General features: G+C 37.8%; 18 protein-coding genes and 2 pseudogenes across 21 annotated transcripts; all 20 read right to left on the bottom strand.

Annotated features, from left to right (window-relative positions):
* Window positions 1-2,368: 2,368 nt before the first annotated feature.
* LOC134315077 (protocadherin gamma-C3-like) lies at window positions 2,369-8,281 on the bottom strand (annotated as a pseudogene).
* A 2,790-nt stretch (window positions 8,282-11,071) lies between these two features.
* On the bottom strand, window positions 11,072-14,492 carry LOC134315009 (protocadherin alpha-8-like). The gene is made up of 2 exons (XM_062995936.1): window positions 12,135-14,492; window positions 11,072-11,086 (listed from the first exon to the last, which is right to left on the bottom strand). Exons 1-2 carry the CDS (start codon window positions 14,490-14,492, stop codon window positions 11,072-11,074), a joined length of 2,373 nt encoding a protein of 790 aa, XP_062852006.1.
* Window positions 14,493-15,939: 1,447 nt separating this feature from the next.
* On the bottom strand, window positions 15,940-19,621 carry LOC134314941 (protocadherin alpha-3-like). The gene is made up of 2 exons (XM_062995814.1): window positions 17,270-19,621; window positions 15,940-15,969 (listed from the first exon to the last, which is right to left on the bottom strand). Exons 1-2 carry the CDS (start codon window positions 19,619-19,621, stop codon window positions 15,940-15,942), a joined length of 2,382 nt encoding a protein of 793 aa, XP_062851884.1.
* A 2,593-nt stretch (window positions 19,622-22,214) lies between these two features.
* On the bottom strand, window positions 22,215-24,608 carry LOC134314860 (protocadherin alpha-3-like). Its single transcript, XM_062995689.1, has one exon. It carries the CDS (start codon window positions 24,606-24,608, stop codon window positions 22,215-22,217), a length of 2,394 nt encoding a protein of 797 aa, XP_062851759.1.
* Window positions 24,609-27,670: 3,062 nt separating this feature from the next.
* On the bottom strand, window positions 27,671-30,196 carry LOC134314792 (protocadherin alpha-2-like). The gene is made up of 3 exons (XM_062995563.1): window positions 29,918-30,196; window positions 27,842-28,360; window positions 27,671-27,685 (listed from the first exon to the last, which is right to left on the bottom strand). Exons 1-3 carry the CDS (start codon window positions 30,194-30,196, stop codon window positions 27,671-27,673), a joined length of 813 nt encoding a protein of 270 aa, XP_062851633.1.
* Window positions 30,197-32,058: 1,862 nt separating this feature from the next.
* On the bottom strand, window positions 32,059-34,418 carry LOC134314716 (protocadherin alpha-3-like). Its single transcript, XM_062995439.1, has one exon. The coding sequence runs from the start codon at window positions 34,402-34,404 to the stop codon at window positions 32,059-32,061; it is 2,346 nt and encodes a 781-aa protein (XP_062851509.1). The 5' UTR covers window positions 34,405-34,418.
* A 4,409-nt stretch (window positions 34,419-38,827) lies between these two features.
* Window positions 38,828-41,238, bottom strand: LOC134309126 (protocadherin alpha-3-like). The gene has a single exon (XM_062990756.1). The coding sequence runs from the start codon at window positions 41,236-41,238 to the stop codon at window positions 38,878-38,880; it is 2,361 nt and encodes a 786-aa protein (XP_062846826.1). The 3' UTR covers window positions 38,828-38,877.
* A 981-nt stretch (window positions 41,239-42,219) lies between these two features.
* Window positions 42,220-44,610, bottom strand: LOC134314635 (protocadherin alpha-3-like). The gene has a single exon (XM_062995340.1). The coding sequence runs from the start codon at window positions 44,608-44,610 to the stop codon at window positions 42,220-42,222; it is 2,391 nt and encodes a 796-aa protein (XP_062851410.1).
* A 19,276-nt stretch (window positions 44,611-63,886) lies between these two features.
* Window positions 63,887-66,247, bottom strand: LOC134314552 (protocadherin alpha-3-like). The gene has a single exon (XM_062995223.1). It carries the CDS (start codon window positions 66,245-66,247, stop codon window positions 63,887-63,889), a length of 2,361 nt encoding a protein of 786 aa, XP_062851293.1.
* A 1,090-nt stretch (window positions 66,248-67,337) lies between these two features.
* LOC134314468 (protocadherin alpha-8-like) lies at window positions 67,338-69,692 on the bottom strand. Its single transcript, XM_062995102.1, has one exon. It carries the CDS (start codon window positions 69,690-69,692, stop codon window positions 67,338-67,340), a length of 2,355 nt encoding a protein of 784 aa, XP_062851172.1.
* Window positions 69,693-73,177: 3,485 nt separating this feature from the next.
* LOC134314377 (protocadherin gamma-A11-like) lies at window positions 73,178-75,559 on the bottom strand. Its single transcript, XM_062994995.1, has one exon. The coding sequence runs from the start codon at window positions 75,557-75,559 to the stop codon at window positions 73,178-73,180; it is 2,382 nt and encodes a 793-aa protein (XP_062851065.1).
* Window positions 75,560-79,152: 3,593 nt separating this feature from the next.
* On the bottom strand, window positions 79,153-81,694 carry LOC134314283 (protocadherin alpha-7-like). The gene is made up of 2 exons (XM_062994889.1): window positions 81,634-81,694; window positions 79,153-79,922 (listed from the first exon to the last, which is right to left on the bottom strand). Exons 1-2 carry the CDS (start codon window positions 81,641-81,643, stop codon window positions 79,153-79,155), a joined length of 780 nt encoding a protein of 259 aa, XP_062850959.1. The 5' UTR covers window positions 81,644-81,694.
* Window positions 81,695-83,491: 1,797 nt separating this feature from the next.
* Window positions 83,492-85,960, bottom strand: LOC134314197 (protocadherin alpha-7). The gene has a single exon (XM_062994777.1). The coding sequence runs from the start codon at window positions 85,958-85,960 to the stop codon at window positions 83,492-83,494; it is 2,469 nt and encodes an 822-aa protein (XP_062850847.1).
* Window positions 85,961-86,229: 269 nt separating this feature from the next.
* On the bottom strand, window positions 86,230-89,229 carry LOC134314044 (protocadherin alpha-8-like). Its single transcript, XM_062994727.1, has 2 exons — window positions 86,865-89,229; window positions 86,230-86,312 (listed from the first exon to the last, which is right to left on the bottom strand). The coding sequence occupies exons 1-2, from the start codon at window positions 89,227-89,229 to the stop codon at window positions 86,230-86,232; spliced, it is 2,448 nt and encodes an 815-aa protein (XP_062850797.1).
* Window positions 89,230-94,267: 5,038 nt separating this feature from the next.
* LOC134308991 (protocadherin alpha-C2-like) lies at window positions 94,268-114,142 on the bottom strand. 3 transcript variants are annotated; one of them, XM_062990732.1, is made up of 3 exons: window positions 111,680-114,142; window positions 97,745-97,780; window positions 94,268-96,337 (listed from the first exon to the last, which is right to left on the bottom strand). In XM_062990732.1, the coding sequence occupies exons 1-2, from the start codon at window positions 114,095-114,097 to the stop codon at window positions 97,769-97,771; spliced, it is 2,430 nt and encodes an 809-aa protein (XP_062846802.1). In that variant the 5' UTR covers window positions 114,098-114,142; the 3' UTR covers window positions 94,268-96,337; window positions 97,745-97,768. The 3 variants fall into 3 exon arrangements, 1 of the variants encoding a protein (XP_062846802.1); XR_010011005.1 differs by having other exon boundaries at window positions 96,300-96,337; window positions 97,716-97,780; XR_010011006.1 differs by lacking the exon at window positions 111,680-114,142 and adding an exon at window positions 103,330-105,733 and having other exon boundaries at window positions 96,300-96,337; window positions 97,716-97,780.
* LOC134318149 (protocadherin alpha-C2-like) lies at window positions 100,525-102,945 on the bottom strand. The gene has a single exon (XM_062998936.1). It carries the CDS (start codon window positions 102,943-102,945, stop codon window positions 100,525-100,527), a length of 2,421 nt encoding a protein of 806 aa, XP_062855006.1.
* LOC134318141 (protocadherin alpha-C2-like) lies at window positions 106,347-108,746 on the bottom strand. The gene has a single exon (XM_062998923.1). It carries the CDS (start codon window positions 108,744-108,746, stop codon window positions 106,347-106,349), a length of 2,400 nt encoding a protein of 799 aa, XP_062854993.1.
* LOC134318133 (protocadherin alpha-C2-like) lies at window positions 109,251-111,532 on the bottom strand (annotated as a pseudogene).
* A 903-nt stretch (window positions 114,143-115,045) lies between the features above and the next one.
* Window positions 115,046-123,856, bottom strand: LOC134313887 (cadherin-related tumor suppressor). The gene is made up of 2 exons (XM_062994714.1): window positions 121,463-123,856; window positions 115,046-117,511 (listed from the first exon to the last, which is right to left on the bottom strand). The coding sequence occupies exons 1-2, from the start codon at window positions 123,854-123,856 to the stop codon at window positions 115,067-115,069; spliced, it is 4,839 nt and encodes a 1,612-aa protein (XP_062850784.1). The 3' UTR covers window positions 115,046-115,066.
* A 9,458-nt stretch (window positions 123,857-133,314) lies between these two features.
* Window positions 133,315-139,895, bottom strand: si:ch73-233f7.1 (uncharacterized protein LOC100537710 homolog). 2 transcript variants are annotated; one of them, XM_062990720.1, is made up of 5 exons: window positions 137,566-139,895; window positions 137,382-137,487; window positions 135,453-135,511; window positions 133,990-134,108; window positions 133,315-133,740 (listed from the first exon to the last, which is right to left on the bottom strand). In XM_062990720.1, the coding sequence occupies exons 1-5, from the start codon at window positions 139,893-139,895 to the stop codon at window positions 133,424-133,426; spliced, it is 2,931 nt and encodes a 976-aa protein (XP_062846790.1). In that variant the 3' UTR covers window positions 133,315-133,423. The 2 variants fall into 2 exon arrangements, with proteins under 2 accessions (XP_062846790.1, XP_062846782.1); XM_062990712.1 differs by having other exon boundaries at window positions 137,382-139,895.
* Window positions 139,896-144,108: the final 4,213 nt, after the last annotated feature.

The following is a 144,108-nucleotide window of genomic DNA, read 5'->3' as shown; positions in this document are numbered from 1 at the left end:
AAAATAAAATGCTTAGAACAACTTTTTTACTTATAATGTTCAGCATGTTTTCCTTTTTAAACACAAGTTAAAACTCCATTATGAATGCAGCAAATAATTCTTGATTCACAATTAGCAGTTAAATACAGTACACATTCGAGCGTTTAAGAACCATTGTAGTATGTGGGCACGCCCCTAATTATACGCTTCCAACGTTGTGGCAACAGTTTGGGGAAGTCTTTTTCAGCATACCTGTGCCTGTGTGCACAATGTTCCAAATTTTCCAAGGTTTAGTGTGGAGGAACGAGAGTGGCCTACCCAGAGCCCTGGCCTTAATGCCATAAAACGCTATTAATAATACTGATTGCAAGCTACGTCTTCTTATCATCATTGCCTGACCTAACAAATGTTCTCTTTATTATATAAGCACAATAGAACAGTGCTAACAATTCTCAACAGGAGCACCAACAACTCATTTTAAGGTATTCCATAACATAGAATTTCAAACATCTTTAGCCTCAATCAAACTACATGAATTAAAATCTAAGCAAAAATGATGTCAATGGCCCTACTAACTAAATTAAACAGTGCTCTTTAAACAAAGCATCTGCATGATCCCCAAATCTTTTGGAATAATATTGCAACAGATCAATCAAAATTGAAACTGCCTTAAAATAAGAGCCTAATTATTTCTGGGTAAAATTCATACAGAGCATTTCTTAAAAGAAATGTCATAAAAATACCTAGATGACTTTCCCTTTTAAGGAAACAATGCATATACCTCTGTATAAAACATCTTTAGAAAAAATAGGATTATGCCTTCAACTAAGGCATATGTACGAGTTGTTGTTTACATTTAAATTATTTACATTTGAAATGCTAAAAAATAAAGAGCAATAAAGCATTGAATTGACTTGTTAAAAGTCATTATTTAAAATATACAGAACCACATTAAAATCCTAAAATGCTGCGCAATAGAAAGATGAAGATAATTGCAAAACATAACACAAACAGATGATCTTAAAACCTCTTTCTATGCTTCTTAAAATAACAAGCCTTTTTCAAGATACAATTTCAAACTGTTTTACATGGTTCACCAGCTGATGTATTAAAATGAATAAGCCATAAAAACAAGTTATTTTTCTATAAATTATAAAGCACAATCAGAAGAGGAACAAGCTGAATTTATTGACATATTAACCTCACCTAATGAATATTTATAAACTCTCCACTTCCAAGTAAAAATATAATAATACACAGCCAAGTGGGAAAACTAAAATAATGATATATTTACATGATTTATACTATGATGTATAGTTGAATGATTTAAGAGTATAATTAAGTATAAAACATAAATTGTTTGCTTAGCAACAGCATACCACTCCAGAAATGCTTTATGTATGCATTCTAATTATCAACTTTAACGTACACAACTCCACAACTCTGACAATTATGGATTCCAATACTTAAAGCATAAACAATTTACATAGAGAAACATCTGGGAAAATTATCTATAAACAGAAGAAACCAAACTAGAACTTTATGGCAATACATATCATTGCTAACTACAAAAAATGAAATTAAGCCTTTGACTCCCAGATTAGACCATTTAATAATGTAAGAAAACTTGGTGTAGTTCTGGATAACCAGCTGACCTTCTCTTCCCATGTAGACAACATGACAAGATCGTGCCAGTTCTTCCTCTACAACAACAGAAAAATTCGGCCATTTCTCTCCATGGAAGCCACTCAGATTCTTGTCCAGTCACTTGTACTCTTGGTGGACTACTGCAACTCCCTCCTGGCAGGTGCTCCTATGTCTACTATTAAACCCTTGCAACTCATTCAAAATGCAGCTGCCTGTCTAGTTTTTAACCAACCTAAACACTGCCACATCACCCCACTGCTGTGTTCTCTTTACTGGCTTCCTGTAGCTGCACGCATTCAGTTTAAGACACTGATACTCAAGCTACCTTCAAGGTCTAATAAACCCTGCTCTGTACCACGCAACCTCCCAGCCACTAGTCTTGCTCGACTTGATCCTCCACCCAGAACTCGATGAAGACAATCATCAGTGCTCTTCTTTGTCTGTCCCTTGTCTGTCCGAACATCTGAGTCTCTTTCTGTCTTCAAAAGACGATTAAAACCCCATCTCTTTACTAAGCACTTATACTGACATGTACTTACTTATTAATGCTTCTATTAGTTTCTTGCAACAACAACAAAAAAAGGTTCTAACAGGGTTTCAGAAGATTTATATTCTTGGACTGTTGTCTACTTAAACTTGAGTAAGTAATGTCTAATTTGGAAGCACTTCTGTAAGTGGCTCTGGATAAGAGCATCTGCTAAATGCCAAAAATGTAAATGTAATGTAAAGGAAAGTGCCCAACCTACGCTGAAACGATGTGTAGGATCCACAATGAAGATTCTTTGCTACCTCTAGGACTGGAGGCCTAAAAGGTTTAACAGGAACAATTAAATTGAAGGAATACCATATCCTGCGCTTATTTTTTATTTGATTTTTTTTATTTTTTTTTATTTTACAATATATTAGATGGTATTGAATTGTAAGACTGGTATGCCTTAAATTGCTTTAACAGAACTAGAAATGGTTTTACTTAGACTGCACTGGGCATAGCTTTTTAAAACTCAATTAAAGTAAAATCCAGTGGCACACAAAAAATGAAATACATTCTATAATTTACATTACCTTAAAACGTGCCACCAATCTTAATACACCCTTCATGTAGCAACCAAAATTTTTTTACATCTTGCAATGAATCTTTAAATGGCAAGCTTTATTCAGAATATATGGAGTATATTATTTAAATAACTCTCACAAATTGGTAAAAAGAACAAGCTACCATCACTAAAAGGATGATTGTATTTGTAAAAAATTCCCAGACTCTCCACTTTCAAATAATCACATTCTCCATTTTCAGTCAAAAACAGTCACACATAACCGTACACTCATTAGTAGCCTTAAACTCAGTAGAATTAGGAAAGCATAAAGACTACTGATTTGACAATCTGATTCTATGATAACGGACTTAATTGTGAGCCATATGAACATAAGTGAATCACTGTATACTCAATCATAAAATGGTTTAGAGCATTCAAGTTTTAGGATTAAGACCTTAACGGAGCAAAAGCTTACCTCTCCAGAGGCTTGTCTCCTGTGATCTTGGACCACTAGTGTATTTCCATTACTGCCTGAAACTACTGTAGAACCAATGCTCATTCTGGGTCCAACTAACATATACTGTTTATCTCCTGATCTGTACTGGATGCTGTGGCACAATGTCCCATCATAGGCTGTATCCTCTACATACTTGGATGTATAGTCTGTGGATTTTGAGCACTGCATTACTATCAACACGATAATACTGATGAGAAAAAGCACTGAAACAAAACCCAGGGTAATGGTCAAATAGAACGTAATGTTGTTTTCCTCCTCGTCTCTTGTTGTACTTCTGACAGTTGAAGGCCAATTAAGGGCCTCTTTGGGCTCCACAACTTTTACAATCACTGTTGCACAAAGCGAAACGTTGCCATTGTCTTTAACAAGTATAACAAGTTTATATTCAAGATGGTCTGTTTCTGTAAATGAACGAAGGGTCCTTATTTGTCCTGTATATCGGTCCAATACAAAAAGGCTGTGGTCACTTACTTACTGCATTGAAAATAATAACCAGCCATTGTATCCAATATCTGCGTCATATGCTCTTATTTTAGTCACCAAATGCCCTGCATTCACATCTCGGGGAATCTCCTCCACACCTTCTGCAGAGCCGTTAGCACTGACTGGATATAAGATCACTGGAACATTATCATTCTGATCCAGAATGAACGCTTTTACTGTGACATTGCTGTTCAACGATGGAGTTCCAGAATCTGTAGCAACAACACGGAACTGAAATGCTTTCACTGTCTCAAAGTCAAAGCTTGTCAGTGCAGATATGTCTCCACTTTCAGAGTTTATGTTTAGTAATAATGAATATTTGTTTACCTCGCCAGAGTCTTTCAGAATTTGGTATGTGATCATGGCATTTTCACCCAAATCATGGTCACAAGCAGATACAGAAAACATAGGCATGCCTGGAACGTTATTTTCAGTAACATAAAAGCTGTACAGACTGAGAGAAAATTCTGGGCTGTTATCATTGACATCAGATACTAAGACAGTTATTGTTTTCAGTGACGACAATGACAGCTTCCCGGCATCTTTGGCAACCAATGTAATATCATGTTGTGATATTCTCTCTCTATCAAGTAATGCGGCAGTTGTTATAGAGTAAATATTTTCCTGCGATGACTGCATTAATCTAAAAGACGAATCTTCGGGTAACACGCAGGACACTTTTCCATTGGGACCGGAGTCTAAATCACTTACACTAATCAGTGCTATTGTAGTTCCCAAATTGGAATCCTCTGGTATTGTACTGGTCAATGACGTGACTTTAATTTCTGGCGCATTATCATTTAAATTAATAACTTGTATTAAAATGCTCTTATCTGCTATTAGGGGCGCTGTTGCTTTATCCGATGCCTGAATGATGTAGTGTTCTTATAATAAAAGTGACCTATCGCGAGATCACTTACGAGACTAGAGGGATAGAGAGGCAGCCATGATTAACATGCATGGGTTCTGAGTTGTATGTGTTGTATTAAAGCCACCAAAACCGGACACTGCTCTCGTGCGTGTGATTCCTAAAACACCACAACTGGCGACGAGGATCGGATCGACAGCATAGCAGGACGGAATTAAAAGCCCTCCCAGCTGTTGACGGACCCGGAGCAGAAATAAAAGGAGCTACAAACGTCGGTGCTACGATTCCGGATTTTTACTGGAAATTCGACAACACTCTTTCGGGGAAGTGAAATAAGTTTTCTGTGTAATGCCAAAACGTTTAATGATAGGCATTGAGCGTGCATATGCCAGAATTGCTGCTCACGGGACCCGTTAGAAGCCTCGTTTGAAATCGAAAGTAAAAATGGCTCATGCTGTCCCGCTCGGTGGACTCACGCCCCCGAAACCATTAGACACTGTTGGTGAGCCTGAAACTTTACATCAACGATGGGAAATGGGAGAAGGAGGAACAGCGTGCGTTCGACCAGCTCAAAGACGCTTTGATCGACGCCCCCGTTATGGCATACTACTCAGTTGGACGACCAACCAGAATCACCTGTGATGCTTCCCCCATCGGTGTAGGCGCCATCTTAGAGCAACAACAGACAGACGGAGTCTGGAAGCCAGTGTATTACGCCAGCAGGAAGCTCACACCCACTGAGACACGCTACTCTCAGTTTGAAAGAGAAGCTCTCGGAGTATTCTGGGCCTGTCAAAAATTCAGTTTGTATCTCATCGGATGTGAATTCAAGATCCTTACAGATCACAAGGCGCTTGTGAAAGTGTTGTCACCTAACTCACTCCCTCCATCAGCCAGAGTGGAACGGTGGTTGCTGTACCTGCAACAGTTCACATACCAAGTAGTCCACATCCCCGGCAAAACCAACAAGGCCGACCCCCTGAGTCGTCAACCCGTTGGTCATCGTGACACAGCTGAGGGGAGAGAAACAGATGAGTACATCTACAGCATCATCAAAGATTCCACACCTCATGCTCTAAACCCCCGTGAGATCGAGCAGGCTTCAAAGAATGATCCGACTATCTCCAAGCTACGCCAAGCCATACAGAAAGATGACTGGACCTACTTTAAAGGCACAGCATTCCAGGCGGTCAAAGATGAACTTTGGACGGCTGGACATATGGTCATGCGAGGAAACAGGATCGTGATTCCCGAAGCCCTGCAGGAGCATGTGGTACAGTTAGGACATGAAGGACATCAGGGGATTGTACGAACAAAAAACCGACTGCGAACTAAAGTCTGGTGGCCTGAAATTGACAAAATGGTGGGAGAGCAAATAAAGAGATGCTACCCATGTCAAGTGATCGGCAAGAACGCTCCACCAGAAGAGTTGGAGCGTACGCCATTGCCGGACCAGCCCTGGACTTACCTGGCAGTTGACCTGCTAAGCATCTTTGAAGGTAACTACCTGCTGGCTGTAGTTGACTACTACTCCAGGTGGCCCGAAGTTGCCTACATGAAGATCACCAATGCCACCAATGTGATTAATGCTCTCGAAATGATGTTCCAGGTTCATGGCTATCCCAGGTATCTGAGAAGTGACAACGGACAACCGTTTGCGTCCAGAGAGTTCCATGATTACCTCACCGCGCATGGCATCATGCAGCTGAAAGGAGTACCATACTGGCCTCAGTCGAACGGGGAAGTGGAAAGATTTAACAGAACAATTCTGAAATCAGTGAAGATAGCCAAAATTTAAAAGAAAGACTGGAAAGTTGCACTGAAAAGTTTTCTGTTCCACTACCGGACCACTCCTCATGCAGTCACAGGAGTGTCCCCGGCAAAGCTGTTGATGAACAGAGAGCTCCGCGACAAACTGCCAAGCTTCACCGGTATGCCGGCTGACAGTGATGAACCCCATGCAGCTGTTTCAGAGGAGATTCATGACAAGGACGCTTTGCACAAGTTGAAACGAAACATCGCTGCTAATCAGAGAAGAGGAGCCAAGGATCAGGAAATAAAACCAGGAGACACCGTTCTTTGCAAGAACCTACACAAGTCCAACAAGTTAGACCCCGACTTCGAGTCGCAGCCATATGAAGTCATCAGTAAACAAGGAAATGCAGTCATCATTCAACAACCCAACAGCCTACCGAAAATGAGAAATGCTGCTCATGTGAAGAAGTTCAACAGTGATGTCAATCTCAGCGCCCCCTCCATTCCAAATCCAGTCACCACACCAGCTGAGTCTGTCCCAGTCACCATTCCCGCGCCCACCCATTCCCCCCCCTCCATTGATCCTGAGCCCATGGCAGCAGTACCAACACCTGATGTTCCTGTAAGGTCGACTCGTGTCCGGTCTCCGCCTGTATGGCAGAAGGACTTTGTGATGTCTACCTGACCTCTGACTTTGGAAAACATAAGGACGGAAAGAAAAAAGTAAAGAGGAAGAGAACGGTTTTGTTGTTTAGAACAAGGGAAGGGTAAATTACTTTTAAGTTAAGTTCAACTAGTATAGCTGCATTGCAGTAGATATGATTTATTTTCTTTAATTCTACCTCCAGGAATTTCGTTGTTAAAAAGAGGGAAGATGTAGTGTTCTTATAATAAAAGTGACCTATCGCGAGATCACTTACGAGACTAGAGGGATAGAGAGGCAGCCATGATTAACATGCATGGGTTCTGAGTTGTATGTGTTGTATTAAAGCCACCAAAACCGGACACTGCTCTCGTGCGTGTGATTCCTAAAACACCACAAATATCAATCTCATATTGGTCCTTTTGCTCATAATCTATTTGACCTTTTACAACTAATTCCCCCGTTATAGTATCTAGATAAAAAAGCTCTCGCACTTCATCGTCCACAGCATGACCAAAACTGTAAAAGACTTCACCGTTTAAACCATCGTCTGAGTCAGTTGCGTTTACCTGTATTATAGTTGTATCTATCGGCGCATTCTCATTTATCTTTGCCGAATAAGAGTCTTTTGTAAAGACTGGACTGTTGTCATTTATATCAAGAACATCTACAAATATTTCCATAGTCCCGGTTTTTGGTGGTTTTCCACCGTCCAGCGCTGTGAGAATAAGCTTATGAACAGGACTTATTTCTCGGTCCAATGATTTCTGTAAAATTAACAAAGGCATCTTACGATCCGATCCTCTGTCTTTAACCTCAATTCGAAAATGTTCATTATGACTGAGTTTATATGTTTGCACTGAATTTGTACCACTGTCTGGATCGCGTGCAGCTTGTAGCTGAATGCGTAAACCAGATACGGCATTTTCTGATATTTCCAGACGCTTTTCTTTATCGTGGAATACTGGTGCATGATCGTTTATGTCCACTATTTCAATCGCAACGTGATGAATTTCTAGAGGATTGTCAAGAGCGATCTGTAGATTAATTAAGCACGACATGACTTTTTCGCATACCTCCTCACGCTCTATTTTTTCATTAATATATAAGACACCATCATTCTGATTTAGCTTAAACGGAGATTTTCCCGTTGTTGATACGACACGAAATCCTCTCTCCTTTAACACTCTGTGATCAAAACCCAAATCCTTTGCTATATTTCCAACAACAGTGCCATCTTTCTGCTCTTCAAGAACGGAATATCTCATCTGTGACTGGCTCTGTTTCCAAAATAGTAGAGACAAAGCCACAATTGCAAGATTCAATCGCCATGATGTGTGTATCCTTTGTCCCATTTTGGGAGAAAATAGTCCAGATCTTGTTCACGTTAACAGAAGCAATCCAACAAGTGCGTTTCTATATTACTGTTCATTTTGGCTAAACTAATGTAAGAAATCAAATCCGTATAGAAATATCGCTCCTAGGGTACAAGGTGGAGTGTTTAACCAATCTTTGAGGCCGTTCCTAAAGTCAACGAGAAATGAGCATGCGTAAGAAACGTTAGTTTAGATTATTAACAATTAACAGTAAAATGTTTTAAAGTAACGCAAAAACATTTGCATGAAATGTTAAAGATAAAATGCTTAGAACAACTTTTTCGCTTATTCTGTTCAGCATGTTTTTCTTTTTAAATAAAGTTAAAAAGCCATGATGAATGCAGCAAATAATTCTTACTTCTTAATTAGCAGTTAAATACAGTACATATTCGAGCGTTTAAGCAATATTGTAGTGATCTACTCATGCTATTTAAACACTATTGCAGTATGTGAACACGGCTCTAATTATTTGGTTTAGGTGATTTAGCCACACAGGTTGCAAACGGGTGTATAGAATCAGCTACGTATAAAACATTATACGCTCCCAACATTGTGGCAATAGTTTGGGGAGGTCTTTTCCTTTTTGATTACACCTGTGCCTGTTTGCACAATGTTGCAAATCTCCAAGGTTTAGTGTGGAGGAAGGCCTACACAGTAAAAAATATTTTTTTGTAGGGTTGTAGAAATAACTCATACAGATGGTTTAAAATGTTTTTATGTATATCAGTCAGTAAAATAAATAACACTGGGTTAATCTTACACATACTACCCATTTGCTAAAAGTAACAACAGCAATAATAACAAACTATTGGTTCTGCATTGTGCACACACACACATGACCTGGGACGTTTCGCCAGAGTATGGTGTTGACAAGCAAGCAAGGTTAGTGACCTTTAAATTTATTTAAAAAAAAAACTCACACTTAAACCAAAGGGCAAACTACTGACTGTTTTTGAAGACCTAAAAATGCATTTGGATCACTATTCTTTAGAAATCATGGACTTAAGAGAGTAGGAGTAAATACACGTTTTGGTTTTGTCTTTTATACACTGCCTTGCCAAAAAAAAGGTCACCACCTGGATTTAACTAAGTAAATAGGTAAGAGCCTCCCATTGGATAATTACTGCATGGGTGATTATGTTTTAGCTGGCAACAAGTTATTTAATCCTAACTGATGCAGTGAGTAGCTTCTCATTTGTTAAACAACCATGTCGAAAGACACATCCAGTGGTCGTGGAAAAGATGTTAATCTGTTTCAGAAGGGTCAAATTATTGGCATGCATCAAGCAGAGAAAACATCTAAGGAGATTGCTGAAACTACTAAAATCGGGTTAAGGACTGTCCAACGCATTATTAAAATGTGGAAGGACAGTGGGGAAACATCATCTTCGAGGAAGGAATGTGGTCGGAAAAAAATCTTGAATGATCGTGATCGGCGTTCACTTAAACGTTTGGTGAAATCAAATCATAGAAAAACTACAGTAGAACTCAGGGATATGTTTAATAGTGAAAGTAAGAGCATTCTCTCAACTCAAGGGATTGGGACTAAACAGCTGTGTAGCCTTAAGAAAACCACTTGTCAGTGAGGCTAACCGGCAAAAACGGCTTCAATTTGCTAGGGAGCATAAAGATTGGACTCTGGAGCAATGGAAGATGGTCATGTGGTCTGATGAGTCCAGATTTACCCTGTTCCAGAGTGATGGGCGCATCAGGGTAAGAACAGAGGCAGCATTTTCACACATGGATTGACCACCACAGAGTCCAGACCTGAACCCCATTGAGAATCTTTGGGATGTGCTGGAGAAGACTTTGCGCAGTGGTCCAAATCTCCCATCATCAATACAAGATCTTGGGGAAAAATTAATGCAACTTTGGACAGAAATAAATGTTGTGACATTGCAGAAGCTTGTGGAAATGATGCCACAGCGAATGCGTGCCGTAATCAAAGCTAAAGGCGAAATATTAGTGTGTGACCTTTTTTTTTGGCCAGGCAGTGTATGTTTTTTATAGATAAGGCTTGAGTTAAGTTTCTGTGCCTAATTAGGTATAATTAGCATAAGAACCATGTATCTTCAAATACATCTCAAATACATATTTTGTACTTTGTATTTTTATTTACCATTTTTTATGTAAATAGTTTGAATAGAACAAACTCAGATTTAAGTTTAAATGTGGCACTAGGCCATCATGCTTGTGTTTGAGAAACATTTGAATTGTTCAATAAACTCTGCAAAGTGCAGACATGATTAATTCTATAATAGATAATACTGAACCTGTGTAGGACAATGATTTTAGATAAGGCTAAACCTTCCTAAATAAGTAATGGTTAATAAGTCATATAGATTAATTAATATATATAATTATTAAATAGATTAATATTATCTACTGGCAATTGAAGAATAAATATTATACACTTTTTTTCTAAGTAAGTATTTGTGTAATAAAATGAGATATACTTAAGTATACAGCATACATATTTTGCCTAGCAACAGCATACCACTTCAGAAATGCTTTACATTTGAGTTGGTACAACTAAAGTATTTCAATTACTGCCTGGAACTACCACAGAGCCAATACTCATGCTGGGTCCAAGCCTGTAGCCTTTATGTTTGAATCTGTGATGGATGCTGGGACACAGTGTATTGTCATGAACTATATCTTACTTTGAAAAATAGTCTGTGGATTGTGAGCCCTGCACTATAAGCAACTGGATTAGGGAACCTAGAGTAATTATCAAATTTGATGTAAACAACTCCACAACTCTGACAATTACGGATTCCAATACTTAAGACATAAAAAAATACATAGAGAAACATCTGGGAATATTATCTATAAACAGAAGAAACCAAGCTAGAGCGTTATGGCAATGCATATCAGTGCTATCTTAAAGAAAATAAAATTGAGCCTTTAAAGGAAAGTGCTCCTAATCTACACTGAAACGAGGTGGAGGATCTACAATGGGGATTATTTTGCTACCTCTAGGACTGGAGGCTTTGAATGTTTAACAGGAACAATTAAATTGAAGGATTACCAGATCCAGCACTTATTTTTAAAATTAGAACTTTCAAAGATTTTAGATATTTTACCTTCTGTAGTGCATTTTTAAAAAGGGCATTCTTGAACCCAATGTGCCCTTGGACAAGGACTTAGCCATTGCGTGTAGACTCTCTATGGTTGAGAATGGCCTCACTGTAGTTCATTTACTTAACCCCACTCATAGAGATGTTGAGCTACCCAAAAAAACTCATGTAGGTCAGTTCTACTCTGTGTGTAATATGCCATCTGATTTCTTTGTGCCAATTGAATGCTCTGTTTCTCAGGTTAGTCTGTCTTCTCCCACATGCATCTTATCAGGGATTAACATTGATAGAGACACTCATACTCCTGATCAGTTGAAACAAGTACAATCTCTCCTAAGTGCCAACCAAGACATTTTCAGCACTCATCCCACTGCTGCCACCAATAATGTAAGGCGTGGTAGGTGTGGGTAGTCGTGGTCTTCGTATAGATGAAACAAACTCAAAGAAACTCAGTTTGAAAAAATTGACTGGACTATAAACTTTTATTCAGACAACACCACTCATGAGCAAAAATGGGCAAGCGCGCTAAAACAATACCTGCCCCACCAGCCACAACCTGCCATCTCTAAAGTCAAAATAAAAGTCCTCCAACACCGATTAGAACCAATGTTTACGTCTCACATAAGCATAAAACTTCTGGGGAAAACAATGGCCTCTTTATTAATCTGAAGTACTGAATGTTCAAAAACATGTATATGATTTAGGCTAAAGTACAATAATTCATGTAAGACCTCAACGGAGCGACAGCTTACCTCTCCAGAAGCTCGCGGTCTGTGATCTTGTACCACTAGTGTATTTCCATTACTGCCTGAAACTACTGTAGAACCAATACTCATTCTGGGTCCAACTAACATATAGCGTTTATCTCCAGATCTGTACTGGATGCTGTGGCACAATGTCCCATCATAGGCTGTCTCGTCTACATACTTGGATGAATAGTCTGAGGATTTTGAGCACTGCATTACTAACAACACGGTAATGCTTATGAGAAAAAGCACAGAAACAAAACCCAAGGTAATAATTAAATAAAACGTAATGTTGTTTTCCTCCTCGTCTTTTGTTGCACTTCTGACAGTTGAAGGCCAGTTAATGGCTTCTTTGGGCTCCACAACTTTTACAGTCACAGTTGCTGTTGCAGAATGTGAGACGTTCCCGTTGTCTTTAACAAGTATAACGAGTTTATATTCCGCGGGGTCTGTTTCTGTTAGTAAGCGAAGGGTCCTTATTTGTCCAGTATATCGGTCTAATCCAAAAAGACTGTGGTCACTTACTTCCTGCATTGAAAATAATAACCAGCCATTGTATCCTATATCTGCGTCATATGCTCTTATTTTAGTCACCAAATGCCCTGAGTTCACATCACGGGGAATCTCCTCCACACCTTCAGCAGAGCCGTTGGCACTGACTGGATATAAGATCACTGGAGCATTGTCGTTTTGATCCAGAATAAACACTTTTACTGTGACATTGCTGCTCAATGATGGAGTTCCAGAATCGGTAGCAACAACATAAAACGTAAAGGCTTTCACGGTCTCAAAGTCAAAACGTGTCAGTGCAAATATGTCTCCACTTTCAGAGTTTATGTTTAGTAATGATGAATATTTGTTTACCTCGCCAGAGTCTCTCAGAATTTGATATGTGATCATGGCATTTTCGCCCAAATCATGGTCACAAGCAGATACAGAAAACACAGGCATACCTGGAACGTTATTTTCAGTAACATAAAAGCTGTACGGGCTGAGGGAAAATTCTGGGCTATTATCATTGACATCAGATACTAAGATGGTCATTGTTTTCATTGACGACAATGACGGCTTCCCGGCGTCTTTGGCAACCAATGTGATATCAAATTGTGATATTTTCTCTCTATTAAGTAATGCAGCAGTTGTTAATGAATAAATATTGTCCTTAGACGACTGTATTAATCTAAAAGACAGATCTTCGGGTAACACGCAGGACACTTTTCCATTGAGACCGGAGTCTAAATCACTTACACTAACCAGTGCTATTGTAGTTCCCAACTTGGAATCCTCTGGTACTGTGCTGGTAAATGACGTGACTTTAATTTCTGGCGCATTATCGTTTAAGTCAATAATCTGTATTAAAATGCTCTTATCTGCTGTCAGGGGTACAGCTGCTTTATCCGATGCTTGAATATCAATCTCATATTGGTCCTTTTGCTCAAAATCTATTTTTCCTTTTACAACTAATTCTCCACTTATAGGATCTAGATTAAAAAGCTCACGTATTTCATCGTCCACAGCATGACCAAAACTGTAAAACACTTCACCGTTTAAACCATCGTCTGAGTCAGTTGCGTTCACCTGTATTATCGTTGTATCCATCGGCGTATTCTCATTTATCTTTGCCGAATAGGAGTCTTTTGTAAAGACTGGACTGTTGTCGTTTATATCAAGAACATCTACAAATATTTCCATAGTCCCTGTTTTTTGTGGTTTTCCACCGTCCAGGGCTGTGAGAATAAGCTTATGAAAAGAACTCATTTCCCTGTCTAATGATTTCTGTAAAATTAGAAATAGAATCTTACGATCCGATCCTCTGTCTTTAACCTCGACTTGAAAATGCTCGCTATTACTGATTTTATATGTTTGCACTGAATTTGTACCACTGTCTGGATCGCGTGCAGCTTGTAGCTGAAACCGTGAACCAGGTACTGCGCTTTCCCATATTTCCAGACGCTTTTCTTTCTCGTTGAATACTGGCGCATGATCGTTTATGTCCACTATTTCAATCGCAACGTGATGAATTTCTAGAGGATTGTCAAGAGCGATCTGTAAATTAAGTAAGCACGACATGACTTTTTCACATACCTCCTCCCGGTCTATTTTTTCGTTAATATATAAGACACCATCATTCTGATTTAGCTTAAACGGAGATTTTCCCGTTGTTGATACGACACGAAATCCTCTCTCCTTCAACACTTTGTGATCAAAACCCAAATCCTTTGCGATGTTTCCAACAACAGTGCCATCTTTCTGCTCCTCAAGAACGGAGTATTTCATCTCTGCCTGGCTCCTTTTCCAGAACAGTAGAAACAGTGCCAAAATTGCAAGCTTTAATCGCCATGATGTGTGTCTCCTTTGTCCCATTTTGAGAGAAAATAGTCCAGAATTAGTCCACCTTAACAGAAGCAATTTAATCACTGCATTTTCATATTACTGTTTGTGTAGTAATTATGGCTAAACTAATGTTTAATCTATGTAGAAATATCGCTGCTGTGGTGAAAGGAGGAGTGTATTAGACAATATAATCAATCTATGAGGCCGTTACATCAGTCAACGAGATACGAAACGTTAGTTTAGATTATACTGACATCGTGCGATACTTCAGTTCATTGCAGACAAAGGATGTGATCTAACAGTTACATTAAAATGTGTGTACAGGCTTAGAATAGCTTTTACCTATACAGCCCTAACAAATCTGGGCTATCATCCCTGACAGATACTAATACAGTGACAAAAATTATGACTTTTTTGTATCTTTGGCATCGAAGTTTAACAGTAATTGATGCTATTATGCTTTTACAGTTCCCAACTTGAAATCCTCTAGTATTATGCTAATAAATGACTTTAATCTCTGCTGCATCATCATTACCACCAATAATGCATATTAAAATGCTTTAATCTGATGTTAAACATACAGGTTTTAACTGAAAACTGAATGATTATCTCATGATGATTCTTTTGCTCTAAATGTATTTGTTCTTTTACTAATAAATTCAAAAATAAATACATAATACTAATAACAGTGTAATAATACATACTAATAACAAATACGTAAACTATTTAAACAGTTGCGTTTAGCTGCATTACTTTTGTACAATGCCCTTTTCATGTCTAGAACATACATCTACAGTTATTTCTATAGTCCTTGTTTTCTACTGTCCAAAACTCCAATGAAATGGCTTTTTTGGTTATTTTCTTTTCTTTTTAGGCATATATGAACACACGCAGTAAAATGATTTTTTTTCCCCGCATGGCCCAGATTGTTTGAAATCTGGGGTCAAAGCTCAGGGTCAGCCACTGTACAGCATTCCTGGAGCCAAAATGATTGAGAAGGACTTGAACCAGCAACCTTCCAATCAATAGTCCAGTACCTTAACCACTAAGCTACCACTGCCCAAAGTACGCTCAAGTATATATAAGAATATAAGACAAAACAAAAAATACATCAATGATTTGTGAAAAATTGATTGTTGACCTGCACAAAAAAGTTCATGGCCACAAGAAAAGAGTGAAAAAACTGCCAATTTGACCATATACAGTCATGAAAACCTTTGTCTTTTTGAACATATTTAAACATATGAACATTTGAGCTTTATTTGAACAGTGAGAAAAAAGTTAGGACACCCTCATATTTATTACTACTTAAAATGTCTAAAATTAGAATCTAGTGCACCACATCAGCTGCAATGATTAGACCATGGTTACAGGACATTGGAGTTTTATTTAAACCTCAGACATTAGTTTGGTTTGCTCTTGATTATTGAAGTGAGTGGTATCACCATGTTGAGATCTAAAGAGCTCTTTGTGGCCTTCAGAAAGAAGGTTGTAGATGCATTTGAGTCTGGAAAGAGATTTAAAATAATCTCAAAACAATTAGAAATCAGCCATTCAAGTGGAGAACATATAAAACAACTGCCAACATATTCAGCCCAAGAGCAGACCACAAGATGCGTAAAGAAGTTTCCAATAATCTTACAATGTCATCATGGGACCTACAGGTAGCTCTTGCCACAGTTGATAGCAAGGTACATGCATCTACCATCAGAAAGAGACTGCACATGTTTGATTTTCATGGGAGATGTGCAAGGAGGAAACTCTTGCTGTAAAAAAAACATCAGGGCAAGACAACGACCCAAAACATTCCAGTAAATCCACCAAGGAATGGCTCAAAAGAAAGAAATAGAGAGTTCTGAAATGGCCAAGTCAAAGCTTATGGCCAAGTTAATCTTATTAAGTTGCAGTGGGGTGATTTGAAACGGGCTGTGCATGCAAGAAACCCCTCAAACCTCACACAGCTGAAGAAATTCTGCATGGAAGAGTGGGAAAAACTTTCTCCCAGTTGATGTCAGAGACTGGTAAATGGTTATAGGAAACGTCTAATTAAGGTTATTTCAGCCAAAGGGGGAAATACCAGCTATTAGGGCATAGGGTGTCCTAACTTTTTCCTCACAGTAAATTTCCATTTTTGTTCATTACATTTTACAACTTTAAAAGTTGTTTAAAAGTATTTTTTTCAGTTTTATTTGTTTAGATATATAAGCTCCATCTCTCAATACTGTTTAATTGAAGCTCAAGTGTCCATATGTTTAAATATGTTCAAAAACATAGGTTCTTACTTTTAAATATGTTACTCTAAATATGTTCAAAAAGACATAGGTTACCTAACTTTTTGACGTGACTGTATAGTGAGGAGATTAGAGTGATTAGTGACCACATCTCCAAAAATGTAATTTATTGGGGTCAGCACATCACCCTCACTAACAGCAGACATCACCAACATGACAAAAAGCTGTTTAAAAAAGTTGTCAGAAGAACGTCTTTGCTGTTAGGAACCAAAAAACTTGATATTACAAACCAGATGTTACTACAGCTTCAGTGGGGCCTTTTGATGAAATCAAAACACAGATTTTGGTATCAAACTCTAGAAGTGGGTTTTGCACAGACATAAAGGAAAGATAACCAAGAAAAAAACATTAATGCACAAATCTTAAACCCTTCAGAATAATATTCTATAAAATGAATCAGCATTTAAACTATCTTGACAACAAGGCAGAAATAATGCTGTTTTAAAAGTTAAATATAATTTATACAAGACTACAATTATGTGTACAGTATAAGACTTCTACTGAGCAACAGCTTACCTCTTCAGAATTCCTCCATCTGCGATCTTGTACTACTAGAGTATTTTCATTACTGCCAGAAACTACAGCAGAACCGAAACTCATTCTAGGTCCAACTAGCATGTATCGTTTATCTCCGGATCTGTACTGGATGCTGTGACACAATGTCCCATCATAATCTGTCTTGTGTAAATAATTGGAGGAACAGTCCGTCGTTTTTGTGCACTGCATTATTATCAACGCAACTATGCTTATGAGAAAAAGCACTGAAACAGAACCTAAGGTAATTATCAAATAAAATGTAATGCTATTTTCCTCTGCATCTTTTGTTGTGCTTTTAACATTTGAAGTGGCAAAGATCTCTTTTGGCTCGACAACCATGACAATAACAGTAGCTGTTGCTGAAAGTGAAACATTGCCATTGTCTTTGACCAGTATGACCAGTTTATGTTTGGCTTCATCTGTTCCAGTAAATGAGCGAAGGGTCCTGATCTGTCCTGTGTACCGGTCCAAACCAAACAGACTGTGGTCACTCACTTCCTGCAGTGAGAATAATAACCAACCATTGTATCCTATATCTGTGTCGTAGGCTCTCACTTTAGTCACCAAATGTCCTGCATTCACAACATGAGGAACCTCTTCTACACCTTCAGCAGAGCCGTTTGCACTGACTGGATATAAGATCACTGGAGCATTGTCGTTCTGATCCAGAATGAACACCTTTACAGTGACGTTGCTGCTTAAAGATGGAGTTCCAGAATCGGTAGCAACAACATGGAACTGAAATGTTTTCACTGTTTCAAAGTCAAAGCTTGTCAGTGCAAATATGTCTCCACTTTCAGAGTTTATGTTCAGAAATGATGAATCCTTGTTTGCTTTGCCAGAGTCTCTCAAAATGTGGTATGTGATCATGGCGTTATCACCCAAATCATAATCACAAGCAGACACAGAGAAAATCGACGTCCCTATTAGGTTATTTTCGGTAACATAAAATATGTATGGGCTGTGGGAAAATTTAGGACTATTATCATTTACATCAGATACTAAGACAGTGATTGTTTGAGAGGACGATAGTGCAGGCTTCCCCGCATCTTTGGCAACTATTGTAACAACATATTGTGTTTTCATTTCTCTATCGAGCAATGACGCAGTTGTCAGTGAATAAATATTGTTCTGTGACGACTGTATTAACCTAAAATATGTATCTTCAAGTAATGAGCAGGACACTTTTCCATTGACATCTGAGTCTAAATCACTTACACTAATCAGTGCTATTGTAGTTCCCAGCTTGGAATCTTCTGGTACTGTACTTTTAAATGACGTTACTTCGATTTTTGGCGCATTATCATTTATGTCAATGATGTTTATTAAGATGCTCTTATCTGTTGTTAGAGGTACTGCTGCTTTATCCGACGCCTGAATATCAATCTCATATAGTTTCTTTTGCTCAAAATCTATTTGTCCTTTCACAACTAGTTCTCCTGTGATAGGATTTAAATTAAAAAGATTTCGCACGTCATTGTCCACTTCATGTCCAAACGAGTAAAACACTTTACCATTTAAACCATCATCTAAGTCAGTTGCGTTTACCTGTATTACAGCTGTACCTATCGGCGCGTTTTCAGTTAGCTTAGTAGAGTACATGTCTTTTATAAAAACTGGATTGTTGTCGTTGACATCTAGGACGTCTACAGTTATTTCAATAGTCCCAGTTTTTGGTGGTTTCCCACCATCCTGCGCTGTAAGTAAAAGTTTTTGGCTGGATCTAGTTTCCCTATCTAATGCTTTTTGTAAAATTAGGAACGGGATTTTTCGATCCAGTTCTCTGTCTTTAACCTCGATTCGAAAATGTTCATTATTATTCAGTTTGTACATTTGAACGGAATTTGTCAAACTGTCTGGATCGCGTGCAGCTGGTAGCTGAAACCGTGAACCAGGTACTGCGCTTTCCCATATCTCCAGACGCTTTACTTTCTCGGGGAATACTGGAGCATGATCGTTTATGTCCAGAATCTCAACTGCAACGTAATGAATTTCTAGTGGATTTTCAAGAGAGACCTTCAGATTGATCAAGCAGGAAATGCCTTTTTCACATACCTCCTCTCTGTCTATCCTCCTAGTAATGTACAAGACACCATCATTCTGATTTAACTTGAAAAAAGATTCTTCCAATGGTACAACACGAAATCCTCTTTCTTGTAGAATTTTGCTGTCAACACCCAAATCCTTTGCGATATTTCCAACTACTGTGCCGTCTTTCTGCTCCTCAAGAACGGAATATTTTATTTGTGCATGGGTCTTTTTCCAAAATAGTAGCGACAGTACAACAATCGCAAGCTTTAATCGCCATGATGCATGCCTCCTTTGTTCCATTGTGGGTGGAAATTAGTCCAGATTTCGGCCACATCAATATATATATATATATATCGTTAAAAGAGTATAAGTGTGTATTCATTAATTAAGGCTGAATGAAAATTAGTAATCCAATCTGGTTTTTCCCCCCTAGATCACAAACTGCAGTGTTTAAACGAATACAATCAACCGAAGATGCTGTCCGATGGCTGAGAAGCAAACGCGTCGCGAAAGTTAGTTTAGATTATACTGACACCTTGTGATATCATAATATACTGCAGGAAAGTGATGTAGCCTGTTCACTTACACAATTATGAATGCTCTGTGAAATCGGCATGGAGGTCGTTCTGTAGACATTAAGACATTTATTTGCATCACAATTGGTGGTGCACACAAATTGGCACTTTCTTATTGCCACTGTCACAGCCTATTTATATTTGTATTTTGCATTAATGAACAAAACATAATATTACATAAGGGAAGGTAAACATGGAACGTGTGAAACAGATAGTTGTGAAATTTACATTTTCAGCATTTAGCATTAGCTTTTATCCAAAGCGACTTACATTATACAGTCTAAGCAATTGAGGGTTAAGGGCCTTGCTCAAGGGCTCAACAGTGGCACCCTGGCAGTGGTGGGTTTGAACCAGCAACCTTCTGCTTACTAACCCAGTACTAACGGCTAGGCTTCAACTGCCCTGAAATGGTTATAGTTCAAAAATTATGCTTGCGTGGCGCAACTCTTTTTGTTTTGTGTTCACCCTAATACAGCGTTTTGTATATCACACCAAAACATGCCTTGTTGAGTTATTCCATTCTGTAAAACACTTCTTACACCTAAGGATTTTCAGTATTATTATAATTTTTTTTTTTTTTGATAGTGCAACCCTGATAATTGCTGTATTAATCAGTCTGTATATTCCGCTACCTACATTTCTAAAACATCTGGGGTTTGGCGAGTGAAATTGGCGAGTATGCGCAAACTATAAATAAGTGGGGAGATTTATTTATCTTTCTATGTATTGCTGGTGGCTAATTAATTTTGCATAAAGTGTTTAAGCATTTAGTTGTTCGTTTTTGCTGTAATCTATTCGTTTTTAGTAGTCAGGTGGCATGTTCAATGGCAAGATAAATGCCCAGGTGTTTGACTTCCGCTTTTGACGCGTGAAGGACAGTTGAATTGTTTGGCGCGGGTTGCAGTCACCGCTGGAAGAACAAGGTGATTGGTTTGTTTAACAAACAGGGTATTAGTTTCGTCGGAAATGGCGACAGGTCTCCAGCCTATATGTTAGTAAGTAGCGTCTTTATTCAACTTGTCCTGTTGTAACAAACACTATTCAATAGTCACTATTGTAAAACGCTGTTGCTTGATGCTGAGATTAGTAGCGGAAAGCTGCGGTCTGCCGATTGGGGAGAATGTCAGTAGAATTTGTGGTTTCTTTTTCCTGATGGTGAATATGGGGGTTGCGTACCTGTAGACTGCAGCCGGTATGAGAGTGCAACTGCAACGTTGGCGGGTTTCTTGTACAAATGTTCCTAATAACAGTGCATGCTCACTGGGTAGGTGCCCTACTTCTTGTATGATCTGCTATTTATTTGAGAATGTGATTCAGGGTGTAACTTTTTAGTAGTACTATGTGTACATTTTATGGACACTTTTTTTTTATTCGTGTTGGATTAATGTGCATTTGCGTGATTTATTGTAATGTGTGCATTTTAAACTATGCTGTCATTGTCATTGAGGCCACAAGTTTCCCCCTGTTTTATGTTTTAGTGGTTTCATCATATGATGTGTTCTTTATGTTTTATGGAGTTGCTATGTTACTGTGATTGGTATTGGTTGGACCTTTTTAAGTGCTTTGGGTTGCTTTACCTTTTGTACATGTGCAAGGCTAATGGTTATGGAATTGGTATATTTTCATATATTGTAAGACTGGTTTTACTCATTTGAGTGCCTGAGCGTTGGATCCCCTACTCTTAAATTGGGTGGCGTTGTCGGTATTGGCAGTGAGTGTGGCGTCTCTTGAGGACCCCCCACCCCCCAGGTTGGAAGCCCAAGCTTTTAATAAAAAATATATATAAATTCATGAGCTGAATATTCTTGTTCCCACATCTACCAAACATTTGTATTATTATGTTGTCTTACTACGTTTTGCATATTTGTATTTGTTGAGAAAGCACTATATTAACAATATAATAGCCAAGTGGTTTACAGTGCGTACAATTTCTTGCATCCACAACCCAGACTTTGCGCTATTTAGATGTTAAAATCAGTACTATTATCCAAAATCTTTTGTAACGCTTAACTGTAAATCAGGTGCACTATTAGCATTCTGCAAAAAAACTATATGTAACATCAGTGTTTGAAAGCTGTATTACAACAGAACGACAAAACGCAGGCATAACATAAAATAACGATACTGAGTAATATTTTAGGCGCGCCTAAATAAATTGTAATTACCACATTTTTATATTGTCCTCTTAACCTAAAGTTAAACACAATTTGTTAACGTGTTAGAACAAAGTGGCTATTTTACTATACATAGAAATTCTATATTGCTAAATCTGCAATATTGCTTGTATTTAACCTTTGCATAATGTATACTGGACTTTATTAATAAAGTAATAGATATGTAACGGAGAGACTGCTTACCTCTTTAGAATCTCCTTGTTTGCGATCTGGTACCACTAGAGTATTCCCGTTACTGCCAGAAACTAAAGTGGAGCCAATACTCATTCTGGGTCCAACTAGCATGTACTTTTTATTTCCAGATCTGTAATGAATGCTGTGACACAATGTCCCATCATAAGCTGTATCTTGTATATACTTGGAGGAATAGTCTGTAGATTTTGAGCACTGCATTATTATAAGCACAATAATGCTTATTAAAAAAAGCATTGAAACCGATCCCAAAGTAATTATTAAATGAAACAAAATGTTTTTTTCTTCTGCGTCTTTTGTTGTTTTATTAACATCGGAGGAAGTAACGGCTTCTTTGGGCTCCACAGCCTTGACGATAAGAGTTGCTGTTGCAGAAAGTGAAACGTTGCCATTGTCTTTAACCAGGATAACAAGTTTATGGTTGGCCTCGTCTGTTTCTGTGAATGAGCGAAGGGTCCTGATCTGTCCTGTATAGCGGTCCAAACCGAAGAGACTGTGGTCACTTACTTCTAGCAAAGAATACAATAACCAGCCATTGTATCCTATATCTTTGTCATAGGCTCTCAATTTAGTCACCAAATGCCCTGCATTCACATTACGTGGAATTTCTTCCACACCTTCAGCAGAACCGTTAGCACTGACTGTACATAAGATCACTGGAGCATTGTCGTTCTGATCCAGAATGAAAACTTTTACTGAGACGTTGCTTCTTAACGATGGAGTTCCAGAATCTGTAGCAACAACATGGAACTGAAATGTTTTTACTTTCTCAAAGTCAAAACTTTTTAGTGCTGATACCTCTCCATTTTCAGAGTTTATGTTTATTAGTGGTGAATACTTGTTTTTCTCACCATTGTCTCTCAGAATGTCGTAGGTTATCATGGCGTTTATTTCTAAATCGCGGTCAGAAGCAAATACAGAAAACAAGGGTTTGCCTGGTACATTATTTTCAGTAACATAAAAAGTATATGGGTTCAGGGAAAATTCTGGACTATTATCATTGACATCAGATACAAGGACAGTTATGGTTTTAAATGACGTCAGTGAGGGTTTTCCTGTGTCTTTGGCAACTAAGATTATTTCAAATTGTGATATTTTCTCTCGATCGAGCAGTGCCGCAGTTGTCAGTGAATAAATATTATCCTGCGATGACTGTATTAATCTAAAAGCTTTGTTTTCGGGTAACAAGCAGGACACTTTTCCATTGGCACCAGAATCCAAATCACTCACACTTATTAATGCTACAGTAGTTCCCAACTTGGAATCCTCTGGAACCGTGTTTGAAAATGACATCACTTCAATTTCGGGCGCATTATCATTTACGTCAATAATGTGTAGTAAGATACTCTTATCCGATGTTAGGGGTACAGCTGCTTTATCCGATGCCTGAATATCAATCTCATATTGATCCTTTTGCTCAAAATCTATTAGTCCTTTAATAACCAACTCTCCCGTTATGGGATCTAGATAAAAAAGCCCACGCACGTCATCGTCCACTTCATGACCAAACACGTAAAACACTTCACCATTTAAACCATCATCTAGGTCAGTTGCGTTTACCTGTATTACCGTTGTACCTATTGGCGCGTTTTCAACAATTTTAGCAGAATACGAGTCTTTAATAAATACTGGACTGTTGTCGTTTATATCTAGGACATCTACAGTTATTTGTATAGTCCCAGTTTTGGGTGGGTTTCCACCGTCGAGTGTAGTAAGGAGGATCCTATGGCTAGGATTGCTTTCCCTGTCTAACTGTTTTTGTAAAATTAGGAAAGGCATTTTTCGTTCCGCTCCTCTGTCTCTAATTTCAATTCGAAAATGTTCATTATGGCTGATTTTATATGTTTGCACAGAATTTGTACCACTGTCTGGATCGCGTGCTGCTGGTAGCTGAAACCGTGAGCCAGATACGGCGTTTTCTGATATTTCCAGACGCTTTTCCTTTTCCGGGAATATCGGAGCATGATCGTTTATGTCCACAATCTCAACTGCTACGTAATAAATCTCTAGGGGATTTTGAAGAGAGACCTTCAGATTAATTAAGCACGAGATGACTTTCTCACATACCTCCTCTCTGTCTATTGTCCCATTAATATACAGTACACCATCGTTATGATTTTGTTTAAATGGAGATTCTCCTGCTGTAGATACGACACGAAATCCTCTCTCCTTTAGAGTTCTGTGATCAATACCTAAATCTTTTGCAATATTTCCAACCACAGTGCCGTTTTTTTGCTCCTCAAGAATGGAATATCTTATATTTGCCTGGGTATGTCTCCACAAGAGCAGAATAATTGCCACAATTGCAAGCTTTAATCTCCATAATGCATGTCGCCTTTGTTCCATTTTGGGGAAAATAGTCCAGACTTTGCTCACGTTAACAGATCAAATTGTATCAATGTATACCAGTATACATGTTAATTCAGTATGTATAGCTAAACAAAAGTAATCTACTCCGATCAGAAATATTCCTTGTGTGTTGCAAGTTGCACGGTTAAAGCGAATATAACCGGCTGAAGAGGTAATCCATCCAACTAGCCAACAAGAGAAGCAAACGCTTAATGAACGTTTGTTTAGTTTATACTGACACCATGTGATACCACAGTTTATTGCAAGACAAACATTTAACCTGTTCATTTAATCTAGAGGAAAGTAGTTCCGTTTGTCTTAAATAATTAAATTATTTTCAAGGCAAAGAGTACTTATGTTTATATAAAAACAAGAATTTATGTAATTTTTCAGTATTGTTTTAAGGCAATCTTAACAACTTCAATAATGATCAATATGGCTGCTGTTGCTATTATCTTTAACAAGTTTGCCGTGATTTCCTTAGCTTTATTTGGATTCTCCAAAAGTATTTTTTGTTGTTTTCTTTGAGGCAGACAATTAGAAAGTTTAGGGATCTGGTGAGGGAGGACATGCATGTGATTGGTGTGACAGAGGAGAATGTTCAAGGCAGGGCAAGATGGAGACAAAGAAGAAGCACCAATTACAGTAAGCAGAAATCCAGTCTAATAAATGCATGTGTTTCAGCCACAATTGATAACATGCTAACAGGTGTAATAAATCAGTTATATAAAGGAAATGGTATGCTTCTGACTTCATCAACAGTTTAGGGAAGACAATTTTCCTATTCATTTCCATTCAGCATTAGCGTGCCCCTGTCCACAAAGCAAAATCTATAAAGACATTAAGAAAAGCTTGGTTTTAAGAAACTTAGGTGGCCTGCACAAAGAATTGTCCTTAGCACAATTTAACAGCTTCTGAATGAACTGGAACATCAATTTAGGCTACCTTGAATTTGGTTTGAAAGAAGCCCAAACAAAGCCTTTTTTGTATGCTCTTTCTCTTTTGTAATGCTTATAAACAGTATATACTCAAAGAACAGTTGTATCAAGTACATCCACTATATGGCTGCACAGTTCGTGCATTTAATTACTAACTATTTGTTGGTAAACAATAATTTGGTGCTATACACAGCATTTGCTTCACCTCAATGTCGAAAAAGTCTGGTAACTAAACCAACATTTTAATTTAACCAACATTCTTTGAAGCATTCTTTGATAGATCACTGCCACTGCAAAACTGAGCATAAGCAAAAAAATAAAAATAAATATCAAGTGTTACTGGTAATTTACTATTATTCTACTTCCTGCCAACAGTTTACTGCCACACACAGAAATCACATACTGCCACAAGCAAAAGCAACAAATTTCCTCCATTGCAACCATAACAAATAGGGTGTTGGCAGTCAAACCTGGTGGTGGTGATGTGATGGGGTGGGGTGATTGCTTACTTATAATCTGGATTAGAAAGATGTAAGGTAATGTTTAAACTAAAACTCAGGCATAATTGAGTTATGCAGCAAGACAAAGCAAAATTCCAAGCACATCAATCAAACTTGTTGATTTCCAACACATGCAGACCACCTTCATTCGGGTACTGATTATACGATTACCTAAACCAAATCAAGAAAGTATAAAAAAACACCGTTTTTGTCATCCATACTCTTGTAGTATCAGCTGGGTGGAAAAAAACAGTGCTAGTAGTACCTTAAAAGCAAATGGAACAAAAATTAATTACTATTGACCATGCCCAAAAAAGATGAAACACAAGAAGTGAGTGAGAAAAAGAAGGGGTCTGACTTAAAATTCTGACTTTACTAGCAGGGGTATTATATATAGTGAGCATCATGTTGCTTCCATAAACATTTTTTAAAGACAGTGGATCATATAAAGGTAAAGCAGCAGACATTGGGAACAGCAAAGCTAGACCATGGGTAAAAACAACTCTCCATTCATTGGGGTGACTGTCAACTTATTCAAAAATTACTCAAGGACTATAGGATGAAATCAAGTGACCTAAAATGGCAAATGGCAGCTGGGAATAAAGTGCACAAAGATTATAGTTTATATCCACAAAGTTGAATCAGTTCATCTGGACACAAGTTTCGTTACTCAATCCGAATGACTTCTTCAGTCCAGACTGAAGAAGTCATTCGGATTGAGTAACGAAATGTATCTCTACAACAAACTTGTGTCCAGATGAACTGATTCAACTTTGTGGATTTGTGTACCTGGATTATTGAGCATGCAGCAACAGATTATAGTTTATAGTCTCCTGAGGGCAGGGCTGAAGTCACGCAATGCTAGAAAGAAGCTCTTCATCAAAAAGAGACTTCTTTATCAAGAAGAGCCAGGCTGAAAGACCAAAGAGATTGGAATGCATTGGAATGAAGACTATTAGAGAGGTAATTTTGTCCTTTTTTGGCTTGGTCCAACAGCTGGCCGTTAGATGATTAGGTAGAGACCTGGACAGAGCTACAAACTACATTGTCTTGCATCAACTAAATTTGCTGAAGGATGCATGATCAGGAGGTGCTGCAGCATATCTGGCAAGGGTCAGATTTGTCTTTGTGAAGGACATATGAATCAAACCAACCACTAGGTTATATTAAAAGAAGACTTCCAGAATAAAAAAAACAGATTTTCTGATTTTCTTCCAGCAGAGGAATGGACCATGCTATGCAGCCATGTTAATCAAGGTGTGGATTGAGAACCCCCAGATCAAGACCCTGTGATGGCTAGCTCAATCTACAGACGTGAACCCTACTGAGAACCACTGTAATATGATCAAGATCAATCAGAGTCAAGCTGATTGAATATTTGTACCAGGATTGACATAACATAACTCAACATTGATGTAAAAGACATGCCAATGCACATGAAATATAAATGAAACATTACTGTGCACAAAGCAAGATCTATAAAGAAATGAAGAAAAACCTTGTTTAAGGAAACCCACAATGGCCTGCACAGAGCCCTGCACAGCCCCAGTAAACAGCTTTGGAATGAATTGAAACACCAGCCTTTCTTGACCAAATATATATAATTTTAAGTAATATTCAATTACTCTACTAATGGCTAAAATCATTTAGAAAAGGATTTTAATGTGACAGAATTAAGTGGATATGGTATAACATAAATGTTATGAAATAATGCTTGCTTTGATACCATAAAGTGGAAGAGATGACTATAATAATACATATGGTACAAGACATTGACTGAGCGACGGCTTACCTCTTCAGAACCTCTCCGTCTGCGATCTGGTACTACCAAAGTATTTCCATTACTGCCTGGGACTACTGTAGAACCAATACTCATTCTGGGTCCAACTAGCATGTACCGTTTATCTCCGGATCTGTACTGGATACTGTGACACAATGTCCCATCAAAAGTTGTATCTTGTACGTATTTGGAGGAATAGTCCGTGAATTTTGAGCACTGCATTATTATCAACACGCATATACTTAAAACAAAAAGTACTGAAACCGAACCCAAAGTTATGATTAAGTAAAATGTAATGTTATTTTCCTCCTCCTCCTTTGTTGTGCCTTTAACATCTAAAACAGCAAATGCCTCTTTGGGATCAACAATTTTAATAATAACAGAGGCTGTTACTGAAAGTGAAACCTTGCCGTTGTCTTTAACCAGGATGACAAGTTTATGGTTGGCGTCGTCTGTTTCTGTGAATGAGCGAAGGGTCCTGATCTGTCCTGTATAGCGCTCCAAACCAAAGAGACTGTGGTCACTTACTTCCTGCAGTGAAAACAATAACCAGCCATTGTATCCAATATCCGCATCATATGCTCTCACTTTAGTCACCAAATATCCTGCATTTACGTCGCGGGGAATCTCCTCCACACCTTCAGCAGAACCGTTAGCACTGACGGGATTTAAGATTACTGGAGCGTTGTCGTTCTGGTCTAAAATGAAAACGTTTACTGTAACGTTGCTGCTCAATGATGGAGTTCCAGAATCGGTAGCAACAACACGGAAATGAAATGTTTTCACTGTTTCAAAATCAAAACTTTGCAAAGCAATTATCTCTCCATTTTCAGAGTTTATGTTTACTAATGATGAGTACTTGTTTTCCTCTCCAGTGTCTCTCAAAATCTGATAGCTGATTATGGCATTTTTATCTAAATCATGGTCACAAGCAGATACAGAGAACATTGATCTGCCTGGTATGTTATTTTCAGTAACATAAAACATGTACGGGTGTAGTGGAAATTCAGGGCTATTATCATTGACATCTGATATCAGGACAGTTATTGTTTTAAAGGAGGACAATGACGGCTTCCCTGCGTCTTTGACAATTAGGTCAATATCAAATTGTGATATTTTCTCTCTGTCGAGTAATGACGCAGATATCAGTGAATAAATATTATTTTGTGATGACTCTATTAATCTAAAATATATATTTTTGGCTAACAAGCAGACCACATTTCCATTTACACCGGAGTCTAAGTCACTAACACTGATTAATGCTATTGTAGTTCCTAACTTGGAATCCTCTGGTATTGTGTTTGAAAACGAGGTTACTTCAATTTCAGGCGCATTATCATTTACATCAACTATATGTATTAAAATGCTCTTATCTGCTGTTAATGGTATAGTTGCTTTATCTGATGCCTGAATGTCAATCTCGTATTGGTCTTTTTGTTCAAAATCTATTTGTCCCTTCACAATCAATTCTCCTGTAATAGGATCTAAATAAAAAATATTAAGCACGTCATTGTCCACATTATTTCCAAACACGTAAAACACTTCACCATTTAAACCATCGTCCAAGTCAGTTGCATTTATCTGTATTACAGTTGTACCTATTGGGGCGTTCTCAACAATTTTAGCCGTGTAAGAGTCTGTCGTAAAAACTGGACTGTTGTCATTTACATCTAAGACATCTACGGTTATTTTCATGGTCCCGGTTTTAGGGGGTTTTCCACCGTCCAGCGCTGTAAGTAGGAGCTCATGTGTTGGACTGGTTTCCCTGTCTAACTGTTTTTGTAAAATTAGGAAAGGAATTTTTATATCCGATCCTCGGTTTTTGACTTCGATTCGAAAATATTCACTGTGGCTAATTTTATATGTTTGCACTGAATTAGTACCGCTGTCTTGATCGCGTGCTGCTTGTAGCTGAAATCGTGACCCAGATGAGGCGCTTTCCCATATTTCCATTCGATTTTCCTTCTCGAAAAATACTGGAGCGTGATCGTTTATGTCCACAATCTCAACTGCTACATAATGTATCTCTAAGGGATTTTCCAAAGCGACTTTCAGATTAACCAAGCACGAGATCCCTTTCTCACATACCTTTTCCCGATCAATTTTCCCGTTGGTATACAACACACCATCAGTCTGATTTAGCTCGAACGGTGGTTCCACCGTTGCTGAAACAACACGAAATTTTCTTTCCTTTACGGTTCTGTGATCAACACCCAAATCCTTTGCTATATTTCCAACCACCGTGCCATCTTCCTGCTCTTCCAGAACGGAATATCTTATTTGTGCAAATATGCTTTTCCAACATAGTAGTGATAATGCCGTAAGTAAAAGCTTCATTTGCCACGATGCATGCCGCCTTTGTTCCATTTTGAAGAAGACAAGTTCAGATTTCGGTCACGTTACGAGAGATAATCACCATAGCATGTATCCATGTTGCTGTCGGTTTTCTATGGCAGATTAAAAATGCGGGCTGAATAAAACATGCTTCGTAGTTTACAACAGCGTACGAGCGAATGTAACTGATGGCTATATGCGCTTGAACTAAATGTTTAAGAAGCCGTAGTTTAGTTTATACTGACACTCTGTGTATTTATATCTTACTGCAGGCAAACAATGTCACCAATATATTTATTGTTTAATGCTTTTTGATTTTTATGGGCCTTCAACAACTAGTAGACTAATTGTTGGCATTGCAACCCTTGTTTTTATGAAGAAAAAAAAACACGGACACTAAGAAAATAGTAATATATATATATATATATACATATATATTCTTAATCATTTGCTAAAGCTTTAACATCAGTCTTACTTAGTTTTACAGCTTTGAAAATCACAGTTGCAGTTGATGAAAGTAAACCAGAATCAATATCTTTGTCTGGTTTAATCAGGACACATGTTGTTTTTCAAAGGTTTAACATATTATATGTAATGACTTGGGATTTCATTTCATTTTCAAAAAATCAAGGGAAGCAAGGAAGAAATACCCTGGACAGGGCACCAATCCATTGCAGGGATTCGACCATCCCATGTCCCCCTTAGACGTAACTTAAGGGGGTTGTTCAGACTTTGACAGGTTTAGGTTAAAAGAGTTCGATTTTTCAGGTAATATTGTTATTGTTGTATAATACTGTTAAAATATTGTTAAATATTATTAAAACAATATTAAAAAGCATGTAGACTCCTGCCCATAATCTTGTTAGACATTCTATTCCAAAACCAGGAATCATTAATGATAATGAAAGTTGTGAGGTCTGGTACTGATGTTAAATGAGACTGTCTGACTCTTAATAGACATTCTAATTTCTTTTAAATGTGTTAAACAGAGTTGAAATCATATATTGTCATAGAACATTCTTTATCTTTGTTTCATCATATATGCATTGATATGGGAAAAGGGGGTTAGGAGACAATAGCACAAAAAAAGTGTCTACTCATTAGTAGATTCATTTATATTTAAAACATATGGAAGCTGAGGAGAGTAAGTCCCTTTCCAATGTGGTTGCTTAACATTGAGGTTAGATTTTAATAAGGACAGTACATATGCCAGTTTTAAGTACATGATGTAAATTGTTTCTATACATAATTTATCAGTAACTAGCCCAGCATCTTTGGCCCAGCAAATGACTTTTTTCTGCTAATAAACAACTGATATGTTTGTTTATGTTCCATTTATACCCAACCATGATCACATCACCTCTTAAATGTTTAACTGCTTACTTGTGAAAAAGTTTGACAGTACCAAAACAGCTGCTTTTTTATCATTCCATAAAATTCCAAGTATTATATTTTGTCAGAGCAATTTTGTTTTGGAATGCGTTGCCAAAACATTCCATACCACTCCATTGTGTTGCAAAACATCCCACTCGATAAGTTTCTTAGTATGATTGTCAAATTAATAAGGGTTGAAGATAATGAACAAAAAACACATTCTTGCTCTTAATGAATTTAAAAAAATGTCACAGCTTTTCCATACATGGGACTTGTACAGTGCACCACAATACAAAAGTAGGCTAACTTAGGCTCATTTACAATGAGGCTTGAATACAATTTAAATTACAAACAATACATTCAAGTAAAGCCAACATGAAGTCAAAATGGTCCTTCAAAAATCGGTAAATTAATGTGCCAGATTTAACTTTTGTAAAAAAAAAATGTTCCATCTTAATAAATGATGCACCATGTTCTTAAAAATTTAATTAGCCATATACCCAAAGTATCTATATAAAAACTTAACAACAGCTTACCTCTACTGAAACTATCCGTCTGCGATCCGGTGCCACTAGAGTATTCATGTTACTGCCCGGAACTATAGTGGAACCAGTGCTCATTCTGGGTCCAACCAACATATATTGTTTATCCGCAGATTTGTACTGAATGCTGTGACACAATGTTCCGTCATAAGCTGCATCTTGTAAATACTTTGAGGAATAATTTGTGGGTTTTGAGCACTGCATTATTATCAATACGAGTATGCTTATGACAAAAAGCACCGAAACTGAACCCAAAGTAATAATTAAATAAAATGTAATGTTATTTTCCTCGTTGTCTCTTGTCGTGCTTTTAACGTCTGATGCAGCAAAGGCCTCTTTGGGCTCCACAACTTTAATAATCACAGTAGCTGTTGCTGAAAGTGAAACATTGCCATTGTCTATAACCAGTATGACCAGTTTATGGTTGGCATCGTCGGTTTCCATGAATGAGCGAAGGGTCCTGATCTGTCCCGTATAGCGATCCAAACCGAAGAGACTGTGGTCACTTACTTCCTGCAGTGAAAACAATAACCAGCCATTGTATCCTATGTCCGCATCATATGCTCTCACTTTAGTCACAAGATATCCTGCATTTACATCGCGGTAAACCTCTTCCACACCTTGAGCAGAACCGTTAGCGCTGACTGGATATAAGATCACTGGAGGATTGTCGTTCTGATCTAAAATGAAAACGTTCACTGTGACGTTGGTGCTCAGTGATGGAGTTCCAGAATCCGTAGCAACAACGTGGAACTGAAATGTTTTCATTGTCTCGAAGTCAAAACTTGTTAACGCAAACATCTCTCCACTTTCAGAGTTAATGTTTAGTAAAGAGGAAAATCTGGTGTCTCGAAAAATTTGGTAGGTGATCATGGCGTTTTTGTCTAAATCATGGTCACGAGCAGATACCGAAAACATGGGCAAGCCTGGTACATTGTTTTCTCCTACATAAAATATGTATGGACTAAGATAAAATTCTGGGCTATTATCATTTACATCAGATATCAGAACTGCAATTGTTTTAATAGACGACAATGAAGGCTTCCCTGCGTCTTTGGCGACTAATGCGATATTGTATTGTGATATTTTCTCTCTATCAAGCAAAGACGCAGTTGTTAATGAGTACGTATTTTCCTGTGAGGACTGTATTAACTTGAAAGGCATATCTTCAGTTAACAAGCATAACACTTTTCCATTTACACCGGAGTCTAAATCACTTACACTAATTAGTGCTATCGTAGTTCCCAACTTGGAATCCTCTGCTACTGTACTCGAAAATGACGTTACTTCAATCTCTGGTGCATTATCATTTACATCAATAACGTGTATTAAAATGCTCTTATCTGTTGTTAGAGGAGCAGTTGATTTATCCGATGCTTGAATATAGACCTCATATTGGTCCCTTTGTTCAAAATCTATTTGTCCCTTCACAAACAATTCCCCTGTAACAGGATCTAAATTAAAAATATTACGCACGTCATGGTCCACATTATGACCAAACACGTAAAACACCTCGCCGTTTAAACCATCGTCCAAGTCAGTTGCGTTCACCTGTATTACATTTGTACCTACTGGGGTGTTTTCAACAATTCTAGCAGAGTAAGAGTCTTTCGTAAAAACTGGACTATTATCGTTTACATCTATGACATCTACGGTTATTTTCATAGTCCCGGTTTTAGGGGGTTTTCCACCGTCCAGCGCTGTAAGGAGGAGCTCATGTGTAGGATTGCTTTCCCTGTCTAATTGTTTTTGTAAAATTAGGGATGGCATTTTTCGATTATATCCTCCGTCTTTAACCACAATTCGAAAATGCTCATTATGGCTGATTTTATATGTTTGCACCGAATTTGTACCACTGTCTGGATCGTCTGCTGCTTGTAGCTGAAACTGTGACCCAGACAAGGCAATTTCCGTTATTTCCAGACGCTTTTGCTTTTCTGGGAATGTCGGCGCATTGTCGTTTATGTCCACAATCTCAACTGCTACGTAATGTATCTCCAATGGGTTTTCAAGAGCTACTTTCAGATTAACCAAGCACGAGATCCCTTTCTCACATACCTTTTCCCGATCAATTTTCCCGTTGACATACAAGACACCATCGTTCGGATTTAGCTCGAACAAAGGCTCCATCGTTGATATGACGCGAAATCCTCTTTCCTTCATGGTTTTGTGATCAATTCCCAAATCCTTTGCTATATTTCCAACTACTGTTCCATCTTTCTGCTCCTCCAGAAGGGAATATTTTATCTGTGCCAGGGTGCTTTTCCAAAATAACAGCGATAGTGCAAGCTTCAGTATCCATGGCGCATGCCACCTTTGTTCCATTTTCAATAAAAAGTTCGTTTAGATTTGACCGCGATAAAACGGATTAAAAACAAAGCATGTCCTCATATTAATATTAATTATCGTGGTTGATTAGAAATAGCTGGTCCACTTTGAATAGAAATGCTCTTTTTAGATAACAAGGTGCGTTGTTTGAGCAAGTATGCTGTAACCAAACGATGAGGTGGTCGAAAACGATGGGGCGAGAAGCGAACGCATAAAAACGTTAGTTTAGTTTATACTGCCACCCTGTGAATTCATAGTTTACTGCACAAAAATACATTTCACCGATTTTACTACTTGTGCCATGCTGTTTAATTTTAGTTACATTTAGCCAAAAATAATGTGATGTAATTATTAAATAAAATGTAACTCTTTGTTATTTATTTGCCTAACTTTCTCCAAAAATCGCAAAAAGCCTCTATCTATCTATCTATCTATCTATCTATCTATCTATCTATCTATCTATCTATCTATCTATCTATCTATCTATCTATCTATCTATCTATCTATCTTAGTTAGCAGTGGTTTTCGACTTGCAACTCTTTTATGAATATAATTTTAGCCCATTTTCTTTCTAAAATATAATTATTACAGCTGACCTTCTTTAAGCAAATCAAAGTCTGCAGTAATTTAAATGTTTGCCTGTGTTCTTTTGTGCTTTTCTGGAACATTTGTTAATTCACTCCTGAATAAATTATGGCTGAATTAACTAATTTTTTCCTTTTTTAGAAATTACAGCTATGACTTTGTAACCTTTCCTAACTAATATATTTTAATATCTTTCAGCTTAATCTTGTTTTCCCATGAATCACTTTTGATTACAACACAGTGTGATGCTTTACACTGCTATAAAGGTTTTTTTTTTGGAAGTTACATTCAGCAGAACTTAATTCTGGGTATGTGTAGTCAAACTAAATTAAAATACATATTTGGTCAGTTGGTTATATGGGTAACTAAGGGAGTATCACAGGGCTCGTTCTTGCTTAGTAACCTTAAGAACCTCTTCCTTATTTAAAACTGCATGTTGTCGTAGTTTAGTTTGTTTTTGTGTTATATAAGATCTTTCTTTTCTATTCAAACTGTTAAATTTTTTTTCAGTTCAGGGCTGCTTAGTAGTGCATTAGTAACACTGTTAAAATACACGATATAGATGTGGAGTACACACATATGTGACCTATAAATTTTTATTTTAACGAGTTGCATTCCATTGCAATCATGACACTTAAGGGTTAAATGTAATTCAGGAAATAAACAATTAGGATACGCAGTTAATCAGCATTGCACTGGAGTGCACCATCGGTTTCGGCAGGGTTAGCTTAGCAGTTTTAAAATAATTTTAACTGCAGGCACCTGTTGGAGAGAGAAGTCGAGGAGTTCTGGAAGTTAACAATAGTTATCTCTGATAGAGATTTGAGTGAAAAAACTCACTCGGAGGACAGCTGTGTGAGAGATTGTGAACGTGTTAAACTTGATGTGGACTAAGAACCTCGAGGCTTTGTCAGTGTCGTGAATTAAGTCGGGGTTAGTTCACCTTGCGTAAAATCAAAGTCTAGGAGTTGGATTCGTCATAGATTTAATTCGTGATAGTATTAAGCTGCATTTACGCCAAAATTTAAGCCGAAGTCCGACTTGTTTTCCGTAATTCGGACTGAGTTTGTGACTAGCCAGCAGCCTATTCAGGGGTTGCGTGTATCCGAACAGACGGTGAATGAGACTGTTGCGGAGTAAGGTCGGGCTTGTTCAGCGCGTTTCGACGGAGAAATCTGCATAGACTGTTTCTTTTAGAAAGAGGGCTTGCTATAGCAAAGCAACTGGAAAATCTGAGTGACGTTAAATGTCTTCACTACGTCCAACCAACTACAAATGTGATTATGCCATTTCTCGAGATTTCCCTGCATATCAGACGACATCCTCTCGGCGCTTATTTACGTCCAGTTGTAGGGAAGTAAATATTTTTTTCTTTCATTTTTATTACTTAAATATATGAGAAAGAAATAATTCCAATGACATTAGACTGCTGTATAGTTTTCAATCAGAAATGTCAGACCTTCTAGAACAAAGTGTTTGAGCTGTAGGAGAAAATACGCTGTAAATGTATCTGTATATATCTGCATATTTAGTATTATTTCTTTTGTTGTTATTATCATACTTAGCAAAGCAGCTATCTTAAAGAATTTGTACAAAACAGAAATAAATTTTGTTTTTTTTGTGTAGACTTACTCTGCAGTAGTGGCTTCTCACCTATTCTGTTAGATTTGATGAGGTCGGGGAAGGTTGTCAAGCTTACATAAGTATAAAATTACCCTTTTATGCTTCGGGCCGGCACCGTGTTAACGTTTTTCTGAAGCCCGTCTCACTATCTCTAGTAGTGGATTACTTGTTTATCTATACATGCACATTAGTGTTATTTCAGCCACTTCACGCAACAGGTACCAGCATAAGTATTCATATAAGTACTGCGAATTACTGAACTGGGGGTGATGACCAAGATTCTTTCCAGACACCACAACAAATGCCACTCATAACCAAGAACAGGAAAGGTCGACTGGAACACAGCACTTTTTTTATAAAATGTCTTTAAATCACCCAGGTCCTCTTTTGTGCACCACCACAGCTTTTATGGGGTTTAGATCAGGGGACTCGGGTGACCATGGCAGAAACTTGAGATGTGTTCAGTAAACCATTTTTGTAATGATCAGAGTAAATAAAAAAGTGCTAATCTGTATTGTTTTGTTTGTATAGCAGATAGAAAGTTTTATAAATACATTTTATTTGCACTAAAATTATTGTTCTTAAACTGTCAATATGCTCATGTGTTTTTTATTTTTTATTTTGCTTTTGCAACTTTTAGAATGTGCTACAAGCATAAAATTTGAACATTTTACAGATAACCTTTTTTAGAACTGGGTTTTTATTAGTAGTGGTGATCATTCTTTTCTATTTATTAATAGAGTCATAGAACCATTCATAGTTACAACAAACAAGACCAAGATTCACAGAACAAACATAGCAAGACACACATGATCTACGCCAACTGCTACACTTCTAAGCTAAATGCTAACTGCTATGCTAATTGCTAATGTTAATCTAAACACACATGAAACGTGATCCTAAACTCTCCTAAACCCTAAACTAAACTATAGTGAACTAGGCTATAACAAAACAAGACATGATTCTGTAAACACCTTTTCTAACCAAGATACATGAGCTAGAAAGCAAGACAAGACTCTTAAAAATTTAAACAAAATGTCTAAACAATATACATAAACTAGACTTCAACATGGTTCTCTGTGCAAGATTCCTAACCATACAAGAAAACCCAAATCACATACAAGCTAACCAGCAAATAGTATCTGCTAAATGAGCCACAGGACAGTCTTTATATACATAGCAATCCTCATTCCTTGAGGTTCAGCTGTGGATCATTAGCTCAACTGTCCAATAAGCATTTGGGGGCGTCAACCTAAAAACAATAAACAAAACTACTACCATGTGCTCCTGGAAAAAAAGGGTGTGGCACATAAACATAAGACAAATAAGCACAGAGGCTGGATTCATGACAAAAATAAATAAAAACAATGATAAATTGGTCATTGCAACAAAAACAGGACTCAGTGATTTGTTTATTCTCATGAATCTTAATTTAACTGGCAAAGGTACAAAGAAAAGATTTCCAACTTAAGTGTATTTTGTAAATATAATCAAATTTTGAATTTGTTGCCTGTAACATACTCATAAATGGGACAGAGGTGTGTTTACAGTTGTGTATTATTCCTATTAATTACACTATTTACTCATTTGGAAACTGACTGTATGTTGCAGTTTTGCAGTTGGAATCTCTTGGCCATTCTTGCTTCATAAAATATGTTTGTGGTCACGATAAGATTCACATTACTGATTATGGTGCAACATACATTTTCAACAGGAGACAGATTTGGACTGCCAACAGGCCAGCCAAACACACGTGTTTACAAAGCCACGCTGTGGTAGCATAGTAGAATAACGCTTGGCATTGTCTTGCTGATCATGATACCCTCAACAGTTACCAGTTCACATGCTTACTCATAAGGTTTCAAAACAGTGCTTGTCCCTGTGTCAAGTGTGTTGCAAGCAAGTAGTTAAAATGTGTTTATATTTGTAAAATGTATAATGTAAATGGAAATATTTACAAAATACAGTCAGCAAACTTTACAATCATTAAAACTAATCTCTATGTATTCACAGAGAATAGCAGATACGGTTGTACGGTGCACCACATTACAAAATAGACTAGATAATGCAACAAAACAAAAAACACTGCATACTGAAAGAAAAATCAGTGCTTATCTGACATTTGCAACATTAAGCATAAACCCAATACAAAGCAAAATTACAAACAACAAATGCAAGAAAATTGCACATGTCAATTGATGTGCCAGCTTAACAAATGGTGCTCAGTAAACATTTTAAATAGAGATTGAATATACATAATACTTAGCAACTGCTTACCTCTCTGGAGTCTATCCCTCTGCGATCTGGTACTACTAGAGTAGTCATGTTACTGCCTGGAACTATAGCAGAACCAGTGCTCATTCTGGGTCCAACCAACATATATTGTTTATCCGCAGATTTGTACTGAATGCTGTGACACAATGTCCCGTCATAAGCTGCATCTTGTAAATACTTTGAGGAATAATTTGTGGGTTTTGAGCACTGCATTATTATCAACACGAGTATGCTTATGACAAAAAGCACCGAAACCGAACCCAAAGTAATGATTAAATAAAATGTAATGTTATTTTCCTCTTTGTCTCTTGTCGTGCTTTTAACGTCTGATGCAGCAAAGGCCTCTTTGGGCTCCACAACTTTAATAATCACAGTAGCTGTTGCTGAAAGTGAAACATTGCCATTGTCTTTAACCAGTATGACCAGTTTATGGTTGGCATCGTCTGTTTCTGTGAATGCGCGAAGGGTCCTGATCTGTCCTGTATAGCGATCCAAACCGAAGAGACTGTGGTCACTTACTTCCTGGAGTGAAAACAATAACCAGCCATTGTATCCTATGTCCGCATCATATGCTCTCACTTTAGTCACCAAATATCCTGCATTTTCATCGCGGTAAACCTCTTCCACACCTTCAGCAGAACCGTTAGCACTGATTGGATATAAGATCACTGGAGCATTGTCGTTCTGATCTAAAATGAAAACGTTCACTGTGACGTTGGTGCTCAGTGATGGAGTTCCAGAATCTGTGGCAACAACATGGAACTGAAATGTTTTTAATGTCTCAAAGTCAAAACTTGTTAGTGCAATCATCTCGCCACTTTCAGAGTTTATGTTCAGTAATGAAGAAAATTTGTTTTCCTTGCTGGTGTCTCGCAAAATCTGGTAGGTGATCAAGGCGTTTTTGTCGAAATCATGGTCACAAGCAGATACGGAAAACATGGGCATGCCTGGTACATTGTTTTCTCCTACATAAAACACGTATGGGCTAAAGAAAAATTCTGGGCTATTATCATTTACATCAGATATCAGAACTGTAATTGTTTTAATAGACGACAATGAAGGCTTCCCTGCGTCTTTGGCGACTAATTCGATATTATATTGCGATATTTTCTCTCTGTCAAGCAGAGACGCAGTTGTTAATGAGTACGTATTTTCATGTGAGGACTGTATTAACGTAAAAGGTAGATTTTCAGGTAACAAGCATAACACTTTTCCATTTACACCGGAGTCTAAATCACTTACACTTATTAGTGCTATCGTAGTTCCCAACTTCGAATTTTCTGCTACTGTGCTCGAAAATGACGTCACTTCAATCTCTGGTGCATTATCATTTACATCAATAACGTATATTAAAATGCTCTTATCTGTTGTTATAGGAGCAGTTGCTTTATCCGATGCCTGAATGTAAATCTCATATTGGTCTCTTTTTTCAAAATCTATCTTTCCCTTCACAAACAATTCTCCTGTAACAGGATCTAAATTAAAAATATTACGCACGTCATTGTCAACATCATGACCAAACAAGTAAAACACCTCACCGTTTAAACCATCGTCCAAGTCTGTTGCGTTCACCTGTATTACAGTTGTACCTATTGGTGCGTTCTCAACAATCTTAGCAGAGTAAGAGTCTTTCGTAAAAACTGGACTATTATCGTTTACATCTAGGACATCTACAGTTATTTGTATAGTCCCGGTTTTAGGGGGTTTTCCACCGTCCAGTGCTGTAAGGAAGAGCTCATGGGTAGGAATGGTTTCCCTGTCTAACTGTTTCTGTAAAATTAAGAAAGGCGTTTTTCGATCTGATCCTCCGTCTTTAACCTCAATTCGGAAATGCTCATTATGGCTGATTTTATATGTTTGCACCGAATTTGTACCACTGTCTGGATCCCGAGCTGCTTGTAACTGAAACCGTGACCCAGATAAGAGGCTTTCCGTTATTTCCAGACGTTTTTCCTTCTCCGGGAATATCGGAGCATGATCGTTTATGTCCACAATCTCAACTGCTACGTAATGTATCTCCAATGGGTTTTCAAGAGCTACTTTCAGATTAACCAAGCACGAGATCCCTTTCTCACACACCTTTTCCCGATCAATTTCCCCGTTGATATACAAGACACCATCATTTTGATTTATCCTGAACAAAGGATCTACCGTTGTTGAAATGACGCGAAATCCTCTTTCCTTCAGGCTTTTGTGATCAATACCCAGATCCTTTGCTATATTTCCAACCACAGTTCCATCTTTCTGCTCTTCCAGAACAGAATATTTTGTCTGTGCCATGGTGCTTCTCCAAAATAACAACGATATTGCGAGATTCAGTATCCATGACGCCTGCCATCTTTGTTCCATTTTTAAAGAAAATTCGTCCAGATTTTCCCCACGTTAAAACTGATTAAAAGCATAGCATGTACTCATATTACATTTAATCAATTTATTTATCAGAAGTAGGTCATCTAGTCTGAATAGAAATGCCCTTCGTAAATTAGAAGGTGCATTGTTTGAGCAAGAAGGCTTTAACCAACCGATGAGTCAACCAGCACACGAGAGCGGCAAACGCATAAAAACGTTAGTTTAGTTTATACTGCCACCCTGTGATTTCATAGGTTACTGCACAAAAATTATTTTACCAATTTGATTACAAGATGATAGATAGATAGACTGAGATTTGGACTGCCAACAGGCCAATCACACATAAGTCTCTACAAAGCCACGCTGTTGTAGCATAGCAGAATAAGCCTTGTCATTGTCTTGCTGAAATAACCGTAGACTTTCCAATAAAAACGTCATCTTGATGGCAGCTAATGTCTTTATAAAATCCCAATATACACCATCATGTAAATAGTACCTTTACACAAATGCAAATGTATTCATAAAAAGTGGTCTAAACCTAGTAGGCTTAGTAAATAAACAAAGTTTTGGTAATAATTTGAAAACGTTCTTATGTTTGTTGGCGGCTAAATGCATTCCTATACCGACTGAGTCCTGCATTAGATGGCTGTAGTATTAATAACACAGCCTTGAACATTTTAGTGATTTGTAACATTACCTTAAAATCTAAACTAACAAACAAAAAAAAATTCACATAAGCATTTTCTATTAGTCAGCATTGTTTAAGTGTCTGAAAAAACTCTTATTTTTGCTTTTTTTTCAAAATCGTAAAATACTGACTTCAAAAAAGCAATGCCAAAGCATGCAACTCCACACATACATTCATTATCAATTTGGTTATGCTCTACTTATGATCATTCACCATAAAGCTTAAGTACAATACAAAGCAAAACAGAAAAGCATATAATAAACATCTGAAATAGTGATTGCTCAGCTACCTTTTTACTTAAACATAAGTATCCATACAAAAACTTTACACTTGCTTACCTCTCCAGAAACTATCCGTCTGCGATCCGGTGCCACTAGAGTATTCATGTTACTGCTGGGAACTATAGTGGAACCAGTGCTCATTCTGGGTCCAACCAACATATATTGTTTATCCACAGATTTGTACTGAATGCTGTGACACAATGTCCCGTCATAAGCTGCATCTTGTAAATACTTTGAGGAATAATCTGTGGATTTTGAGCACTGCATTATTAGCAACACGAGTATGCTCATGACAAAAAGCACTGATACCAAGCCCAAGGTAATAATGAGATAAAATGTAATGTTATTTTCCTCAATAACTCCTGCCGTGCTTTTAACATCTGAAACAGCAAAGGCCTCTTTGGGCTCCACAACTTTGATAATCATGGTAGCTGTTGCTGAAAGTGAAACATTGCCATTGTCTTTAACCAGTATGACCAGTTTATGGTTGGCATCGTCTGTTTCTGTGAATGCGCGAAGGGTCCTGATCTGTCCTGTATAGCGATCCAAACCGAAGAGACTGTGGTCACTTACTTCCTGAAGTGAGAACAATAACCAGCCATTGTATCCTATGTCCGCATCATATGCTCTCACTTTAGTCACCAAATATCCTGCATTTACATCGCGGTAAACCTCTTCCACACCTTCAGCAGAACCGTTAGCGCTGACTGGATATAAGATCACTGGAGCATTGTCGTTCTGATCTAAAATGAAAACGTTCACTGTGACGTTGGTGTTCAGTGATGGAGTTCCAGAATCCGTAGCAACAACATGAATCTGAAATGTTTTCACTGTCTCAAAGTCAAAACTTATTAGTGCAAACATCTCGCCACTTTCAGAGTTTATGTTCAGTAATGAAGAAAATTTGTTTTCCTTGCTGGTGTCTCGCAAAATCTGGTAGGTGATCATGGCGTTTTTGTCGAAATCATGGTCACGAGCAGATACGGAAAACATTGGCATGCCTGGTACATTGTTTTCTTTCACATAAAACACGTATGGGCTAAAGGAAAATTCTGGGCTATTATCATTTACATCAGATATCAGAACTGTAATTGTTTTAATAGACGACAATGAAGGCTCCCCTGCGTCTTCGGCGACTAATTCGATATTATATTGCGATATGTTCTCTCTATCAAGCAGAGACGCAGTTGTTAATGAGTACGTATTTTCATGTGAGGACTGTATTAACGTAAAAGGTAGATTTTCAGGTAACAAGCATAACACTTTTCCATTTACACCGGAGTCTAAATCACTTACACTTATTAGTGCTATCGTAGTTCCCAACTTCGAATTTTCTGCTACTGTACTCGAAAATGACGTCACTTCAATCTCTGGTGCATTATCATTTACATCAATAACGTGTATTAAAATGCTCTTATCTGTTGTTAGAGGAGCAGTTGCTTTATCCGATGCCTGAATGTAAATCTCATATTGGTCTCTTTTTTCAAAATCTATCTTTCCCTTCACAAACAATTCCCCTGTAACAGGATCTAAATTAAAAATATTATGCACGTCATTGTCAACATCATGACCAAACACGTAAAACACCTCACCGTTTAAACCATCGTCCAAGTCTGTTGCGTTCACCTGTATTACATTTGTACCTATTGGTGCGTTCTCAACAATCTTAGCAGAGTAAGAGTCTTTCGTAAAAACTGGACTATTGTCGTTTACATCTAGGACGTCTACAGTTATTTGTATAGTCCCGGTTTTAGGGGGTTTTCCACCGTCCAGCGCTGTAAGGAGGAGCTCATGGGTAGGATTTCCTTCTCTGTCTAATTGTTTTTGTAAAATTAAGAAAGGCATTTTTCGATCCGATCCTCCGTCTTTAACCTCAATTCGGAAATGTTCGTTGTGACTGATTTTATATGTTTGCACCGAATTTGTACCACTGTCTGGATCCCGAGCTGCTTGTAACTGAAACCGTGACCCAGATAAGACGCTTTCCGTTATTTCCAGACGCTTTTCCTTCTCCGGGAATATCGGAGCATGATCGTTTATGTCCACAATCTCAACTGCTACGTAATGTATCTCCAATGGGTTTTCAAGAGCGACTTTCAGATTAACCAAGCACGAGATCCCTTTCTCACATACCTTTTCCCGATCAATTTTCCCTTTGACATACAAGACACCATCATTCGGATTTAGCTCGAACAAAGACTCCACCGTTGTTGATATGACGCGAAATCCTCTTTCCTTCAGGGTTTTGTGATCAATTCCCAAATCCTTTGCTATATTTCCAACTACTGTTCTATCTTTCTGTTCTTCCAGAAGGGAATATTTTATCTGTGCCAGGGTGCTTTTCCAAAATAACAGCGATAGTGCAAGCTTCAATATCCGTGGCGCGTGCCACCTTTGTTCCATTTTTAATAAAAAAATCGTTTAGATTTGACCGCGATAAAACTGATTAAAAACAAAGCATGTCCTCATATTAATATTAATTATCGTGGTTGATTAGAAATAGCTGGTCTACTTTGAATAGAAATGGTCTTCTTAGATAACAAGGTGCGTTGTTTGAGCAAGTATGCTGCAACCAAACGATGAGGCGGTCGAAATAGTCCACGAGAGAAGCGATAACGCATAAAAACGTTAGTTTAGTTTATACTACCACCCTGTGAATTCATAGTTTACTGCACAAAAATAATTTTCACCGATTTTACTACTTGTGCCATGCTGTTTAATTCTTAGTTACATTTAGCCAAAAAATAATGTGATGTAATTATTAAATAAAATGCAAGTCTTTGTTATTTATTTGCCTACCTTTCTCCAAAAATCGCAAAAACCTTCTCCTAGGCTATCTATCTACCTATCTTAGTTAGCAGTGGTTTTCGTCTTGCAACTCTTTTATTAATATTAATAAGCCCAGTTTCTTTCTAAAATATAATTAATACAGTTGACTCTTTAAGCAAATCAAAGTCTGCAGTAATTTAAATGTTTGCCTGGGTTCTTTTGTGCTTTTCTGGAACATTTGAATTTAGTAGTAGGCCATGTAAAATGACAGAGCGGGGTCAGTGGATGCTGAGGCGCATAGTGCTCAGAGGTCACCAACTTTCTGCAGAGTCAATCTTACAGACCTCCAAACTTCATGTGGCTTTCAGATTAGCTCAAGAACAGTGTGTAGAGAGCTTCATGGAATGGGTTTCCATGGCCAAGCAGCTGCATCCAAGCCTCACATCACCAAGCGCAATGCAAAGCATCAGATGCATGCCATGCCACCACTGGACTCTAGAGCAGTAGATACTGGAGTCTCTGGAGTGATGAATCACGCTTCTCCGTCTGGCAATCTGATGGACGAGTTTGGCGGTGGCCATGAGAACGGTACTTGTTTGAATGCATTGTGTCAAGTGTAAAGTTTGGTGGAGGGGGCATTATGGTGTGGGGTTGTTTTTTAGGAGTTGGGCTTGGTTCCTTAGTTCCAGTGAACAGAACTCTTAATGCTTCAGCATACCAAGAGATTTTGGGCAATTTCATGCTCCCAACTTTGTGGCAACAGTTTGGGGATGGCCCCTTCCTGTTGCAACATGACTGCGCACCAGTGCACAAAGCAAGGTCCATAAAGACATGGATGAGCAAGTTTGGTGTGGAAGAACTTGACTGGCATGCACAGTCCTGACCTCAACTTGATAGAACACCTTTGGGATAAATTAGAGCGAAGACTGCAAGCCAGGCCTTCTCGTCCAACATCAGTGTCTGACCTCACAAATGCGCTTCTGGAATAATGGTCAAAAATTCCCATAAACACACTCCTAAACCTTGTAGAAAGCCTTCCCAGAAGAGTTGAAGCTTTTATAGCTGCAAAAAGTGGGCCGACATCATATTAAACCCTATGGATTAAGAATGGGATGTCACTCAAGTTCATATGCATGTGAAGGCAGACGAGTGAATACTTTTGGCAATATAGTGAGTGTATTTGGTCAGTTGGTTGATTGGGTAACTAAGGGAGTATCACAAGGTTAGTTCTTGCTTAGTAACCTTAATAACCTCTTTTTTTATTTAAAACTGTGTGTTGTGGTAGCTTAGTTTGATTTTTAGTAACACTGTTAAAATACAATATATAGATGTGGAGTACACAAATATGTGAGCTATAAATTGTAGTTTTAACGAGTTGCATTCCGAGGCAGTCATTACACTTAAGGGTTAAATGTTGTTCAGGAAATAACCAATCAGGATACGCAGTTAATCAGCATTGAGCTGGAATGCATCATCGGTTTCTGCAGGATTAGTTTAGCAGTTTTAAAATAAAATGTTTTTCATTCTTCAGGCACCTGTTGGAGAGAGAAGTCGAGGAGTTCTGGAAGTTAACAACAGTTGTCTCTGATGGAGATTTGAGTGAAATAACTCACTCGGAGGACAGCTATGTGTGAGATTGTGAACGTGTTAAACTTGATGTGGACTGAGAACCTCGAGGCTTTGTCAGTGTCGTGAATTAAGTCGGGGTTAGTTCACGTTGGGTAAAATAGGAGTTGGATTCGTCATAGATTTAATTCGTGATAGTACTAGGCTGCACTTACGCCAAAGTTTAAACTGACTTGTTATCCGTAATTCGGACTGAGTTTGTGATTAGCCAGCGACCTCTTCAGGGGTTTCGTGTATTCGGACAGACGGTGAATGATACTGTTGTGGAGTTAGGTCGCGCTTGTTCAACGCGTTTAGACGGAGAAATTTGCATAAACTGTTTCTTTTAGAGAGAGGGAAAATTAAAAATCTGAGTGACTTTAAATGTCTTTACTACGTCCAACCAACTACAAATGTGATGATGCCATTTCTCGAGATTTCCCTGCAGACGACATCCTCTCGGCGCTTATTTACGTCCAGTTGTAGGAAAGTAAATATTTTTTATTTCATTTTTATTACTTAAATATATGAGAGAGAAATAATTTCAATGTCTTTAGACTGCTGTAAAGTTTTCGTTCATAAATGTCAGACCTTCTAGAACAAAGTGTTTGAGCTGTATGAGAAAATACACTGTAAATGTATCTGTATATTTAGTATTATTTCTTTTGTTGTTATTGTCATACTTAGTAGAGCAGGGGGGTATTCCAGAAAGCGGGTTTAACAAACTTCAAACTTAACCCTGAACTCCGAGTTGACTTATCTCACCGTGTCATAGCCGGAGTTTTCTGTTCCACAAAAGCGGTTCAGGGTTAGATTACTCAACTCTGAGTAGATTGAACCCAGCAAAAGCGCGCTCACGGTTAACTCTAAACAGGCATTCTCAATGGAGTGGCGATAAATGGATTCATCATGGATGTGAATGAAAGAAAAAGTAGTCCGTCATATTTTACACCAATAGAAGTGTTTATTTTAATGTTTGCATGTGCAGATCATGAAAATGTTTTAAATGTAAAAGTAATACAGCATCGTCCGTAAAAAAAAGATGTCGCAAATGGCAAAAAAAAAAAAGTTAGTTAAATGTGTGTTAATGCGTGAGTTTAAATTCAATAACAAAAAAACTTGTTGAAACATAATTCAACATTTAGCAGAAGGATAGGGCAAAATGTTTAATATGTCAGTTTGTCACGATTTTACACGTTTTTTCCCTTTCATTTACTCAATCTAGGTGTAATCCAAGTGGAATCAGATGCACATAGCAGCAAATAAAAATAAAATACAAAAACTGTCTATGTTCAAGGCATGTTTATTACATGTAAATCATTAGTTTGTAGTGCATAAACTGTGGAATATTAAGAACTGCATTGGTACAGTCTGAACACTTTTTATTGCCATCTCTCCAGTGATTGGTGGTTTTGAGCCTCCTGCAATTGTTAGTGATCTAAATGTCCCTAGATCCTGATGAGTATAAATAATGTTCTTTAATCCAAAAAAAAAAAACACTGTTGAAAGATGATAGAGAAACCATCTCCTCTGCCTCAAGGTGGGATGATACTGGGAGGCCTATAGAGGTACAGGATATGTTGAACATAGAGCATGGCATTTCATTTGATCTGTCATGGTAATGTGTATGACTGTCCTCTAACAGAATGTGATGGGCAGTTCCGAATCAGATGAGGGACCATCCACATCCAAAGCTCAGCTTAGAACAGTAAAAATGTCTTACCAAATATCTGAAATATTGAGAACACAAAAAGCTATGTTTGATCATAACATGCTATTTTTGCCTCTTTCTTTCAAGTTGGGTGTAAATGATCTATACAAGGTCCATCTGGAGAAACAAATTGCAAAGTGTGATCCTCAGGTGGAGCATATAAAACAGACAAGGCTAGAAATTTAGTTGCTTGAACTTAAGATGGGTGTGAGTGCGAAGGGTGTATAAATATAAATGTTCTTACTAAAGAATAAGGACAAGGAAATTAACTCGTTGCACTGTTTTATTTTCAGTGATCATGCACAGAGCCTGACCATTTGGCTTCAATATTTGTAATGTGGGTAGCATCACATGAGATCTTGATGGAGAACAGTAAGTTGCAGAATGTGTATTAAATGTTACACTGTTTCATTTAAAACATTTGTTTATTTTTTAAGATAATGGTCACTACCTGTACGTGGAGGTTTGCAACTTTTAGAATGTGCTACAAGCATAAAATTTAAACAATTTACAGATAACCTTTAACTGGGTTTTTATTAGTAGTGGTGATCATTCTTTTCTATTTATGAATAGTCATATAACTATTCATAGTTACAATAAACAAGACCAAGATTCACAGGAAAAACATAGCAAGACACACATGAACTACACCAACACTTCTATGCTAAATGCTAACTGCTATGCTAATTGCTAATGTTAATCTAAACACACATGAAACGTAATCCTAAACCTAAACCCTAAGCTAAGCTAAATGTGAACTAGGCTATAACAAAACAAGACATGATTCTCTTAACACCTTTTCTAAGCGCGATACATGAGCTAGAATACAAGACAAGACTCTTCAAAGTTTAAACAAAATTTCTAAGCAATATACCTAAACTAGACTTCACACATGGTTCTCTGTACAAAATTCCTAACCATAACCATACAAGAAAATCCAAAACCACATACAAGCTAACCAGCAAATATTCTTTGCTAAATGAGCCACAGGGCAGTCTTTAAATACATAGCAATCCTCATTCCTTGAGGTTCAGCTGTGGATCATTAGCTCAACTGTCCAATAAGCATTTGGGAGCGTCAACCTAAGACTATAAACAAAACTACTACCATGTGCTCCCGGAGAAAAGGGTGTGGCACATAAACATAACACAAATGAGCGCAGGGGCTGATTTCATGACAAAAATAAATAAAAACAATGTAATTGTTAATTGCAACAAAAACAGGAATCTGTGATTTGTTTATTCTCATGAACCTTAATTTAACTGACAAAGGTACAAAGAAAAGATTTCCAACTTAAGTGTATTTTGAAAATATGAACAAATTTAGAATTTGTTGCCTGTAACATACTCAAGAAATGGGACAGAGCGTGTTTACAGCTGTGTATTATTCTTATTAATTACACTATTTATTCATTTGGAAACTGATTGTATGTTGCAGTTTTGCAGTTGGGATCTCTTGCCCATTCTTGCATATAAAATATGTTTGTGGTCACTATGATAACATTCACATTACTGATTATGATGCAACATACATTTTCAATAGGAGACAGATTTGGACTGCCAACAGGCCAGCCAAACACACGTGTCTACGATATCAAGAATTTAATTTTTGATATCAAGAATTGAATTCTTACTAGTAAAAACTTAATTGTTGATATCAAGAATTTAATTTTTGATATCAGAAATACAATTTTTACTAGTAAGAATAAAATTTTTACTAGTTAAAATTGTATTCAAATAAGTCTGTTTAAATATATCCAATAGTAGCTCATTATCACTGCATGTGGGAGTGTCTCCAAATATTCAGGGTTGCCAAGTCTGCAATAAAATGTGAGTTTGATAAATGACAGTGATAAATAAAATGACAATGGATTATATTAAATTGAATACATTTTCTTAATGTTTCCTTAAAGTGTTTAGCTAATCCCAAAGTAGTTAATATTTTTTAGTTTTGGTTATTGAAGCGCATTTGTTGTTGCCATCTGTGAGATGACTTACATAGGTGTCTGGCAACCATGCTCCCATTACACTGACCATAGACCTGGCATTACACACATCTGACAGTGAGTTATCATAAAATAAATACAGTAAAATGTCATGTTATTGGGGATATAGAATGCCAGTTATATTGTCTGTAATCTGTATTTTGTCAAATTCATGAGATGACGAGACATTTACCATAAAGCACCGTTATATTTACAGTGGTGGCTATATCACATTGACACAATTAAAAATCTGTACACTATTTTTTTCAGGATTTTCGTCTCTTACACTGTATATAAATCACTGTCATGTGAAACACTGAGAATCAGGAGCTTTGTCTTAAACAGGCATTGCAAGTGATTGGAAATCAAATGTAATGATCAATAATTTACTTTAATTAAAAAAAAATTCCCATATGTTTATTTCACAGTATTGACATCTAAGATCAGTTTTTTTCCTCTAAAATAATCATCATTAAAAGAGGAATCAAATGAATGTGTATTTATTTAGTAGACCGTTCAGTCTCTGGTTTCAAAAGGCATTTATTTTCAAATCTGTTTCCAAGCGCCATCTACTGAACCTAGACTTTACAAAAGAAATGTGGTTTAATACTGATATGTAGATTACGTGATAGAGCATAGATTTAAGGGTTAGATGTATTTTCAGTCTGCAGTTTTTAAACATGTTTATTTTTTAATGTAAATGCTCGAGTATGCTGCAAAATCTGTAATGTACAACCTTTACTATTTTGTTTACAATGGCTTGCATTACATGTGGTTCATGATGTTGTCTCTTTAAGAAAAGCTCAACCCAAGTTAGCCCCGCCTTTGAATCCACATGCAAATCAACTAATTATCATTAGAACATGTAAAAATTCAATTCTTGATATCAAAAATTTAATTTTTACTAGTAAGAATTCATTTTTTACTAGTAAGAATTTAATTCTTGATATCAAAAATTTAATTTTTACTAGTAAGAATTAATTTTTTACTAGTAGGAATTTAATTCTTGATATCAAAAATTTAATTCCTGATATCAGGAAAAGGAGGATTAAAAGCTAAAATGGCTTGCCATACAAAACAGTGCTTGTCCCTGTGTCAAGTGTGTTGCAAGCAAGTAGTTCAAAATGTGTTATATTTGTAAAATGTATAATGTAAATGTAAATATTTACAAAATACAGTCAGCAAACTTTACAAACATTAAAACTAATCTCTATGTATTCGCAGAGAATAGCAGATACGGTTGTACGGTGCACCACATTACAAAATAGACTAGATAATGCAACAAAACAAAAAACACTGCATACTGAAAGAAAAATCAGTGCTTATCTGACATTTGCAAAATAAAAATCACAATCCATAAACCATTTGGGATAATATTCTATTGGCAGACCAAATCTAGAGAGTTAAACGCAATATCCTTTAAATGAGGCAGGGCAAATGTATTCATTAAAAGTGCTAGTAGACTTAGTCAATAAAGAAAGTTTTTGTCTTAGTTTAGTGTTTACCTTTAGCTTTGTATCATATAGGACTGAAATGAACAATTTTGTGATGTCATAGTACTTTAAATTCTCCTTTTTATCAAACTGGAAGACAAAGGTGAGATTTACAATAATCAACTGCTGGAAATAAGTCAGTTTCACAAGATCTTGTTTTGACATAAAACCTCTTTGCTATATTTTAAAATGATAGAATACTGATTTGGTTATTGCTTTGATGTGAAGATGGAACAGCAATGCATTGACAAATGACAAATGACATTGCACTGTAAGCCCGGACTTTATATTTAATCAAACATTTTTAGTACAACATACATAAATTATTTAAGTTTTTTTGCTCTACTATAAAATGCAGAGTACATTGTACTAATTTGAGTACACATTTAAATGTGCTAAAAGATTTAAGTTTACTAAACAAAAAAAATTACTTTTCTATCAGATTAACTTAAAAAAGTTAAGTTAAGGTAATAAAACAGAAAAACGCCACCATTTACATGTAAGTCCGCCTTTTTTCAGCTCGCTGTTGGTGAATCAGGCAGCCATTTGTTTTAACTTTCGAAACCTGTTGTTGCAAATTACTTTTTACTTTTCATTGAAGGCTTTTTGCAAAAGTAAACGTGTCTTCCTGAAATGTCTTTTCAAACATTTTCTTCCTCATTATGCTATTTTTGAGTAGCATGTACACCAGTCTGATGGGGCTTTTTCATCTTCCGTCTAATTTTGGTAAGTGTTGTACTTTACTTAACAATTTTGTTTAAAATAAATGATCTTAATGTTGACACTAAATAAATAATCAAACAGCGCTGCTTTATTTGCCGTATTTAGGCTACATGCTAGCATGTTAGCATGCTAGCCTTCATACGAAGCAAAGAGTGTGCTGGCCTGCTTTATTTTAATCCTTAAATTAATGCTATTAATGTTGATTTTAATACTTCTGTTTCTTGTTTCTTTTTGTTGTTTTACAGGTTCATGGTTACTGTGAGGAGCTGTTTGTGTTTCATCAGAACTTTATATAGAGTTTGTACAGTTTTAAAGATGTTTTCTTGACATGTTGTATTTTAAGTAGATACTTCTGAAGTGAAATAAAGAAAAATAATTTTATAATTGTGCACTGTAAACCCGAACAGTAGTGTTAACTTATACATTTTATTGGTTTAGCAATCAAAACCTGTTATTTAGTTAACCCAACATTAAAGTTTTGCACTATATTAACTTGTTGTTATGTTTTAATTTTACCTAAGTACATATTTTTGAGTAAGCGTTGTCACCTATACTATAACTTATGAGTATACAAAGACACCCAGCGTCTGACGTCATCAACGTGCCCAGTGTCCCGGATTTACCTTTTCAAAGTGGTCAAGACGGTGGCACGTTACCGGATGAGAAGATTTTTTGAGCAAAACGGGTAAGTTAAGTACTTGTTTGTTAAAACTTGTGAGGGCACAGATAATGTTTTTTGAAAACAATTTGTGGGTCTTTATTTTTTCAAACTTAGGTTTGTGACTGTATCAGTATCTGGCGCCAGCTTGGAAAAAGTTAGTTTATTTTTAATCGGTTATTACTTAACTGACAATGCATGAGCATTTTTGAATGATAAGTAAAGTACAGCACTAGGGACAAAAACAACATGACTCCACTAGTAGCATATGTTCGCAGCAGTCCGTTTCTCGGTTATATTCAGTAAACGAGCTTTTTTCGGAAGTAAAAAGAGAGACTAGCCTAGAAACACATGTAGAACTTCCATTTCTGGCGCGATTTTTTTAGTCCAGCTTGCCGAAATTGGATAATTTCACATATGTTTGAAGACCGATTTAATTATTCATAACAGATTCTGTCTGTCCTTGTTTGTGTACTTTAACGTGAATATTGTTTATCGCTTTACTTGTTATTTAATTGTTTGTTTCGTGTGTACATCTTGGAGTAGAGAAAGTTGCATGTTGAAATGAGCTTGATTATTTGAGTTTTGTATTTAAAAATAGCATCAATAATCAGTAATTAACTGGAATATTGGAATCATTGTTAATTGTTTGAAAAAATCTTTTTCTGCAGGGTCATACCAACAGTTTCCGTCAACAACATCAGAGGTATGTTTTGAATTGAATTACACACATTTGATGGGACAGTGCAACACTGCTGAAAGTTAAGCCTACTATTGTGAATGAATTAAGTGGGTTGATTTTTTTCAGTGCAGTGCTAATGCTGAACTCAAAAAGTATTATATTTTTCAGGGTGCAGGTCGTTCAATGGAGTGGAAGTGCAAGTTGTGTTCTGTGTCCTTAGATACTAGGACAAAATTATTTATGCACTATCGTCTGCAGCATAGCCATTATTCAAGAATTAGCCCTCTGCCATGTCTTTATGACAATTGTATTTGTACTTTTCAATCATTTAATGCATTGAAAGCTCATTTGTCACGGTCTCATAAGGATATGGGCAGATTAGAAAGAGAAGTAGAAGCACATGCATTTTTTTCATGCTGCATCTGTACCTGTAAGCAGCCCTTTACTGAAGAAGTACTGTTTGGTCATTTGAGAAGTCATTTACGAAAACATGAGATGGTAGCATGCCCATTCAAGAACTGTAATTATCGCACAAATGTGTACTCCTCATTTAATGCACACAAAAGTAGAAAACATGTGGGTAGCATAGACTTTGATGATAGTGTTGTGTCAACAGAGAATGATAGTGGTCAGGTTACATCATCGGCTGACTGTGGCGAAGGACCTGCTCAGTGTGAGAGCTCAGCCTCCTTAGACTGTTCAGAGGCTGAGAGTCAATGTGACACTGATAATTTGAGAGCAGAGTTGCGCCATAACTTAGCATCATTATTTCTAAAGATGCAAACTGTTCTTCACGTGTCCAACATGGCAACTCAGGAAATAGTAGAGCATTTGACTCAAATATTTGCATTGTCCCAGCCCCTCATCAAGAAGACTATTAGAGACGTCTTACAGAGTCATGACATTCCTATTACTGAAGCATCTCTTGAACAGTTAGTCAGTGCTGTTATGGACAGTAATATTGTGGCCAGTGCAACAGCTAAAGGTGAAGACTTCTCTTCGACCAAGAGACGAAAGACTTATATTGAGAAAAAATTCCCTGTAGTAATGCCTGTACAATATGTGCTAGAGCCAGGACACACAGTAGTACATGTTTCCATTCTTGAAATGATCCAGGAAATGTTCAGACATACTGACATGCTTGACAAATTTAAAGAAACAAAGCCGGCACAAAAAGGCCATTATGTGAGCCACCAAGATGGATCATATTTTAAAGATAATGAACTGTTGTCTTTTTCAGAGGAGCTAACACTGCCTCTCCTTTTGTACACTGATGATCTTGAAATAGCAAACCCACTTGGCACATCAAGGAAAATCCACAAGTTAAGTGCAGTGTACTGGGTACTTGCTGATCTCCCTAGTAAATACAGATCAGCCTTGCATGTGATTCAGCTAGCAGCATTGTGTAAGGTTTCTGACATTCAGAAATTTGGCTACGAAAGAGTACTTGGTCCTCTGTTGAAAGACATTTGTACTCTTGAACAAGATGGCGTATTCATTGAGTCCATTGGTAAGGCAGTTCGGGGAACCGTCATGTGTGTAGTGTCTGACAATCTAGCAGCTCATGCGTTAGCAGGCTTTACGAAGTGCTTCAGAGCCAAATATTTTTGCAGATTCTGCACAGCTACTCAAGACCAAATTCAGTCTTATGAAGTTGCAAGTGGGGAATTTAGGGCAATTGAGGACAAAAGCCAGCCATGACTGCGACGTGCATGCTGTGATGAACGGGGAGAGTCAGAATCAGTGTGGTGTTCAAGGAGATTGTGTTCTTAACCAGAGTTTGGAGTATTTTCATACAGTCACTGGTTTCCCACCTGATGTCCTACATGATCTTTTTGAGGGCATTGTGCCCATAGAGCTTGCCATGTGTATTAGGGAGATGATCCGTTGCAAATACTTTACTCTTGAGTATTTAAACAAAAGAATTGTGTCATTTCCATACCAGCACACAGACAAGGTTGACAAACCAAAGCCTGTCCCAAAGACATTTGCTGTAAAGAACACAATCGGCGGCAATGGTCATGAAAATGCTACGTTGCTTAGACTGCTCCCTTTGATTATTGGTGATAAAATTCCAGAGGGAGATGGAGCATGGACAGTACTCATGGATTTGAAAGTGGTAGTTGAGTTGGGGCTGTCCCCAGCATTTACAGAGGAAACGATCCAGTATTTGCAGACAAAGATACAGGACCATAGACAAATGCTACAGGAGGTTTTTCCTCATTTAAATCTCCGCCCTAAACATCACTACCTTGAACATTACCCTGATCTCATACGCTGTTTTGGGCCACTTGTCCACTTGTGGACAATGAGATTTGAGGGTAAACATCGCTTTTTCAAGCATGTTTTTCAGGACACACACAACTTTAAGAATGTGCTAAGTACGTTAGCAAGCAGGCATCAATACATGGTAGCATACCATCTCAGTGCCCCATCATTTTTTAAACCACACCAGCACACATCTAACGTCTCATCTGTGATGGTTTCAATGCTTCCTGACATTGCAAAGGCATACATTGCACAAAGGACAGACAGCAACATGATTTACAACACATCAAGGGTCAACATTGATGGAACAGATTATGATGTAGGAATGTTTGTGTCTGTGGGACAGGTGGGAGAACTGCCTCTCTTCTGCAAAATTGAACAGATTCTTCTTGTTAACAGTGAGGTTGTTTTTCTTAGCCAAGAACACAAATCGCACTATATTGAACACCTGCAATCCTATGAACTTTCCCCAGGGAATTTGACAGTTCACACAGTAACGCAGCTCAATGACCCACTACCTCTTTCTGCTTACAACACAAAAGGAAGACTACTCATTACACCAAAACGATTCATATTACTCCACTAAAAAGTAGATTACACTTTACAATATGTGTTCTTGTATGTATCTTACATGACTTACAGAGGATGATGCCACTTTGAAGTGACACTACTATACAAATGTTATAGCCTGTTTTCTGCATAAATGGTTTAAATCAAAATGCATAAATCTTTTATTGTGTGTTAAAACAGAACACTGTCATTGAGATGGCTGCTCCCCAGAAAATTGTGCTACGTGTACATATTGCTACAGATATTGCCATGAAGCTCACTCTAAATGAGCGCCCAAAGTCAGTGGAAGAGCTGAAGAGCATAATGCAAGAGAGATTCAAGCCAAGACTATGCGGTGACTTCAGCCTTCAGTATGAGGATCCCGACTTTGATGGACAACTTAGTGTACTTGGTGACATTGAGGAATTGCCGGAGAAGGGCACGTTGAAAGTAGTGAGATCAGAAAGTGATGACAATTCGACTGCAAGTTCTGATACAGACATACTACCACATGTACCTTTAACACTGCGTCGGAAGAGTTGGCCTGATTCTTTTCCTGTGCCAACCTTTTCTTTTGAAGTGGAACATGTACTTGAAGAAGGAAACAGTGTTTTTGACAGGACTGGAAAGACACTGAAATTGACAAGATCCCAAAAGCACAATATCCTGGAAAAAATGGCTGAAACAATGCACAGCTTCAAACCTTACCCAAATGACAGGGAAGTGGGAAAGGCAGCTGAGGCTCTAATTACTGCACATCCGTGCCTCAGAGAGCTTGGAAGTGACACTGGTTGGTATGGATGGAAGGTTAGTTTAAAGTTTAAGATGGGGAATTTTCGCTCAAAACTGGCCAGATCTGGGTGTGCAGAGGTGTCTGTCAATGTAGGCAGGAGGAGCAAAAACAACCCTGAGAGTGATCACCCCCATTCCAATATTAAAAGAGCTCGACGATCTGAGGTCAACTTCCTTCCCAACTTTCCCAGAGGAGAGGACCAGGATACTCTGGAGGAGATGAGACTACAAATCATACATGAAGTTGAAAAAGCTGAGGGAAACCAGTTATTGATTGGAAAACTCATGCAGACAACCTTTGCTCTTCGTCGGCAAGATATTGTTAAAGGAGATCTACCGGTGAAGGACATTTTGAGAAGCTGGCCAGCCCTACGAATGGAGTCACAGGTAATGACTGTACCGTTTTTAGTCTGCCCATCCTCAAACATTTGTTACAAAATCTCATCCAAACTCAATTTACACTTTGCCATTTAGCAAGCCAGTAAGATGCTTGAAAACAAGTATTCTGTAGACATATGTATTTGTGTGTCTGCAGGTGTTTGCGGAGTTCCATCGCATAACAAATGTGAACTTGCGCAACCAGTTCTACTCGGAGCTTGACCGACGCACACCACGACTGATTGCCTTATTCAGGCAGAAGGCGTTGCAGACAGGCAAGACAGCAGTGGCACTTCGAGAGATGCTTGGGGCTTATGATCGCCAGGTACGTTTGGAATTCACTTTGCCATCAGCACAATATTGATCAAGCAAATCAAACAAAGGTGCAGAGTTAAATTAAGGTTAACATTAGTTGATGCAGTACATTAAAATGTACCAAGAATGGGCCAGTCACTGAATCTTCTCCACCATAAATGTCAAATTTGCTAATGTTAGCATCTTGTTATTACAAAGAGCTATCTAAATGGAGCTGTCACTTCTTATTTCTATGGCTCTTAGATTGTTTTTTTTTTTTTTCCTTATCAGTACAGGTTGCAGACTGAATGTTTAATTTCTTTGTTAAAGGAATCATATGGAACACACAAGAAGCCTGACTCGGATTTTAATATTTTAAATAGACATATCTCAAATGTTAACTGAATGTTTTATGCACATGTTTGTGTCACTGTTGGGAAGGCCCAGCCTGCAGTGAAGTGCCGGGATAGTGACCGTCTGTCACTGTCTTGTTGAACGGTGTCTCATTTTTTTTTTTTGTCTCTATGGGTCAACCCAACCTAACCTAGCCTATCAGTATCAAAATTATTCAACTTTGTTTCTGGTTAAAGGCTACATACAGTACAATACTCATGTGTCCGATACTTAGTTACAATAAAGTTAAAATAAATTTATGTATTAGTATGGAGCTGAACCACTATACTGCCAAGTTGAATTGGAGGGCTAAATTATTTTGTGTGTAGAAATGATATAGGTAGAACAGACTTGTGCTTGATTAAATTTTTACAATAACTGTTTCTTTTTATTTGTCAATCAAGGAAGAAAATGATGTCGATGTAAGACGCACTTTGTCCCTTCGTGCACTTCCTGTCTACCTGCGCGAGGATGCCTCAGAGTTCTTCAAGACCTTCAATGTAAGCAATGTGATGTGGAAATGTCAATTAGTTTAGTGCATACATATCATAAAGTAAACCAACTTGAATGTCTTCCAGGATTTCACATAATTGTATCAGACTTTAAAAATGCATATTAATTTATAAAAAAACTATGTGAACATTATTTTGATTACCATATAGTTTTGTATTTTTGCAAGTCTGTCTTAACAGTTGTGAAATGCCTTATAGTGATTAGCCCTGTTTACACTTGCCAAACTAAAGTTTGTGGTTATGTCACATTATATACATTTGGTCCGATTATTTTTGGTTTCACATGGCAGATTAGTCAGCGCACTAAAGAATTTTGCTGCATCCTGTCGTCATCACCTACAGGGGCTGCGTCTCCCTATACTTGATGGTTTGTAGAAGGGCGTGCGTCTGAAGTCAGTGGGTGTGTTCGAAAACTTAGTGAGCTGCCTTGCTGTCTTACTATCTACACAGGCAGCTGCCTCAGTAGAGAGGATTCTAATAAGTCAATGATTTATAAGGCAGGTTATTCGAACGCGCTACTTAGACAGCGATTCCATCGAGTTGCGGGTTTCGCGTTTAGCATCTTGCTATTAAAAACAATGAACTGAGGTAAAACAGCACGCTAACGTAAATATAACATTTCCCTTCATGTACCGATAACGGTTACATTTCCTGACAAGCTCGAACTTGCAAATAAAAACACTCGGTACAAGTTTATACAAGTTAAAAATCAGTAATATTTTATTTACATTTGAAAATAACTCGTTTCTCTGCCCCGTCAGCCATGTTTATTTTTCTGTGAGAGAGGAGGACCTGACCCGCAATGAATGCTGGGATTGCCTTGATCACTAAGGACGCTTCCGATGCTCACTCGTTCTTGAGACAAAATAACATTGAAATATTAAGATGCCTCAGAAGTGAGGATTTTAAGGTATCTAGGATTTCGAACAGCCTCCTTCTCGGGAGCGCGCACAGGATGACGTAAAATGCTGCATATGTAGACAGCACACTAGCTTTTCGAACACACCCAGTGTGTTGTCAATTCGGCGAGTAACTATTCCAGATGTTGTGCCGAATTCTACCTTCCTACCAAAATCCGACTCCCTCCCTTTGTTGTCAGACAAGTGACTCTCTCTCTCTCTTCATGACTTGTAGCCTTCATTCTGCAACTCTCCTCATTAGAGTGTTTGTGTTTTGCAGCAGGAAGAGGAGCCAGATATCACTGACACTCCTGTTGCTCTTTTTAATACTGGTGGAGACTCCTTCAGCCCCAACAGCATCTTTGTTGTAGTTGAGGGGGACATTATTGTGAGTGATCTTCCCTGGTTGCCTAATGCATTCATTGTGTTGTTTGGCTTGATCTATGCTTTCAATTTACAATATCCAAAGAAACTCATCCACACATTCACCTTTGTCCAGAAAATACTGATGTGTCTGGATGATGGTAAACCACTGAAACCATGCCTGCTGAGTCTGAAAAATGATTTGTTGAAACACTAAACCAAGCTTGAATGCACATGTGCATAAATGTTCCATACATGTACACTGACCAGCCATTTTACTCCATTCACTGCTGTGTCTGATCCTATTGTACCAGCAGAACACACGCCAACACACCACCACCATGTTAGGGTCACTCTGTGGTGGTGGTAGTGTTAGTGGGTGTCCTGCTGATCCAATTGTACCAGGAGAACACACGCCAACACACCACCACCATGTTAGGGTCACTCTGTGGTGGTGGTAGTGTTAGTGGGTGTCCTGCTGATCCAATTGTACCAGGAGAACACACGCCAACACACCACCACCATGTTAGGGTCACTCTGTGGTGGTGGTAGTGTTAGGGGGTGTCCTGCTGATCCAATTGTACCAGGAGAACACACGCCAACACACCACCACCATGTTAGGGTCACTCTGTGGTGGTGGTAGTGTTAGGGGGTGTCCTGCTGATCCAATTGTACCAGGAGAACACACGCCAACACACCACCACCATGTTAGGGTCACTCTGTGGTGGTGGTAGTGTTAGGGGGTGTCCTGCTGATCCAATTGTACCAGGAGAACACACGCCAACACACCACCACCACAGTTCACAAAGTGACACTGACATGGTGGTGGTGTGTTAGTGTGTGTTCTGCTGGTACAATTGGATAAGACACAGCAGTGCTGCAGAGATGTTCACTCACTGTTCATTCTATTAGACACATTAGATACAAGGAGGTGTCTATAATCGAGTGGCCAGTGAGCGTGTGTGCTTCAGTGAGTAATTTAAAAATGCAGTCGATTGTAAACTGTTACTAATTTAACTTTGTTGTTTTGAGTCAAACGTTATTTGATTGTTTGGTCTGTTCCGTCAGAATATTACTGCTCATTTGATTGCAAATTTCACAGCTTAAAAGCTAGACGAAGAGAATTTTAAGCATATGATGACTGAATGACTGAATTATTCAACTGTCAAAATTATTACAGATTAATATTTTTCCAACCAGCATGTTCAGCCTAATGCTGGAAAGACCGTTCACTGTGATGTTCAATTGTTTATGCAGTTTGTTTTTCACATCTGATTATGATTATTAGGGCACTTGAATTATATATATATATATATATATAAACAAACATATAAACATAACATACACGCCATGACATTGACCTTGTTTCTACACTCACTGTCCATTTTATCAGCTCTACTGACCATATAGAAGCTCATTGTAGTTCTACAATTACTAATTGTTTCTCCATCTGTTTCTCTGCATACTTTGTTAGCTCATTTTACCCTGTTCTTCAATGGCCAGGACCACCACAGAGCAGGTATTATTTAGGTGGTGGATCATTCTCAGCACTGACATGGTGGTGGTGTGTTCATGTGTGTTGCGCTGGTATGAGTGGATCAGACACAGCAGTGCTGCTGGAGTGTTTAAACACCTCAGTGTCACTGCTGGACTGAGGATAGTCCACCAACCAGAAGGTAGGAGTGTCTAATAGAGTGGACAGTGAGTGGACACAGTGTTTAAACACTCCAGTAGCACTGCTGTCTGATCCACTCATACCAGCACAACACACACTAACACACCACCACCATGTCAGTGTCACTGCAGTGCTGAGAATCATCTAGCACCTAAATAATACCTACTATGCGGTGGTCCTGTGGGGTCATTGAAGAACAGGATGAAAGGAAGCTAACAAAGTATGCAGAGAAACAGATGGATACTGTCTGGAATTATAGAACTACAAAGTGATTATATATGGTAAGTGGAGCTAATAGAATGGACAATGTGTGTAGAAACAAGGAGGTGGTGTTAAGGTTATACATTGATTGCTTTCAATACAGCTGTGTAGGTATGAATGATGTTCGGGGGGGGGATAAGTGCTCTTAATGTCATGTAATGTAATGATAATGTCTTTCACATTTTCATTGTCATTATCTGTTGAGTGTTTACTGTGAAATATTTAATTATAGAAGATATTTCGAGCTCTAACAGTTGTTATTGCCTTGGAATGGCAGCCTGTTTTTTGTGTTATTGCCTTTGGAATGGCAGCCTGTTTTCTGTGTTATTGCCTTTGGAATGGCAGCCTGTTTTTAAAGTGTTTTATAACTTTAATAAATAACTTATTCTTACATTGGTGTTATTTCATGTTTTGTGAATTACATGCTTAAAATTTTGTATGTTAAATTTTTAATTCATTGGTTTAAATAATCTTGACTAATATTGATTAGCAGTTTGACACACTTATCTTTTTTTCCTAAAAGCAATAAGTTGTCTACTATCATATATTTTGTTATGGTTAAGTTGGTGGACCTTAATCAAATTATATTACTAACACTAATGTAGTATGTAGAACTTAAAATATTGTAAATTGTAAATGTTATATATAAGTTCAGAAAACTTAAAATGAACACTAAAAAAAGAGTTTACTGAAAATATAATTGTTAAGTACAGTATACTTAAATATTGTAAACTGTAAATATTATATATAAGTTCAGAAAACTTAAAATGAACACTAAAAAAAAGAGTTCACTGAAAATATAATTGTTAAGTACAGTATACTTAAATATTGTAAACTGTAAATATTATATATAAGTTCAGAAAACTTAAAATGAACACTAAAAAAGAGTTCACTGAAAATATAATTGTTAAGTACAGTATACTTAAATATTGTAAACTGTAAATATTATATATAAGTTCAGAAAACTTAAAATGAACACTAAAAAAAAAGAGTTCACTGAAAATATAATTGTTAAGTACAGTATACTTAAAACATATATTACATAAACTTAAATTTTCTTAGATAATCGGTTACAACAAAAGTTTTGAGTTTTCTGAACTTGTTTGGTTTTACAGTGTGTCTGTTTTTCTATAAACATTTGTAATTCATATTTAAAATGTAATTAACATGAAAACTAAGAAGAAATCCATAGTTTTTTCCATTGAGCTCAAGATATTAAGTAGAATTATTGGGAAAAGCAGTTGGTATAACAAAAAAAAGAAAGTTTAATCAACTTGCCTTTTAGGTGTAATAACTTAATGTTTTAAGTTATGCTAACTCAAGTTTTCATTATACATTACTTAACTTTTTTAAGGCAACCGGTTTCCTCAAATTTTTTAAGTAGATTGAACTTATCCGGGCTTACAGTGTGACAAAACATGGTATTGACATGATTATCTCAAAAAAGCAATGCATAAGCAAGCAACTCCCCACCTCCAGCTATTACCCCTTTGGTAATAATCTACTTATGATCATTCAACATTAAGCATGAACCCAATACAAAGCAAAATTACAAACAACAAATGCAAGAAAATTGCACATGTCAATTGATGTGCCAGCTTAACATATGGTGCTCAGTAAACATTTTAAACAGAGATTGTTTAGGTACTTGAATATACATAATATTGTACTTAGCAATTGCTTACCTCTCTGGAGTCTATCCCTCTGCGATCTGGTACTACTAGAGTAGTCATGTTACTGCCTGGAACTATAGCAGAACCAGTGCTCATTCTGGGTCCAACCAACATATATTGTTTATCCGCAGATTTGTACTGAATGCTGTGACACAATGTCCCGTCATAAGCTGCATCTTGTAAATACTTTGAGGAATAATTTGTGGGTTTTGAGCACTGTATTATTATCAACACGAGTATGCTTATGACAAAAAGCACCGAAACCGAACCCAAAGTAATGATTAAATAAAATGTAATGTTATTTTCCTTGTTGTCTCTTGTCGTGCTTTTAACGTCTGATGTGGCAAAGGCCTCTTTGGGCTCCACAACTTTAATAATCAGAGTAGCTGTTGCTGAAAGTGAAACATTGCCATTGTCTTTAACCAGTATGACCAGTTTATGGTTGGCATAGTCTGTTTCTGTGAATGAGCGAAGGGTCCTGATCTGTCCTGTATAGCGATCAATACCGAAGAGACTGTGGTCACTTATTTCCTGAAGTGAAAACAATAACCAGCCATTGTATCCTATGTCCGCATCATATGCTCTTACTTTAGTAACCAAATATCCTGCATTTACATTGCAGTAAACCTCTTCCACACCTTGAGCAGAACCGTTAGCGCTGACTGGATATAAGATCACTGGAGCATTGTCGTTCTGATCTAAAATGAAAACGTTCACTGTGACGTTGGTGTTCAGTGATGGAGTTCCAGAATCTGTGGCAACAACATGGAACTGAAATGTTTTTACTGTCTCAAAGTCAAAACTTGTTAGTGCAATCATCTCTCCACTTCCAGAGTTTATGTTCAGTAATGAAGAAAGTTTGTTTTCCTTGCTGGTGTCTCGCAAAATCTGGTAGGTGATCATGGCGTTTTTGTCTAAATCATGGTCACGAGCAGATACGGAAAACATTGGCATGCCTGGTACATTGTTTTCTCCTACATAAAACACGTATGGGCTAAAGGAAAATTCTGGGCTATTATCATTTACATCAGATATCAGAACTGCAATTGTTTTAATAGACGACAATGAAGGCTCCCCTGCGTCTTTGGCGACTAATTCGATATTGTATTGTGATATTTTCTCTCTATCAAGCAGAGACGCAGTTGTCAATGAGTACGTATTTTCCTGTGAGGACTGTATTAACTTGAAAGGTAGATTTTCAGGTAACAAGCATAACACTTTTCCATTTACACCGGAGTCTAAATCACTTACACTTATTAGTGCTATCGTAGTTCCCAACTTCGAATTTTCTGCTACTGTACTCGAAAATGACGTCACTTCAATATCTGGTCCATTATCATTTACATCAATAACGTGTATTAAAATGCTCTTATCTGTTGTTAGAGGAGCAGTTGCTTTATCCGATGCCTGAATGTAAATCTCATATTGGTCCATTTGTTCAAAATCTATGTGTCCACTCACAAACAATTCCCCTGTAACAGGATCTAAATTAAAAATATCACGCACGTCATTGTCAACATCATGACCAAACACGTAAAACACTTCACCGTTTAAACCATCGTCCAAGTCTGTTGCGTTCACCTGTATTACAGTTGTACCTATTGGTGCGTTCTCAACAATCTTAGCAGAGTAAGAGTCTTTCGTAAAAACTGGACTATTATCGTTTACATCTAGGACATCTACAGTTATTTTCATAGTGCCGGTTTTAGGGGGTTTTCCACCGTCCAGCGCTGTAAGTAGGAGCTCATGGGTAGGATTTCTTTCCCTGTCTAATTGTTTTTGTAAAATTAAGAAAGGCATTTTTCGATCCGATCCTCCGTCTTTAATCTCAATTAGAAAATGCTCATTATGGCTGACTTTATATGTTTGCACCGAATTTGTACCACTGTCCGGATCCCGAGCTGCTTGTAACTGAAACCGTGACCCAGATAAGGCGCTTTCCGTTATTTCCAGACGTTTTTCCTTCTCCGGGAATATCGGAGCATGATCGTTTATGTCCACAATCTCAACTGCTACGTAATGTATCTCCAGTGGGTTTTCAAGAGCGACTTTCAGATTAACCAAGCACGAGATCCCTTTCTCACATACCTTTTCCCGATCAATTTTCCCGTTTATATACAAGACACCATCATTTTGATTTATCCTGAACAAAGGCTCCACCGTTGTTGAAATGACGCGAAAACCTCTTTCCTTTAGGCTTTTGTGATCAATACCCAGATCCTTTGCTATATTTCCAACCACAGTTCCATCTTTCTGCTCTTCCAGAACAGAATATTTTGTCTGTGCCATGGTGCTTCTCCAAAATAACAAAAAGAATGCGAGATTCAGTATCCATGACGCCTGCCACCTTTGTTCCATTTTTAAAGAAAATTCGTCCAGATTTTCCCCACGTTAAGACTGATTAAAAACATAGCATGTACTCATGTTACATTTAATCAAGTTATTGATCAGAAGTAGGTTATTTAGTCTGAATAGAAATGCCCTTCGTAAAGTAGATGGTGCATTGTTTGAGCAAGAAGGCTTTAACCAACCGATGAGTCAACCAGCACACGAGAGCGGCAAACGCATAAAAACGTTAGTTTAGTTTATACTGCCACCCTGTGATTTCATAGTTTACTGCACAAAAATTATTTTACCAATTTGCTTACAAGATAGATAGACTGAGATTTGGACTGCCAACAGGCCAATCACACATAAGTCTCTACAAAGCCACGCTGTTGTAGCATAGTAGAATAAGCCTGGTCATTGTCTTGCTGAAATAACTGTAGACTTTCCAATAAAACGTCATCTTGATGGCAGCTAATGTCTTTATAAAATACCAATATACACCATCATGTAAATAGTACCTTTACACAAATGCAAATGTATTCATAAAAAGTGGTCTAAACCTAGTAGGCTTAGTAAATAAACAAAGTTTTGGTATTAATTTGAAAACGTTCTTATGTTTGTTGGTGGCTAAATGCATTCCTATACTGACTGAGTCCTGCATTAGATGGCTATAGTATTAATTATACAGCCTTGAACCTTTTAGTGATTTGTAACAGTACCTTAAAATCTAAACTAACAAACTGACAAACAAAAAAAAAGATTTACATATGCATTTTGTATCAGTCCACATTGTTTAATAAGTGTCTGAAAAAACTCTTATTTTTGCTTTTTTTCAAAATCGTAGGATACTGACTTTGGTAATTGTGACATGACCATGAAACATTAACACATTAAAAATGTTTCACAACACATCTTACCTCAAAAAGCAATGCCAAAGCAAGCAGCTCCACACATACATTCATTAGCACTTTGGTTATGCTCTACTTATGATCATTCACCATAAAGCTTAAGTACAATACAAAGCAAAACAAAAAAAATGCAAGAAAAGCATATAATAAACCTCTGAAATAGTGATTGCTCAGCTACTTTTTTACTTAAACATAACTATCCATACAAAAACTTAACAACAGCTTACCTCTACTGAAACTATCCGTCTGCGATCCGGTGCCACTAGAGTAGTCATGTTACTGCCTGGAACTATAGCAGAACCAGTGCTCATTCTGGGTCCAACCAACATATATTGTTTATCCGCAGATTTATACTGAATGCTGTGACACAATGTCCCGTCATAAGCTGCATCTTGTAAATACTTTGAGGAAAAATCTGTGGATTTTGAGCATTGCATTATTAGCAACATGAGTATGCTTATGACAAAAAGCACTGATACCAAGCCCAAGGTAATAATGAGATAAAATGTAATGTTATTTTCCTCAATGACTCCTGCCGTGCTTTTAACATCTGAAGCAGCAAAGGCCTCTTTGGGCTCCACAACTTTAATAATCACGGTAGCTGTTGCTGAAAGTGAAACATTGCCATTGTCTTTAACCAGTATGACCAGTTTATGGTTGGCATCGTCGGTTTCCATGTATGAGCGAAGGGTCCTGATCTGTCCTGTATAGCGATCCAAACCAAAGAGAGTGTGGTCACTTACTTCCTGGAGTGAAAACAATAACCAGCCATTGTATCCTATGTCCGCATCATATGCTCTCACTTTAGTCACAAGATATCCTGCATTTACATCGCGGTAAACCTCTTCCACACCTTCAGCAGAACCGTTAGCGCTGACTGGATATAAGATCACTGGAGGATTGTCGTTCTGATCTAAAATGAAAACGTTCACTGTGACGTTGGTGCTCAGTGATGGAGTTCCAGAATCCGTAGCAACAACATGAATCTGAAATGTTTTGATTGTCTCGAAGTCAAAACTTGTTAGTGCAATCATCTCTCCACTTTCAGAGTTTATGTTTAGTAATGAAGAAAATTTGTTTTCCTTGCCTGTGTCTTTGAAAATCTGGTAGGTGATCATGGCGTTTTTGTCTAAATCATGGTCACAAGCAGATACGGAAAACATGGGCATGCCTGGTACATTGTTTTCTCTTACATAAAACACGTATGGGCTAAAGGAAAATTCTGGACTATTATCATTTACATCAGATATCAGAACTGTAATTGTTTTAATAGACGACAATGAAGGCTCCCCTGCGTCTTTGGCGACTAATTCGATATTGTATTGCGATATTTTCTCTCTATCAAGCAGAGACGCAATTGTCAACGAGTACGTATTTTCCTGTAAGGACTGTATTAACTTGAAAGGTAGATTTTCAGGTAACAAGCAAAACACTTTTCCATTTACACCGGAGTCTAAATCACTTACACTAATTAGTGCTACTGTAGTTCCCATTTTCGAATCCTCTGCTACCGTACTCGAAAATGACGTCACTTCAATATCTGGTGCATTATCATTTACATCAATAACGTGTATTAAAATGCTCTTATCTGTTGTTAGAGGAGCAGTTGCTTTATCCGATGCCTGAATGTAAATCTCATATTGGTCCCTTTGTTCAAAATCTATGTGTCCATTCACAAACAATTCCCCTGTAACAGGATCTAAATTAAAAATATCACGCACGTCATTGTCAACATCATGACCAAACACGTAAAACACTTCACCGTTTAAACCATCGTCCGTGTCTGTCGCGTTTACCTGTATTACAGTTGTACCTATTGGTGCGTTCTCAACAATCTTAGCAGAGTAAGAGTCTTTCGTAAAAACTGGACTATTGTCGTTTACATCTAGGACATCTACAATTATTTGTATAGTCCCGGTTTTAGGGGGTTTTCCACCGTCTAACGCTGTAAGTAGGAGCTCATGGGTAGGATTTCTTTCCCTGTCTAATTGTTTTTGTAAAATTAAGAAAGGCATTTTTCGATCCAATCCTCCGTCTTTAACCTCAATTCGGAAATGTTCGTTGTGACTGATTTTATATGTTTGCACCGAATTTGTACCACTGTCTGGATCCCGTGCTGCTTGTAACTGAAACCGTGACCCGGATAAGGCAATTTCCGTTATTTCTAGACGTTTTTCCTTATCCGGGAATATCGGAGCATGATCGTTTATGTCCACAATCTCAACTGCTACGTAATGTATCTCTAAGGGGTTTTCAAGAGCGACTTTCAGATTAACCAAGCACGAGATCCCTTTCTCACATACCTTTTCCCGATCAATTTCCCCGTTGACATACAAGACACCATCATTTTGATTCATCCTGAACAAAGACTCTGCCGATATGACGCGAAATCCTCTTTCCTTTAGGGTTTTGTGATCAATACCCAGATCCTTTGCTATATTTCCAACCATAGTTCCATCTTTCTGCTCTTCCAGAAGGGAATATTTTATCTGTGCCAGAGTGCTTTTCCATAATAACAGCGATATTGCAAGCTTCAGTATCCATGACACATACCACCTTTGTTCCATTCTCAAAAAATTCGTCCCGATTTTGACTACGTTAAAATAATGTAAAAAAAAATTAAACATATTATTTTTACTAAAATTCACTTTAATCAAGTTATTGTGGCTGATCAGAAGTAGGTGATCTAGTCTGAATAGAAATGCCTTTCGTAGATTAGAAGGTGCATTGTTTGAGCAAGAAGGCTTTAACCAACTGATGAGGCAGTAGCACACGAGAGCGGCCAACGCATAGCAACGTTAGTTTAGTTTATACTGCCACCCTGTGATTTCATAGTTTACTGCACAAAAATAAATTTCACCGATTTTACTGCTTATAATGTAATGCTTAATTTTATTTACATTCGGGCAATAGTACTGTTATGTTATTATTAAATAAAATGCAACTTTTGCCCATCTTTCGCAAAAATCGCAAAAAGCCTTGACAACCACACTCGCTGTTGCTAAAAGTAATACACTGTTCGCAGACAACGCTGGTTAAACTTCACAGACTATGAAAGCGCTTACCTGACCCTTTTTAAGATGCTATGGTAAAAAAACAATAACTTAGATTCTACATGATTATTACATTTAATTGCATAATAATTTAACAGGTTATGCCACTTCTGGCTACAGCAATTGCGAACAAACGCTTACAATAAATTGATTAATTTTGTAAATTAATTTTTGCTCACTATTGTTAGTAAAATTGCTAAGAGTATACTTTATATTGCTTATTGCTATAAAAGTTTAAAAAAAAAGTTTAAAGTTAAATTTATATTCAGCAGGACTGATAGTAATTCTGAGTATAAGTATGTCGAACTAAACTGAAATATCAATTTGGTAAGTTGATTGATTAAGCAACTAAGGGGAGTATCACATAGTGTGTTTATTACCCTCAGTAATATCTTTTTTATTTAAAAATTGCATATTGTGGTAGCTACGTTTGTCTTGGAGGCGATATTTCGTTTAAGAGCACCTGTGTTTTGTGAAAAAGCCTCTCATAGCCAGTAATTTTTAACTTTCACATATATATTTTTTTCTTTTCGGGGCTGGTAACTGGTGCATTAATAAAAATGTTTGAATCTATTGATTTAGGAGTCTTTCGTAAAAACTGGACTATTATCGATACATCTAGGACATCTACAACTATTTGTATAGTCCCAGTTTTAGGGAGTTTTTCACCGTCCAGCGTTGTAAGGAGGAGCTCATGGGTAAGGATTGCAGTCCCTCTCTAATTGTTTTTGTAAAATTAAAAAAAGGTAGCCAGTAATTTTCAACTTTTACATATATATTTTTTTACTTTTGTAAAGTAAAAAAAAAACCTTTTGTTTACTAGTGCATTGATAATTTTAAAATCTATAGGTTTTTAGAAATATTGTTACAATACATAGACATAAACAAATCTTTAAGAGACCCTTGTCAGTCTCTCTTAAAATCTGGTAGGTGATCATAGCAATTTAATTTGAATCATTGCCCCACGCCGATACAGAAAACATGTGCATGCCAGAACAGTGATGGATTTAACCGACGATAGTGACGGATTTCCTGCGTCTTTTGCGAAAATTATATTATTATATTGTGAATTTTTCTCTGTATCTAGTTACGACGCAGTTATCAATAAATAAATATTTTCCTGTGAGGATTGTATTAACCTAAAAGGTACATCTTCGGGTAACAAGCAGGACACTTTTTCGTTTACACCGGAGTGTAAGTGCTATTGTAGTTCCTAACTTGGAATTCTCTTCAATTGTACTCGAAATAACGTCACTTCGACCTCTGGCGCGTTATCATTTACGTCAACAATGTGTATGCTCTTATCTGTTGTTAAAGGTGCAGTTGCTTTATTCGAATCATAAAGAATGATATACCTAAATGTCGTTTTTATATTAGGCCTTTTCATATTGGGCTCGAAATCTATTTTGCCTTTTACAACTAATTTTTCCGCAGACAGCTTCAAAGGTTTGCGCACTTTACTGTCCGCATCATGTCCAAAAGAAAAAAAAAACTTCACCATTAACACCATCGTCTAAATCAGTTGCATTTACCTGTATTACCGTGGTACCTATCGGCGCATTCTCAAAAAAAACTTGGAATGGTACGAGTCTTTCGTAAAAACAGGACTGTTGTTATTTACATCTATAACAATTACTTCACTGGTGCCAGACTTCGGGGATTTTTCTCAGTCTGCCCCTGTGAGGATGAGTTTGCAGCTGGGATTAATTTCCCTTTTGTAAATGTAGGAAAGGCATTTTTCCACCCATTTCTTGGTTTTTAGTGTCGATTTGAAAATATTCATTATGACTGAGTTTAAATGTTTGCACCGAATTTGTACCACTGTCTGGATCGAGTGCTGCTTGTAGCTGAAACCGTAAAACAGGTAAGAGGTTTTATGATATTTCCAATTGTTTTTCTTTCTCCGCAAATATCGGAGTATGATCGTATCATTTACAACATAATGAATCTCTAGGAGATTTTCGAGAGCAGCTTTTGGATTAACTGAGCACGAGATGCCTTTCTCACACAGTTCTTTCCTGTCTATTTTTCTGTTTATATAAGACACCATCATTCTGATTTAGCTTGAACAGAGACTCTCCAGTAGTTGATACGACGCGAAATGCTCTTTCCTTTAAGGTTCTGTGATCACCTCCTAAATCCTTTGCGATATCGCCAACCACATAGCCGTCTTTCTGCTCTTCCAGAACCGAATATCTTATCAGTGCTAGAGTCTTAATCCAAAACAATAGTGCCGCAAATCCAAGTTTAGGCCATGATACATACGTCCCTTGTTTCATTTTGATAGAAAATTCGTTCATATCTCGGCCATGTTAGCCGAGACAGCATTCAGAGTGCGTAATTATACTACTAATAATTGTGGTTAAACCAAAGTAACTTGATTTCCGAGTGAAATGTCCCTAGTAGATCACAAGGGGTCATATACTTCATATAATGAAATATATGCAGTTCCACGAGACCATGGAACGTATTAACAGGTTTTTCATATACATTCTTATGGGAAAAATACCCTTTTTAAACTCAACGCCATTCCCAGAACCAATTGACGCTGGGTTGTAAGGTACAACTGTAACTTGTTAAATATGTATGCAGATTTTAAGGTAACCTATGATGCTTATTAAAGGACACAGCTGAAGATTTAAAATCGGACAAAATACTTCTTCAAATTGTATCAACTGTTATCTTCAAACGAGTGAGTGTTATAATTACAGATTATGTAACAGTGGTAAATATTACCCTGTCCCAATTTTTTGAACGTTTTGAAGTCGTCACATTTGGAATACATTTAGGCCCTTGTTTATAAATAAAAAAATATATATATTTTTTAATGTAAAACATAAGATATTGTTTTTGTACGTTTTCTACAGTCATTTCTATTTTTTTTTTTACTTCTGATACTTTATGACTTTAAGATTTTTGCATTATTTAACGTACTATTTTGAATTGGGCTTTGTAAATAAACAAATCTACAACATTTTACATGTATTGAAACGTTTACCTTAACATGACTTAGAAATAGCTCTTACCTCTCCAGAAGCTCTTCTGCGATCTGGTACCACTAGAGTATTTGCATTACTACTAGAACCTAAAGTAGAACCGGCACTCATTCTATGCCCAACTAACATGTATTGTTTATCTCCGGATCTGTACTGGATGCTGTGACATAATGTCCCGTCATACTTTAAATCTTGCAGATATTCGGATGAATAGTCTGTAGAGTTGGAGCACTGCATTATAATTAGCACAATTAAACTGATAACAAAAAGCAATGAAACCAGTCCCAGTGTAACCATCAAATACAGTGTTACGTTATTTTTTTCATCATTTTTAACTGTAGTTTTTACATCGTCAGCTGCAAAAGCTTCTTTGGGATCCAGAACTTTTATCTTCATAGTCGCTGTAGCTGAAAGTGAAACGTTGCCATTGTCTTTGACCAGGACGACTAGTTTATGTTCGGCTTCGTCTGTCTCTGTGAATGAACGAAGTGTTCTTATTTGACCTGTATAGCGGTCCAAACCAAAAAGACTGTGGTCACTCACTTTCTGCAGGGAAAACAATAACCAGCCATTGTATCCTATATCTGCGTCGTAGGCTCTTACTTTAGTCACTGTATATCCTGCGTTTACATTACGAGGAATCTCCTCCACACCTTCAGCAGAACTGTTAGCACTGACTGGATATAGAATCACTGGAACGTTGTCGTTCTGATCTAGAATGAATACAGTCACTGTCACGTTACTACTAAGTGACGGAGTTCCAGAATCAGTAGCTACAACAAGAAACTGGAACGTTTTTATTGTTTCAAAATCAAAACTCTTAAGCGCATATATTTGGCCATTTTCAGAATTTACACTTACAAAAGATTCATAGGTATACTGCTTAAGGTTGTGTCTCCATATCTGATAGCTGATCACAGCGTTTTTACCAGAATCTCGATCGAAAGCAGATACCGAAAGTAAAGACGTGCCAGGGAGGTTGTTTTCCATTACATAAAAAGTGTATGGGGAAAGTAAAAACTCTGGAGTGTTGTCGTTTACATCTGATACCTGTACATTTATAATTTTTATTGAGGACAGCGACGGCTCTCCTGCGTCTTTTGCAAGTATTGTAATATCGTATTCAAATGCAGTTTCTCTATCAAGCGACGATGCTGTTACCAATGAGTAAACACGATCATGTGTTGATAGAATTAACTTAAAAGGCATGTCATTCGGTACTAAACAAGAAACTTTTCCGTTTATTCCCGAGTCCAAATCAGTCACACTAATTAAAGCAACTGTGGTGCCAGATCTGGAATCTTCCGATATAACACTTGAAAGTGATGTCACCTCTATCTCCGGCGCGTTGTCATTTACATCTACAATCTTTATTGTTACAGTTTTATCTGTTGTCATTGGTACAAATCCTTTGTCAGATGCTTGAATATCGATCTCATATTTATCTTTAACCTCAAAATCTAACTGACCCCTCACGATAATTTCGCCAGTGTTTGGGTGTATTTCAAAAAATTCTCGCAGTTTGTTATTTACATTACCTATTGAATAAACGATCTCCCCATTGGAACCCTCATCCAAATCTGTGGCATTTACCTGCATTAATGTCGTGCCTATAGGTATATTTTCATTCACCATAACAGTATAAACATCTTCAGTAAAAACCGGTGCATTGTCATTAATATCTAACACATTTATGATTATGCCAGTTGTTCCTGATCTCGGTGGTTTCCCGCCATCTAGCGCAGTTATTAGTAGGTTAATTTCCTTTGCAACTTCTCTATCTAACTGCTTTTGTAAAATCAAAGTAGGAAATTTACCATCTTCACGATTTTTGACTTCTAGGCGAAAATAATCGTTGTGACTCAGCTTATAACTTTGAATTGAATTACTGGCACTATCCGGGTCGTGAGCTGCCTGGAGCTGGAATCGAGTACCTGGTAAGGCAGACTCCCATATCTCTAAATGTATCTCTTTCTGAATAAAACTCGGAGCGTTGTCGTTTATGTCTAGAATTTCAACAGATACGTAGTGAATCTCTAGTGGATTTTCAAGAGCAATTTTTATATTTATTAAACAGTTGCCGCCTCCGTCGCAAATCTCCTCTCTGTCAATTTTGTCGTTCACATACAACCCTCCATCATCTTGATTTATATTAAACATTGACTCTCCCGACGCTGTTACAATACGACATCCTCGCTGTTTTAAGACAATTGGGTCAATATGTATATCCTTTGCAATATTTCCAACCAAGGCTCCGTGGTTCTGCTCCTCGGTAAAAGACCATCGTATATGCTCCGAAACGGCTTTTTCAAAGGCCAGCAAAACTGCTACAAGGATAAATTGTGTGTGGCGCTCCCGCCATGATGCGCGTCCTCTTCGTTCCATTTGCAGGCACTACAGCAGCGTTCTAACAGAATATTAATAATATTTCGTGTGTTAGTTTTGTAGCTATGCCACAGTTAACAACACCATGGTTTCCCAGCCGCGATATACTACGTAGAGAAAGCAGCACATAAAGAGTGAAAGGCAAGTATGTGTTTGAAGACAAGAGGCATTAGCTGGTTGTGCACTGACACCTTGCGAGCTAAAAGTTAATAGCATCTTAAGAGTCAAGTGCTGTATATTGTACAAATCACGATAAACAATACAAGTGCATACATTATTAGGCTCAACTGCATACCTGCTTATTTATGCAAATATCCAATTATCCTGTAACGTGGTAGCAACGCAAAGCATAAAATAAGAGGCACGGGTCAAGAGCATTCAAGGTGTTCTAGGTGAATTTTACATGTTTTACAATTTGACATGTTGTCATTTGCTGTAACCTGTTTTTTTTCTTATTTGTCTTGCCCTGAGCTTTTAATAGAGCGCTACAGGAAAACTGCAAATTGCGCCTTTTAGGCTTCTTTAGTTTTTTGTGAATTGCTGCTGTAAAACTGTAATTTTACTTCAGGGATCAATAAAGTAATCAATCAACCAATTTCACTGTTTATTCACATTCAAAATGAAAACAATAATCATACATTGTATTCATTTCTGCAGTAAATGCTCTCACTTTACTCCACTTTAGTGTTCCACTTTAATATTGCAGGGAATGTCCCACATACTATACTAGGAATAGTTAGCTGGATATAAGATCATTGGAACGTTTTACCACTGAAGGTCAGGAAGTCAAGCTACAACCAAGAACTATAGACAAAGTTAGTTAGAAAGCAAGAATGGTCTTTTGTCTTCAACGCAAATATTTACGAACCCAAAATGCGCATGCTGAATTAAAATATCAGTCAATCCGTTTTTAAGCTTAGAATCTTATCTAGCCTCCTGATAAAGCAACCATAGTGAAAACAAGAAAATCAAACAGCATTAAAGAGGCAAAAAAGCTTCTTTTTTTAGGGAAGTAGTATCATTTTGTATAGTGTACATGTATCTTACAAAAATCAATACCAATAAAAAAACGATAATCTCTGTAATATCAGCAGATACATTTTTATATTTAAAATTACTGCGAAATCTGGTATCTAATTTAGACTACAATAAAAGTAAATTTGAATAGGCAATGGTGGTTCAGTGGTTAAGGTACGAAACTAGTAATCAGAAAGTTGCTGGTTCAAGCCCACCACCACTTGGATCCCTGAGCAAGGCTTTTCATTTTTATTGCTTTTACTGTAATTAGCTAAAATTGTAAGTCACTTTGGATTAAGGCGCCTACCAATGCCATAAATATAAATGTATTTAAAAAAATTGAAGTGCAATACACTTAAAATAAACTCTTTATTAACATTTGGGAACTGAGTATATTAATTGTTGCAAATTTTAATTGATTTAGATTTTAAGCAGGCCAGTCTAGCACAAATACTGTGTCTATGAATCCATGCTGTTGTAGTGCATGCAGAATGAGGCCTGATGTTGTCTTGCTGAAATCACTATGGACTTCCCAGAAGAAAAAATGTTGGCTGAAATGTGGACTCGTGTGTAATCAAAGATGAGCTTGGGCCCAGAAAACTCTGCATTTTGCATATGCTTTTTGCTTTGATCGAGCCTCCTTTATGTTCTCCTACAGTGTATCACAAAAGTGAGTACACTCCTCACATTTCTGCAGATATTTAAGTATATGACACTGCTTGTCATTTTCCCTCAAAAATGTCATGTGACTCGTTAGTGTTACTAGGTCTCAGGTATGCATAGGGAGCAGGTGTGTTCAATTTAGTAGTACAGCTCTCACACATTTACATTTACATTTACATTTTCAGCATTTAGCAGACGCTTTTATCCAAAGCGACTTGCACAATGAGCGAAACACAATGAGCAATTGAGGGTTAAGGGCCTTGCTCAGGGACCCAACAGTGGCCACTTGGTGGTGGCGGGGCTTGAACCGGCAACCTTCTGTTTACTAGTCCAGTTCCTTAACCACTGAGCTAACACTCTCTCATACTGGTCACTGAAAGTTCCAACATGGCACCTCATGGCAAAGAACTCTCTGAGGATCTTAAAAGACGAATTGTTGCGCTACATGAAGATGGCCAAGGCTACAAGAAGATTGCCAACACCCTGAAACTGAGCTGCAGCACAGTGGCCAAGATCATCCAGCGTTTTAAAAGAGCAGGGTCCACTCAGAACAGACCTCGCGTTGGTCGTCCAAAGAAGCTGAGTGCACGTGCTCAGCGTCACATCCAACTGCTGTCTTTGAAAGATAGGCGCAGGAGTGCTGTCAGCGTTGCTACGGAGATTGAAAAGGTGGGGGGTCAGCCTGTCAGTGCTCAGACCATACACCGCACACTACATCAAATTGGTCTGCATGGCTGTCACCCCAGAAGGAAGCCTCTTCTGAAGTCTCTACACAAGAAAGCCCGCAAACAGTTTGCTGAAGACATGTCAACAAAGGACATGGATTACTGGAACCATGTCCTATGGTCTGATGAGACCAAGATTAATTTGTTTGGTTCAGATGGTCTCAAGCATGTGTGGTGGCAATCAGGTGAGGAGTACAAAGATAAGTGTGTCATGCCTACAGTCAAGCATGGTGGTGGGAATACCATGGTCTGGAGCTGCATGAGTGCAGCAGGTGTTGGGGAGTTACATTTCATTGAGGGACACATGAACTCCAATATGTACTGTGAAATACTGAAGCAGAGCATGATCCCCTCCCTCCGGAAACTGGGTCGCAGGGCAGTGTTCCAGCATGATAATGACCCCAAACACGCCTCTAAGACGACCACTGCTTTATTGAAGAGGCTGAGGGTAAAGGTGATGGACTGGCCAAGCATGTCTCCAGACCTAAACCCATTAGAACATCTTTGGGGCATCCTCAAGCGGAAGGTGGAGGAGCGCAAAGTCTCGAATATCCGCCAGCTCCATGATGTCGTCATGGAGGAGTGGAAAAGCATTCCAGTGGCAACCTGTGAAGCTCTGGTAAACTCCATGCCCAGGAGAGTTAAGGCAGTTCTGGGAAATAATGGTGGCCACACAAAATATTGACACTTCAGGAACTTTCACTAAGTGGTGTACTCACTTTTGTTGCCGGTGGTTTAGACATTAATGGCTGTATATTGAGTTATTTTGAGGGAAGAATACATTTACACTGTTATATAAGCTGCACACAGACTACTTTTCATTGTGTCAAAGTGTCATTTTGTCAGTGTTGTCCCATGAAAAGATATACTTAAATATCTGCAGAAATGTGAGGGGTGTACTCACTTTTGTGATACACTGTATCTTAATACCCTAACCTGTTACCAATTCTGCTCATGGTGAATTGTTTAAAACGATGTACCGTAATTATTCTGTACACTTTTTGCCCCTTGTTTTTGCAGGCGTCTATTGTCAAACCAATGACATCAAGACCCAAATCCTTAGACAGATTTGTAGATAATCAAAAACAAATTCTTCTTCTTATTATTATTATTATTATTATTTTACCATTGTTTTGTTATTGTCCATGTAACTACAGCTGTTTAAATACTGAATTGAAAGTAATATGATCAATTGAAACTTTGAAGGTACTTTCCTACCTTATTTGAAGCAATTCTTCTGTTATCCGACACCACTAGAGTATTCCCATTGCTGCCAGGGGCTATAGAACCAATACTCATTCGTGATCCAACTAACATGTACCTTTTGTCTCCGGATCTGTACTGGATGCTGTGACACAGAGTACCATCATAAGTTGTATCTTGTAAATACTTGGAGGAACAGTCTGTAGATTTCGAGCACTGCATCACTGTCAGCATGACGATGCTGATGACAAAGAGCACTGATACCGAAGCCAATGTAATGATTAAATAGAATGTAATGTCACTTTCTTCGTTTTTCACTGAGCTTTTAAAATCAGCAGCTGCAAAAGCATCATTGGCTTCCACAGTTTTAATAATCACCGTGGCTGTTGCTGAAAGTGAAATATTGCCATTGTCTTTAACCAGTATAACCAGTTTATGTTCAGCCTCGTCTGTTTCTGTGAAAAAGCGAAGCGTTCGTATCTGTCCTGTGTAGCGGTCCAAACCAAAAAGACTGTGTTCACTAACTTTCTGCAGTGAAAATAATAACCAACCATTGTATCCAATATCTGCATCATATGCTCTCACTTTAGTCACCAAATGTCCTGCGTTCACATTTCGAGGAATCTCTTCAATACCCTCTGAAGAACCGTTAGCGCTGGTTGGGTGTAAGATCACTGGAACGTTGTCGTTCTGATCCAGAATAAACACTTTCACTGTGACGTTGCTGTTTAGTGACGGAGTTCCAGAATCCGTAGCTATAACATGAAACTGAAATGTTTTTAGTGACTCAAAGTCAAAACTATTTAGTGCACAAATAACCCCTGTTTCAGGATCTATATTAAGATTTGCAACCATGTCGTTTTGTGTTCTGCCCCCCCTATATATGCTGTACGAAATTGCTGCGTTTTCTTCTATATCTTTATCCGATGCAGTTACAGAAAAAATTTTAGCACCTGGGGTGTTGTTCTCAATTAGATATAGTTCAAGGGGATTTTGAGAAAATTCTGGACTATTATCATTTACATCTGCTACTTGCACACTCAGAGTCTTTTGTGCAGTAAAGGGAGGTTCCCCGTTGTCTGTTGCTGTTAATGTAATGTCAAAACGGGAAATATTTTCTCTGTCCAATTTTTTGTTTGTAACTAAAGAGTACATATTGTCCTTCACAGACGGTTTTAGTTCAAAGGGTACATCCCAAGGCAAAGTACAAACAACTTTGCCGTTTATACCAGAATCTTTATCCGAAATACTGATTAATGAAATAACAGTTCCTAGTTTGGAATCCTCTGGCACTAAATTAGTAAGTGATGTAACTTCTATTTCAGGAGAATTATCATTAACATCTAAAATTTGTACAATAACCCTGCAATCGACAGTCATCGGTGGTGTACCCCTATCAGACGCCAAAACATCTAATCGGTACACTTCAGTGTTTTCGAAGTCAATTTCACCTTTTACCCTAATTTCACCCGAAACTCTATTTAAATCGAATATGTCATAAAATGTAGGGTTTAAGTTACTACCAAACAAGTATATAACTTCCCCATTTGAACCCTCATCTATGTCGGTTGCATTAACTCTTATTACTACGGTGCCTTTTGGAACATTTTCCTCTATTTTTGCCGTGTAAACCTCTTGAATGAAAACTGGACGATTGTCGTTGATATCTAGAACAATGACAGTGACGATTAATGTTCCAGATCGTATTGGATTTCCCCCATCTACTGCTGTTAAGAGCAGTTCGTGTTTAGCTGTACGCTCCCTGTCTAGTGCTTTTTGTAAAACCAGAAAAGGCACCCTTTCGTCGCCCCTGTCTCTAATTTCCAAATCAAAATGCTCGTTTTTATTTACCTTGTATGAACGTATGGCATTTACGCCAATATCTAAATCACGCGCACTTTGTAGCTGAAAACGCGCACCTGGTAAGGTCGTCTCAACAATCTCTACTCTTTGTTCCTTAGCTGGAAAAACAGGAGCGTGATCATTCACATCTGTAATGTCTATCCCAACATAATGAATCTCCAGTGGATTTTCTACTACGATTTTCAGGTCTGCTACGCAGGGGATATTACCGTCACATATTTGTTCTCTGTCGATCTTTCTATGAACATACAGTACACCACTGTCCAGATTTAGCTGAAAAAGAGCATCATTAGCTCCAGAAACAATACGAATGCGTCTGTCCAACAAAGTGTTAACATCAAGACCTAAATCTTTAGCAATATTTCCAACAACTGAGCCCTCTTTTGATTCCTCTGAAACCGTGTACCTTAAATGAGTTGAAACCTGCGCTGCAAAACACAAAATAAAACACAAAACTGTCCAGCAGCACTCCCATTTACGCCTTTGTTTGGTAATCCCCATTACAAATGACACTTGCAAATCTGGAACCAACAAAAGGTATTTCCACTTTTTTCAGATTACGCTAATACTTTACACCAGTATAATCATGGTCAGGATACCCACTATGAAACATGGTCGGTGTCGTAACGTCCAGCGACACGGATTTATTAGTTTTACATTTGAAGCTCACACGGTTCCTTGTTCGTCATCAAAAAAAACAAAAAACGCACCACGCATGTCAGTAATGGGGTGGGACGTACTGCAAAATACTGAGCGGTAAACACTGACACCGAGCGACCACCGAGCGACCACAACGTGTGCCACAGTTTTGTGCAATACGGACATGACAGTGCCATCCTTATCATCACTACCAAAGTCTAGACTGACATTCAAACAGTTCTTGATTTGAGCCATTTGTTATTCCCTTTATTAAAGCACTATTAAAAAGTTTACGTACGTAGTTTGTAAAATTCTCTAAATATATTTTTTAATAATAATGTAAAGATAATGTAAAGATAATGTAAAGATAATATATATTTTATATATATATATATTATATATATATATATATATATATATATATATATATATATATATATATATATATATATATATATATATAATACAATAATATAGATATATAATACATATATATAATATATATTATCTATATCTATATATATATATAGTTTCTAAACAATTATTTTGTATTAATATGTACTGTACTTTGACTTTTCAGTATTTTCGTTTTTATTCTCTTTATTCACTCATTCTTGTGTGCCTTCTGATATGTGTTCTAAATTCAGTATATTAATAGCACGTTCTCTCTGTAATTCTCTATTAAAACATAAACCTAAAATGTTTTTCAAAACAGTAAAAAAAAAAATTTCTTCAAGAAATTAACAGCGTTTGTGTTACTAATATAAGTTTAACTCTACATTAAATGCAGGTAAAGTTTGACTACATTGAATGCGAATATTAATGTTTGTGATATGGATTCACCTGATGCTTAATTAAACATTAAAGCACAGTGCACTGTTTAGAGGGTCAAAAACACAGACTCAGAAAAATTGTGTGATGTTTTGGGCAATGTTTTGCTGGGAAACCTTGGGTCCTGCCATCCTAAGCATTGTTGCAGACCATGTTCACCCTTAAACGGTATTCCCTGATGGCTGTGGCCTCTTTCAGCAGGATAATGTGCCCTGCCACAAAGCAAAAATGGTTCGGAATGGTTTGAGGAGCACAACAACGAATTTGAGGTGTTGACTTGGCCTCCAGATTCCCCAGATCTCAATCCAATCAAGCATCTGTGGGATGTGCTGGAAAACAAGTCAGATCCATGGAGGCCCCACCTTGCAACTTAAAGGAGTTAAATGATCTGCTGCTAACATTTTGGTACCAGATACCACAGCACACTTTCAGGGGTCTAGTGGAGTACATGTCTTGAGGGGTCAGGACTGTTTTGACAGCAAAAAGAAGACCAACACAATATTAGGAAGGTGGTCATAATTGTATGCCTAATCTGTGTATTTAACCTGTGTCACCAGTTAAAAACTTGTCTGTCTCTGTCAATGAGCAAAGACTTAACCACTTATATAAAACAAACCATTTAACAATCAAGAACTTGATTACTTTTGACCATTAAGCACAGAATGGGTTGACTTGAATATGCCAGAGTGTGTTTGGATAGGCGTGCAAAGATTGGACACAATTAAATTAGAGTGACGCAATAAAACTGGAACTATGCCATTAGTGGTTTGACTGGTGCAAGAATAGCAGACAAACCGCAGTAGTATTCTCAAGACCACAAGAATACTATTGATATTCCAAATGATTCCGCAGAAAATGGCAATGCATAAACAAATAGTTACATAATCCTCGGTGCTGGAAAATGTATGAGCTTAATTTTTACATTTGCCATAACAAATACAAAAACAGATTTTATATAGCATCTTTCAGGGCTTCAATACAGTTCATAGAACTAAACTAAAATGAGCAGTAATACAAAATATCCTGCAATAATGCCTTGTAAAAAAGAAAGAAAGAAAAATAAACATGTAATAAACTTAAGCCTTACCTCTCCAGAAGCTTTTCTCTTGCGATCTGGTATAACTAGAGTATTGCCGTTATTGCCCGAAATTATAGTTGAACCAATACTCATTCTGGGTCCAACTAGCATGTATCGCTTATCTCCAGACCTGTACTGAATGCTGTGACACAGTGTTCCGTCGTAAGTGGTCTCTTGTAAATATTTTGATGCGCAGTCTGTTGTTTTGGAACACTGCATTACAATCAGCATGACGATGCTAATGATAAAAAGCACTGAAACTGAGCCTAAGGTAATAATTAAATAAGACGTAATGTTATATTCCTTTTCGCCTTTCATTGTAGTTTTAGCATCAGACACTGCAAAAGACTCTTTTGGTTCCACAACTTTGATGATCACAGTAGCAGTTGCAGAAAGGGAAATGTTGCCATTGTCTTTGACGAATATGACCAGTTTATGCTCAGTCTCGTCTGTTTCTGTAAAGGAGCGCAATGTTCTTATTTGTCCTGTGTATCTGTCCAAACCAAAAAGACTGTGGCCACTGACTTCCTGTAGTGAAAATAATAACCACCCGTTGTATCCAATATCTGCGTCATATGCTCTTACTTTAGTCACCAAATGACCTGCATTCACATTGCGATAAATCTCCTCTACACCTTCAGCAGAACCGTTACCGCTGACTGGATATAATATTACGGGAACGTTGTCGTTCTGATCCAAAATGAACACTTTTACTGTGACGTTGCTGCTCAGTGACGGAGTTCCAGAGTCAAAAGCAACAACGTGGAACTGAAACGTTTTAGTTGTTTCATAGTCAAATGCTTTAAGCGCATGAATAACTCCCGTTTCCGAATTAATGTTAAGAAAGGACACTATATCATTTTGCTCCCCTCCTTTAATAAGTTGATACGTTAGCACTGCATTTTCATTTAAATCTTTGTCAAAAGCTTGAATAGAAATTATGGACCCACCTGGGGCGTTATTTTCAACTAGGTATAACTCAACAGGGTTCTGGGTAAATTCTGGACTGTTGTCATTTACATCTGATATTTGTACGCTTACCATCTTTAGTGAGGAAAGGGACGGCTGTCCCAAATCTTTAGCTGTTATGGTTATTTCGTAATGGGATATAATCTCTCGATCTAAACGTCCACTGGTCACTAAAGAATAGAGGTTTTCTTTAAATGACGGCTTCAATTCAAATGGCACGTCTTCTGAAAGGCTGCAAACAACTTTTCCGTTAATTCCAGAGTCCTTGTCAGTTATACCGATCAAAGAAATTACAGTTCCTGGATTAGAATTCTCCAGTACTACATCAGAGACAGAAGTGACATCTATCTCGGGTTTGTTGTCATTTATATCATCAACTTTAATTAGAACTCTACAATTGCTTACCTTCGGTGGTTGTCCCTTATCCGATGCAGTTATCCCAACTCTGTAAATATTATTAATTTCAAAATCTATGATGCCTTGAACGCTGATTTCCCCTGTAATTGTGTCTAACGCAAATGTATCGTACACCTCTTTGTCAAGGTTTTTAACAAATGAATAAACAATTTCACCATTTTGGCCTTCGTCTACATCAGTGGCGTTTACTTTTACAACAAAAAATCCAATTGGACAGTTTTCTTGTATTGTGACAGAATACAGTTCCTGGGTAAATTTGGGTCTGTTATCATTGTCATCAAGTACTGTGATATTAATGTTAATGCTTCCCGATAGTGGGGGATTTCCACCATCAACTGCTGTTAATACCAAATTATGTTTGCTTTGTTGTTCCCTGTCCAATGATTTACGCAACTTTAAAACAGGGATTTTCCGCTCTTCCCCACTTCCTCGAATTTCTAGTTCAAAATGTTCATTTTGACTTAGTTTATAAAATCGAATTGAATTAATACCAAAATCAAGATCCTGTGCTGCCTGCATCTGAAAATCTTCCCCTGCCAAAGCAGATTCTGGAATTTCAAACAGCTGTTCTCTCTCCGTAAAAGTAGGCGAATGGTCGTTTACATCAGTGATTTCAACCTCCACGTAATGGACCTCCAGAGGATTTTCGACGACAACTTTCAGATTAATTAAACAGACACCATTACCATCACATATTTGCTCTCTGTCAATTTTTTTAACAACGTACAAAATACCATTTTTCTCGTTTACCTGAAAAAGTCCTTCACTGGATGCAGAAACAATGCGGAACCGCCTGTCCCCTAAAGTATTGATATCAAGACCTAAATCCTTAGCAATATTTCCCGCAATTGATCCCTCTTTCTTTTCTTCAGGTACAGAGTACTTGATCTGAGCCGATACTCGCTCCCAAAAAAACAATAGAGAAAAACATATAAAAAGTGACCGGTTGTTCCACTTAGGCCTTTGTCCTCCGTTTTCCATCTCTGTAAGGTCCATTTGCGACACAAGGGAACGAACATATATTAACCCTTCGTAACTTCATAAATCCACATTTTAGATAGCAAATTGAACGTCGACGATGTATGTATAGAAGTGTGTGGCCGTCAACGCTATTGCTGGGTGGATTTGAGGGCTGTAATTGTAAAAATACAATTGTCGTTGCGTTTTAAGTGGGGCGGGACATGCAGCCTGCCTCAAAACACACTGGGGGAGGAACGACTTATTTTCTAAAGATTTCTAGTCTAATACTGACATCATGAGGTGCATCAAGCGTTTTGCTTTCTGTGACCATCGTTGCGTTCCACCACCACCAACAACACAAACACACAAACAGTTACCCACAGGTAATCTGAGTGCATAGAAAAAAATAAAATAGATCGCAGAGCTTGTTTATATTGTAAAAAAAAGCTATTCTAAGCTTTTAAAATCTAAACTTGCTTGCAAATGTAAGAGTAGCTTACCTCAGATAGACAGACACTGTTATTTTTAGCCGTCTAATTTATTCTGTTTTAAAAGATATTCTTTAACCTTGAATTATATGGAACTATTAATGCATTATTAACTTAAATAATTAAAACAATTACAATGCAGAAACTAGGTGCATTTGATTTACTGAAACTTAAATATATAGTATTAAGTACTACCCCAAATCACAAAACATTGAGATGGTATGTTAAATTTAAATTAAAACCGAGATCATATATTTACAATTATTTTTGGTCTGTATTACATTAAAACTATACAGCAACACATTATTTCATGTTTTGCATTCCACTTTGTATTGTTGTCATTTTTTAAGCAACGTTTAGAAATCACTGCTTTTTATATGCGTTTTACATACCGTTCCAACTTTCTTCTGATTTGGGGTTGTAGAGAAACGCAATATAAACAAAATAATTGCCTCTTACCTCTCCAGACATTTTCTTCCGCTGATCTGCGACGACTAGTGTGTTTCCATTGCTTTCTGGGACCATGGTAGAACCAATACTCATTCTGGGTCCAACTAACATGTACCGTTTTTCTCCGGATCTGTACTGGATGCTGTGACAGAGTGTTCCATCATACGTTGTATCTTGTAAATATTTGGAAGCATAGACTGTAGATTTAAAACACTGCATTGAAATCAACACGATGATACTTATGACAAAAAGCACTGAGACTGAGCTTAAGGTAATAATTAAATAAAACGTAACGTTATTTTCTTCAACGTCTTTTACTGTAGTTCTAACATCAGAAGCCGCAAAAGCCTCTTTGGGTTCAACAGCTTTAATAATCACAGTAGCTGTTGCTGAAAGGGAAATGTTGCCATTGTCTTTGACCAGTATTATCAGTTTATGTTCGGCCTCGTCTGTTTCTGTGAATGAGCGGAGCGTCCTTATTTGTCCTGTATAGCGATCCAAGCCGAAGAGAGAATGGTCACTTACTTCCTGAAGTGAAAACAATAACCACCCATTGTATCCTATATCGGCGTCATATGCTCTTAATTTGGTTACCAAATATCCTGCATTTACATTCCGAGGAATCTCTGTCACACTTTCAGCAGAACCGTTAGCACTGACTGGATGTAATATTACTGGAGCGTTGTCGTTCTGATCCAGAATAAACACGTTCACGGTAACGTTACTACTTCGTGAGGGAAATCCAAAATCCTTAGCAACAACGCGAAACTGAAATGTCTTCTGTATCTCAAAGTCAAAACGTTTGAGAGCAAAAACTGTACCATTCTCCTCATTTATATTCAAGAAAGACGTTATGCTCTGGTCGGAATTCACACGGTCTATTAAGTACAAAACTCTTGCGTTTTCACCTTCGTCTACATCGGCTGCACTTACCGAGAAAACAGGCATGCTTGGTTTATTGTTTTCCGCTACATAGAATAAATATGGGTTTTGGAGGAACACTGGGCTGTTATCATTTACATCCATCACTTCAACATGAATTATCTTGGTTGTTGATAGTGGAGGAGTTCCCAAATCCGTCGCTGTTATAGCAATGTCATAAAACGGCTTAGACTCTTTATCAATGTTTCCTTTGGTAACGAGTAAATAACTTGAATCTGAAGACTGCTTCAGGTCAAATGGCAAGTTATCGGGTAAAGAGCACACAACCTGTCCGTTCATACCCGAATCCAAGTCTGTCACTCCCATCAACGCGATAACGGTACCGGTGCGGGTGTCTTCAGGAATATTGGCGGATAAAGATGTGACCTCAATCTCTGGTCGGTTATCATTCACATCCTCTACTTTCACAAGCACATTGCACTGAGTAGAAAGTGCCACTGTTCCCTTGTCGGCGGCTTGAATTTTTAGTTCATACACCTGTTTCTCCTCAAAATTAAGCCCACCTTTTATCCATAATTTCCCTGTTTTGCCATCCAAATCAAACAGCTCCGATAATCCATTTCTAAACTTATTTCGCAATGAGTATTCAACTTCTCCATTATCTCCTTCATCCGAATCTGTGGCGTTAATGCGTAATAAAAAGGTTCCTTCCGGAGCGTCTTCTCTCACTGTCACCATATATTTTTGTTTACCACAAGCAGGTGAGTTATCATTAACATCTAATACAATAACAGTTATATTCATAGTGCCTGTTTTCTGTGGCTTTCCCCCGTCCACGGCAGTTAGTATTAAAGAATGCATTCCGACAATTTCCCTATCGAGAGTTCGTTGTAGAACGAGAACAGGGACTTTTCCTTCATCTCCAAAATCATCTGTTTCCAACCGAAAAAACTGATTTGGGCTCAGTTTATAGGTCTGCAATCCATTTGAGCCTATATCTGGGTCGTGTGCACCCTCCAATTGATATCGTGCTCCAGTCATTGCACTTTCGAGTATATCCAAATTGTAACTAGCATCTACAAATGTCGGGGCGTTATCGTTAACATCAACAACGTCAACCGTTATCTGATGCATTTCAAGAGGATTTTCAATTACCGCTTTAATATTAACAGAACAAGGGTTACTTGTAGCGCATAGTTCCTCTCTGTCGATTCTACGGTTAACGAATAAAGCGCCTTCCTTTAGGTTTACCTGAAAAAGATCCTGTTTCGCCCCAGTCACAATTCGAAGATTCCTGTTTGTAAGTGTGGATAAGTCAATGCCAAAGTCTTTAGCAATATTTCCTAGAATTGTCCCAACCGGTGTTTCTTCTTGGAGAGAATAGCGCATTTCGGTTGTGACCCCGCTGCAAAGAACAATCGTACTGAAAAATAGAATGACAACACGCCTGAATATCCATATTGTTTGTAAATGTTCGTGTGCCATATTGTGCAAAATACTCCCGAGCTCAGGCCAAAAAATCCTGAACAATGCTGCTATTTTTGTAGCTGTTAATGAATAAAGCTGTACGGTCGGGCCTTGTATTTTCGTGTCTTTGTTACCTCCTCTAAGGTGACGTTTAAGTACCGAAGTGGTAAGGATTTGTTTACCTATAGCGCCACTTTGCGTGTTCATGTATAAATGCACCTAATACAGATTTGAACCATAGTGTGATGAAAGCGTGTAATTTTTATCAGACTACATTTGCAGTATTATTTGCTCCCCACACATTAAATTAGCAAAACGTGTACACCTGCTCATTCAATGTATTATCCAATCATCCTGACTGTTGGGAGTAGCTCAGTGCATAAAACCAAGTAAACACAAGTTAAAAGCTTTAAATGGTGTTCACATCAAACATCAAAATAAGGAAAACTGTATGGTTGGTGGTGCCAGCAGCAGGTTTAAGTATTTCAGAAACTGCTATTTTTACACACAAGTTTACATGGAAACGGGAAAAGGATATCCACATGTGTGGCAAAACTCGATAACTGAAGACTGATTAATAACACTTTCTTTGACATGCATATAATAAGGATATAATTTAACATAAACATCAGCAATCCATGCAGCGAACCAGCACGGTCAACGGCTTAGGCTACTGGTGTTTTCGTAGTGTGAAGAATATTTTCTTTGCACTTCATGTGAAGCAATCCATCAACAGAGCGTTCCACATGCGTTTAAGTATACTGTTGCTGACCTCAATTGCTGTTGATCACATTTGTTTTTGTTATTTTATATACTTCCAGTGCATGTTTACACTTGTGGACACAGTATATTTACAATGCGGACACACAGTATTTTGACTTTACACTCATACAAAAACTTTATTTATGTGTTAAGATGTATTTAAAATGTAAGGTGAAATAATGAGATAAATCAAATTAATAACATTATTATTCTATTGCAAAGGCATTGTCAGGAGCTACGCCGTTGAGATGTCTATAGTAAGAAATAATAAGCTTATTAAGCATTTGGGTTAACTTATTGACCAATTTGTTTCTATGGGAGATTTTAAAAAGGCCCCATCAAAAATCTTACAATTTAAAAACATTACATACTTTTTAATTGGATTTAAGTCAGCACATTGGTTTGGCCAAGTCGAGTTATTTTTGCTTTTTTGGTTGCTATCTCGTTTAAATGTTGAGATTTAGATTTTTAAGATTAAATTAGTTTATTTTTAGCTTTACTACACCGTTATCCATGATTTTTTTTATTATGTGTCTACATGCTTGTGTCATAAACTTATATGATTCTTATTTTTACCAAAGAAGTTTGCAGTGTCTAAACTAAATGTAAATTATATGGGGTGCTTCTCTGCAACAGGGACACTAGTATACGGAGGGACGGCTAAATGCATTCAGCATACTCAGACTCAGAATGTTGCAACAATTCTCTTTTCAACATGACAAACAATACTAGTGGCCCAGCCAAAGCCCAGACTTAAACCCCATTAAACATCTATAAAGAGACTTAAAGATTGCTGTTTGAGTACACTTGCCATCCTGTTTCACAGAGCTTGAGAGGATAAACCATGCCCGAATCTAGGTGTGCAAAGCTTATACAGACATATCCAATGAGACAGATATAACTGTTGCCAAATGGACTTCTACAGAGTATAAAATGAAGGGTCAGGAGCTTCTGAACTGGATTTTGTGTGCAGATTGAGTCACAGCCCTCCATCTTACAGATCAATCTGTGTTCTTTTTGATCCATGTTCAGTCCAATACAGCAAGTTTGATATATTATACCAAAACATTTCATGTTTTGAGTTATTGTATGCAAGCTATAAAACTGCCCTTTGTTTTTGACAGTTAATACAGTCTATACGCTTCATTTGTCTATCACTAAGGTTAACTGCGACGCCATGTGGATGAGTTTAACAATAAAAAAAATAAATAATTAAATATCACGTGACTAAGCCAGCCCTGCCCTTGCGGCACATCCCAGCCCATTACGTCATGTTGCGCGCACCCTTTGTTCCAGACAAAAATGGTGGCTGTAAAAAACCTTCAAGCTCAGATTGTCAGCACAGAAACACTGTGTGCATATCAGCGTTTATTCCCAACGTTTAAAAATGTTATTTATTAATTTTAAGACTGGTTATCCTATAGAATAAATCGTAATCCTCCATTTCTTAAATTATGTACAAATGGTCACTTAATGTATTATATTTGATATATAATTTGAACTGAAGTGCCATAATTGTTGTGATTATAATTTAAAAGAGGAATAACAATTACATTTTGATCTGTAAAGTCTGTTCCACAAAAAGAACTTCTTTACATAGCTCTTTGTGATAATATTACGTTAGACTGCTTTAACACACACACACACACACAGCTCCCAGGCGGCAAATGGTTGCCATGGCAGCGGCTCTTACTCGACTCATGTTGCTGTCCGTGGTGCTGAACATGTGTGTGTGTGTGTGTGCGCGCGCGCGCGTGTGTGTGTGTGTGTGTGTGTGTGGTGGGGAGACCAAAATCCTTGACATTTTAGCACTATAACATGCACCCTGAAAAAAAAACACATTTTAAGATGGCATTTATTTAGATATGAAGCTAATTAGAATTAGTTTTTTTTATTCACTGTCACAATCACGCCTATGACCCCTACTAACGTGGTAAAGTGGGGGATGGTGCTAAAAGAAGAACGGAAGGCTGTTGTTATATGGGCTGGGTTTTTTAGGGATGGGGGCGGGGCATCGCGTTATCAAAATGTGTGTGCGTGTGTGTGTGTGTGTGTGTGTGTGTGTGTGTGTGTGTGTGTGTGTGTGTATCCGCTCAGAGCACTGCAGCAGTTTCAGTGCTGGGAGGTAGGAAACGGGTCAGGAGAAAAGAAGGAGAGCAAATTGTACTGCTCTAATTTTTAACGCAATACTGCTGCATGACAAAACCCTTGTGCAGTCTTCACTTTTGGGACCCTCTGGTATCCCTCGGGTCAAATTGACATTTGACCCGGGACATTTTAATTTTTTAAAAACAATTTTGAAATAACATTTTAATTCATAAACCATTAACATACAGTATATCGTCCTTATCTCATTTTCAAACAATAGAGATAACATATGTTTAATGATTACAATCATTACTCTCTTCTAGAACACAGTTAACAATGGAAGTGTTGCTTTTTTTGCCATACGTTTGAATTATAAGTTTATAATTAATGTTATAAATCCACTATACTCAAGTCTTGGGTGTCATAAATCATGCTTATCCTGGAAAAAATGAAGTGGTACGATGTTTTAATTAACATTTATTATTTTGAACTTTTGAACTTTTATCTTATGAAATGAACAACTGAGGCATAGTCCTTGCAACAGGGGTGGTGCTTGGAAAAAAGACAGTACTGTAATGCAGAGGTATTTATCTTTTTTGTCCCACCCCCTTGAGGTGCAGGTGTTAGGCATATAGTGCGAGAAAATATCTGATGTGGTTTGCAGGTGGACACATGACAGAGAGTAAAGAGTGCGGGAAAGTGAGAGCAAGCAGCTTCTCTGTGCATAGATTATAATATAAAGTTTGCATGTTCTCCCAGTGTTGTGTGGGTTTCCTCTGGGAGCTCCGGTTTCCTCCCACTGTACAAAGACTTGCACGTGAGGTGAATTGGAGACACTAAATTGTACAAGACTGTGTTTGATATAACCTTGTGAAATGATGAAACTTGTGTAATGAGTAACGACCTGTCCTGTCATGAATGTAACCATAGTGTAAAACATGACATTAAAATCCTAATGAACAAATAATGTGTGTGTGTGTGTGTGTGTCTGTGTGTGTTTGTGTCTGTGGGTCAAATTGACCAGAAGACCATATGAAGGATGTAAATGTGTGGGGTACAGTAGCAAGTGTGCTAAATTATTATTTTTGTTTGTTTGTACATGTTTATCACAGAAAATAAGCTAAGGCCACGGAGTTTCAGGTAGAAAGAATGTATACTTGTACCATTTTTCTTCTTGTACAAATTTGAAACGGGTCAATTTGACTCAAATACCACACAAGGGTTAAACATTGTAATTATACAGTTGTGTATTGTACAAACATATGACGATACAGGTATATTTTGTATTATTATATTAGCTAACTTTAATTAAAAAAGAACTTGCAGTATACACTCCTGGACAAAATGGTTTAAGCCCAAAATTTCTTTTAATGGTCATAACAAAGATTAGAGGCCAGAAAATTAGCAGGAACTCCTGAGATCTGTGCCACAATTTGCTCATCACTACTCGCTGCTGTAGTGAACTGTTGGGGTGAAAAAAATGGAAATATGTAATTGTTTGTTTGTTTATTAGGATTTTAACATCATGTTTTACACTTTGCTTACGTTCATGACAGGAACGGTAGTTACTCATACACAAGGCTCATCAGTTCACAAGGTTATATCGAATACAGTCTTGGACAATTTAGTGTCTCCAATTCACCATTATATATATATATGTGTTTACAGTTTTTTATATATAAATGCCTGGGTGTTTACAGTTTTTCAAAATATATTTTTCCCCCTAAAATATTAGTCCATGTTTGGGCTTGGTCCATTTTTCTTGCTCAAGAGTGTTTAACAGGTTGTAGTTGGAGCAGGTATTGTAGCTTCTGCACAGCATCAAGGTCCTGGGGTCAGGAGTGATAGGCCTATTTTAATAATTCTCTGTAATTTTTATTTCATGTTCTAGCCATGTTAACAAGTTTACTCTGGGTACTTACCAAAAACATGCTGATCAGTGTATTTACTGCTGTATATTGCATCTATCTTTGACTAAATGGATGAGGATGTGATGACTTTTAATTGATTGCCGCCCTGCCCAAGATGTATTTTTGCCTAGAAGTCAGTGTTTTCGGTGGGTCCAGTTAATTGGGAAAAAGGCAGGATGTACAGGTCGGGTGTCCTTCCACTGTTACCCAGAAGATTATTAAATAAATTAATAAATGTATAAAATTAGAAATTAGTATGGTTCAGTCAACATAACCAAACACACAACACCATATAATATTGTTGTATTATATTACATTTAATCTTTCATGTCATTTGAATGCAATATCCCAGATGTTCGGGCAGTCACTATTCCGATCTTGATTTTACAATATTATTATCACTGTCCCATTTGATACAACAGACTGTAAGCTAATTTTATACATTATATGGTCAGAAATTGCAAAATACAGAAGATTCAGATATTTTGTCAACACAAAGAATACTTATTGTATGTGAATATTTTCCACACAAATAGACAGGTCACAGACAGCTACTATTCAATATGCACATATGTATGGCAAAAGACAGGTTGGAATGTTACACTAAGTTTCTCCCAGGCAAAACATGTGCTGAGACCAAATGAAAGCTGTATCTCTGAGAGCTAGCATCAACTCATTAAGAACACTGAAATAAGTTTTAGTAAAGAGATTTTTTAAAATTCCATCCAACCGGTGCTATAAATTGGCATTTTAAACAGTTGAGTTCAGCCACATCTCTCATGTGGTTTGAAATATGCCAGTGGCCACATAGTCATGATTTGCACAGGGAGAAACATCAGAATGTTGTGTGCATATACATATATTTTATACTGTAAATTTTGCAAAAAGAAGTTACTGTACTATTCACATTGAATTTGTTATTTCTAACCATGTACACCAGTTACTAAATAAAAAATGTACATATTACTAATGTTTAACATAACCATCTAAAGATTACACCACCTATATAATTATTTAAATAAACACTATTAAAGTAATTCATGAAAACACTGAAACAGTTTTAAACAGCCGAAAAAGCATAGGGGGAATCTAGATGTTTAAAAACACCAATTACATTTCACAACCAATAATTGATTGCCGCCCTGCCCAAGATGTATTTTTGCCTAGAAGTCAGTGTTTTCGGTGGGTCCAGTTAATTGGGAAAAAGGCAGGATGTACAGGTCGAGTGTCCATCCACTGTTACCCAGAAGATTATTAAATAAATTAATAAATGTATAAAATTAGAAATTAGTATGGTTCAGTCAACATAACCAAACAAACAACACCACCTATATAATTATTTAAATAAACACTATTAAAGTAATTCATGAAAACACTGAAACAGTTTTAAACAGCCAAAAAAGCATAGGGGGAATCTAGATGTTTAAAAACACCAATTACATTTCACAACCAATAATTGATTGCCTCCCTGCCCAAGATGTATTTTTGCCTAGAAGTCAGTGTTTTCGGTGCAACCAATAGTGCACCTATTCAAATTTGTCATATTTAAAACGGCCACAGCTAAAAATTAGAACATTAATTTGTCTTATTTGCATTGGTCATCAGTAATTACATATTGGTCAGTAAGCAGGGCACCTAGAAGAAGTGAAATTTTCCTTCAAGGTTAACTTTTTGGTGATGCAATAAAATGTCCACGAAAATGTAAATAAAAATGTCTACAAAAGTATGGTAAATAAAAATATATGTAAAACATAACCACATCTTACTTGAAAAAAGGGATTGATACAAAAAAGCAACACAAATAGGGTACAACACAAAAGAGTATCACACAACCTTTTTACATGTATATACTGAAGTGCATTTGTTGATACCCCCTTGCCACACTTGCTGCTTATACATTTCTTAATATGGATCCAGTGAACACTTAAAGGTAAAGATGAGAGAAAAGAGAGAAACATCCACAAGTACACTACAATTCTTAGTAAACATTTTTTGTGCTTGATGTAAGGTTCTGGCACTTATAAGTCCATTAATGTCCAATAAAAATAAGCAAAATTATGATTATCCTCGTGCAGATCCATGCATTATGATGTAGGTTTTTGCAACATACTGGCAGCTCTGAAGATGAGTCTGTGCATCTTAGATTACTAGCATTAATGCGAAAAAGCCATGGGAATATACATAATTACATATGCAATTATTAAGAATTTTTAAAAAGATGTGATTTCTGAATCCATATTGTAGGGTAGATTAGCAGGCGTGATGTACGTCCACCACTGACATAAAACAGGCTCCTCTCAACATCCTTTGAGCAAACAGAGGTGTAAGGGGCCTCATGAAGAGCTGCTGCTGGTGGTAGTGGATGCCTGCCAATAAAAAAAACAAAAAACAGACAGTCAAATATATATTTTGCTTCAGCGCCAGCCCTGTGGTGGATCAAAATTAGAACACATTTCATGCAGCTGATGCCTATTGCTTACTCGAGGGGCTTCAGGCAAAACAACAACAGGGTGTGAGCTCAGTTTTTAATCAGGTGATGGAACCTGTGAATACCATGCTTAGAGAGGTTGAAATGAGTTGTGACGTGATGAGGACAGAAGACACAAAATTCTTTTAGGTCACAAATATGTGGTGTATTCACTCAGGTATTTACTGTAATGTAAAAAAAAATCATTAAGGAAGTTTAATTGCACTAAATATGTTAAACACCTGAACATAGATTGTTAAAATAATATCATGCAAACAGCTATGTGGATGATATAAGTATTTAGATCTCTCTTTTATGTATTTTTTTTTTTTTTTATTCATTGGAAGGAAAAGGTTTTTTGGGTAACTGCATCCATGTAATTTCTTTGAAGGCAAAAAGAATTTTAAACATTTTGTTTTTTGTTCCTCAGTGCTCAGTTAAGACAGGGACTAAAAAGTCAAACGGTAAAAGTTATGTGACACTGATAATATTAAACAAAAATTAACAGAGGTAAAGGTGTACCTTAATCCCTGTTTTGAATTGCACTACCATTTGTATACAAGTGACAGCCAAATAAACCACAGATTAAGTAATCATAATTGTTACATGCGGGCAGCACGGTGGCTCAGTGGGTAGCACTGTTGCTTCACAGCAAGAAGGTCCTGGGTTCGATCCCCAGGCAAAGTGGTCCAGGTCCTTTATGTGCGGAGTTTGCATGTTCTCCCCGTGTCTGCGTGGGTTTCCTCCGGGAGCTCCGATTTCCTCCCACAGTCCAAAAACATGCAGTCAAGTCAATTGGAGACATTGAATTGCCCTATAGGTGAATGTGTGTGTGTGTGTCTGCCCTGTAATGGACTGGCGCCCCGTCCAGGGTGTTACTGTGTGCCTTGCGCCCATTGAAAAGCTGGGATAGGCTCCAGCACCCCCAGTGACCCTAATTGGATAAGCGGTTAAGACAATGAGTGAGAGAGAGTGAGAATTGTTACATGCATTTCTGGGCAAGATTATTTATCTGGACCCATTTATTAAACAGCTCATTAGAACCACACTTTCCCTTGGATTTAAAATCTAGAGCAAGAGATGCATTTATTAAGTTTAAATGGCCTGGACAATATGCCTTCTAATAAAATACACTGGAAAAAAATTTACATGAATACATTTCCTCCTACAACAGAAACATTTAAACATATTTCACAAAGACACCAAAACAGAAAGCAAACAGTGGCACTTATTTTGGAAAAAAAGGTCAAATATTAAAAGGTGCTTGGTTGACGCACTCCAAAGAGAAGACGGAAGGGCTGCATACCTCCAGCATGGGAAGAGATCTCGTTCATTTTGAGTACTTAAGAACAGAAACAAAAACAAAAGACAAGAATTTCAATCATTGTGTTTTGATGTGACAAAAATACATGGTTAATTTAAAGGACTGCCACTACAATAAATACTTATTTACATGGTAATGAATGAGAATGCTTTTTCAATGGTAACAACAAGAAAACACTTACATGACTAGTATTAATATAAAAATAATGGTTAATAAATCTGAAAATAAATCTTATAATTATTGGGAACTACTTCTAGTCTCTTACTGTTTCATTGAAAGTCATGAATTATGATTAATTACTAATCATTTAACATGAGTTTAAATTACTAACTAGATCATGTAAATGTCTGAAATTAACATCCCTAACTGAACCCTTAACATTTGTGCACAAGAACTTGACAGGGACACTGATCCACACTTCTATTGTCATTATAGTGTTTGTTCTTTATATTCTTAAAAAAACTAAAATAAATAATAATAATAATAATAATCATTCAGCACATTATACCCAATTTAAAAGAATGGGATGATCAATGTAAGTAAACTAAAAGAGACAATCATTTTAGATATCATACATAGTACACATTTTTATCAACCGCTTTATCCTGGTCAGGGTCACAGCAAGTCTCACACCGTAAACCACTGGGCGCAGGGCCAGTATTACAGGACACCAATCCATTGCAAACATAGCCAATCATGTCTGTGTAGACACTCAGCTGGCTGATATTATGCGGTTATGCTAGCCCACCACCGCAGAGATCTGGGTTTGAATCTAAGTGGTAGCTAGCATAATAAACTGCTGCATGTGCCTCACCTGAGCAGCCATTAATTTAAAGTGATTCATAAATGTAAAGTGGCAATTAAGAATGAAATGTAGATTTTAAAGTATGTCGCACAGATAAGTGTGGTACAAAATGGTGAGTCTGTTGGCATCTGACCCAGCCTCGAGTGTGTGTGTTTGTGTGTGTAAATGAGTTAGTGAGATAGAGAGAGACTAGACACTTTAAAAATAGAAAACAATAAAAATACTGACCAAAACATGTTGTTAAATACGTAAGATTTAAAATAACATAGTAGGTCATGTAAGGTTTAATACATTACATATTACTGCATATCAGTTTGTAAAGATTTCATTGTAAAACCACCATACATACCATACATACACACCATAGTATTTTTATATGAACTTTAATTTAAGCATGCAGAGGCACTATCATTTTGCACCAAGAAAGCACCTTCTCCAAACTGTTGCCAGAAAGTTGTAAACACAATTATCTTTACTCGCTGAGATAACAGTATTAAAATGTGTATTTGTTGTAGCTTGGGTGGTACCCAGGGTAAGACATTTGTACCTTTGTTATGTTTATTCTAACACAGGAAAACACACAAAAATAATTTAAGATGCAACAGTATGGTTTTTACAGTATTGTTTGTATGAACTATAGACTATTACCTTGTTTAATATCCCGTTTCAAAATACTGTTTTTTTGTTAACAAAGGTGTGGCTAAAACATCTGAACCCATCATCATTAGAAGATGTATCCATCTACTTTTGTCATTTACTGTATGTACTGTATAGGAAATAATCTTAACATACAATGTAAATGATCATGAACTTAAGGTTCAAAAATATTTGCTTAAGAGAACCACAAACTTTTAAGAGTTAAAGAGTTAAAACTGACTTAAAAGAGTCATTCAAAATTAATCCATGAATGCTGCAACCAAGGTCACACAATTTATGGCTCAGTAGTCTTAATCTAAAACCTAGTTGTTTTCACTAAATAGTTTCACTTTACAACAGCAGCACATACAGTGGAGTATGGTCAGTTTAGCAGGGCAGATATCAGTTCACAATCTCATATAGTTAGATAAATAACATCTCAGTGCAACCCATTTTACTGCCAATGTTTGTCTTTGGAAATTCTACACAGGGTGAGTCAAAATTATGTTAACACTTGAATGGCGGAAACCATTTATTCACAAAACATACTTTATATGTGTAAGATGATTTACAAGACAGTCTCAACCTGTTTGCCATCATATTCAACACACAAAACCAGCAAGCACCATTTAAAGCACAGACACACATTTCGCAGGAAATAGATCCATTAGTGTTAACATAATTTTGACTAATCCTGTATAGTATTATGACACTGTGTGGCTGAAATACACCATTTTAATTTTTTTCACAAATTTAATATCACACTTAAATACAGAGAAACTACTAAAAAATTAACTTTAAATTAAATATACAGCCATAATTACAAGTGAAATATAGACTATGATTATGTAAAAGGAATTGAGTATTCAGTAAAATTACCTCTAGTTAAAAGTTTATTATAAAACAATTATAAAAAAAGAAAAAAAGACAAATAACCCAAAACCTTAGTTGAAAATATTGTCAAAATGTGTAAGAAAATATATGTATAAATGGGGCCTGAAAAATCAGTAACTAATTTGTGACTAATTTGGACATTTTGGAGTATTTGCCACCACTGATGACAGAACACCACACACACAGACATATAACTAAATTCAATATATATAATGCATAGACCATCCAGGGATTTAAAGCAAGTGACATGACATTCTTACAAATCACAAAGTACTTAGAAGAAACGTTAGATAAACAGAATAAAAAAACCAACAATAGGCCTAAAGTCAAGTGTACCAATAGCTAAATATGATAAGTTTATTGCAACAACAAATATACAAAAATATTAACAACCTTCAATAGTGAAATCTATGGGGCAGCAGATGTCCTAAAAATAAGGATAAAGGGATTTCCCTACCTGTAAAGTAGATGCAGCTGAGTCACTAGTGCCTGTGCTCCTGGGAATACTGGAAACAATGTATCTTGTCCCTTTTGGCACTGGCTGTCTAACTACCAACTTTCCTTTTCTTGTCTCTGCCAGAAACAAGCTGTACCAGTAGGCATCATTGGATACTAGAGTGGAATCTGCAATGGTTGAGTTCCTTTCACTTATTATACTGTTCCTACTCGGGGGAACTGCCTTGCTGGGTTTTGGTTTTTGACACTTCAGCACAATGGTCACCAATATTGTGATCAGTAAGAGAAAAGATACAGAACCCAGTCCAATCACCAGATATAGGTTAAGGTCAGAAAAGATGTCATATTCTAAAGGTTCCTCTGTCATGCCAGCATATGATTTAAGTGCAGTTTCCATGGTGGATAGTTTGATGGTAACTGTAGCAGAAAGAGAGGGTTCTCCATTGTCCTTGGCAATCACAACCAGTCGTTGGTGGCGTGAGTCTCTGTAACTGAACATTCTCATGGTCCGGATCTCTCCATTGTACTGGTCCAAACTGAACAATGTAGCATCAGTATTCTGGAGAAACTGGTATGTAATACGAGAGTTGTGAACAGAATCTGTGTCTAAAGCAATAACTTTGGCTATCAGAGTTCCTTTATCAGTGGATCTTGGTATTTTTTCTTCCACCACTGAGCCGTGTGCTCGCCATGGAGACACTATAACTGGTGCATTGTCATTCTGGTCCATGATGATAATGCGAACAGTCATATTACTTTTGAGTGGTGGAACACCTGAATCTCTGGCCTCAATGTGAAAAAGAAACTCTTTTTCCATCTCATAATCAAACGTTTTCAGTGCATAAAGGTTGCCGTTCTCTGGATTGATGGAGAAAAGCATGGAGATAGAGGTGTTTACTATTTCCTTTTCAATTATAAGGTATACTAAGTACTGATTTTCATGGAGGTCAGGATCAATAGCAGTTAAAGAGCCCAACAATGCACCAGGTGGATTATTTTCCACAACTTGAATTGTATAAAAAGATTGTGGAAAGTGTGGGACATTATCATTAACATCCAGCAGTTCTAGAGTTACAGTTTCATTATCATATAATGGTGGATCTCCTCTGTCAGTAACAGTAAATATAATTTCGTACTCTGCAACCTTTTCACGATCTAAAGGATTTGAAACTTCAATCTCATAAAGGTTATCAGATGCTTCTCTAAGCGAAAATGGTAACTTATCAGAAACATGAATATCTGTTTGCCCATTTTCTCCAGAGTCTTTATCACTCACACTGACCACTGCAATAATAGTACCTACAGCCACATCCTCTTTGATTGGACTTGTAAACGACTTAATAGAAATTTCTGGATGATTATCATTCACATCTGTGATTAAGATAGTAACTTTACATTGACCAGAAAGACTATTTGCTCCTTTATCTGTTGCTATTATCTCCATGCTATAAATTTTAAAATCCTCATAATTTACAATGTCTTTTACTCTAATCTCACCATTTTTAGAATTTAAACTAAATGTAGCTTGTGTTTTTTCCGACGTATATAGACTGAACTTGTACTCAATCTCTGAATTTGTACCTTCGTCTTTATCTGTTGCATTTAATTTAATAACAACGCTTCCGATTGGTGAGTTTTCTATTAAGCTGACTGTGTAACTATCTTGGTCAAACTGAGGAGCGTTATCATTTGTATCAAGAACGCGTACAATGATGCTGGCAGTTCCAGAACGCGCTGGCACTCCGCCATCTACAGCAGTAAGTATTAGGTTGTGTACTGCCTGTCCCTCACGGTCTAAAGCTTTTTTCAGAATTAAATCTGTAAACTTTGACCCATCTCTGCCTGTCTGGATTTCAATAGCAAAATGCTCACTTTCACTTAAATAATATGTCTTTATGGAATTCGAGCCGACATCTGGATCCACTGCATTATTTAAAGAAAATCGTTCGCCAACAGAAGTGGATTCGGATATGTCTAAGTGAATAGAGTCTCGCCTAAATTGAGGCGGATTATCATTAATGTCCATAATTTCTAGCTCTATGTTAAATATTCGTTTTGGATTTTCAATGGTAACGTCCATTTTAATAAAGCATGTGGGTTTCATATTACATAGCATCTCTCTGTCTATTTTCTCCACTATGAATAGTTCTCCAGTTTCTTTGTTTACGTCGAGATACTTCCTGTTTGCGATGATATCCAGTCGCATGCTTCGTTTTTTCAAGGTCTTCACATCCAAGCCTAAATCCGTAGCGAGATTGGCAACAACTGATCCACCTTCTAGTTCCTCAGGAACGGAATAGTGGGTGACGGAAAAAACCGTAGAAATACACGCAGTTAGAAAAATGATGGAAACGTACCTTTTGTGTGACGGTAAAACTGTATACCACTCCATGTTGGTTGCGCCACACTACAGCTTTAACGAGTCAAATAATACAGAATTTCATTTAATGACAAGAAAAAAATGTATATTCAAGAAAGCAGGATACCTACATCTCGGAAGCAAAGCGTACAAGTGTAACACGAAGCTTTTTCAGAGAACGGGTGGTCTCGTGGGGGCTTCGATCCAAAAGTATTTCTTAGGAAACAGCGACCCAGTGCGCCCATATATGTATAAGTTTAATACAATTAAAATTCGTTAAACTAAATTAGGACAAAACCAAAACCATCCAAGTGTAACAACTCAAATAAAAACAAGTCGAAAGTAAAACTGAGCTAGTCGAAAATGGCACATGTGAAAGCTGGAATCCTAATAATGAAATCAGGTTTAGGTGCTTACCTGTAAAGTGGAAGCAGCTGAGTCACTTCCCGTGCTCCTCGGAATACTTGAAACAATGTAGCTGGTGCCCTTTGGCACAGGCTGTCTAACTACCAACTTTCCTTTTCTGGTTTCAGCTAGAAACAAACTGTACCAATAGGCATCATTGGAAACAAGAGTTGAATCAGCGATTGTAGAGTTCCTCTCACTGATCACACTGTTCCTACTGGGAGGAGCAGCTTTGGTGTGCATTGTTTTCTGACACTTTAGTACAATGGTCACCAAGATGGTGATCAGCAACAAAAAGGACACAGATCCCAGTCCGATCACCAGATACAAGTTCAAATCAGAAAATAAGTCATATTCTAAAGACTCTTTAGTCATATCAGCATATGGTTTCAGAGCAGTCTCCATCGTAGACAACTTGATTGTTACTGTAGCAGAGAGAGAGGGTTCTCCATTGTCTTTGGCGATCACAACCAGCCGTTGGTGGCGTGAGTCTCTGTAACTGAACATCCTCATCGTTCTGATCTCGCCGTTGTACTGGTCCAACGTAAATAGTGTAGCATCCGTATTTTGAAGAAATTGGTACGTAATTCGGGAGTTGTGTACCGAATCTGTGTCTATAGCAATAACTTTGGTTATCAGAGTTCCTTTATCAGTGGATCTTGGTATTCTTTCTTCCACCACTGAGCCGTGCGCTCGCCATGGAGACACTATAACTGGTGTGTTGTCATTCTGGTCCATGATAATAATGTGAACGGTAACGTTACTGCAGAGTGGGGGGACACCTGAATCTCTTGCTTCGATATTAAAAAGAAACTCCTTTTCTGTCTCATGATCAAATGCTTTTAGTGCGTAAAGCTTGCCGTTTTCTGGATTAATTGAGAACAGCATGGACATAGAAGTGTTCACTATTTCCTTTTCTATTATGAAATACACTAGATACTGATTTTCGTGGAGATCTGGATCATGTGCAGTAATAGAGCTTAGTACAGATCCAGGCGCGTTATTTTCCATAACCTTTATTGTATAAAACGACTGTGGAAACCGTGGGACATTGTCGTTAACGTCAAGCAGTTCTAAAGTTAAAGTTTCATTATCAGATAACGAAGGATTCCCTCTATCAGTAACGGTAAATACAATGTCATATTCTGGAACTTTTTCGCGGTCCAACTGCTTTGAAATGACAAGCTCGTAATAATTGTCTGATCTCTCTTTAAGTGTAAAAGGCAGATTTTCTGAAATGTAAATATCTATTTGTCCATTTTCACCCGAATCTTTATCACTCACGCTTATCACGCCAATAACAGTTCCCACCACTACATCCTCTTTAATAGCACCAGTGAACGACCTAATTGAGATTTCCGGACGGTTGTCATTCATGTCTGTAATGAAAACTGTTAATTTGCATTGTCCTGATAAAGAATTTGCTCCTTTGTCGGTTGCTACTATTTCCATATTATAAATATTGAAATCTTCAAAATCAATCTTTTCTTTTACTCTGATTTCTCCATTTGCGGGATTTAAACTAAAAGTTTTTTGCGTTTTTTCAGAAGTGTACAAACTAAAGGAATACACAATTTCGGAATTTGAACCATCGTCTTTATCACATGCGTTTAACTTTATTACTAGGCTGCCAACTGAGATGTTTTCTTTAAGATGTATTGTAAAACTTTCTTCCTCAAATTCAGGAGCATTATCGTTTGTATCCAAAACGCGAACGATGATGCTGGCTGTTCCAGAGCGCGCAGGTACTCCGCCATCCACAGCAGTCAATATTAGATCATGGATAGCATATTCCTCTCTATCTAAAGTTTTTTTAAGAATCAAATCGGCGAACTTAGATCCGTCTCTTCCAGTCTGAATTTCAATACTAAAATGATCACTTTCACTTAAATAGTATGTTTTAACTGAATTTGAGCCGATGTCAGGATCCACAGCGTTAGTCAGCGAAAACCTCTCGCCCACAGTAGTTGCCTCTGATATGTCTAATTGCATAGTGTCCCTTCTAAAATGAGGGGCATTATCGTTAATGTCCATTATCTCAAGTTCAATGTTGAATAGTCGAATTGGGTTTTCTATTGTAGCATCCAGTTTAAGAACACACGTTGTTGCCGATGATGATTTTGATAAACATAGATATTCCCTGTCAATCTTTTCCACAATGTACATTTCGCCTGTATCTGTGTTAACGTCCAAATACTTTCTGTTAGCAGCGACATCCAAACGCATTTTTCGTTCACTAAGTGTTTTTAAATCCAGACCCAAATCAGCTGCCAAATTTGCTACTACAGATCCCTTTTCCATTTCTTCGAAAACCGAGTAATGTGTGACAGTAAACGCTGATCTAAAGAAAACGGACAGTAGACAGAAAAACGAAACGTACCTGAACCGAGGCAGATCTTTACTATTCGCCCCCATTGTTATGATCTCAGTATGCACAACACTTAACAGCCTATAATAGAAAGAGATCCCGAGAGAAAAATATCTACAAATCTAGTATCTAAAATAATTAGTATTCTGAACCAAACAGCGACAGAATAAAACGTAACACTGCAGACAACATCAAAGAGCGTGTAGTCCTAAACGTGAAGACTGCAGTCAGTTACGAGCCCACTCAGAAACTGTCATGGCGACCTGTGTTTACAGTGATTCTTTTCTTGGGAAACAGCGACTCTTTGCGCGCAAGAAAATGAGGTGCATAAATGTACTACAGTAAAGAATGCGAAACAAACTTTAAACAAATATGTTAAAATTATTAATAAATAAAGTTAATATAAAATTACAACAATGAATCTACTTGACATAAAAGAAAAAATGTATAAAAGAAAAAAGAGTTATGTTAACTCATAAGTTTAATATCATTATTAAACTTACGGGTTATTAAACTATGGCAGCAAAAAAAACTTTTTAATTTTACCAAGGCCCACTATTCAATGGTTAAGTACCAAAAATATATAATTTACTAATTTCACGAGTTATTACAATTCTGTAATTGCACTTATTTGAAGTAACAAATGCACACATATAATTTATCATCCTACCTGTAAAGTGGATGCAGCTGAGTCACTAGTTTCTGTCATTCCTGTGCTCCTTGGTATGCTGGACACAGTGTATCTCGTACCCTTTGGCACAGGCTGTCTGACTACCAGTTTTCCTTTCCTTGTTTCAGCTAGAAACAAACTGTACCAGTAGGCATCATTGGAGACCAGGGTGGAATCTGCGATGGTAGAGTTTCTCTCACTGATCACACTGTTCCTACTGGGAGGAGCGGCTTTGCTAGCCTTTGGTTTCTGACATTTTAGCACAATGGTCACAAATATGGTTATCAGCAACAGAAATAAAACCGAGCCCAGTCCAATAACAAGGTAAAGGTTTAGGTCAGAGAATATATCATTTTCTAATGGAACTTTAGTCATGTCAGCATATGTTTTAAGCGCAGTCTCCACTGTAGACAGCTTGATTGTGACTGTAGAAGAAAGAGAGGGTTCTCCATTGTCTTTGGCGATCACCACTAGCCGTTGGTGGCGTGAGTCTCTGTAACTGAACATCCTCATGGTCCGGATCTCTCCATTGTACTGGTCCAAAGTAAATAACGAAGCGTCAGTATTCTGAAGAAACTGGTAGGTAATACGAGAGTTGTGCACAGAATCTGTGTCAATAGCAATAACTTTGGCTATCAAAGTTCCTTTATCAGTGGATCGTGGTATTCTTTCTTCCACCACTGAGCCGTGCGCTCGCCATGGAGACACTATAACTGGTGTGTTGTCATTCTGGTCCATGATAATAATGTGAACGGTCACGTTACTGCAGAGTGGAGGGACACCTGAATCTCTGGTTTCGATGTGAAAAAGAAATTCTTTTTCTATCTCATAATCAAACGTTTTAAGTGCGTAAAGGTTGCCGTTCTCTGGGTTAATAGAAAAAAGCATGGACATGGATGTGTTTTGTATTTCTTTTTCAATTATGAAATAAACTAAATATTGATTTTCATGGAGGTCGGGATCGATAGCAGTTAAAGAACTCAACAACGCACCAGGGGCATTATTTTCTATTACTTGTATTTTATAAAAGGATTGATGAAACTGTGGAAAGTTATCGTTAACGTCGAGCAGTTCAAGTGTTATTGTTTCATTATCAGATAAAGGAGGGTTTCCTCGGTCAGTAACGGTAAATGTTATATCATATTCTGGAACCTTTTCACGATCCAAAGGTTGAGATACAACAAGCTCATAGTAATTGTTGGATATTTCTCTAAGTGCAAAAGGTAATTTATCACAAATGTGAACATCAATCTGACCATTTTCTCCCGAATCTTTATCACTTGCACTAATTACTGCTATAACTGTATTTATAGCCACATCTTCTTTAATTGGGCTGGAAAACGATTTAATAGAAAGTTCTGGATGATTGTCATTCATATCATTAATCTGTATAGTTACTTTGCATTTCCCAGACAATGAATTAGCAGCTTTATCTTTAGCGATTATTTCTGCATCATAAATTCTAAAATCCTCATAATTAATCATCTCTTTAACTCTTATCTCCCCACTATCTGAGTTTAATCCAAACGTCGCTTTTGTTTTCTCTGAAGTATAGATACTAAATAAGTACTCGATATCAGAATTATTTCCCTCGTCTTTATCTGTTGCATTTAATTTGATTACAAGGCTTCCTATGGGCAAATTTTCCATTACATTTATGGTGTAACTGTCTTTGTCAAACTGTGGTGCATTGTCGTTTGTATCCAGTACACGAACAATAATGTTGGCTGTTCCAGAGCGGGCGGGAACTCCACCATCAATAGCAGTTAGTATCAGATTATGTACAGCCTGTTCCTCACGGTCAAGTGCCCTTTTCAAAATTAAATCAGGGAATTTTGATCCATCCCGTCCTGTTTGTATATCAATTTTAAAGTGGTCACTTTCGCTGAGGTAGTAGGTTTTAATAGAGTTTGAACCAACGTCAGGGTCAACAGCATTGGTCAAAGAAAACTTTTCTCCTACTGGAGTCGATTCAGATATATCAAGATGAATGGTGTCCCTCCGAAAGTGTGGTGAATTATCATTTGTGTCTATAATCTCCAGTTCAATATTAAACATTCTTATTGGATTTTCAATAATGGCATCCAGTTTCAAAATGCATGTAGCTGTTTTGACGTTGCATAATTGCTCCCTATCCATTTTATTCACTATGTAAAGCTCTCCCGTTTCCTTGTTAACATCCAAGTATTTCTTATTAGCAACCACATCTAGGCGTATCCTTCTAGTGCTCAGTGTTTTCAGATCAAGTCCTAAATCGACTGCAAGGTTCGAAACAACAGATCCCTCCTCCATTTCTTCCGGTATCGAATAGTGAGTAACAGCCGACACTGTGTACAAAACCGCAATGACTTGAAAGGATGTTGAGACATACCTTCGTATTTGTTTTTCCATGCTGCAGTCCAGCATTGTGTCAACTCAAGCTATTCGTTGACGCAAATACAATCCGAACACCAAAACAAGTCGTGGAAAAGACTTAAAAAATAGTCAAATGTGTCGATGAATATTTCATTAAATTCACAGAGAGTTAATCATCTGCATTTCCCGACGTATACTGGGAGCTTCACGCGCGACAATGAAATCCAGACAAAATAATGGCGGCTTCAAGAAAAACAAAAATACAATTTGTTGGAAAACAGCGACGCTACGTGCACTGGGCTGTTAAATACAGAATTTGATTGCTGTGATTCAAAGGGGAGCATAGAGCAATGACGTACTGCTCTGTCACACACACACACAAATAAACAAACAAACCCAATAGTTGATCCACACTAATTGAATGTTTAGGAACACCCACAATTTATCTTGAAGCGCCTTAAACAAAACTGCAACTTACTAATATGCATTTAACTACGTTGACAAAATGCAGTGGCAAATGAATTTATCAGTGGCATATGATGACATTCAATAACCAATTATAACCAAACGTTTTTAATACATTCAGAAAAAAAAACATGTTATTGGTTGGATATTTAACTGTATTTTTATCAATTCATGTTGTATTTTGCTTCATTAAAATTTTAAAATACCTGTAAAGTGGATGCAGCCAAGTCACTGTTTTTTGTCATTCCTGTGCTCCTGGGTATGCTGGACACAATATACCTCGTCCCCTTTGGTACAGGCTGTCTAACTACCAGTTTTCCTTTTCTTGTCTCTGCCAGAAACAAACTGTACCAGTAGGCATCATTGGAGACCAGGGTGGAATCTGCGATGGTGGAGTTCCTTTCACTGATCACACTGTTTCTATTGGGAAGAGCAGCCTTGCTGGCCTTTGGTTTTTGACACTTTATCACAATCGTAACTAGTATGGTGATCAGTAATAGAAAAGAAACAGAACCCAGTCCAATCACCAAGTATAGGTTCAAGTCTGAAAAAATGTCATATTCTGAAGGCAATTCAGTCATATCCGCATATGTTTTAAGTGCAGTCTCTACTGTGGACAGTTTGATGGTTATTGTAGAGGATAGGGAGGGCACTCCGTTGTCTTTGGCGATTACCACCAGCCGCTGGTGGCGCGAGTCTCTGTAACTGAACATCCTCATGGTTCTGATCTCTCCATTGTACTGGTCCAAACTGAATAGTGTAGCATCAGTATTCTGAAGAAACTGGTAGGTAATCCGGGAGTTGTGTACTGAGTCTGTGTCAATAGCAATAACTTTGGCTATCAAAGTTCCTTTATCAGTGGATCTTGGTATCCTTTCTTCCACCACTGAGTCGTGTGCGCGCCACGGAGACACTATTACCGGTGTGTTGTCATTCTGGTCCATGATAATAATGTGAACGGTAACGTCACTGCTAAGTGGAGGGATACCAGAGTCTCTGGCCTCAATGTGAAAATGAAATTCTTTTTCTCTCTCATAGTCGAACGTCTTTAATGCCGATAGGTTACCGTTCTCTGGGTTAATAGAGAACAGCATGGACATAGAGGTGTTCACTATTTCTTTTTCGATTATGAAATACACTAGATATTGGTTTTCATGGAGATCTGGGTCGTGGGCCGTAAGCGTACTCAGTAATGCTCCAGGGGAGTTATTTTCCATAACGTATATTGTATAATACGATTGTGGAAACTGTGGAACATTGTCATTAACGTCCAGCAGTTCTAGAGTTACTGTTTCGTTGTCAGATAACTGAGGGTTTCCTCTGTCGGTTACAGTAAACGTAATGTCATACTCAGGAGCCTTTTCGCGATCCAGTTGTTCAGCTACCACAAGTTCATAGTAGTTATCGGATGATTCTTTTAACGCAAAGGGTAATTTATCAGATATCTGAACACTAATTTGACCATTTTCTCCTGAATCTTTATCACTTACGCTTATCACAGCAATGACAGTCCCGACTGCTACATCTTCTTTAACTGTACTTGAGAATGACTTGATTGATATTTTAGGATGATTGTCATTTATATCTGTAATTAGAATTCTTACTTTACATTTTCCAGATAATGGATTCGCTCCTTTGTCTGTTGCCACAATTTCCATGTCATAAATCCTAAAATCCTCATAATTTACCACGTCCTTTACTCTTATTTCACCATTTAGTGGGTTTAAACTGAAAGTTTGCTGTGCTTTCTCTGATGTATATAAACTGTATGTATACATAAGGTCGGAATTTGATCCTTCATCCAGATCCGTTGCATTTAATTTTATTACAAGGCTCCCAATTGGGGAGTTTTCAGTGATATGTACGGTATAACTTTCATTATTAAACTGAGGCGCGTTGTCATTTGTATCCAACACGCGCACAACAACGCTGGCTTTTCCTGAGCGCGCAGGGACTCCGCCATCTACAGCAGTGAGTGTCAGATTATGGACAGCCACTTCCTCCCTATTTAAAGCCTTTTTTTAAATCAAATCTGTAAACTTTGACCCATCCCGACCCGTTTGGATTTCAATGGAAAAGTGATCACTGTCACTAAGATAATATGTTTTTATCGAATTAACGCCAATATCTGGATCTATGGCATTATTCAAAGAAAATCGCTCACCAGTAGGGGTCGATTCAGAAATATCTAAATGCATTGTGTCCCTTCTAAAATGCGGAGCATTGTCGTTAATATCTAGTATTTCTAGTTCAATATTAAACATTCTTACAGGGTTTTCTATCGTTGCATCCAGCTTCATAACGCACGTTGTTGCTGATTTCGATGTACAAATATATTCTCGATCAATTCTCTCCTTCTATTCATAAAATGTAAAAATATCAAAATCAAATATCAAAATACATTTACAAGTAAAGTAAATAAGTTTAAAAGTAAGACAAATTAAGAACCTGGTTGTAATTACCAATTTATTGGATTATGATTTATGTTTAGGGAAAAGTCCTACCTGCAGAGTGGATGCAGCTGAGTCACTAGGCTCGCTTAGTCCTGTGCTCCTTGGAATGCTGGACACAACATACCTTGTCCCTTTTGGCACAGGCTGTCTAACTACCAGCTTTCCTTTTCTGGTTTCAGCTAGAAACAAGCTATACCAGTAGGCATCATTGGAAACAAGAGTTGAATCAGCGATTGTAGAGTTCCTCTCACTGATCACACTGTTCCTACTGGGAGGAGCAGCTTTGGTGTGCTTTGTTTTCTGACACTTTAGTACGATGGTCACAAAGATGGTAATAAGTAACAAAAAGGACACAGATCCCAGTCCGATCACCAGATACAAGTTTAAATCAGAAAATAAGTCATATTCTAATGACTCCTTCGTCATATCAGCATATGGTTTAGGTACAGTCTCCACTGTGGATAGTTTGATGGTAACTGTAGCAGAGAGAGAGGGTTCTCCGTTGTCCTTGGCGATCACCACTAGCCTTTGGTGGCGTGAGTCTCTGTAACTGAACATCCTCATAGTCCGGATCTCTCCGTTGTACTGGTCCAAACTGAATAGAGAAGCATCAGTATTCTGAAGAAACTGGTAGGTAATACGGGAGTTGTGTACTGAGTCTGTGTCAATAGCAATAACTTTGGAAATTAGAGTTCCTTTATCTGTGGATCTTGGTATCCTTTCTTCCACCACTGAGCCGTGCGCTCGCCATGGTGACACTATAACTGGTGTGTTGTCATTCTGGTCCGTGATAATAATGTGAACGGTAACGTTACTACTGAGTGAAGGAACACCAGAGTCTCTGGCTTCAATGTGAAACTGGAACTCTTTTTCTATCTCATAATCAAAAGTTTTTAATGCGTTAAGTCCACCGTTCTCTGGGTTAATAGAGAACAGCATCGACATTGAAGTGTTCACTACTTCTTTTTCAACTATAAAATACACTAGATATTGATTTTCATGGAGATCTGGGTCAATGGCTGTTATGGAACCTACCAAAGCACCAGGTACATTATTTTCTTCAACTTTTATTGTATAAAACGTTTCTGGAAACTTTGGAACGTTATCGTTAACGTCCAGCAGTTCTAGAGTAAGAGTTTCATTATCAGATAACTGAGGAATTCCCCTGTCAGTAACAGTAAACGTTATATCGTATTCTGAAACCTTTTCACGATCCAAAGTTTCAGATACTACAAGCTCATAATAGTTGACAGATGACTCTTTTAACGAAAAGGGCAATTCATCGGAAATGTGTAGATCAATTTGACCATTTTCTCCAGAATCTTTATCACTTACACTAATTACTGCTATAACTGTGCCCACAGCTGTGTCTTCTTTAACCGCATTTGAAAAAGATCGTATTGAAATTTCGGGGTAATTGTCATTTATGTCTGTAACCATAACAGTTACTTTACACTGACCTGATAATGCACGAATACCATTATCCCTTGCTATAATCTCCATATCATAAATTCGGAAATCTTCGTAATTAATTACTTCTTTAACTCGTATCTCACCACTTTTAGGGTTTAATTTAAAAGCCTCCTGAGATTTTTCTGACGTATACAGACCAAATGAGTATGTCAAATCAGAGTTAGAGCCCTCATCTAGGTCTGTTGCATTTACTTTAATGACGAGACTTCCTATGGGAGAGTTCTCTGTTACATTTATTATGTAGCTCTCTTGATCAAACCTAGGTGCGTTGTCATTTGAATCTTGCACTCTTACAATGATGCTAGCTGTTCCTGAGCGCGCCGGAACTCCACCATCCACAGCAGTCAGTATTAAATTGTGGACAGATTGTAATTCACGGTCTAATACCTTTTTTAAAATCAAATCGGCAAATTTCGAACCGTCTCTCCCAGACTGTATCTCTATCTCAAAATGTTCACTTTCACTTAAATAATATGTTTTTACCGAGTTTAAGCCAACGTCGGAATCCACCGCATTGCTCACAGAAAATCTTTCACCAGCAGGTGTGGATTCTAAGATATCCAGATGAATAACATCTCGTCGAAAATGGGGGTTATTGTCGTTTATATCAGTTATTTCTAATTCAATGTAAAATATACGCACTGGATTTTCAACTGTCACCTCCATTTTAAGAAAACAAGTCGTCGTTGTCTTAGCAGGGCATAGATGTTCACGATCAATTTTTTTCAATATAAAGAGCTCCCCTTTCTCTTTGTTTATGTCAAGATATTTTTGATTTGCAATGACTTCTAATCGAACCTTTCGTTGAATCAGAGTCTCTAGATTTAGTCCTAAATCGGTAGCTAGATTTGCTACTACAGTACCTTCTTCCAGCTCTTCGGGTATAGTGTAGTGGATCACAGCCAACGATGCATGAATCACAGCAGAGAATGAGATAATGACCAGGACGTACCTTCTCAAACACTGAGCGTTAATATGAATTCCCATTGTCTTCATATACTGTTAAGTCCAGCTTGAATCAATACAGTTCTTATACACGACACTGGATTCCGACAACGAGGCGGATGATAGTGATATTGTGTTTATGTGAAATAAAACACTTTAAGTGAAATTATTATAGGCTAATGTAAATCCTGTAACGCATACGATGCTCTTCGATCCCGCAATGATGCAATTGTCTCAACACGCCCAGTGAAACGATGAGATTCTTTGGAACACAGCGCCGCTATGTGTACGATGTCATATACACCACAACACTGAACATGATTGAGCGGCCAGTGAAAATAAATCCTTTTTAAATGCTTCATTAAAGCCGTAGGATGTAATAATAATAATAACAACAACAACAACAACAACAACAATAATAATAATAATAATAATAATAATAATAATAATAATAATAATGAGTGTAAGCTGTCCCAGAAAAATTGTGCTGGCAAGCAATTGGGATAAAACAGTACTGCATTGTTAGCAAGTCTTAAGTCAAGTTCAAATCAAAATATAAATATCTGTGTGTCAAAGATATGTGACACATGCCATAATTTGGGTAAATGCTGATTAAAACTTGAAACGTGTCAGTTGATACGCTCGTGTTTGTGTGTGTGTGTGTGTGTGTGTGTGTGTGTGTGTGTGTTAACGGGCACGCTTCACTTTTAGTCAGCATTTACCTAAATTGCCTAAATATAAACCATATTTAATGTTCATCCACCAAGTTCCTATATTAATATTGTCTTAAATGAAAACGTTAAAAGCTTTGTACTGGCAGTCAGACTAGTAAAAAAAAACGTGATCAGGATATGTTTCCACTGGACCATCACTCAAATTTACAAATCTTAAAAAATACTCTCAAAACTATGATGGTTAGTCAATATTAATATCAAATATCAAAATACATTTACAAGTAAAGTAAATAAGTTTAAAAGTAAGACAAATTAAGAACCTGGTTGTAATTACCAATTTATTGGATTATGATTTATGTTTAGGGAAAAGTCCTACCTGCAGAGTGGATGCAGCTGAGTCACTAGGCTCGCTTAGTCCTGTGCTCCTTGGAATGCTGGACACAACATACCTTGTCCCTTTTGGCACAGGCTGTCTAACTACCAGCTTTCCTTTTCTGGTTTCAGCTAGAAACAAGCTATACCAGTAGGCATCATTGGAAACAAGAGTTGAATCAGCGATTGTAGAGTTCCTCTCACTGATCACACTGTTCCTACTGGGAGGAGCAGCTTTGGTGTGCTTTGTTTTCTGACACTTTAGTACGATGGTCACAAAGATGGTAATAAGTAACAAAAAGGACACAGATCCCAGTCCGATCACCAGATACAAGTTTAAATCAGAAAATAAGTCATATTCTAATGACTCCTTCGTCATATCAGCATATGGTTTAGGTACAGTCTCCACTGTGGATAGTTTGATGGTAACTGTAGCAGAGAGAGAGGGTTCTCCGTTGTCCTTGGCGATCACCACTAGCCTTTGGTGGCGTGAGTCTCTGTAACTGAACATCCTCATAGTCCGGATCTCTCCGTTGTACTGGTCCAAACTGAATAGAGAAGCATCAGTATTCTGAAGAAACTGGTAGGTAATACGGGAGTTGTGTACTGAGTCTGTGTCAATAGCAATAACTTTGGAAATTAGAGTTCCTTTATCTGTGGATCTTGGTATCCTTTCTTCCACCACTGAGCCGTGCGCTCGCCATGGTGACACTATAACTGGTGTGTTGTCATTCTGGTCCGTGATAATAATGTGAACGGTAACGTTACTACTGAGTGAAGGAACACCAGAGTCTCTGGCTTCAATGTGAAACTGGAACTCTTTTTCTATCTCATAATCAAAAGTTTTTAATGCGTTAAGTCCACCGTTCTCTGGGTTAATAGAGAACAGCATCGACATTGAAGTGTTCACTACTTCTTTTTCAACTATAAAATACACTAGATATTGATTTTCATGGAGATCTGGGTCAATGGCTGTTATGGAACCTACCAAAGCACCAGGTACATTATTTTCTTCAACTTTTATTGTATAAAACGTTTCTGGAAACTTTGGAACGTTATCGTTAACGTCCAGCAGTTCTAGAGTAAGAGTTTCATTATCAGATAACTGAGGAATTCCCCTGTCAGTAACAGTAAACGTTATATCGTATTCTGAAACCTTTTCACGATCCAAAGTTTCAGATACTACAAGCTCATAATAGTTGACAGATGACTCTTTTAACGAAAAGGGCAATTCATCGGAAATGTGTAGATCAGTTTGACCATTTTCTCCAGAATCTTTATCACTTACACTAATTACTGCTATAACTGTGCCCACAGCTGTGTCTTCTTTAACCGCATTTGAAAAAGATCGTATTGAAATTTCGGGGTAATTGTCATTTATGTCTGTAACCATAACAGTTACTTTACACTGACCTGATAATGCACGAATACCATTATCCCTTGCTATAATCTCCATATCATAAATTCGGAAATCTTCGTAATTAATTACTTCTTTAACTCGTATCTCACCACTTTTAGGGTTTAATTTAAAAGCCTCCTGAGATTTTTCTGACGTATACAGACCAAATGAGTATGTCAAATCAGAGTTAGAGCCCTCATCTAGGTCTGTTGCATTTACTTTAATGACGAGACTTCCTATGGGAGAGTTCTCTGTTACATTTATTATGTAGCTCTCTTGATCAAACCTAGGTGCGTTGTCATTTGAATCTTGCACTCTTACAATGATGCTAGCTGTTCCTGAGCGCGCCGGAACTCCACCATCCACAGCAGTCAGTATTAAATTGTGGACAGATTGTAATTCACGGTCTAATACCTTTTTTAAAATCAAATCGGCAAATTTCGAACCGTCTCTCCCAGACTGTATCTCTATCTCAAAATGTTCACTTTCACTTAAATAATATGTTTTTACCGAGTTTAAGCCAACGTCGGAATCCACCGCATTGCTCACAGAAAATCTTTCACCAGCAGGTGTGGATTCTAAGATATCCAGATGAATAACATCTCGTCGAAAATGGGGGTTATTGTCGTTTATATCAGTTATTTCTAATTCAATGTAAAATATACGCACTGGATTTTCAACTATCAATTCCATTTTAAGAAAACAGGTAGTTTTAGCAAGACACAGATGTTCACGATCAATTTTTTTCAGTATGTAAAGCTCCCCTTTCTCTTTGTTTATGTCAAGATATTTTTGATTCGCTATAACTTCTAATCGAACCTTTCGTTGAGTTAAAGTCTCTATGCTCAGTCCTATATCGGTGGCTAAATTTGCAACTACGGAACCTTCTTCCAGCTCCTCGGGTATAGTGTAGTGGATCACAGCCAACGATGCATGAATCACAGCAGAGAATGAGATAATGACCAGGACGTACCTTCTCAAACACTGAGCGTTAATATGAATTCCCATTGTCTTAATATACTGTTAAGTCCAGCTTGAATTAATACAATTCCTACATGAGCATTAGATTCCAGCAACGAGGTTGAACGTATTTTGCTTAATAGCAGTGTGTTTGTGTAAAATAAAACACTTTTGCTTATAGGCTAATGTAAATTCTGTAACGCATACGATGCTCTCCGATCCCGCAATGATGCAATTGTCTCAACACGCCCAGTGAAACGATGAGATTTTTTGGAACACAGCGCCGCTATGTGTACGATGTCATATACACCACAACACTGAACATGATCGAGCGGTCAGTGACAATAAATCCTTTTAAATGCTTTATTAAAGCTGTAATAATAATAATAATAATAATAATAATAATAATAATAATAATAATAATAATAATAAGCTAAGTAAGCTGGTAAGCTAAGCAACTGGGATAAAACAGTACCACAAATTCCCGTTTTCAGAAAAGTTGGCACACTCTCTACAATGCAATAAAAACCAAAAGTTGTAACTTGAAATTTTTTTCCAATGCTTTCAATGACAAACTTCTTATTGTAAAATATAAACAAATTTAGAAAATAGTGCTTGCAACACACTTAAAATAGCTGGGACAGACACATGTTTACCACTTGGTCACATCTCGTTTTCCAGTTAATTGTTTGGGAATTGAAAATACTTATGTATTGTTGCAGTGGATTTTTTTGCCCATTCTTGTTGTAAACAAGACATAAACTGTCTTATTATGAACAGCTTATTATCCACTTCATAATGTGCCTTACATTTAGGAGACAGATCAGCACACACATTCTATGTCTACAAAGCCATGCTGTTGTAACTTGTGCAGAATGAGGCCTGGCATTGTCCTGCTGAAACAGACAAAGAGTTCCTGCAAAAAGATGTCATCTTGTCAGTAGCATATGCCTCTCCAAAATAGTAATAATGGCCTCCGCATCTATGGTATCTTCACATATATGCAGATCACCCAAGCCATGGGCACTGATGCACCTCCATACCATCACAGATGCACATATCTTTTGGGCCATCTCAGGTGACTTTATGCCTAGAGAACTCACCAGCATTTTTGCACAAAATTAATATTTGGCTTCCTCTTTGCATAATACAGTTTCAGGGTTGCAGCGGCGGCCTGTGTTAAGTGAAAATTATTTTTCAAAGTACTTTTGAGCCCATGTGGCTATCATCATGATGTCCATCATGGTAGCATAACAGTTTCTCAAACAACACCACCTGAGGGCTTGATGTTCATGCACATTCAGCAGCTGTTTCCACCATTGGCCTTGGCACTGAGATAGTCCCTTAAATGTTTTATGATATTATGAACTGAAGATGGTGCAATATTCTTTGCAATTTTGTGCTGAAAAACGTTGTCTTTAACCTGATTTATGACTTACCTTCTATATACTCAATCTTGATGACCTTGCCTGTAACTAAACCGCTAATTGTGAAACCTTCCCGAACACTGCTACTTGTATAACCATAGTCATTAGTCAGTAGTTATTTTGCCTCTATCCCAACCTTTTTTTGTGTATGTAGCAGGCGTCACATTTTTTTATTTTTTTATTTACAAGATACAAAAAGGTTCGTCAGTGAAAACAAATGTTTTCTTTGTACTTTTATCAATAGATGAATGTTCAAGTTTAACAAATAACAGTTGTTTACAGTGTAGTTTAACAAAAACAAAGTTTGTACAATGTTAGCTGTGTCTATCTCTTGTAAGTCATTTCACAATCATGCAATATTGTAATGAGTTTGGGTGTAAATTAATGATGCCCTATAATGTTTGATTTCAAAAACACAATACCAAATCCTAACATTTTCCAGGGCAACACAAAATTGTATAAACAAAAAGTTGCTGCTAAAATAACAATAACATATTTGACATACTGCTTAATGTTTTTTTAAACCTAAATAAAAATGACACCAATCAAATACATGTTTGGTGTTCAATGTCTAACACCCAATTCTTTGCCCTTAAACAGCATCCAATTATTAAGTAATGTCAGTCAGTGCTGCTGTGGTGCCACAACACTAAAAAACTAAAAACCCCTTTACAGAAAAGCTGGGGCATTCTGTAAAATGCAATAAAAAAAACAAGATTCTGTCATTTGTTAATTTTCTTGAACCTGTATTTAACTGACCAAAGTACAAAGAAAAGATTTCTAATGTTTTGCTGATACACTTGCTTTTATTTATATGCCTTCAATGCACTCAAGTTTGGACTGGTACATATTTAGCCCTGTTTTACATCACCTTTCCTTACATTATGTTTTAATAGTTTGAGAACAGAAAATATTAATTGTCTATTATTACAAAATGTTAGTGCTCAACAGTTTGCTGTCATTATTGTTTGATTCTTTCTTTTTATGATGCACCATACATTTTCAATAGGAAACAAATGTGGGCTGCAGGTAGGCAAGTCAAGCACCCACATGTTGTGTCTAAAAAGACATTCTGTTGTTGCATATGCAGAATAAAGACTGGCACTGTCTTGCTAAAATAACCACAAACTTTCCATGAAAAAATGTCAGCTTGGCAGCAAATGATTCTCTAAAATTACAAAAAATGCCTCCACTCCAATTGTATACTCACATATATGCAATTCACCCAAGGTGTGGGTGCTGATGCATCTACATACCATGACAAATGTTTGCTTTCATAGCAGTCTGAATGGTCCTTTTTGTCTTTGCCATGATGGACCTGACAACCACTTTTTCCTTGAAACAAGTTAAAAATTAGTCTTATCTCTCTTTTCCTTTATCTGAGATTAGCTTCATATAACTTTTTATTTGCTTAATAAAATTTCAGAATGCATTTCTTGGTGCAATGATAAACTTAAGTCATAATGGTATTCCAAAGTACTCCCTAACTCCTGTGGCTATATTTATCACAGTCACATGATGGTTTCTCATGCAATGCCATCTGAGGGCTTAAAGGTCATGGCTTTTGGCCTTACATGTACTGAAATTTTTCCAAATTCCCTGAATATTTTCTCAGTATTATCTATGGTAGATGGCGAAAGACAAACTACCTTCATTGTTCTGTGGAGAAATGTTTTAAACTAATTGACAATTCTCAAGTTGCAAGAGTTGCTGCAATTAAATTGAAACTTTTTGTTGGAAACTTGTTTACATTCACATAAATACTACCAAGTTGGTCAGTCAAAACAAAACAAAAAAAAATCAGTCAAATATGTAAATCAATATGAACCTATATGACAAGTGCAAGTAAGACTACAAAGACTGTCTGAAACAAGATTGTACTGAACACTAAAAAATCCACTTACATTCAACATACAATGTAGTTTAATACACCATTTGATTCATATAAGATTGATAGTAGTAACCAATAATATTTAGATAGATAATATTTTAAGTAAGATTTAGCAATTTTAAACAAATTGCTGAAGCTATGATGATACAAATCAAAGATCACGATTAAGCATCCCAGTAGTGTCTATATTGAATATAGGTTGAATGTTTAAGGCTCACAAAAACCAAACTGTCTTAAGTGTAAGTTGCTTTGAATAAAAGTGTATCTAAATTTACGGTGTACAAGTGTTTCAAAACAGAGATGGCTAAGATACTTGGTTGTCATTGTTAGGTCATTGAGCAAGGAATTAAATTCTCAGTTGCTTCTGTCATGTCGTTTGTCAAATAAGAAAATGTAAAAGTGTTGACACATGACACCAGGGAAGGACAACGACACATTTGTGCACAATTTGGACATGTTCACTGTGGGTGTACTCACTTATGTTGCCAGCCATTTATACATTAATGTTTGTGTGTTGAGTTATTTTCAGAAGACTGTAAATCTATACTGCTATTCAAGCTGTACACTGACTACTCTAAGTTATATCCAAGTTTCATGTTGTCCCATGAAAAGATATAATGAAATATTTGCAAAAATGTGAGGGGTGTACTCACTTTTGTGAGATACTGTAATGTTAATATACATTAATCCTACCTGTAGAGTGGAAGCAGCTGAGTCACTTGTCTCATTATGTCCTGTGCTCCTTGGAATGCTGGACACAATATACCTCGTCCCCTTTGGTACAGGCTGTCTAACTACCAGTTTTCCTTTTCTGGTCTCAGCTAAAAACAAACTGTACCAGTAGGCATCGTTGGAGACCAGAGTGGAGTCCGCGATGGTGGAGTTCCTTTCACTGATTACACTGTTTCTACTGGGAGGAGCAGCTTTACTGGTCTTTGGTTTCTGGCACTTTAGTACGATGGTTACCAATATGGTAATTAGTAACAGAAATGAAACTGAGCCCAGACCGATCACCAGATAAAGGTTCAAGTCTGAAAAAATGTCATATTCTGATTGCAATTCAGTCATGTCAGCATATGTTTTAAGCGCAGTCTCCATCGTGGACAGCTTGATGGTAACTGTAGCAGATAGAGGGGTTTCTCCATTGTCTTTGGCGATCACCACCAGTCGTTGGTGTCGTGAGTCTCTGTAACTGAACATTCTCATAGTCCGGATCTCTCCATTGTACTGGTCTAAGCTGAATAACGTGGCATCAGAGTTTTGAAGAAACTGGTAGGTAACACGAGAGTTGTGCACAGAATCTGTGTCTACTGCAATTACTTTGGCTATCAGAGTTCCTTTATCAGTGGATCTTGGTATTTTTTCCTCCACCACTGAGCCGTGCGCTCGCCATGGTGACACTATAACTGGTGCGTTGTCATTCTGGTCCATGATAATAATGTGAACGGTGACGTTACTGCTTAGTGGAGGAACACCAGAGTCTCTGGCTTCTACGTGGAAATGAAACTCCCTTTCTATTTCATAATCAAATGTTTTTAATGCGTAAAGGTTGCCGTTCTCTGGATTGATGGAAAAAAGCATGGACATTGAGGTGTTTATTATTTCTTTTTCTATAATGAAATACACTAGATACTGATTTTCGTGGAGATCTGGGTCATTAGCTGTCAAAGCGCTCAACAAAGCACCTGGGGGATTGTTTTCCTTGACAGATATGGTGAATACACTCTGTGGGAACTGGGGTGAGTTGTCATTAACGTCCAACAAGTGCACTATTATGGTTTCGTTATCAGACAGTGGAGGAGTTCCGTTGTCTGTTACAAATAAAGTTATTTCATATTCTGGAGTTACTTCACGGTCTAGTCGTTTTGAGACTAGCAATTCGTAGTGATAATCAGAGGACTTGTTTAAAACAAATGGTAGTTTGTTGTTGATTGTAAGATGAACTTTGCCATTATCCCCCATGTCTCTGTCACTTACACTTACTATGGCTATAACTGTCCCCACAGGAATATCCTCTTTTAAGGTGTTTTTTATAGATTTAATGGCAATCTCCGGGTAATTATCGTTTACATCCATAATGTGCACTGTTACTCTACATTGATTGGAAAGTGGGACAGGGCTGTTGTCTTTTGCTTCAATATGCATTTCAAATATTTTTATGTCCTCAAAATCAATAGTGTCTTTAATAGTTATTTCACCAGTTTTGGAATGCAAATTAAACATTTCTTGCGTTTTTTCAGACGTGTAAAGCGTAAATGTATAAGTTATTTCTGCGTTTGAGCCCTCATCCCAATCAGACGCGTTTAGTTTTGTAACAAGGGTACCGATCGGGGAATTCTCACTAATATTTACAGAGTAGACTGGGTGTTCGAAATGAGGGGCGTTGTCGTTTGTATCCAGCACACGAACAATGATGCTTGCTGTTCCAGAGCGAGTGGGCACCCCACCGTCTACTGCAATGAGTACTAGATTATGAATAGATCGTGCTTCTCGGTCTAATGCCTTTTTAAGTACCAAGTCAACATATTTTGTACCATCACTACCAGTATGTATATCTAATGTAAAATGATCGCTTTCGCTAAGTTTGTAAGTGGTCACGGTATTGGCCCCTACATCTGGGTCTTCTGCATTAGGTAGAGAAAATCTTTCACCTGGTGACGCAGCCTCTGAGACGTCCAGCTCAACCTTATTCATTCTAAAATATGGAGCATTGTCATTAATATCTGTTATTTCTAATTCAATGTTAAAAATACGCAATGGACTTTTAATTATTACATCCAGTTTGACAAAACAAGACGTCTTACCGTGGCACAGAGACTCACGGTCCATTTTTTCGAAAATGTAAAGTTCACCTGTCCTTTTATTTACATCTAGATATTTTTTTCTGTAAACAGTATCGAGTTTTACCTCTCTTTGTGCTAGTCCACCAACATCCAGACCTAGATCTGAAGCTAAATTGGCGACAATGGATCCGCGTTCCATTTCCTCCGGTATAGAGTAGCGAGTTACAGACAAAGCCGTCCTCAGTGTCACCCAAAATACAAAGAAAAACGTCACCCAGAAACTATGTCCTGACGTATTCATCATGATTGTTACTAAGGCTTTTTAAAGCTGACCTGCTGTCCAGAAAGTTCGCTCAGTTTGGTATTTATTTTACAGTGCAAACTGCAAGATGCATTTAAGGAATGCGCTATAGTCCTTTCATATGTAATTTTTGTGAGATATACTCCCTTTCAGAGTAACTGGCCCTTAGTTGGATTTACTGGCCAACAGCGACACACAGAGATCTACAGCAGTTAGATCATTTAAAGACAAAAATATATAGTCTGGTTTACCTCTGCTGTTACAATTATTGCACCAACAGTCACTGTTATCTAAATGATTTTATTCGGAATAGTATAAAGACTATTAAATGTATATATTAAAACCTCAGTGGGTGCTGAACCAATACTATATATTGCAAAGAATACGCATATGTCTGACACTGAGCTTGATGGACATCTTAATCCAAAACTATACCTATTTATATGGAGTTGAGCTATATTTGCGGCTCTAACAGCCTACGTTCTTTTGGAAAGTCTTTTTACAATATTTTGTAAAAAAAAAAAAGTGTCTATGTAATGTATGTTTTTGCCCGCTTAGCCAAATGAGCCTTTGTACGGTCAGTCACTGATGTTAGAAAAACCCACTAGCATATATTTGTGCTTCTTCAATATGAATGAGAACTGAAGTATGCAAAGAACACCCTTGCATTAGTAGTAGTTGTAGTAGTAGTAGTAATAGTAGCAGCAGTAACAGAAGTACATTTGTCTATCTCTCTTTACTCTTTCTTAATGAGGAAAAGACCAAACGCAGCTAGTCTTAATGAACTTCATTGGACTTAGTTTTAATTGTTATTTAAAAAAAAAAAAAGTACACTATATGCAACCGTGTCAAATGACGTAATAGACACCGTAGACTCCATCATATATGGACAGGCAATGATTACAGTAGTGTTTAATTGTTATGAATTCATAAACAAATGAGGAAATAAAACAGTACGACTTATAAATGTATTGCAATTCAGATTCGCTTAATGTTTTAATAGCTTAATTTCTAAGAATAGAACATCTGGTATTAGCTTAATAGTAGCTAAATTTAAGGATTAAGATTTACAGTAGCTGCCTCATATGATTTCGCAGTGTTCACGTTCTCTTATTGTTTCTTAAGTGTTCACCTCAGAAATTAGGTGCTGATGTCCTAAATTATAAACATGACCAATTGAGACTAGGAAAAGTAAAAGGTAATAATGCAATATTCCGAAAAAAAAAAACTGTATTATGATTGATATTAGAAAAGAAGTTTGTGTGAAATTAACATCATTCTCTATAGGTTTTTCAAGCTTGCCCCCCAATTTCCACAATTCACACACGGTACTTATACCCACCCTTCCATATTATACTTAACATGAACGAGAGTGGCATTGTGAATAATCCGATTATACAATACATTAAAAATAAATAAAGTAATAAAATATGTTTGCATATTGGTCTTACCTGCAGAGTGGACGCAGCTGAGTCACTAGTGTCTGCCATTCCTGTGCTCCTGGGTATGCTGGACACAATATACCTCGTCCCCTTTGGTACAGGCTGGCTAACTACCAACTTTCCTTTCCTTGTCTCGGCCAGAAACAAACTGTACCAATACGCGTCATTTGAGACCAAAGTGGAATCTGCGATTGTAGAGTTCCTTTCACTGATCACACTGTTCCTACTTGGAGGAGCAGCTTTGCTGGTTTTTGGTTTCTGGCACTTTAGCACGATTGTAACCAATATCGTGATAAGTAACAAAAATGACACAGAACCCAGTCCAATCAAAAGATAAAGGTTCAAGTCTGAGAAGATGTCATATTCTAAAGGCAATTCAGTCATGTCAGCATATGTTTTAAGTGCAGTCTCTACTGTGGATAGTTTGATGGTAACTGTAGCAGAGAGAGACGGTTCTCCATTGTCCTTGGCAATCACAACCAGTCGTTGGTGGCGCGAATCTCTGTAACTGAACATTCTTGTGGTCCGGATCTCTCCGTTGTACTGGTCTAAACTGAATAGTGTAGCATCAGTATTCTGAAGAAACTGGTAGGTAATACGGGAGTTGTGTACTGAGTCTGTGTCAATAGCAATAACTTTGGATATCAGAGTTCCTTTATCAGTGGATCTTGGTATTTTTTCCTCCACCACTGAGCCGTGCGCTCGCCATGGTGACACTATAACTGGTGCATTGTCATTCTGGTCCATGATGATAATGTGAACGGTCATGTTACTTTTGAGTGGAGGGACACCTGAATCTCTGGCCTCAATGTGAAAAAGAAACTCTTTTTCTATTTCATAATCAAACGTTTTCAGTGCGTAAAGGTTGCCGTTCTCTGGATTAATGGAAAAAAGCATGGACATTGAGGTGTTTATTATTTCTTTTTCTATTATGAAATACACTAGATACTGATTTTCATGGAGATCTGGGTCATCAGCAGTTAAAGCGCTTAATAAGGCACCTGGAGGATTATTTTCCATGACAGATATGGTGAATACACTCTGTGGGAACTGTGGTGAGTTGTCATTAATATCCAACAAGTGCACTATTATAGTTTCATTATCAGACAGTGGAGGAGTTCCGTTGTCTGTCACCACCAAAGTTATTTCATATTCTGGAGTTATTTCACGATCTAAATTTTTTGAGACTATCAGTTCATAATAGTATTCAGATGTCTTGTTTAAAACAAATGGTAAGTTTTTGTTGATTGTAAGATGAACTTTGCTATTATCCCCCATGTCTCTGTCACTTACACTTACTAGGGCTATAACTGTCCCCACTGAAATATCTTCTTTCACAGTGTTTTTCATGGATTTAATAGTTATTTGCGGATAGTTATCGTTCATATCCATAATGTGCACTGTTACTCTACATTGACTGGAGAGTGGAACAGAGCTGTTGTCTTTTGCTTCAACGTGTATCTCAAAAATGTTCATGTCTTCAAAATCAATTGTGTCTTTAACAGTTATTTCTCCTGTTTTTGAATTTAAATTGAACATGTTTTGTGTTTTCTCAGACGTGTAAAGCGTAAACGAATACGTTATTTCTGCGTTTGAACCGTCATCCAAATCAGACGCATTCACTTTTGCTACTAGGGTTCCAATCGGGGAATTCTCGTTCAAATTTACTGAATAGGTTGAACGTTCAAACTGAGGGGCATTGTCATTTGTATCTAGAACACGAACAATAATATGAGCAGTTCCTGATCGAGCGGGTACCCCTCCATCCACAGCAGTTAGAATAAGATTATGCATTGCCTGTTCCTCTCGGTCCAAAGCCTTTATTAGCACTAAGTCAACATATTTTGTCCCGTCGCTACTAGAATGAATATCTATTGTAAAATGGTCACTGTTGCTAAGTTTATAAGATTTAACAGTATTAGCACCTACATCAGGGTCGTGTGCATTTGGTAAAGAAAATCGTTCACCTGGTGAAGCAGACTCTGAAACGTCCATCTCAATTTTTTCTCTTCGAAAATGCGGTGCGTTATCATTTATGTCTGTGATGCCTAGTTCAATATTAAATATGCGCAGCGGCCTCTCAATAATAACATCCAGTTTCACAAAGCAATTTGACGTTTTAACTTGACAAATATCTTCTCTGTCAATTTTTTCAATTATATACAGCTCCCCTGTTCTCTTGTTTACGTCTAAGTATTTCTTGTTATGGAATATATCTAGCTTTACCTCTCTTTGAGCTAGATCTCCTAAATCCAGTGCCAGGTCTGCAGCTAGATTGGCAACAACAGATCCTCTTTCCATCTCCTCCGGTATAGAGTAACGAGTCACAGACAAAGCCGCCCTCCATACCAACAAAAAAACAAAGAAAGAAGTCACCCAGTAATTATGTCCTTGTACATCTTTCATGACTGTTGCCTTTAACAAATCACTGTCAAAATTTACAGCCACTCAACGTATTTTAAAATAAGTCTTTTTGACGCTTTCCTTATAAAACTGCAAGATTGTGTCACCGAAAGCGCCGTAGTCCTTTGTAACATCATAGATTTCCAAGTCCATGCTCACTTCTATTTAAGAGAAGGTGCCTTTAAGTGCAATTTACTGGCCAACAGCGACACGCAGAGGCCAACACCACTGAGATACGAAATTGCTTGTTTCTCTACATTAAAACGTCAACGTCGCTAAATGTCGCTGTCCACTACATCGGTGCCAGCAAGCTTACTAGTTCAGTACTTTATAAAGCTGGATTTAAAGAAAGAGTGGCAAAAAGCCACTCTTATTTAATAAAATGAATGCCATAAGAAAAGGAATTAGAAGTTTGCCATTAGAAGTGGTGTTAAGGTGTTGGACTAGCAAGCAGAAGGTGGATGTTTTTTTTAATGCTCCACTAATGTCAAGTTGGCTCAGTTGGGCCCCTGAGAAAGGTCCTTAACCAATAATTTTTATTAATTTTTATTCTGCTTAAGCGTCAGCAGATATGTAAGGTGCACTGGTCTGATAGGACCAAAATCAATTTTGTGGCATAACCCATTGTATACAATGATTGCCAGCAGATGTTTTTTTTACTCAAGGAGACTGGATCAAGATGTGTTTATTCAGTTTATTGGTTATTTATATGTCTTTGTTCTGGGGAAATTAAGTGACTATCCTGCAGTCTATCCCTGTCAGTAACCTTTTTGTGACTACTGTTTCTCTACTTTGTTTATGTGTCACATATGTTGCTATTACTTTGATAACTATCAAAGGCAAACTATTATTATCTGCCATTTGGGGACAAAATATGCTAGTTTACCACAGTCTTTGGCCCTCATCTCACATGCCTAAAATGTGGGGAACTTTTTCCAGAAAAGGCATTGTGCCTTACATCACAAGCACAATGCCAAGTGCCATATAGAGTGGTGTAAAACATGCTGCCACTGGACTCTGAAACAGTGGAAATGTGTTCTGTGGAGTGATGAATCACGCGTCTCTATAATCACGCTTCTTTACCTGGCAATCTGATGGAGTCTGGATTTGACAAATACTGGGAGAACATTACCTGCCTGACTGCATTGAGCCAGCTTTAAAGGTTGGTGGAGAAGGAATAATTATATGGGGTTGTTTTTTTATGAATTGCCCTAGGTTACTTAGTTCCAGTGAAGGGAAATCTTAATGCTTCAGCATTAATACAACTTCATTTTGGACAGTTGTATGCTTTCAATTTGCATTTATATGCTTTCATTTATTATGATCAGTATTTTCATTTTATGTGTACACTATATACAGTGTATCACAAAAGTGAGTACACCCCTCACATTTCTGCAGATATTTAAGTATATCTTTTCATGGGACAACACTGACAAAATGACACTTTAACACAATGAAAAGTAGTCTGTGTGCAGCTTATATAACAGTGTAAATTTATTCTTCCCTCAAAATAACTCGATATACAGCCATTAATGTCTAAACCACCGGCAACAAAAGTGAGTACACCCCTTAGTGAAAGTTCCTGAAGTATCAATATTTTGTGTGGCCACCATTATTTCCCAGAACTGCCTTAACTCTCCTGGGCATGGAGTTTACCAGAGCTTCACAGGTTGCCACTGGAATGCTTTTCCACTCCTCCATGACGACATCACGGAGCTGGCGGATATTCGAGACTTTGCGCTCCTCCACCTTCCGCTTGAGGATGCCCCAAAGATGTTCTATTGGGTTTAGGTCTGGAGACATGCTTGGCCAGTCCATCACCTTTACCCTCAGCCTCTTCAATAAAGCAGTGGTCGTCTTAGAGGTGTGTTTGGGGTCATTATCATGCTGGAACACTGCCCTGCGACCCAGTTTCCGGAGGGAGGGGATCATGCTCTGCTTCAGTATTTCACAGTACATATTGGAGTTCATGTGTCCCTCAATGAAATGTAATGTTTATATTTGTAAGCATGCACAGTATAGCCAAGCATTAGGACCACTGTCTAATATTCTGTCAAACAGCTCTCAGCTTGCCAAGACATGGACTCTACAAAACATCATAAGGAGTTGTACAGGGTCTGCTACAAGACACTTGTAGCAGGTCCTTCAACTTCTGGTAGTTGAAAAGTGGATTCTACAGCAAATTCTGGTGCCATCTCTTCTGCAGGTAAGCAATTTGAATGTAAACAGTAGTCCACATGATTGTAGAGAAACTGGTTCTGATGTGCACATTGTAATTTGCTCTGTAATTGCTTTTGATGGTGGACAGGTCAAAAAATGTATATATTCCAGACAATGGCATGCACAATTGTTACAAAATAGATTTTGCTATGCACATTTTTGGGGGTGGTCCTGATATTTTGGCTAATCAGTGTAGATGTGAGCCTTCTTATATGTATCATAGGCGACATCTAGTGGTTGAACATTGAAACTGTATAAGCTTTTATTAGTGTAAAATAATGTAATGAACCTAGCCTAGTCTGTTCTGGAATTTTTTTTTACAACATTTTGAAGTGTGTATGTAGGGATTTGTGCCTATTTAGTAAGAGCATCCCTGAAGTCAGACATTAATGCTAAACAAACATTTGAAGTTTTGCTATGCTTGCTAGAACATTCAGTAGCATTGAGGTCAGGTGAGATTTTTCACAAGCCACCAAAGTGCCTTTACACCAAACTCATTAAACCATGTCTTTATTAACCTCGATTTGTGCACAGGGGCACAGTCAAACTGGAGCAGGAAAGGGCCTTCCTCAAACTGTTGTCAGAAATGTTAAAGCATAAAAGACAAATTTTCTGTCAATAATTTCCACATACTTATTACCATATAGTGTAACAAATGCTTATAAAAGAGATCAAATAAGGATTAAGAAAAGAAAATAAAGGATTAAGCAAACTGTACTGTATATTTAAAGAGGAAAACAGACTGACATTGTCATTGAATGCGATTTTTTGACATCCTGTAAATAAAAGTCATAAAATCTGTTAATAAAATAATCTGGTAATATTTTTAAAATCATGAAATTGTGTAATCTGTGGCAAAATCCAGTCATGTATTAACAGGATAAACGCGTGCTAAAACTTCTTATGCCATGTTAGATAGAGTCTACAGAATGGGATATTTTATTTATCTTGGCTGCCCTCTGCAGGGCACTTGTTTGTGTGTCTCTCTGTGTGTCTTGCATTCATATATTCACTTATTACTTTAGAACCTACACTGTAAAATCTTTACTGTAGAATTTACTGTTAACAATTGCCAAAATCCAATGACGTCTCAATAATTGTAAGAATTTTTAAGATTTTATAGTAGAATTTTAGGTTATGGAATTACAGATAACTGTATGATATGTATATCAAATATTTACACAAATAATTGTCTACAGAAATAATTCATTGTACTTGTCCAGTTTACAGCAAATATTTGTAATATAATTTTATATAGGTTTATGTAGTTTTCTTAGTTTCCTACCAACAAGAGTTGCTAATAAAATTCTTAAAAATATATATATGTATTTTTTGTTTGCAGTATTTTCAGTATAGTTTGCAGACACTATAATTATAATGACACATTTCATGTGTAAAAACATAGGAGCATGATAATAATGTAAATAAGAAACTGAACTGGTTGTACAGCAAGACAAATAAACAACATAATGATGATTGGCAAAATAACCATGGACTTTCTGAAATAAAATTCAAATATACCTTGGGCATTGGTAGCTGCACACATATGCAAGTCACCCACTGTCTTTCAGTCTATATAAGATATATAAGCCATATAAGTATGACTTTCTCTTTCAGGCTGCATTTTTTATGACCATATTTAGTGACATTTGTTTTCTGATGTACTTCCGGGCCCATGTGGCTATATATTTTTTTAAACTGATGGACAGTGCTGAAGCACAACCCTTTGCTGAGCATTTGGTGAATTGTTATATACATATATACTATATTGTCAAAAGTATTCGTTCGTCTGCCTTTACACACATATGAACTTGAGTGACGTCCCATTCTTAATCCATAGGGTTTAATATGATGTCGGCCCACCCTTTGCAGCCATAACAGCTTTAACTCTTCTGGGAAGACTTTCCACAAGGTTTAGGAGTGTGTTTATGGGAATTTTTGACCATTATTCCAGAAGCGCATTTGTGAGGTCAGACACTAATGTTGGACGAGAAGGCCTGGCTTGCAGTCTCCACTCTAATTCATCCCAAAGGTGTTCTATCGGGTTGAGGTCAGGACTCTGTGCAGGCCAGTCAAGTTCTTCCACACCAAACTCGCTCATCCATGTCTTTATGGACCTTGCTTTGTGCACTGGTGCGCAGTCATGTTGGAACAGGAAGGGGCCATCCCCAAACTGTTCCCACAAAGTTGGGAGCGTGAAATTGTCCAAAATATCTTGCTATGCTGAAGCATTAAGAGTTCCTTTCACTGGAACTAAGTGTCGACTGTGAAATATTTAGTGGTGAGGAAATTTCACGACTGGACTTGTTGCACAGGTGGCATCCTATTACGGTACCACGCCGGAATTCACTGAACTCCTGAGAGGAACCCATTCTTTCACAAATGTTTGTAGAAGCAGTCTGCTTGCCTAGGTGCTTGGTTTTATGCACCTGTGGCCATGGAAATAATTGATAATAAACACCTGAATTCAATTATTTGGATGGGTGAGTGAATACTTTTGGCAATATAGTGTATATCCAATCATGAATCCCTTACCTGTTACCAGTTTGTATTGTGGAATGTTTCAAAACAGGGTGGCATAAATATTCTAAAAACGTTTCACTTTTATCCTGCCCTTGTCCAATCCCTTTGAGTGTGTTGCAAGCAGTAAATTCCAAATTTGTTTATATTTATGAAATACAATAAAGTTGCTCAGCTAAAAGTATTTTTGTACTTTTGTCAGTTAAATAAAGGTTTAATAGAATGAACACACCAAACACTTTTGTTTTTAACTTTTCTAAAAATGGGACGTGTATGTACACAAAATTATTAGCCCATTATTATTAGAAACATTATTTTATTAGCAGAATTTATACAGCAATATGATGTTAGCATGAACCTAATTACTTGTCTGAGTCAGTTACAAAGTCTTTACACATATTGACATATTGTACATATTGTTCATTGAACAACAATCACTTAATACTACCTTGCCTTTTTAACAACCAAACAGTTCAAAACTGCGACCCTTGGTAAATGACTGAAACTTTATACTAAAAGCATGTGTTTACAGTTTACCTTATATGATTGTCAAATTAACAATAGTAGTATACAAAAAACAAAAAGAAATAATAGGATTTTAAAATGTGTCGCTTAATTTATTTAAAACAAATAGATAGTGTTACTGTTTGCCTTTGAGGCAGTATGGCCTAACAAAAGAAGAGAAAATGGCTTGATTTAACCCATGGTTCTCTGTCATCTCCTGCAACACTTACCAATTCACTTACTGTAACTTACCAATTAAATGTAAATCTCTGACACTGAGGGTATTATAGGAAAGAAGTCATTATAAGCAAATAATATGATCAGGTAATGCAGTGTAGCTGTAGCATTATAGTAATTTGGTTTGGATAAATAGGCTCTGCTTTGGTTGCAATGAATATCACTGCTTCACTTACTTTTAATCTGTAACATTTCTTTCTATAATTTCTGTTCTGTCAATGATTACACAGTCAACTCTTTCACTCTATTCATTATACAGGTCATTATTGATGACCTCAGCCCCCGTGTTGTCCCGTGTGTCATAACTACTTGATGAGATGAACTTATGCTTCTTGCCAAAGGTGGTGAAGGAGTTGTGGACATCAAGCTCATTGTGGTTGCTGGGCCTCAGGGTGCAAAGAGCAGATGGAGTTCCAGGGATGTAGACATTATGCTGGTAGTCTGGTGGAGCTTGGACATGTGAAAAACCTGCAGACTGTGGTTGGGGTATTTTTGTGGGGGTGTAGCGGGGTGTCCATGCTCGCTCTGGTAGGCCCATTGCAGGAGAAGACAACTTGCACTCTTAAACAAGAGGAAACAAGAGGAAAATAAACAAAATAAACAGGAGGAAATACTACTTTGTGCAAAACAAAGAACCCAATTGTTAATAAATGTTTTGTTAATAAAATGTTTATTTCCTTTAAGAAATTAAACGAAAGTGTTAGACAATATGTAATTTTAGGAAAGCACTCTTTAAAGAATGGAAAAACATAACCAACTACCATTGTATAATCTGTCCTTTTTGAAATGGTCTAAGTTTATTTTGTTTACCTTTCATGCGTGCTCCCCAAGTCCAGTACTGTCCTGCAGCCTTTGGACCAACATAGTTCTCAGAATCGCTTTGCATGACCTTCCTCATCAGAGTGCCATCCATGTTTATTGAGTTGCAACTGAAAAAATATTACAAAATCATCCCTACTATGACATGTATAAAAGTCTTTAAAACAAATCTACAGGTGCTTGAGTAGTGCAGTAGCTGTTAAAATTGTTTAAAACCAAGAAAATCAAAATAAATACTATATATAAGGTTTGACCAGTATGTAGGTATATGACATATTTTTATATTATTAATATGTGTATATTTTATACAGATATACATATAGACTGATCAATTCTAGCATTAAAACCACCTGCCTAATATTATGTAGGTCCCCCTTGTGCTTAAAAACAGCCCTGGCTCATTGAGGTATGGACATCATAAGATCTCTGAATGTGTCCTGTGGTATGTGGCAAGATTTTAGCAGCAGATCCTTTAAGTTGCAAGGTGGGGCCTCGATGTATCTGACTTGTTTATCAAGAGCATTTCACAGATGTGAACTTGTTATGTTTCTCAAACCATTCCAGAACATTTTTGCAGTGTGGAAGGATGCATTAGCCTGCTATAAAGTTACTGCCATTAAGGAATACTGTTGCCATGAAGTGGTGTAACAATGTTTAGGTGAAAGGTATGTGCCAAAGTAACATTTACATAAATGCCAGGACCAAGTGTTTCCCAGTAGTACTTCATCAGAGCATCGTACTGTCTCCACCAGCTTGCCTTCCTCACAAAGAGCATCCTGGTGCCAGCTCTTTCCCAGCTAAGCAATGCACATATACCCAGACATCCACATGATGTAAAGACAATGTGATTCATCAGACCAGGCCACCTTCTTCCAGTGCTCCATAGTCCAGTTCTGATGCTCACATGCTTTTGTGCCTTTGCCAATCTACAGTTACGTAGCCCCATACAGACCAAGCTGCAATGTAATGTGTTCTGACACATTTCTAGTATAGCCACCATTTTTCAGTAATTTGTGATACAGTAGCTTTTTTGTGGGATTAGATAAGACAGGATAGTCTTCACTCCTCATGTACACCAACAAGCACCTACTCACTGATTGTCCTTCCTTTTGGCCTGACCCAGTTGTCTGGGCATGGCAATTTGGCCCATGTCAAAGTCACTCAGTTCCTTACACTTGCCATTTTTTTTGTCATGCCACACACACACATACACTGTACATTAGCCTATAAAAAATAATAAGGCATTTGTGTGTCTGTGTGTGTGTGTGTGTGTGTGTGTGTGTGTGTGTGTGTGTGCGTGCGTGCGTGCGTGTGTGTGTGTGTGTGTGTGTGTGTGTGTGTGTGTGTGTGTGTGTGTGGGTGTGTGTGTGTGTGTGTGTGTGTGTGTGTGTGTGTGTGAGAGAGAGAGAGTGAGAGAGAGAGAGAGAGAGAGAGAGAGAGAGAGAGAGAGTTACCTTTTTAAAGTTGATGTTTGGTTTTTGGTAAGAGCCCAGTTATTATTGTCTTGTTTCAGCTGTAACACACACAATTATAATTAGCATTTTATTTATTCAGAATGGTTAAATAATAAAAGCATAACGCGTCTAAAACTAATAAATACAATTCCATTCATCTTTAATAACTGCTTTAGTGCTTTAAGACTGTGACTTTAGGTAAAGGCGTCTGTAAGATGTCGTAGAGTAATTGTAAGAATTAGGATAGGGCAAGACTGCCTTCTTGTGGCCAAAAACAGGAATAAATCTTTTTAATTTGGAGGCACCCTTTTCATCTGAAAGGATGCAAACGCGCCCCTGCATGTTCAGTGTTAAAACTGGGAATACAGTCTGATTTCTTTTTATTGGATGTTTGAGAATTTATAATAAAAACCTCGCCAGTGTAATGTAGTTATTAGATCAGTTATACTGTACATAATGCCAGTGTGTCATTTCATCTCTTGATCTCAATCTGCTTTCAGTTGTAAGATGTACGTGTTTTATCGTATTGCTTTAATGAGACGCTGTTTGTCTCATTATTGGTCCCCTCTAACTTAACGGCTGGAAGCAGACATTGTGGACTAAAGGTGTCATTAAAGTGCCTCTAAACAATTATTTAGTCATTCTGTTTTATCACTGCTTTATTCTGTTCAGGGTCGCGGTGGGTACACCCCAGACACACACACACACACACACACACACACACACATTTAGGGCGATTTTAGAAAGCTCTAGTTAACCTGACTGCATGTCATTAGACTGTGGGGAGAAACCGGACCTCCTAGAGGAAACCCAAGCGGACACGGGGAGAACATGCAAACTCCTCACTGATAGGACCCGGATCGCTCCTCCTGGGAATCAAACGACCTTCTTGCTGTGCTACCCATCAAGTCATGTGCCGCTCGCTACTAAACATAAATGATTTTTTTTTTTTTTTTGCTTTAGATTTCAGCTGTTCTCTAGTAAACCAAATGATTCATTTCATATGCATAAGCTTTTGGTAAAAAGCGAATGCATAAGTAATAGTAGGGTTTTTGCATTGTGCAGGTCTGTACAGTCATATAGACTTTCGTTAAATTATTTGTTTAATGTTGTGGTTGTACTTTTGGAGCATTAGAACATATCTTACATAGTGCTTTTTTCTCTTTGAGCTGTGCGTAAAACTGTGATGAAGTCGAATTCACATTTCTGCCGATTATATCAGTGGCAGATCAACAAAGAATCACCAGTTGAGGCATTTGCTCTGCTTAAATGTCATTTATTCAGTCCTTTTCTTTTTCATATTAAATTTGAGTTACATATACTGGGGGCCAAGCTGGTTGTCACAGGGGCACTGGCCCCCGCTGCCCCCTCCCAGAACCGCCACTGGATTATATCTATCCAGTCTTTTGCATAAGACTGATATTAACTCATTGGCTATTTAATGGTTAATAAGTGTGTGTGTGTGTGTGTGTGTGTGTGTGTGTGTGTGTGTGTGTGTGTGTGTGTGTGTGTGTGTGTGTGTGTGTGTGTTGTGAGCGGGGTGGGGGTCACAGTGCAATCGAACCGAGAGAGGGGTTTGATCCAGTGCTATTAGAGTGTTCTGTGATTTCTTCAGTAACTGCTCTCTGCCTGGCAGCTACACAGTGCAGGCAGGATGCTCTGTCTGCACAAACGGCACATGCTCTTTTAATTTTTTCTCAGTGACATTTATGCATCTTTATTATGCCCCTGCAACAATAACTGAATAAATCGCTGTTTTACTCTGTATATATTGCTTTGATGGTTATTTCGGCACCATAGGAATAAGCGTAATAATGTGATTTTACTGTATTTTGTTTATTGGTGTTTATGGTCTGGGTGTGTGGTTAACATTATACTGTTAGCAAATAAAGTCACATTTATAAAAGCCATTTGTCTAGTAAATTTTACCTCGTTTGGGGCTGTCGCTTCGTTGTTCGCGGATGAGTTGCGGCTTTGTGCGCTCCAAGCCAATGTTTCAGCCTCTTTGGCTGCGTTATTTCTCGGCGTGCCAGAACTGTATGTCTTCATAAACATGAAGTCGCTTTTGACCGATTCGGGTGTCAGGCATACTTTATAGCAGTAAGACTGAGACCCAGTTCCAGTACTGTTTTCCACGCAGTTCGTGGGCACCTTTGCCCCAGTGGAGACTTGTAGGTTCAGGTTGGACTTTTTGCACGACTCGACTGTCGGCTCAGATTCTAAAGTGCAGCACGCGGTACCAAGAGAGGAAAGCGCCAAACCGGCCGGACAGTCCCGGTCTTTGTAACACTTTAGCGCAGTCAGTACGATTATGGCAACAAGAAAGATAAGCGACACCACGCTTAAAGACACGATCAAATAAAGAGCGAGGTTGGAGGGGGACCGATGGCTGAGCATGTGCTCACCGAGGTCTGACAAGGACTCTGGCATGATGTCCACCAGCGACAAAATTAGGGACACTGTTGCTGAAAGGGGAGGTTGTCCATTGTCCTTGATAAGTATAACTAGTCTGTGTCTCGTTGCGTCTTTGTCTACAAACCGGCGGTTAGTCCTGATTTCACCCGTGTAAAGAGCGATACTGAAAAGTCCTGGATCAGTTGCGTAAAGAACTTGGTAGGAGAGACGCGAGTTTTGTCCGGCGTCCGCGTCAAGAGCCGTGATTTTTGCCACGAGGTACCCTGCGTCTGCTGATCTTGGCACCGTTTCAGATGCCACCGTGCCGTTCTTCGGCAATGGGGACATGACCACCGGCGCGTTGTCGTTCTGATCCAGGACGAACACGTTGACCGTCACGTTGCCACTCAAAGGTGGAAAACCAGCATCCCGCGCCTGAACTCGAATTTCAAAGTTGCGAAGCTGTTCGTAATCAAAAGAGCGAAGGGCATAAATGTTACCGTTGTCCGAGTTAATTGAGACATACGTGGACACAGGCATGCCTCTTATTTGACCGTCCAAAATAGAGTAGGATATATACGCGTTCTGATTAGAGTCCAGATCCACTGCGCTCACGGAGCAAATGGAAGCGCCGGGTGCGTTATTCTCGGTTACATAGACGGTGTAGGATGGCTGAATGAAGCGCGGGGGGTTGTCGTTAGCATCAGACACTATGACATGTATAGTCTTCCCGGTGGAGAGCGGTGGTGCACCCAAATCCCGCGCTGTTAAAGTGATGTTGTACTCCCCTACTGACTCCCTATCCAGAAAATCGCTAGTCGCTAAAGTATAGTAGTTTTTGAAAGATGAGTGAAGCCGAAAAGGAAAGTGGCTAGGGATCTTACAGTCCACTGCCCCGTTTTCTCCGGAGTCACGGTCCAAGACACTGATTACAGCTATTACTGTCCCTGGAGGTGCGTCTTCTTGAACAGGTGTGGATACAGAGGTCAGGATGACCTCTGGCGCGTTGTCATTTATGTCCAAAATATCGACTAACACTTTACAGTGCACTGCCACAGCTGATGGACCCTTGTCTTTAGCCTGAACGTAGATCTCATAAACGCTGGCTTTTTCGTAGTCCACGATCCCCTTGACACGAATTTCACCCGAATTAGGATCCACGCTGAACAGCTCACGCACTTTTAAGGGAGCGTGGCCACTGAAGGAATATGTAATCTCACCGTTTGCGCCTTCGTCCAGGTCTGTAGCGTTGAGCTTGAGCACAAGAGTCCCTCTAGGCGCGTTCTCCACAAGACTCACCCGATTAACGGGTCGGTCAAACACAGGGACGTTATCATTTGCATCCAGCACCGTAACCATGATCTGAGCCGTGCCCGAGCGGAGTGGGGAGCCGCCATCCACGGCAGTTAGTACCATTTCGTGCGTCTTCTGCTTCTCCCGGTCTAACGGAGACTCCAACAAGAGCTCTGCAAACTTGCTCCCGTCGTTGCGCGTCTGCACGTCTAACGTGAAGTGCTGGTTCGCGCTGAGCAGGTACGAGCGCAGCGCGTTAGATCCCACGTCTAAATCCTGTGCGCTTTCGAGTGGGAACCGCGACCCCTGCGCGGCAGACTCGGTGATCTCAAGATTAAACTCACTCCACGGGAAACACGGAGCGTTGTCATTGACGTCTAAGATCTCCACTTCAACTCGGTACAGTTCCAGTGGGTTTTCGATAACGACCTGCAAGTGCAAGAAGCAAACAGTAGTGTGTTCGCACAGCTCCTCTCGATCGATCTTCTCATTCACGAACAAAACCCCGTTCTCTAAATTCACCTCTAAATACTGTTTCCTGGCTCCGGAAACTATACGGAATCGTCTGGCAGATAACTTTAACACATCTAAGCCCAAGTCCTCGGCAATGTTACCGACAAATGCTCCGTGCTCGCGCTCCTCGAAAACTGAGTACCGAATTTGTGCAATCACTCGATCAAGCGTGCACATACATATGAACATGCGGACAACTGACCACGCTGATGTCCATCTCTTCTTCACGAGTCTCTGATCCATCTCAGTTATGCCCATATATCCTAAGGTTGCTTAACGTGACTAGATTCATAAGTTAACAGAAGTTAAAGCAGTTTTGAAAAAGTATTATACTGCTTATCAAAAAAGGACAATTACATTCACTGGATGATAATTTCAGTGATGTGGAAACTCTTGGAGAGGCGCGACGCGTCTCTCAACGCACTGCACCCCGCGCGCATCACCACGGGAGCGCGCGCGTGTGTGTGTGTGCACAGACAGCTCGCTCTTTGATTTTTACAGCGTATTGGACGTTTTTGAGAAACGGGTGCAAAGGGGGTGGACGTCGCAAGGCATTTTATTGGAGGACCTCGAACTTGGAGCAGCGGGCAGGGCAAAATTACTGTACCTACACGATTAACCCGCTCAGTGCCGCTTAGTAAAGCGCTGGAACTTTTATAAGCCAACATGACAGACCTGAATTAAATGAGACGCATCGTAACATCATATAACTGTTGAGATTCTTTTCTGACACACTGACCTTGACTTGATCGTTTTATGAAAGTTTTTTGCACGTACTCTGCCAGTAATAGGTCACAAGAGAGGATGATAATTTATGAGATTATGTATTATGGAAGTTGCAGTTGCGTAACTAGGAGCTCATGGGCCCCAGTGCACAAAAAAAAAAATCGAGCCCCCTCAACAAATGCCATATATATATATATATATATATATATATATATATATATATATATATATATATATATATATATATATATAATTCCATGTACAGTGTATCACAAAAGTGAGTACACCCCTCACATTTCTGCAAATATTTCATTATACCTTTTCATGGGACAACACTATAGACATGAAACTTGGATATAACTTAGAGTAGTCAGTGTACAGCTTGTATAGCAGTGTAGATTTACTGTCTTCTGAAAATAACTCAACACACAGCCATTAATGTCTAAATAGCTGGCAACATAAGTGAGTACACCCCACAGTGAACATGTCCAAATTGTGCCCAAATGTGTCGTTGTCCCTCCCTGGTGTCATGTGTCAAGGTCCCAGGTGTAAATGGGGAGCAGGGCTGTTAAATTTGGTGTTTTGGGTACAATTCTCTCATACTGGCCACTGGATATTCAACATGGCACCTCATGGCAAAGAACTCTCTGAGGATGTGAGAAATAGAATTGTTGCTCTCCACAAAGATGGCCTGGGCTATAAGAAGATTGCTAACACCCTGAAACTGAGCTACAGCATGGTGGCCAAGGTCATACAGCGGTTTTCCAGGACAGGTTCCACTCGGAACAGGCTTCGCCAGGGTCGACCAAAGAAGTTGAGTCCACGTGTTCGGCGTCATATCCAGAGGTTGGCTTTAAAAAATAGACACATGAGTGCTGCCAGCATTGCTGCAGAGGTTGAAGACGTGGGAGGTCAGCCTGTCAGTGCTCAGACCATACGCCGCACACTGCATCAACTCGGTCTGCATGGTCGTCATCCCAGAAGGAAGCTGACGCACAAGAAAGCCCGCAAACAGTTTGCTGAAGACAAGCAGTCCAAGAACATGGATTACTGGAATGCCCTGTGGTCTGACGAGACCAAGATAAACTTGTTTGGCTCAGATGGTGTCCAGCATGTGTGGCGGCGCCCTGGTGAGAAGTACCAAGACAACTGTATCTTGCCTACAGTCAAGCATGGTGGTGGTAGCATCATGGTCTTGGGCTGCATGAGTGTTGCTGGCACTGGGGAGCTGCAGTTCATTGAGGGAAACATGAATTCCAACATGTACTGTGACATTCTGAAACAGAGCATGATCCCCTCCCTTCAAAAACTGGGCCTCATGGCAGTTTTCCAACAGGATAACGACCCCAAACACAACCTCCAAGATGACAACTGCCTTGCTGAGGAAGCTGAAGGTAAAGGTGATGGACTAAACCCAATTGAGCACCTGTGGCGCATCCTCAAGTGGAAGGTGGAGGAGTTCAAGGTGTCTAACATCCACCAGCTCCGTGATGTCATCATGGAGGAGTGGAAGAGGATTCCAGTAGCAACCTGTGCAGCTCTGGTGAATTCCATGCCCAGGAGGGTTAAGGCAGTGCTGGATAATAATGGTGGTCACACAAAATATTGACACTTTGGGCACAATTTGGACATGTTCACTGTGGGGTGTACTCACTTATGTTGCCAGCTATTTAGACATTAATGGCTGTGTGTTGAGTTATTTTCAGAAGACAGTAAATCTACACTGCTATACAAGCTGTACACTGACTACTCTAAGTTATATCCAAGTTTCATGTCTATAGTGTTGTCCCATGAAAAGATATAATGAAATATTTGCAGAAATGTGAGGGGTGTACTCACTTTTGTGATACACTGTATATCAGTGTTTGCTATATACAGTATTTCCTGTTTGGCTTGCCATAATACATGCGTAATACGTGCAGCCAATGGGGGTGGGGGTTGGGGCAGTGAGGTTGGTGGTTGAGTTCATGTCGTGGTGCCCCCCCACCTGCCCCCCCACCTGCCCCCCCTCCCCCCTGTAGCTACGCCACTGGGAAGTTGTTTTGATAACATCTGAATATCTGATGGGTAGTCTTTGTCTTAGCGATAATCCTTGTAGTCTTTTGTTATCTCACTGTCTCTCTTTGCTACCTCGTTAGATGTAAATAATTCATTAATATTTATTAACTGCTCCATTTCAATCAATGTCACTGGTCTTCTTATATTCAGGGTGTCGTTTAGAGCCACGGTGAAAGAATTAATCCACCCTGAACAGGGCGCTAAGCCATTGCAGATCATCACACACTGTCACTGCCATGCACACCTACGTGCAATTAGAAAAGCCAGCCAACCCTATTGCAATTTGTTAGAGCGTGGAGAACATGCAAATCCAATAAATCCAATCATAACAACATAAATACAGCTACCCAATAATTTTCATCAACAGCTTTATCTTGGTATGGGTCGCGGTCGACTGGAAACACATGGCGCAGGTAAACGCATGACTTATTTACTCGTTTATTCATACACGCCTATGAGCAATGGGTGTCAGGCAGCTGGAAATAAGGTGATGTTATAACCACAAGACGGTGGTAACATATTTTGCGTTGTTTAGCTGCCTACCCTTGTTCAAGGAGGAAAGGTATTAGTAGTCCCATATAGTCCCACAGCGGAAGTATGGTATAAGGGGTTTATTTTTTTTAAATGTCTTACAATAAAAAAGAAAGTGCCTCACTGTCTCAGCCCCAACTGTTATACAGTCTGTTCTTTTTTTGGGCAGACAGGTGTTTTTGTGCTGGTCATTTCTGTTGGCAAGGCTGTGGGCACTGAGTCACTTGGTCAGGGTCAATTTCTGCTCCTTATCTCTGACGTTGAGGAGATATTTTACCAGTCCGTATCTCTTTCTAACTCACAGTGACAAGTTTAATTTATTCTGATATTAGAGAAAAGTCAACTGCTTAGATTTAAACTCCAAACACAATCTGTTGTCAGATCTAAGCTCAAGCAGATGGTTAAGCTCCATTGGAAATAATTACATTTCTGGAAAAAACAGAGCTCTAATACTCTTGACTCCTTCTTTATTTAATTTAAGCAGTAAAGGATTAGCCAGTAGCTATCAGGGATCAGCCGCGTTCTCCAACACAAGAAACCAAATGTTTAGTAATAAATTATTCTCAGCACACTCCGCTAACTGCAGCAGCAGGGTCACGGGCCGCTCACATTAACAGGCATTACACGAACCCTTAAACCCTGTTCACTCCACACGCATAAAGATCAGTAACGTTACAAATTCACAGCACTGTAACGCACGGTGACATGACAATAACTTATGCCAGCTAATAGTGAAAAGACAAATTTGTTCACAAAACAAACTGATATCATACATGACATACCACCAATGTGTTTCTCTTAAGTTTGCCTTCTACAACTGAAGCAAAATTGAGCTTATATTTTTTAATGTAATCTTTTGGCTCCCTCTACTGGATATTTTGATCAACTACATATGTAATTATGTTGTGGAAAGGGTTTGCAATGTAATAGTTGACAACTAAGACACTGTCCGTCTGAATTTTGTAATGTTATTTGTAAAGACAGTTGGGGCAGGGGGTAGTGGCACTTTGTCAACAAACTTGAATTTTTCTCCTAAATATGACATGTTACTGAATCAATTTTCATTTGAGTGGCCCAAATTCTACAGGAGTACCAAGTTTTTTTCGAATAATAAAACAGATTGCACGGCAAATATTAAAAT

Source organism: Trichomycterus rosablanca, chromosome 1 (genome assembly GCF_030014385.1).
Source record: "Trichomycterus rosablanca isolate fTriRos1 chromosome 1, fTriRos1.hap1, whole genome shotgun sequence".
Classification (NCBI taxonomy): domain Eukaryota; kingdom Metazoa; phylum Chordata; class Actinopteri; order Siluriformes; family Trichomycteridae; genus Trichomycterus; species Trichomycterus rosablanca.
Note: the sequence above shows the minus strand (reverse complement) of the source record. Positions and strands in the feature narration are given on the sequence as shown.

Coding starts and splice junctions, on each gene's coding strand:
- LOC134318149 (XM_062998936.1), bottom strand. CDS start 102,945: ATGGAGTGGTATACAGTTTTACCGTCACACAAAAGGTACGTTTCCATC.
- LOC134314792 (XM_062995563.1), bottom strand. CDS start 30,196: ATGGAACAAAGGCGGCATGCATCGTGGCAAATGAAGCTTTTACTTACG. Junction 28,361..29,917: donor GGAAAATTGATCGGGAAAAG/GTATGTGAGAAA, acceptor TTTTCACTGCAG/GAAGTAAGTGACCACAGTCT.
- LOC134314635 (XM_062995340.1), bottom strand. CDS start 44,610: ATGGAACAAAGGTGGCACGCGCCACGGATATTGAAGCTTGCACTATCG.
- LOC134314044 (XM_062994727.1), bottom strand. CDS start 89,229: ATGGCACACGAACATTTACAAACAATATGGATATTCAGGCGTGTTGTC. Junction 86,313..86,864: donor AATGTCTGGAGAGGTAAGAG/GCAATTATTTTG, acceptor CTATGCACTCAG/ATTACCTGTGGGTAACTGTT.
- si:ch73-233f7.1 (XM_062990712.1), bottom strand. CDS start 139,895: ATGGATCAGAGACTCGTGAAGAAGAGATGGACATCAGCGTGGTCAGTT. Junction 135,512..137,381: donor AAGCGACAGCCCCAAACGAG/GTAAAATTTACT, acceptor TGTGTGTTACAG/CTGAAACAAGACAATAATAA. Junction 134,109..135,452: donor CAAACATCAACTTTAAAAAG/GTAACTCTCTCT, acceptor ATATTTTTTCAG/TTGCAACTCAATAAACATGG.
- LOC134314377 (XM_062994995.1), bottom strand. CDS start 75,559: ATGGAACGAAGAGGACGCGCATCATGGCGGGAGCGCCACACACAATTT.
- LOC134314197 (XM_062994777.1), bottom strand. CDS start 85,960: ATGGACCTTACAGAGATGGAAAACGGAGGACAAAGGCCTAAGTGGAAC.
- LOC134314860 (XM_062995689.1), bottom strand. CDS start 24,608: ATGGAACAAAGGCGACATGCATTATGGAGATTAAAGCTTGCAATTGTG.
- LOC134309126 (XM_062990756.1), bottom strand. CDS start 41,238: ATGGAACAAAGATGGCAGGCGTCATGGATACTGAATCTCGCAATATCG.
- LOC134314468 (XM_062995102.1), bottom strand. CDS start 69,692: ATGGAACAAAGGTGGTATGTGTCATGGATACTGAAGCTTGCAATATCG.
- LOC134315009 (XM_062995936.1), bottom strand. CDS start 14,492: ATGGGACAAAGGAGACACACATCATGGCGATTAAAGCTTGCAATTTTG.
- LOC134314941 (XM_062995814.1), bottom strand. CDS start 19,621: ATGGAACAAAGGAGGCATGCATCATGGCGATTAAAGCTTGCGATTGTT. Junction 15,970..17,269: donor GATGGAGGAATTCTGAAGAG/GTAAGCTGTTGC, acceptor ATCTCTTTCCAG/ACTCAAATGCATCTACAACC.
- LOC134318141 (XM_062998923.1), bottom strand. CDS start 108,746: ATGGAAAAACAAATACGAAGGTATGTCTCAACATCCTTTCAAGTCATT.
- LOC134313887 (XM_062994714.1), bottom strand. CDS start 123,856: ATGATGAATACGTCAGGACATAGTTTCTGGGTGACGTTTTTCTTTGTA. Junction 117,512..121,462: donor CAGCTGCTTCCACTCTACAG/GTAGGATTAATG, acceptor TGGACTTAACAG/TATATTAAGACAATGGGAAT.
- LOC134314716 (XM_062995439.1), bottom strand. CDS start 34,404: ATGGAACAAAGGTGGCATGCGCCATGGATACTGAAGCTTGCACTATCG.
- LOC134314552 (XM_062995223.1), bottom strand. CDS start 66,247: ATGGAACAAAGGTGGCAGGCGTCATGGATACTGAATCTCGCATTCTTT.
- LOC134308991 (XM_062990732.1), bottom strand. CDS start 114,097: ATGAAGACAATGGGAATTCATATTAACGCTCAGTGTTTGAGAAGGTAC.